The 144,179-nt window shown below is 40.3% G+C and overlaps 1 protein-coding gene and 1 long non-coding RNA gene across 2 annotated transcripts; both read right to left on the bottom strand.

The window, feature by feature from the left end:
• Positions 1–68,130: 68,130 nt before the first annotated feature.
• On the bottom strand, positions 68,131–139,090 carry kctd8 (potassium channel tetramerization domain containing 8). The gene is made up of 2 exons (XM_003221544.4): positions 137,822–139,090; positions 68,131–71,493 (listed from the first exon to the last, which is right to left on the bottom strand). Exons 1-2 carry the CDS (start codon positions 138,732–138,734, stop codon positions 71,033–71,035), a joined length of 1,374 nt encoding a protein of 457 aa, XP_003221592.1. The 5' UTR covers positions 138,735–139,090; the 3' UTR covers positions 68,131–71,032.
• Positions 125,407–130,841, bottom strand: LOC134299285 (uncharacterized). Its single transcript, XR_010006471.1, has 2 exons — positions 128,340–130,841; positions 125,407–127,216 (listed from the first exon to the last, which is right to left on the bottom strand). It is a non-coding gene; the product is annotated as an uncharacterized LOC134299285 (long non-coding RNA).
• Positions 139,091–144,179: the final 5,089 nt, after the last annotated feature.

Raw genomic sequence — 144,179 nt, 5'->3', positions numbered from 1 at the left:
ATAATAATAATAATAATAATAATAATAATAATAATAATAATAATAATTTTTACCCACACTCCCTGCAGCTCGATATGGGGAAAGGTTCAAGAAAAAAATCATAACATGCACACAAATGATACAATTTCTCTACCTGAAGAAGGCACTGAGATCTGAGTTACACTAAGCACATTTGCTGGCAAGTCCTTTGTTGTAGCCTTCAGCACACTAGATACTTCCTCACGGTTGGCCATAACATTAGACAGAGTGGAGTTAAGGAAAATTGGGACCAGGGCTCTACAATGTATTTCTCAGATGAGGGAATTGTGTCTTCCTAAGATAACTGGGACCCCTGCACCAGGTTTATGGGTTATGGTCTGGACATTGGGAGCATGAAAACAAAGACCAAAGAGATTGAGAGCTGGACTATTAGCTAACATGGAACGGGTGAGCTCAGCTCTCACCACCTTTTTCAGATAGAAATGCCAGGTTGGATATGGAATGGGGCTGTTACAGCTTTAACCATGTGCAAATTGTGGAGCAGGACCACAAAGCTCCCAGGAGCTCAGTAAAGGTACCTGTCCTTCTCCAATATTTTCTGAATTGCAACTCCCCCCGTGGCAGATTGTGGTCTAGGATAAAGTACCATAAAGCTCCAACAAGTGAGGTGAAGGTCCCTTCATGTCACTTATGTTATCATATGCTGCTCCACAATCATCTCAGGTTTGTTTGTTTGTTTGTTTGTTTACAGTATTTATATTCCACCCTTCTCACCCCGAAGGGAACGCAGAGCGGATCACACTGTACTCATACATGGCAAACATTCAATGCCATTAGACATACGACACACACAGACAGAGACACAGAGGCTATTTAACATTTTCCAGCTTTCTGACTTCATGAGGTAGTCATGCTCGATTCCGGCCACAGGGGAAGCTGCTGCTTCATCATCCACTGTGACGCTGAGTCCTTGATGGAATACTTCCTCATCTTCCGGCATGCATGTTGCTGGACATTTTTATGGTGACATAAATTAGTTAAATTAGCCTCTCCGCATAAGCGGTTCCTAAATTTCCTACTTGGCAGATGCAACTGTCTTTCGGGTTGTTTAGGTAAACAACAAGCTGGGGCTATTTAATGGTCAGGCACTTAATCCGACCTGTGCTTCGAACTCATGGCCTCTCGGTCAGGAGTGATTTATTGCAGCTGGCTACTAACTAGCTATGCCACAGCTCGGCCCCTCAGTGCTAATACCTGTCAAGCCCATCAATGCTAATACTTGTGCTCTGTTCTTTGACATGTGCTGGGTCTCAGAAATTGTTGTTTCTACATCTCTTAGGATGTCCCCTAAGAGGAGATTGCCATTTTGGGATGCAATGGTGTAAATACAGCCAAGGGGGAAGCACGTTGCCTACGGGGCTTCAGGTTTGGTGCCAAACCCCATTTTCTGTCTTGAACAGCAGCGAAACTCTTGCTGGCTGCATTCCAGCATCCAGACCCAGGCCAAGTGAGAATCTCACATTTTTGAAGTCAAAAATATAAACTTCTGGTATTTTCTAGTGCCTCAAAACACTAGTATATAAAAGAAGGAGTTAGAAAGAAGCTGAAAAAGTGTACTTGTCTCATTATACTCTATTATGTGGTTGGGTCTTTAAAAGAACACTGTTGGCAATAAAGATTTGGTTGAACCATACTGTAGTATCTGTCACTGCAGAGAACACAACAGAGACTAACAGCTCTCAAGGCTGGGATTCTTCATTTTCACATTGTGTATCACTCATGGTTGTCTGCTTTGATTACAGAAAGTCAAATTATCCCATCCTACATGCATATTAACCTAAATGTGTTTAGGAAGCACAAGGCTTTAAGTGGCCATGTTAATCACAAATGATTCCTTGATTGAAGAAGGCTGGGAGGTCAAAAGGGACACAGTTGCTGTTCTGAGACTTCATTTGAAGTTGAAATTCAGTCTGTCTCCATGGAACTGAGCAGATTGTAAAAGGCAAAAAATGCAAAAGCCCAAAGGAGGAGGAGGAGGAGGAAGAGGTAGTGGTAGAGGAAGAGATGGAAGGATTATGTTGGTTGGCTTTGTTGCAATCATAGAGTATACAGGAAGTATTATGTTATTGATATTGTAGAAACATCAAATGTACTGTGATGCAATAAGCTTTTTACATAACATAAAAGTACAAATCTTATCTCAATTGAAAGTAAGTATCTGTATTTACATAAGTTTGAGATGGGAGACAAAAATCTCCTCTTAGTGCCTTCACAAACTTATGCAAATACAGATATTGTATCACAGTACATTTGATGATTCTACAGTATCAGTAACATACTTCTTCCTGCATACTCTGTTATATAGATGTCTGTGTTCCTAGTAGTTTGTTGCTATCATAGCCAATGTTGGAGAAATAAAGTGATGCAAGATGATCAAACTATAGGAATAACAGCTCCGGTGGCACAATGCCGAAGATAGTGAAAAGCTTTTCATCCCAATTTAGTTGCATTTCTTTGAACTGCATATATGTGTTATCATTCTATCCTTGGATTATATTAGGTTGCAAAACTTTGAGACTGAGGAAGGAGGTCAGCCAGTGGGTTTCCATGCATATCATTTTTATGGGTTTTTTTTAATTCTAAGAAAATTGTGCATTTGTGTATATATTTAATGTACAGATTTTTTTGCATATTTTCTCCCAATGATTACAGCATGTGGGTTCTCATTTTCCAAATATCTCCGGTTTAAGCTAGTCATATTTTTTTAAAAAATAAATGCAATATTTTATACTCATTTTATAAAAGATAGTGTGAGGCACTGCAAGACTACCAATGTGCGGACTTCAGAGTCAAGGCCAGGTTCTTTTCTCAGCAAGCCTCAGGAGTAAAAAAAAAAAAAAGGATCCTACTGTCATGTGTTTTGAACCAACACAACTATTTTCAATTCTTAGTAGCACAGGTTATTTAGCATTTAATTTGACTGTGACCCAGAAGCATTTAGAGGTCACAAACATTTCCACATAGTGAGGACATACATGTGCATTAGCACTGAACATGCAAAACCAAATGCTAGGCACCTTTTTCCTTCTAGTGTCTGCCATCACAAGGGCTAAGTTACTTTCCTTTTTCCCCTTCAAAGAAGGCCATGTCAAAAAGCAGGGCAAAAAAGCAAAGAGGTTGTAAATCTCTCCAACATAAAGTTGAACAACTTGTGATGTCTCAGGGACCTTTGACCCATGACCCCTCAGCCATCATAGATCAAACTGAAGAGGATATGGGTTTTTTCCCATCTCAGCAAGATTCTGTTCCATTCCAGATGTCCCCTGTTGACATTTTCGTGCCAAAGCCAATTACGGATGCCCTTGAAACAGAGCCTGGTTCCCCGGAAAGTGTTGTGTTTGATAGGAAGACCTTTCTCAAAACACATCACTCCCATAAGTAGTTTCTGAGACGAAGCGTGAGATTAGCGGAGAGAGACGATTGTAATTAAACCGTTTCCCTTGGGAAGTTTCAGGGAGGCAGGCATGTTGAAACAGCTACTTTCTCTGGGAACAATTGGGGAGTTAAACACCTGTTGGGGGGAGCTCTTGAACTTTCATAAAAGTTCTGCACTGAGCTCTCCCTATCGCGGTGTCAACGTGACTAATCAAAGAAGCACATCATCCCTTGTTTCCGAGCTCCAAGCTCACGAGTAGACCGGGAGTTGCGTTTTCACTCCTGTTCAAGTTTGGACTGCATTTCAGATCCACAACGAATTACCTTGCATAGCCTCGAATCCTTGTCTGGACTTTACTTCAAGAATCTCCCGGTGAATCCTTTCTCTTTCCCCACTCAAACTTCCAAAGTGTTTGAGTGTGTTTTGGTTATTGGATTGTAGACTTTGGACTCTAATACTGGACATATAACTTCGTTTATTTGGACTATTTTTGATCTTTCCTAAAAGGACAATCGCTTGACTATTAACTCTGCATACTTTTGTTTTATTCTTTTATTGCATTAATAAAGATATTAGATTGTTTATTGGCCTCTGTGCTGGTTTCCAGTGCTCACGCAGTCTAGGGGTGTTACACAACTCTAGATGTTATTAGCTTTGTAATGCTACTAAGACCCGCTTGAGAGAGCCTTCATGTTGTTGTTGTTGTCATTTGAGTGTTGGGTTAGAAGACAGGAGAACAGAGTCTGAATGGGCAAATCTTTCAGCCTCAGAGGAAGGCAAAGACAAATTCTCTCTGGACAAATCTTGTCATGAAAACCCCATGATCTTTGGGTCATTATCAAATAAGTTAAAATGAATTGAAGGTGCACAAGAGCAATAATAAAATCCACAATGTCTGGATATTCTGACATGGAGTCCCATCCACCTACTAGTTTTCCAATAGTATGAAGAAGAACCTTATTGCCTGTAGAGAGGCAGAATAGCAATTAATATATTTCCAGAAGTGTTCTCCCTTATTTTATTTCATGTTCTCTACAGCTGATTTCTGGTCCAAATTGATGCTTTTCAGTTCCTTACACACCTTTTCAGTTCTGTCCTCTTTCACAACCACAAGTCCAAATTTCTCTTCGTTTTGAAGGGGAATGTGTCCAGACAATAGTATAAAAAAGCAATGAGACTGAACAAGAAAATCATTTGTTGCCTCTGCTAATCAGCCATGGCTCCCAGCAGTATTCCCATGAGATCCAAAGATTTAAATTGTTAAATGGAAATGCAGTTAAAGTGGCACAATATTGATTATAATCCCTCTGCCTGATGCGGCATGTCGAATTAAGTAAATACAATGTCAAAATTGAGTGCTGCGATGAATATGCACCACTTACATCAAATGTTACAGTAGCACAGATTCACCTAATAGACGTGAACTTAGCATTTTCAGATTTATTTTTTAAAAAACCTGATTTTCCAGTTTAACTAACACTTTGGAGAACAAAATTCCTTCCTTCCTTCCTTTTGTATTTATTTTCAGCATGTTTATTTATCCTATATTTCTGTAGATTTATTTGAGGTTAAAAAAAGTATAAATGATTCAAAACAATAAAATTACTTTAAAACCCTGACAGACTGGAATGGGAACAGAATGAGCCCCAAATTCATCATCCGTATGTTCTTATATGTTGTGTAGATTACTTACAGTGATTGCAGGATGAGTACATTTCATTTGGCCTGTGTATATATGACCATATATAACCTGGTCAGGATCATTCCACTCCAGTGGGGTGCACTGTATTTCTGTCTACATTTTCTTAGTTCTTCTAAACGGACAACTCTGCATATAAATTAGTATTTGCAAATATATATTTATTTATTTATTTCCAGCATTTATACCCCGCCCTTCTCACCCGGGGGACTCAGGGAGGCTTACAACAGTTGGCAACATTTAATGCCAAGAACATAATAATAAAACAAAAACAGTACATATAATCAATTAAAACTATAAAAATACATCATGAAAATACACTATAACAATTAAAACATGTGTAAATTAGATCCATTTGTCTACTTTGCAAACCGATGTTCTCCTCTTGACTTTTTTTTCTGCTGAATTGGTCATATTTAACATAATAGAAGACTGAGCATGATTTTTCAAAAATGATTCATGGACATGAATGTCTACAGGGCTATATGAATCTTTGTCCACACATATCCAAGATCAAGGCAAGATTCCAAAATACACCCTCCCCCAAACTGCAAGCCTTATGTCCAAAGAGAATACTATAAGTTATTCAATTATTCCCACATCCCTTAACCACTAGCCAACCAATCAGCTAAATGTATCTCCTTTAAGCTTCAGTTTTTTTAATTTTCCATCCCATATAAAACTGATATCAGACTTCAGTTTAGAAGCAATATACATGTCCATGGAATAACTATATCATTATTATTTCACTTTAACAGCCAAAATTCAGTCTTATGGAATCCGAAGGCTTGTAGTTTTGGCAGTGGTTTGAGTGCTGAACTATAGCACCCAGGTTTAAATCCTTGTTTGGCCATGAAATACACTGTATTGTAATCTTGGGGAAATCAAACTCGTTCAGCCTTAAACGAAAGCAATGGTCAATAGGGATGTGCATTCAGCGGAAAACTTGTCCTGTTTTGTGTCCTGGCTTTTGTTGGGGGACCCGATCCGTTTTTGTAAGCCTCCCAAAATTGGGAGGGTTGTTTTCACTTCTTTTGTTTTGGGGCCCGAAAATTGGACCATTATGGGGAGGGGGCTTCCTACCCACTGGCTCCCCTTCCCGGCATGCATTCTTCTTACCTGGCACCTGCTGTTTCTGCTCAAGAATAAGAGGTGCTCAGCTGCAGGTGTGCTCCAGGCCTGCTTGCCTGCCCCACCACACACTCCCTGCCACACTTTCAGAGAGTGCGTGTGTGGCGGGGCGTGCAGACAGGCCTGGATCACACCTGCAGCTGAGCTCCAGGCTTGCCTGGCTGCCTGCCTACACACCCCATCACACACACACACACACACTCTTTCTAAGGCAAGGAGGCAAGTTCAGATGCACACAAAAGCAGGCTTTTATGTTGGGAAGATTTTCATATGGGGAGGGGGCTTCCCGTTTCGTGCTTGTGGCAAGGAAGACATGAAAGAAACGGTAGAAATTGTAGGAGCGAATTTGGCATATATGCCGAATGGTCATTTTCTCCTGAACAAACCTTGCCAAGAAACCCCTGTGCTAAGATCACTTTTAGGTTGCCACAGGTCAGGACTTACAGGCACGCTAGTGTTCTGGCAGAGATGTCTAAATATTTCACCTTATACTTCCAACTTCAGGGTTCCATGGAATGAAACCATGGCAGTCAAAATAGGATGATATTATAATTTTACAATGTATGTAATTGTATACTGTATTAGAAAATTAGATTGTACTGGAAAAATAGATTATGTACAATATTTCTTTATTATCATCTACTAACTATCTATTTCTAGATCCATACAGATGACAAAGCTGGGTAACCTCTCTTTGTCAAAGCCTGGTTTTAAAATGTACACTTCCATATAACTCTATATTTTTACTATTCCAATCACGTTGAACCTTGAATACTTGCAAAGCTCAGGATAGAAATGAACATCTCTTTTCATTTTATTATTTTTGAATTTTCATCCTTGTTATTGCAAATAACTTTTTCATATCAAGTAATGCAGGAATAAAGCAGGCGACATTTTACAATATCATCCTCTACCAACAAAATGTGTCTTACATGAAAAACTAGTTGTCGAGACAGCATAGAAACTAAGAATGTCTAGCAGAAATTTTCAATCAATTATGATGGTGAGAATCATGGAATCATCCAAAATTTCTGAGATTAAAAATGAAGGTTTGTCATTTTTGATCCATTGGTGCTTTTAAAATTAAGAAATAAATAAATATGATTGAACTGCTTTGGCACAAATACTCTCTGTAAGAGCTAAGTTGTTTTACCTAATGAATTGTGTTTCAAGAGAAATTGATTTTTGGCAGTGTAATAAAACCAACATTTTTCTTCTTTTGTCCATTTGCATCCCTCATTAGTGGAAGAGATGAAAAATAGGTATCCATTTGGTGATACAGATCATCACGCTGGTGGGAAAACATTACCCATTGATAATTGTGGCAGAATCATTAGCTATTGCAGAATTAAAATTGGAAAGGACTTTGGATTGGATTCAAGCTAGTGTTCAGCACAGGAAATCCAGAACTAGAGATTCCCTAGGATCTAGAGTCCTCCAGTGAAAACCCACAGTTCATTTAGATAATTGCATGTATTGTTCTATGCTCCTGGAGCCTGGAAGCTCCAGGAGCAATAGACAAGGAGTGGAATTATTTGTTAAGCATAATTCTACTATTTGTCACAACCTGTCTGTCAGCCCCCAACCTGGGAACGTGCGCAGGCACGGGCCAACTTTGGCCCTCCTTCCCTCCAGGTGTGTTGGACTTCAACTCCCACAATTCTGGTTCTGGATGGTTCTGTGGTTGAAGTGCTACCGCTGCCAAAAAAAATAGCGGTGGTGGAAAACGGAAGGAAAGATGGGTCAAGCCTCCAAAAACAGGCTTCCCTCATGTGATGAGGCAGGGGGAAGCAGCAATGGAATGGGCTGTGGGGAGACAGGTCCCCATGCCTACTGTATGACCACCACTGGGAGGCAGCAATTCACATCAACTTTGGCAGTGCATGTGACAAGGTTGCCAGGGTGTTAGCAATGGGAAGTGCCTCCAAAGTCTTCGGTTTTAGAGTTAGGGATGCTCAGAGATTTTCTTTGGTCAGCTTTTTTTTAAGCCAAAATGACTAAATCCACACTTGATGGACTAATAGACACACTGGGATTTCATTTTTACATCTCTCCTATATAGTTCTTACATCAAAAAATGGCCAAGTTGCATCCTAAATTTGTGTATTTTAGGTAATAATGTGCATAGAAATGTGTATTCTGAGTTTGGTTGGGCAGGGGGATAATAGTTTTTCATGTTCTTTTATAGAATTGCCAGTAGATGAAGAAAAAGGATGGAACAGATTTCTGAAAGAGTACATGTGAAAATGAGATAGACCAGAAAAAGACTAACCTGTGCATTCCCATTCATGCAGCTGTATACTGATTTATAAGGGTTTCCTTTAATTATGATCTAAAGTACTTTTAATAATGCTGACAATACATAAACACTCAGCAACTATGTGCATTGCCTTACAGTCCAGTGTGGACATCTTCTTAGGGACAGGTAAGTTGAGTCATAATATAAGTTATAAACTTTGGTGACAATATATTGTGCCAAAAGAGAACAATGATACAATATCCATGTTATCTTGTATGTGCTTTGCCTCTTGAAGAGTTAATTTTCCCTCCAAAGGTGTGCAAATCTTTAGAATGTAGGGGACATACTATAAATTAAAAGTATTGTATTGTACTGTGCTGACCTTTTCAATATTCACCAGCTTGCATGGTTGGGGTTTCCACTTTCCTTGATTAAAGACCCCACTAGTCACTGAAAAAGTTAAAAGAAGATTAAAAAATTAAAAATGGCACACTATTTTTCCCTTCATTGGACAGAGGTTAGTAAGGGAATAAGAATGAGAAAGAAGGAAAAGCGTTCTGAACATAATCACTCTGCTTGAGAATATCCTTTTAATACCTTAACTGAAGCTTTTTTACCTTTAAGACTCATAACTGGAAAAATTACTTTCTTGGCACTCCCAGAATACACTAGCCATAATGTCCAGCACACATTGCTGGATTGTTAAAACCGTATTGCAAAAAAGAGCAATTTTGGCATCCTGCAATTTTTAACTGGAGTAAGCATATTTGTATCCTCTATCAGGATATTTCACTTGCTCATAGCAATATTTGCTGCTTTTCTCTCACAAATGGAACACTCTGGTGTGGGATTCCAGCATGCCTATTCCACAGAAATGTGATTGCACATAAATCACAAAGTGCAAATGAACCTATCTCAAATATGGAAACTATGAAAAATAATAACTTTATATCTCTAAATGGATTTGGTATATGGCTGTTCCATTCTTAAAACATGAGAGCAAGAAGGCTATCATTGTGTTGTCTGCCATAGATGTGGGCAAAACGTCAGGAGAGAATGCTTCTGGAGCATGGCCATACAGCCTGGCCATAAAAAGGCTATCATGTTTAAATACCCTTATAAAGTTGATTAGCAGCATCACTAGTAGGGTGTAAGGGGTACAGACCAAATCAGGTGCCAAGTTTTAGAATAGTATTTCTATTATTATTATTATTATTATTATTATTATTATTATTATTATTATTATTATTATTTATTAATATTTATTATGATACATTTCAATGCTGATCATTAGCAGCCTCCCTTTATTTTCCACTTCTCAAGCGTACGGTCGATATACTCCATCAAAATCCATGTTTATCGGGTTTATTGATTTGATCAATAACAGTCCAAGATCCATAGTTTTTAATCAATATTCACCAAGCCCTTGGACTTGAAGTAGTGGTTGGTTCCAAAAACCCACCTGTCTCTTTCCATCAGGTGCCACTGGTATGTGTTCCAAGCAATGTGCTTCTCCTTGCTCCTGTTGATGTACTTGTGGATGAGAATTGTGGAGTTGTCTTGGACGGTGAGGTCAGGCTCAGAAGGATCTTGTACTACATCTCGCCTTCTGCTTCTTCAGCGCAGGATGGCACTTTCTCTTCATGTTCTCTTCTGCCTAATAGTATTTAATATTTAATATAAAATGCTTCTAATAGTATTTCTTATGCAGCAGGTGAAAATAAAGTGACAGACAGGAGGAAGGCTGCATTGGTAGAACTTCTTCCAACTACAAAATTCCACTGCACATGTGAAGCAGCTGGTGCTAAATAGCAGGAAGAAGAAGAGGGATAGATGATGGTGTCAGTGGTGTCCATAGGGTGGGTGTGACTTAGTGCAAAAACTCATGGTATCACTCAACATGAAACTTCTCCCCTAACAAACCGGGCCACAATGGTGTAACTAAAGACTTTATCCCACTACTGGGGGAAAGCAGGAGAAATCATCTTTTTTGCATGGTTTCGTTTCTCATCTAAAAAAGGAAAAAGAGAATTTACTAATCCTAATTACACATGTTCACCTTCTGTTTGAACTGCAAACACCAGGGTTTTTGCCATCATGCAGAATAATGTAGACTCTTCCCACTTCTTCCCCCTGTTTCCTTTTTTTTAAAAAAACTAAAAGCTTTGTAATTGTGGAAGTCCTGTATCTCAATTCCTCCAAAAATAAAACTTCCTGAACAGCTAATTAGCATAACCAGGGCCACTTCCACATTGAACTGAATTATATGGCAGTATGGACTCAGATAAAGCAAATATTGTGGATTATCTGCCTTGATATTCTGAGTTATATGGTTGTGTGGAAGGGCCCTTCAACATTGTGCTGCTTCAGCATTAAAAGTAATTTTTAAAAAAGGTATTAGCTATTCTTCATGTTTTAAGAGTAATGGTAAAAATTGGATCATTGAGTGTCATGTAAAGCCAGCCACCACAAAAACGTCGCTAAATGGAGGAATATAACATTTTCCCATTCCATTTCAAATACCCCACTTTAATCCATTTCTTTGCACAGAGAGCCAGCTAGAGTTGATTCCTAAGCATCTTTAAAATCCTTGTATTTCTGAACACTTTAGAAACATGCTCGAATGGGGAACCCACGGAAAGATCTTGTGTCATCTGATGGACTCAGTGGAGCTCCATGCTTTAAGTGTCCAGAAACGCTTAGGAAATCATCATGGGATAAAGTCCTAAATCACCAAAAATGGTACAAAGTCAGCAACTATTAAAAAACCAGGGGAAAAAAACAGTGAGTAGTTGCACCACCTGCAGATGAAACCACACAATTCAAAGCACTGCTGTAATTGGGTAATAATGACAGCTCTCGGTTGCTGTGAGTTTTTTTCTGGCCATGCTCCAGTGGCATTCTGTCCTAATGTTTCACCTGCATCTATGGCATGCATCCTCAGTGGTACAAATAAAGTTGTTGTTGTTATTATTTTATTATGACAGCAAACAAGATAGATATGCTGGATTTCATATCACAAAATCACAAGTCGAACACTTCCCAAGTGTCTAGGACTGTGTGATGTATTTTCGGATGATGCGCGCAGATCCCAGCAGGGTGGCCTTTTGCAGTTGGCAGATCGTAATTTTGTCAATGTCTATTGTTTCCAAATGCCGGCTGAGATGTTTTGGCATGGCACCCAATGTGCCAAGAAGGAAAAGCTGATAAGGAGAAGACCTGGCTCTGGCTCACGAATGGGACCCTGAAGAAGGAGACAGAAGGCCTGATCCTTGCAGCCCAGGAGCAAGCCATCAGGACAAATGCAATTAAGGCCAAGATCGAAAAATCAGCTGATGACCCAAAATGCAGACTGTGCAAGGAAACTGACGAAACCATTGATCATATCCTCAGCTGCTGTAAGAAAATCGCACAGACAGACTACAAACAGAGGCACAACTATGTGGCCCAAATGATTCATTGGAACTTATGCCTCAAGTACCACCTCCCAGCAGAAAAGAACTGGTGGGATCACAAACCTGCAAAAGTATTGGAAAATGAGCACGCAAAAATACTGTGGGACTTCCGAATCCAGACTGACAAAGTTCACCAGACATCACAGTTGTGGAAAAGAAAAAGGTTTGGATCATTGATGTCGCCATCCCAGGTGACAGTCGCATCATCCGAAAATACATCACACAGTCCTAGACACTTGGGAAGTGTTCGACTTGTGATTTTGTGATACGAAATCCAGCATATCTATCTTGTTTGCTGTGTCATACAATAAAATAATAATAATAATAATAATAATAATAATAATAATAATAATAATACTTTATTTATACCCCGCCACCATCTCCCCAACGGGGACTCGGGGCGGCTTACATGGGGCCATGCCCAGAGCAATACAATATAACAAAATATAAAAACAACATATCATAGCACAATTAAACAATACAATAGATAATAATATACATTACAACATAATATACATTACATCACCACCGGGACCACCTGCACTGGTTTCTGCCAGAGTCTTTGAAGTTCAATCTTGAGGTCCTGATAGCGGCTGAGTTTTTCCTGTTGTTTTTCGTCAATGCGACTGTCACCTGGGATGGCGATTGACGAAAAAACAACAGGAAAAACTCAGTTGTTATTATTATTGTTATTATTATTATTAATTATTCATGATCAAGTGGCTTAGGGAAAGACAGACACTCCTTCCTTCTTTCCTCACACTACCTCCTCCTCCAGGCTTGCCTCAAACCTGCAACCTTTACTGTCTGTCATGGCAGGGTTGCATGATTTGATATCAACTGATGTGGTTTGTACCCCTTGCACCTCCCTAGTGACACCAATGGATGTCAGTGAAGACTGCAGCCTATAGTAGTATCCACTGGGACAGTTGGGTAGTGAGGCAAACCCAGGGAAGGGATGACATCTTCTCTCAGCGCACGGAAGAAAGAATACTATAGACTTTTGTTGTGTAAGTTGCAAACAGAAAACACTACAATACCATTTATTCTTCCAACTTATGAAAAAAATGTGTTGCTTGTAGCAATTTATATTCCTGTAACTTAATGGAGCCATTAACTGCTTTCAGGTATATTTATTTGTACGTCCTTTTTCTATCCATTTGTACCTGTAGTACAAATAGTCCCTCTTCCCCCATTACCAAATTCTTTGATGGCACAGAGTAGTTTATGGTGCAGTATTTGCAAAACATTTTTATTTCAGTTAGTCTGATCTGCATAGCACAGCAGGAAATCAGAAGACGTTTACTTCTTGAGAGGAGAGCAATGACCAATCTTGATAAAATAATAAAGAGTAGAGACATCACACTGGCAATGAAGGTCCGCAGAGTTAAAGCAATGGCATTCCCCATAGTAACCTATGGATGCTACAGCTGGACCATAAGGAAGGCTGAGCGAAAGGAGATAGATGCTTTTGAACTATGGTGTTGGAAAAATCCTGAGAGTGCCTTGGACCGCAAGAAGATCCAACCAGGAAATAATGCCCAGCTGCTCACTGGAGGGAAGGATATTACAGACAAAGATGAAGTACTTTGACCGCCTAATGAGAAGACAGGAAAGCTTGGAGAAGTGAATGATGCTGGGGAAAATGGAAGGAAAAAGGAAGAGGGGCCGACCAAGAGCAAGATGGATGGATGGTATCCTCGAAGCGAATGGCTTGTCCTTGAAGGAGCTGGGGGTGGCAACGGCCAACAGAGAGCTCTGGTGTGGGCTGGTCCATGAGGTTACAAAACGTCAGAAGCGACTGAATGAATAAACAACAAAGCATTGCACAGCAGAAGAAAATGATCAGTAATGATGACTGATGCAATTCTTGTGTGCACCACCTGCTCAGTTGGGTGTGTGCACTGGGTGAAAACAACCGTTGGGATGTCATAAAAGTTCATCTCACAGCAGAAAATGAACCACGGCATTAACCATGGCATTGAAATATCAAGATAGCCGTACAATCAATAAATTTGAAGGGGAAAAATCGCATTATGAAAAGGAAGCTAAGAAAAGAGGGAGGGGAAAAAAAAAGAATTGGAAATGTAGAAAAAGATGTGTAATAGGATGTTAAAAAAATGCTGTCAGTTTTCTATCTTGACTGATTATCACATTGGCCCAGGAAGTTAAGACTGCAATGTGAAAATATAAGAGCAACCCTGCTTTAACCATCCATCTGGCCCTGCATTCTGTCTCCAGTGGTGGGCAGCCAGATATTCTGAGGAGCTGACACAACCCTTGAGGATTTTTCAAAGTATTTTCACAACAGAAATTGAAACTGAGGCAACATCTGCTCCTCACCCTTGACTGCTTGTGGACAAATTGATCAAATTGTCACATTGCGGACATCGTTTTCTGTCAGGAAAGTTCTAGTGCAGTTGTCCAACCATTCCCACCCTAATTCTTTTTGTATACAGTGGTTTAAAAGCAAAACGTTTTTGCATTTTCATTTTATTTGAAATTCTCAAGATAGCGCTTGACACTTAATTACACAGTAAATACAGGTAGTGACAGTTTAATTATATGATAATAGACGTGATGATAAATGTAAACTGGCGATTATTTCTGTCTTTTAAATGCAGTGTGGGTTTCATAGTAATTACCTATGGACTTACTAAGCATTTTACCAAGTCATTGCCCAGAGCATGTAATTATCCTATCTCCCCTTCACATGTTTCCTTTCCATGTATTTCAGAAAAGAATTTAAATTATTTTCCTGGTTTCCAAATTCTTCATTCATTACAAATCCTATCATTTCACTTTGCCCCATCAATTCACTTCGTAACTGTCAAAGACAGAACGCCACAAGATCAAAGATAACAGAGTTTATTGGATAACAGAACTCAAAATGCCCGTAAAATACAAGGGCCAGGCAGTATTAGCCTTTAAAAGCAAAAAGGGGCAAGGAAAAACGTTCAAAAGATAAACCGGATTAAACCGGAGTTTAATCCGGGTAAAAACAAAACAGCTTGCTTCAGCCTGGGGATAAATAAAACAGAAGCCGGGGAACAAAGTGTTCAAAAGAATGCAATTAATTGGCAGCAGATTCCTCTCTGCTGCCAGCACTGTGCTTTGAGTAACTTGAGTCACTCCTCCACACAGCAGGCAAGATTTCCAATACACACAGATCAGCCGAGGATTGAAGCAGTAGAGTAGACCCAGTTCCTTTCCGTAGTTCAAGCCAGAAGCAGACGTTTGTAGATTCACCAAGTCCGAGTAGGGGGAAGTCAAGCCGTGGTCAGTTCAGTCCGAAATCCAAAGCAGGAGATGGCGTCCGTCAAGAAGACGACGGAAGGTCAAAGCTAATGAGATTAAGCACAAGTTTGCACAAACAAAAGCCCACACAATTCCTCCCGCCGTCTGACCCCAAATTCCAAAACAACTTACGTATCAGCACACGAAAACACACCAGTCTTCAGGAAAGCGTCCCACACAGATCCCAAGCGTTCGTCCAGATTACCTTGCCCAACGCAATTTGCAATTGCTCCCAAGCCTCATTTTATGCCAGTTACAAATCCTCATCACTATCAGCTGCCCTCCTTAACCCGGGCGTTTCCTCATCACTTTCCTCATCAGAGCTGGAACACCTCTGACTACGCCCCACAGCATCCCCAGCTGTGGATCCCGTCCCATCCCTCCAGCTTGTCCATGGGTCTAATCCTGAAGGTCCCCATTCATCTTCCATCCCATCATTGCCAGTGGCACCCAATTCCTCCCTCACCCGAGTCCAATCCATCTCATCCTCCTCCGAGCTAACCAGCCCCTCCTCCATTCTCTCCGTAAACCCCTCAAAAGACTCTTCGTCAGATGGTGCTGCAAAGATATCTCGCAGTCTCTTTCTTTCTCGCTCCTCAAGAGTATCTGACTCTCGAGGAGTCTTACGCCCACGTCTGCCAGTAACAGAGCCATGAGGCTCAATCATAACACTATCCCCTCTCACAAAGGCCTCCTCCCCCGAAGGCGGAGAGGTGGCAGTGATACCCTCCGCTATAGCACCACGACGACTGGAGGTATCTAATTTTAACAGTGAACGATGGAAAACTGGATGGACCTTTAAACTAGACGGTAAACGCAAACGAAACGCAACGGAAGAAATCTTTTTAACGATAGGAAAGGGACCCAAATACCGAGGCGCAAACTTTCCCCCAGCCTGTTTAATATGTTTGGAAGACAACCACACCAAATCCCCTTCTTCCAACTCCTCCCCTGCCTGCCTGCGGCGATCGGCCTGAGTCTTTTGCGTTGCCTTAGCTTCCAACAGTAAGCGACGGGCAACATCATGCAACGCAGCCATTTCCGAAGAGCGGTACACAGGGTCAGAAGAGACCACATTGGTCGACGGCGCCACACCTCCCCGTGGGTGAAAACCATACGTTAGCTCAAATGGCGTATGCTGACTAGACGTGTGCACCGCATTGTTGTAAGCGAACTCCGCCACCGGTAGCCACTTCACCCAAGCAGTGGGTTGATCTAAACAAAAACAACGTAAATATTGCTCTAAGAGCCCATTAACCCGTTCCGACTGACCATCCGTTTGCGGATGAAATGCAGAAGAAACGTTTAACTTAGTACCTAAGCACTCATGGAAGTGTTTCCAAAAGCGTGACACAAATTGCGGAGCCCTATCCGAAATAATCACCTCGGGAGCTCCGTGCAAACGATAGATGTGCTTAGTAAACAGTAAAGCCAACGTAGGGGCCGCCGGAATGGTTGAACAAGGAATAAAATGAGCCAGTTTGCTAAATAAATCCACCACCACCCAAATACAAGTATAACCCCCAGACTTAGGCAAATCCGAAATAAAATCCATGGAAATGATTTGCCATGGCCTCTCAGGAACAGGTAGAGACGACAACAAACCTCTAGGGCGCCCAACAGGCGTCTTACTCTGCTGGCAAACAGCGCAGCTGTCACAAAAGCGCAGAATGTCTTGCCGCATCTTTGGCCACCAGTAGCTCCTGGTGATAAGCTGCACGGTCTTGAACCTGCCAAAGTGCCCAGCCATGGGTTCGTCATGGTGGGCTCTAATCACCTCCAACCTGAGGGCCCCCACTGGTACATAGACCTGCCCCCTGCGTACCAATACTCCGTCTTGATCTTGTAGATGAGGCAGTATTGTACGGTTACCTGCTGATAACAGCATAAGTTGCTCCTGAGTCCACACATCGTCCCTCTGAGCCTCAAGGATCTGGTCATGTAACCCGAGCTCATTATCTACAACACATAGAGAGGCAGTAGGCAAGATGGTCTGACATACTACCTGCTCATTGGTCTTAAACTCCGGCTTGCGGGACAAGGCGTCGGCCCGCAAGTTTGCCTTCCCCTCCACGAACTGCACTTTGAAGTTAAACCTGGAGAAAAACAAAGCCCATCGGATTTGACGCTGGTTTAACTTTTTTGCTGTTTGCAAGTGCTCCAAATTCTTGTGATCAGACCTGACCACGATTTGGTGCCGCGCCCCTTCTAGCCAGTGCCGCCACACCTCAAACGCCACCTTAATCGCCAACAACTCCTTCTCCCATATGGTATAGTTCTGCTCGAATGGTGTTAGTTGCCGCGAGTAAAATCCACAGGGACGCAAGGTCCCTGAGGAATCTTTCTGAGACAATACAGCCCCCAACGCGTAGCTAGAAGCGTCCGCTTCTACCACGAACGGTTTGTCAACATCAGGATGTGTTAGTATGTTGTCTGATTGAAAGCTAGACTTTAGTTGTAAAAACGCGTCGTGAGCTTCCCGCCCCCACACAAATGGCTGTTTCTTACGCAGGAGCTGCGTCAAAGGCACCGTGAGCTTTGCAAAATTCGGAATAAACTCCCGGTAGTAATTAGCGAATCCTAAGAACCTTTGCACATCCTTCTTAGTCTTAAGCTCCTGCCATGAGTTGACGGCGTCAACCTTATGTGGGTCCATTTTAAGTTCCCTACCTGACACTACATGACCTAGGAACTCCACTTCAGGCACATGAAAGACGCACTTGGAAGCCTTGGCGAAGAGCCCATTAGCCCGCAGACGGTGCAGAACCTGCTTGACATGTTGACGATGTTCTTTCTCGTCCTTAGAAAAAATCAAGATATCATCCAAATAAATCACTAAAAATTGGTCAATTAGGTCCCTAAACACATCGTTCATGAACCTCTGGAAGACCGCAGGCGCATTGCAAAGTCCGAAAGGCATGACTCGGAACTCGTGGCATCCGAAGCACGTGTTAAATGCCGTCTTCCATTCATCACCTTCCCGTATTCGGATTAAGTTATACGCCCCCCGCAGGTCAAGCTTGGTAAAGACCTTAGCCCCTTGCACCCTTGATAACAGTTCCGAGATTAAAGGCAGCGGGTACCTATCCCGAATGGTGTATTTGTTTAGGATCCGATAATCGCAGACCAACCTAAGTTCCCCAGTCTTTTTGGCTACAAAGAATACCGGTGCCACAGTTGGAGAGCTAGATGGGCGAATAAACCCCTTGGCTAGATTTTCATCTAGGAACTCTCGCAAAGCTTGCCTTTCCGGTACAGTCAAGGCATACAGCCTTCCTGCTGGCAATTTCGCACCTTCCGCTAGCTTAATGGCGCAATCATACGGCCTGTGCGGCGGTAACTTGTCCGCTTCTTTTTTACAAAATACATCAGAGAACTCCCCATACTCAGCAGGCACTCCCTCCATATCAGATTGAGAAACGTTCAGAGTGCAACAATCCTGCCTCTTTAAGGTCAACTTACGTGTCACCCAATCTACTTGTGGATTTACTACAGCTAGCCAATCCATCCCCAGGATCACATCGTATCTGGGCAAGCTTGTAATATCCCACACAAACGTTCCCGTTACTCCCTGCACCTCCCACATTACTGCTGAGGTCTCATGGTTAACCACCCCAGTCTCCAGCAGTCTCCCATCCGCTCCTTCCACCCACACGTCGCATGCCTTGCGCACTCTAGGAATGCCATGCTTCCTAGCAAACTCAATATCCACGTAAGAGACCGTAGCCCCTGAGTCCAGCAGTGCCAAAGTAGAAACAAGTTCTTTTCCCCCAACAGATAATGTAATGGGTACGAAAACATGCTTCCTCCCCTCAGTTGACTGCTTTAGAAGCCCTAATGCGTTGGACTCACGTCGCACTAGGGCTGGCCTTTTCCCGAAAGCTGGGAAGGTTTCACATTACAGTTTTTGGCAAAATGCCCAGCATTCCCACAGTACAAACACAACCCCAGCTGCCTCCTGCGGTTCTTTTCTTCTGTAGACAGCTTTTTAAAGACCCCAAGCTCCATAGGCTCTTCCCCCATCACCACAGGTGCCCTGGTTACATGCATAGGTGGCGCACACATTGCTTTCGAGTGTTTACGGGACTCGAACCTGGCATCCAAATGCAGCACCTTAGCTACTAAGGCATCCCAATTCTCAGCTGGCTCCAAGCGTGCTAATTCATCCTGGAGATAATCACTTAACCCAGCAGTAAACAAAAGCATGAATGCATTTTCCCCCCAGTCCAGCTGGTGGCAATACAAATTAAACTTATTTAAGTAATCCAAAACAGTCCCCTTTCCCTGTTTCAACCGATACAGAGCCCACCCAGCATTCTCCGTGCGGAGAGGGTCCCCAAAAGTGTCAGTTAGTAACTTCTTGAAATTATTCAAATTGTCCTTGACTGGGTCATTTCCCAAAATTAAATTAGTGGCCCATTGTCCTGCAGGACCAGTCAACAAACTCAAAATAAATGCCACCTTGCTAGTGTCTGTAGGGTAAGCATGAGCACTGAGCTGGGAAAAATAAAGCTCAACTTGTGCCAAAAAAGTTGGCAACTTGCACCTGGTTCCGTCAAAGCGTTCAGGAGTCAAAACATGTCCTTTAACAGCATTAGCTGTTTGACTGACAGTAAAGGCCGTTTGTAATTGATCGAACTTAGCCCTTAACTCATCCATCGTCTTCCTGACGGGATTTATTACTGCAATAAACCTTTTTTATGGCGTTGGGCAATCTGTCAAAGACAGAACGCCACAAGATCAAAGATAACAGAGTTTATTGGATAACAGAACTCAAAATGCCCGTAAAATACAAGGGCCAGGCAGTATTAGCCTTTAAAAGCAAAAAGGGGCAAGGAAAAACGTTCAAAAGATAAACCGGATTAAACCGGAGTTTAATCCGGGTAAAAACAAAACAGCTTGCTTCAGCCTGGGGATAAATAAAACAGAAGCCAGGGAACAAAGTGTTCAAAAGAATGCAATTAATTGGCAGCAGATTCCTCTCTGCTGCCAGCACTGTGCTTTGAGTAACTTGAGTCACTCCTCCACACAGCAGGCAAGATTTCCAATACACACAGATCAGCCGAGGATTGAAGCAGTAGAGTAGACCCAGTTCCTTTCCGTAGTTCAAGCCAGAAGCAGACGTTTGTAGATTCACCAAGTCCGAGTAGGGGGAAGTCAAGCCGTGGTCAGTTCAGTCCGAAATCCAAAGCAGGAGATGGCGTCCGTCAAGAAGACGACGGAAGGTCAAAGCTAATGAGATTAAGCACAAGTTTGCACAAACAAAAGCCCACACAATTCCTCCCGCCGTCTGACCCCAAATTCCAAAACAACTTACATATCAGCACACGAAAACACACCAGTCTTCAGGAAAGCGTCCCACACAGATCCCAAGCGTTCGTCCAGATTACCTTGCCCAACGCAATTTGCAATTGCTCCCAAGCCTCATTTTATGCCAGTTACAAATCCTCATCACTATCAGCTGCCCTCCTTAACCCGGGCGTTTCCTCATCACTTTCCTCATCAGAGCTGGAACACCTCTGACTACGCCCCACAACATCCCCAGCTGTGGATCCCGTCCCATCCCTCCAGCTTGTCCATGGGTCTAATCCTGAAGGTCCCCATTCATCTTCCATCCCATCATTGCCAGTGGCACCCAATTCCTCCCTCACCCGAGTCCAATCCATCTCATCCTCCTCCGAGCTAACCAGCCCCTCCTCCATTCTCTCCGTAAACCCCTCAAAAGACTCTTCGTCAGATGGTGCTGCAAAGATATCTCGCAGTCTCTTTCTTTCTCGCTCCTCGAGAGTATCTGACTCTCGAGGAGTCTTACGCCCACGTCTGCCAGTAACAGAGCCATGAGGCTCAATCATAACAGTAACCTTATATTGATATCTTTGCCTTCGTCCTGGCTCCCAAACTCCAAACTGACAAGAGATGGGTTACTCTTCTGTCCTCTCATATTAATCTTTACAAATACAAGCAAACACACCATTTGTAACATAAAGGCCTTCACGTAGGAATGAAGTATAAAATATGTCAAGAACCAGATTGGACACATCAGTTGCTCTTGTTGTAGTTATAGTTACATTCCTTCAGGTTGAGTTATGCCAATCCTATCATGGGTTTTCTTGGCAATATTTAGTCAGGGGAAGTTTGCCAGTACCCTTCTCTTAGGCTGAGAGTGTGACTTGCCCAAGGAGATTTTCTATGGCTGAGTGAGAATTTGAATCCAGGTTTCTTAGGGCTTTGGGGTGTATCTACACTGTAGAATACAGTTTGATATCATTTTAATTCCAATGCTGTGGAACATGGGAGTTGTTGCTTTACAAGGTCTTTAGCCTTCCCTGCCAAAGAATACTGTGCTAAACTATAAATCACAGAATCCCATAGCATTAAGCCTTGGTATCAAAATGCATCAATTCTATATGTATGTGCAGCTTTAGTCTGTAATCCCATTCAGGCTTAGGGAACATATATCCCAGTAGACATGCAGATGACAACACTGTTAAATATAGTTCATATAGTCAGGTTCAGATTTCAGCACAGCCAGAAATTCAAAATACAGAAGAAGAACAACAATAACATGCAATAGAAAATATTTTATATACTGTAATAACAATAACAACAACTACAACATACTTTATTTATATTCTGCTCTATCTCCCTGAGGGCTTGAGCAGATTACAAGTACATATATAGGGAAGACATTCAATGCCATTATACAATTGACAGAGTCAGACAATACATAAACAGAGGCAGGCTTCCGTCTTTCATTTCCAGCATCTGGAGGCTATGCTCAACTCGGCCATGGGGAGGTGATGTTGTTCCATGCTTCCACACTGAGGAGCCTTTTACCTCCCCACTAACGCAGTACCTATTAATCTATTCACATTGCTATTTTTGATCTGCTAGGTAAGCAGAAGCTAGGCTGATGACGAGAGCTCACCCCACTCGCAGCTTAAACTGTTAACCTTCAGGTCTGCAAGATCTTTTGTAACTGGCAGTTTAACCCACTGTGCTATAGCCGCGGCCCTCCTCTCCCCACTCCTGCCATAGTGGTTAAGAATACAATAAAATCAAGCAAATATAGTGTATTTAAAAACCATAACTAGTTAGTTAAAACATAAGCAACTTTAGAACCATTAAAATACTTCAGAGCAAATAAAAATGCATCTGTAAGGAAACTCCACTTAACTATCAAAGGCCTTCTTGCATAAAATTGTCCAAAGAAATACTAGACAGTAGTAGTAGTTGTGGTGGCAATGTGCCTTCAAATTATTTCTGACTTACAATGACCTTAAGGCGAATCACTCTCAGGGCTTTCTTAGCAAAAATTTGTTCAGGGAAGTTTGCCACCCTTTGCCACCCACTGAGGGCACATCTATACAAGCACTATACAAGCAGTCCCCGAGTTACAAACATCTGACCTACAAATTACTCATAGTTAAGAATGAGGGTGAGACAACAGGAAGTGAGAGAACAGGCAGTGATCTATTGCTGATGATGATTAACCAGATGTGCTACAGCTCAGCCCAAGATGCATAGAGCTATCTTGTGCCCAGCATGAGCATAGATACTTTAATGTGGTTATGCTCAGTGTTCAGAAAAGTCAGTGAATGCTCTGAGACTTCCACACACTTTGAAGCCATGTGAACAGCTGGGCTGGTTTGGAATTGGAACTGACTCAGCTGTTTAAATGGGACAGTGCTGCTATCTCACTTTACCCATTCTGTGGCATGGGAAAATTGAATAACATTTATTTGTTTTGTGTTGTCATAGCTTTGACAGCTACCAGAGAGCTCCAAAGAACTTCTGGCAGCCCCTGGGTGCCTTTGCTATTGTAAGCAAAGGGGCCCGGACGAATCAGAGAGGGAAGGGGGTAAAGGAGGAGGGCAATCCTCCTTTCCTATCTGAGTTGGGCGGGCACCATTGCTTGCAAAGGCACACAGGTGTTATACCCCAGCCACCTTTGGGTTCTGAACCTGATTAAGAAATGAACTTTGACCAGGATGAAGCTTATTCTGACCTTTTGCCCAGTTCTCCAAGCTCCTTTCAATTACAGACCCCAGCTGTGGATAGCTCCGATGCTTCCTTAATTGGGAAAGATACTGAAAACATTACTCCCGTGGTAGAGCCAGATGTCCCGAGTTCCCCAGGGAATGTATCCTTTAACAGAGTTTCTGCATCGCCAGAGATCAGAAAAACAAGGGCTCTGAAGGAGTCAACTTTTGGCATCTAGAGGGGATAATGATAGGAGATTCCCTTGGGAACTTTTGGGGAGTTTGGTTTCCCTTCGCTGTGATTAGATCTAAGTTCCATAAAAGTGTCCTACACTGTGAACAATTTGCGGTGTCAACGTAGCGATTTCCTGAGAGCACTTCACCGACTCCAGTTCCCTGATTTCACCAAGCCAAGTCTCCTATTCCTGGCGGCTAAGCCGAGCTGGGACTCCCGATTTAAACCGGAGTAAATTCACGTCCTTGCCTTGTTCCTGAATCCAGATTGATTTTAGCTTTGTTTTGTTCCTGCCTGGATATCAAAGACTTCCTAGTGACTTTGGACCTTGTTATTCACTCTTGCTTTCTTGTTGTTTCCCGCTCAAGAACTTTCCAACAGTTTTGAGCATGTTTCGGTTTCTGGACTTTGGACAATAATATTTATTTATTTTTTTTATTTTATTTCCAACATTTATATCCCGCCCTTCTCACCCGAAGGGACTCAGGGCGGCGTACAAAATTGGCAACAATTTGATGCCTATACATAATTAAAACAGCAATAAAAATCCAATAAAACAATTAAAACAATATAAAAAATATAAAAACATATGATTAAAATCCATTCCTCCAAAATCCTCGTGCTGTAGCCGTAAATTAGTCCGGGTCGTCATTATCATTTATTGATATATTGGACATATCTCTTCAACTCTTTAGACTAATTCATACATTATCATAATGGACTATTGCTCACTCATCCTTTCCACTTATTCTTTCCGGAATTTACAATTGTTTTAATAAAGATATTATATGATTATTGGTCTCTGTTTGGTTTCCAGTGCTCACGCTGCCCTGGGGTGCAACAACAGGGATTCTCAAGAGCTCTTTGGAGCACAGTGACTATCTATATGGGAACATCAGCACAACATAGGTAAGAGTGGACTTGCAGCAGGACTGATTCAGACCTACTGAATGGTCTGAACCAGGCCAGAGTACTGTGGCTCCAGACCAGCTCAATGGTAAAAAGCCCACATCCTAGGGCCCTGAAACTTTAGAACTGGCAATACATTCTGAGACATTTGTTGGTATGTTTGTCTGTTGATTCACTGTTATAATAAAAATGGTTCAAATAAAGTAAGTACAAATAAATTATGTCACAAGCCCCCTTTGTTAATAAAATGGGCATAATAATAATAAACCTGATTTGAGAGCTATTGTGTGTGGAGTGGGAGTAGCACAGAGAGTCGTGGGATTGAAGCACAATTAATCGCAGTTTTTTAAAATGAAGTTTGTAAAGCTCATAAGATTTTATGAATTTCTAATCAGGACTAGGCTCATTCCCTGTGAAAAATACCCATCATAGCTAACAAATGTCCAAAACAAAAGAAATGTTATTATCGTTAAGTCTGTTGAGTGTAGATCAGCAATCTTTCTGCCCTTTTCTCATGGATGATGGTAGCATTCAAGTTCTGCAAGCTCCTGAATTCAATCTGATGCTTTTGGTCTTGTTTGCTGAAAGGGGTTTGTTGAACACAGAATGGAGTTCATCCAGCACAGAAGGCTAGAAGTATCTATCAAGTAGACAAGGGTGACCCTGAAACATCTTGCTGCCTGCGGTCCAGCTTTCCTAACATCATGATATGTTCATTTCAAAGCCAACTGGGTTATTTTTGCACCTCAGGAATAAAATTTGTTACCTGAGATGACTACCCCACTCTGTTTAATGGTGGGACTAGTCTTGCAAATAGGTAAAGGTAAAAGTTTCCCCTGAAGTTAAGTCCAGTCATGTCTGACTCTGCGGGTTGGTGCTCATCTCCATTTCTAAGCCGAAGAGCCGGCGTTGTCCATAGACACCTCCAAGGTCATGTGGCCGGCATGACTGCATGGAGCGCCGCTACCTTCCCACCAGAGCGGTACCTATTGATCTACTCACATTGGCATGTTTTCGAACTGCTAGGTTGGCAGAAGCTGGAGCTAACAGCGGGCACTCACTCCGCTCCTGGGATTTGAACCTGGGACCTTTCGGTCTGCAAGTTCAGCAGCTCAGTGCTTTAACACACTTTGCCACCAGGGCTCTTGCAAATAGACACTGTATAATGTTGTCGAAGGCTTTCATGGCCGGAATCACTGGAATGCTGTGAGTTTTCTGGGCTGTGTGGCCATGTTCCAGAAGCATTCTCTTCTGACATTTCACCCACATCTATGGCAGGCATTCTCAGAGGTTGAGAGGTCTATTGAAAATAGGCAAGTGGGGTTTATATATCTGTGGAATATGCCAGGTGGGAGAAAGAACTCTTGCCTGTTTGAGGCAAGTGTGAATGTTGCAAATGGCCACCTTGTTTGTTTGTTTGTTTACAGTATTTATATTCCGCCCTTCTCACCCCGAAGGGGACTCAGGGTAGATCACAATGTACACATATGAGGCAAACATTCAATGCCATATGAGCATAGAGACAGAGACAGACACAGAGGTAATTTAACCTTCTCCAGCTTCCAGCTTCCTGAGGGTATGCTCGATTCCGGCCACAGAGAGAGCAGCTACTTCATCATCCACTGTGATGCTGACTTCCTCATTCCAAACGGCAGCTGGACAATTTTTATGGTGTCATAAATTTATGGTGTTTTGCAGTGGCTCCACTCATTCCTGGAGGGTCGGTCCCAGATGGTGTCATTGGGGGATGCCGTTGACTTGTGGGGTCCCGCAGGGCTCTGTGTTATCTCCCATGTTGTTTAACATCTACATGAAGCCGCTGGGAGAGATCATCAGGAGTTTCGGGGTCTGGTGTCATCTGTACGCAGATGATGTCCAGCTCTGTCACTCCTTCCCACCTGTCACTAAGGAGGCTGTCCAGGTCCTGAACTGGTGCTTGGCCGCTGTGTCGGACTGGATGAGGGCCAACAAATTGAAATTGAATCCAGACAAGACAGAGGTCCTCCTGGTCAGTCGGAAGGCCGAACAGGGTACTGGGTTACAGCCTGTGCTGGATGGGGTCACACTCCCCCTGAAGGCGCAGGTGCGCAGTCTGGGGGTGATTCTAGACTCATCGTTGAGCCTGGAACCCCAGGTCTCAGCGGTGGCTAGGGGAGCCTTCGCACAATTAAAAATTGTGTGCCAGCTGCGACCGTACCTTGGGAAGCCGGACTTGGCCACGGTGGTACATGCCCTTGTTACATCCCGTTTAGACTACTGCAATGCACTCTACGTGGGGCTTTGAAGACTGTTCGGAAGCTTCAATTAGTCCAACGGGAGGCTGCCAGGTTAATAACTGGAGCGGCGTTCAGGGAGCATACTACTCCTCTGTTATGCCAGCTCCACTGGCTGCCAATTAGCTACTGAGCACAATTCAAGGTGCTGGCTTTAGCCTATAAAGCTCTAAACGGTTCCGGCCCAGCTTATCTGTCCGAACGTGTCTCCCGCTACGACCCACCTCGAAGCTTAAGATCGTCAGATGAGGCCCTGCTCGCGGTCCCGTCAGCCTCACAGGTGCGGCTGGCGGGGACGAGAGACAGGGCCTTTTCAGAGGTGGCTCCCCGCCTATGGAACGTCCTCCCCATTGAAATCAGGCAGGCTCCCTCCCTCCTGTCTTTCTGAAAGAGGACAAAAACGTGGTTATGGGACCAGGCATTTGAGCATGAGTAGCAGCAAAAATGAGATAAGAATATATGACCTAATGACAGACCCCACATGAACATGGAAAGCGCCTTAAATGTATATTTAAATGTATAATTATGTATATTTTAATGGATATTCTTAATTTTATTGTAATTTTTAATCTTGATGGAGTTTTAAATTTGACGACAACTGTTTTTAATGTGTACGTTTATATTGTAAGCCGCCCTGAGTCCCCTGTTGGGTGAGAAGGGCGGGGTAGAAGTGATGTAATAAATAAATAAATAAATAAATAAGTTAAATTAGCCTCCCTACATATAAGTGGTACCTAAATTTCCTACTTGATAGATGCAACTATCTTTCGGGTTGCTTAGGCCAACAACGAGCAAGGCTATTTTTTATTTTAATGGTCGGGTGCTCACTCCGCCACAGGCTGGCCTTGAACTCATGACCAGTCATAGTGATTTATTACAGCTGGCTATTAACCAGCCTGCACCACAGTCTGGCTTCTCATATTTCAATTGTAATTTTATTTAAAGGTACTCTTGTCAAACTTGGATACTAAATCATCATAATGCAAGTGGGAAATACACAGCCCATTAGAGACACATGTGTCTAAAAAACTTACTGTCACAGCATTGAATTTTGGTGGCATGATGGGAACAAAACTTCTTGTACTTTCCCTTTAAAAGTGGTGTGCCAGGGTATTGCTTGCAGGCTGAATTGCATTCCTACAAGCCTCTCAGTCCTCAAACGTAGAAACCAGTTTAAAAACAAGACGTCTGTTTCCTACGTAATTTATTTTGGTAGTCTGTCCCTGGAAGTTCTGCTAGTAATATCTAACTACAGTTGAGTAACTCATCAACAGAAAGAATACAAATTGACCTCTGGTAGATTCAGGGGAATTAATGATACCTCTGTCTCTAGAATATATCCATCCTTGTTACAGTATTACTCCTTTATCCATGGAATTGATACCATGGTTTAGCTCAATAATTCCCCAAAAATGATTTCCCCGCCCCCTGGAAAAAAAAGTGTATGCGGGCCTCTCTAGGTCCTACAATGTAATTCTATGGTATGCTTCCATCTCAAATATAGGCAGAATATAAGGTTTGTTATTATCTACAGTTTCAGGTGTCCATGGGGTCTTGGAATGTATCTCCATGGATACAGAGTAGTGCTGAACACCCGAGTGCCCTTCAGGGTGAGAAGGGCAGGGTATAAATACAGTAAATAAATGAACAATTATGTAGTATGAATGGGCTTCTGGAAAACTGTGCACTAGCTTTTTCTGCAATATAAATCTACAGATCTAGCATAGGGACCAGTGATGTTGAAATGTGTTTTGACTCCCCATACTAGCCCCAGATGGGATGGGGAGTTCAAAATCATGGGAGTCATAATTTAGCAACCTCTGTGGAATCACAAATAATACTCTACTTCTGCTATCAAGCTGCAGATATATCATAGAGATTGTGTGCCTCCTTTCTGCAGCTCAGCACAAGAATACTGCAGTCAGAACATGTGAATAGAAATTAATCCTCACCATACCATTAGTTACACATTTCTAGTAAAACATAATAATAATAATAATAATAATAATAATAATAATAATAATAATAATAACTTTATTCTTATACCCCGCCCCATCTCCCCGAAGGGACTCGGGGCGGCCTTACATGGGCTATTTCTTCAGAAGCATTTCTTCTCCTCCCCATTCCTTCAGTGTTATAATGCTGATGGTGTGCTCTTCAGCATTAAATTCTGCCTGAAAATCAAATTGTCTGCTAAACAATGTGTCAGTGTAAGGTACACATACATTCAGGGCCGGCCCAACACGGAGGCCACGTGATGCGGCCGCCTCGGGCGCAGGGCCCGGGGGGCGCCGTCAGGCTTCCCCCCTCCCAGCGGGGACCATGAGCTCGCTCGCCGGCGAACAGGAAGGCCTGTTCGGTGATGAGCAAGCTCTCATGGCCGGCTGGGATGGCCCAGGATGGCCGGCCTGTGCGCCCTGGCCCCGCCTCTCACGTTGCGTGAGAGGCGGGGTCAGGGTGAGCTGTGTGGGAGGCGGGGCCAGGGTTGGCCCTGCCTCCCACGCAGCTCAGCCTCGCCCGTCTGGCCTTTTCCAGGTGGGCAGACTGCACCGAAGGTCCCTGCAGGCCGCGATCGCGGCCTGCAGGGACCTCCGTTGCAGTCTGCCCGCCTGGAAAAGCCCAAGGCGCGCGGGGCGGGAGGCAAGGCCCCGTCTGGGCGGAGCCCTGCCTCCTGGCCCGTGCACCCTGGCCCCGCCTCTCACGCTGGGTGAGAGGCGGGGTCGGGGTGAGCTGCGCGGGAGGTGGGGCCAGGCGCGCTGCTCGCCGTGACCCCGCCTCCCACGCTGCGTGAGAGGCGGGGCCAGGGAGCAGGAGGCGGGGCCAGGGAGCAGGAGGCGGGGCCCGCCGGCGCTGCGGTAGGCGTGGCCATGTGCCTCCCGTGGCACATGGCCACGCCTCCTGCGGCGCCGGTGGGGGGGGGCGCAATTTCCCCCCTCGCTTTATATATAAATTTATCTCCGGCCGGCCCTGCATACATTTCACCCTCATAGGGAGTCTCCTAAATTGTCCAGGTCAAAAATGGTGGGAGCAGAAGACATAAATGTTTTCTAGTTGTCTTTCCAAGCAGTTCTACTTCACCTTGAAAATGGTTGGGAGATGTCTCTTCTGGCTGCTAAGCATCTGAAAACAACAAAAAATAAAAGGGAAAATAGAGAAAGGAGCTTTAGAAGACCGGTTTCAAGTTTATAAAAGGGCCTGACATGTTTTGAGCTTGGCTGCTGTTTTTTAAGGCTGTTCTTCCTTTTGCAAGTCCTTCCAAAGAGACATGGTTGTCATTTTTTTTTCAGTTAGTTATGACCTGTTTTCCGAAGCTTTTGAAACATCTTTCTTCCTTTTATGTCCTTGTGTGTATCAGAAATTTTTCCTCGGGATGAAAGACAGAACTACTATCCTCCATAAATAAAAATGGAACACTTTATCACTTCTGTAAATCATCCTAGTTTTTAAGAAAAAGACCAGTAGCTAAAGATATGTTTGCTTAAAACAAGTTTATCCTACCTTTTGTGAGGGCTAACAGCAATCAGATAAACAATAAAAGGAGAAGAACGGTACCATAAAAACGACACAAATCTAAAGCTGCAGAGGTTAACACAGTATAAAAAATATGAAGTAATTCCCTTTGTGCACACAGCTTGTTAACTAGATATATAAATTAAACACACATAAATGTAATAGGCTTGCCCACATTTCATCTAATGGAAAACGATGAAATAGACATCTTGATGCATTCCAATAAACACTGTTGTTGGCCTTCTAATCTGTTATGTAAATTTTTCTACCTCCCACCCCCCATATATACCATATCTTTTCTCTTCCATGTTTACATAGCACAGAGAGTGGACAACAGGACCCTAGTTAATTGTCTGTGACAGCCAGTTGCTGCTCCAAACTACCAGAATGTATCACATCCACCTGCTCATTGAGACAGTGGTGAGAAGAGTGTGCACTTATGCATGTCCAAAACATTTTGCAACCTGAATCAGAAACCAAATGGTGTTTCCCCACAACTAGGACCTATACTTTTGAAACAGAGAAGAGGACATGTGGCCCTCCAGATGTTGTTTGGACTACAACTGTCATTGGTTATAGCCAAAATGGCAAATTTAAAATTTGACAGGAGTTGTGAACACTTTTCACATTTTCGACTTTTCAATGTATTTTTTAACACACAACTTTGTCTTCCTTGCTTATGTAAAGCTGAATCTGTGGGAAAGGAAGCTATGAGGATTTTGTTATTCCACCCTTATTTGTGTGTGTAAGAACAGATCCAACAAGCTACACTGGCCAATTACAGTATCTACAAACATATGAAGATGGAAGTAATATAATTGCACTCAAGTCTAACAAGATTCTGCCTGAAACCTTGGAGAGGAACCATTCATCAGATAGGCTAGAATCTAGACAGAACAATGGTCTGACTAAGGACCTCATCACATGGAGGTCCTTGATTCAGGAGAATCTATAGGGCAGCAGGGCAAATTTTGGGACAGCAGGGTGAAGCTGTCACCCAGTGCCCCGCATTGCCTGCACCACCGCTTGCCCACCACAAGCCAGAAACATACCTTTCTGTCTTGCTCCCGCACTCTCCACAGCATTTTCAGTCTGGACACAAGTAGTCTCCCATGTTCAGAGTTTCCCATTCTAAAACAATTTGTCAACATAGCCAGTACAGAGCCCTGTTGGAAGTAGATGTGCATCATGTGATGGAATCCGGTGGGCTATATACCGGCTGCATCTGTGAAGTTTTCTAGGATTTGGGGGGAGGGGGCAATGTGATGAGGTCCTCAGTCGGAGACAATTTTCTATGTTTGTAATCCAAAGACTAGGAAAGTAGGTGCCAAGGCAACTTTCCATATCTGCTGAAGTCCAAAAGATGATGGGAGTGGGCAAATGCAGTCATGCCCTAGAGATATGGTGGGTAAAATGCATCCTATTACCATGAGAGGAAAAATGAGATTAAATTGCTGCTAATGATTGAGACTTGTAGAAATTTATTTCCCAGCATTTGTTTTCATAGTCTCAGTATCCTATGAGATTTCCTGCAGCCTATAAGAAGTGAAGAACCAAGAGTCTGAAGAGTGAAGTTTTGGTCCAGATCCTTTTCTAAAACAGAGAAAGGAACACCCTTGTGCAGTTAAACTAGGACAGATGGAAAACATTAATTGTCTTGAATTACAGCCGCTTTGAGTCTCCTGCTGGAGAGATAAAACAGGGTATAAATATAATAATAATTATAATAATAATAATAATAATAATAATAATAATAATAATAATAATTCCCAGAATTCCTTGTTGCTACTTTCCGTGTATACTTCAAGAGATATCAATACAGTAGAGTCTCACTTATCCAAGCTAAACGGGCCAGCAGAACCTTGGATAAGCAAATATCTTGGATAATAAGGAGGATTAAGGAAAAGCCTATTAAACATCAAATTAGGTTATGATTTTACAAATTAAGCACCAAAACATCATGTTATACAACAAATTTGACAGAAAAATTGTTCAATACACAGTACTATTATGTTGTAATTACTGTATTTATTAATTTAGCACCAAAATATCATGATATATTGAAAACATTGACTACAAAAATGCCTTGGATAATCCAGAGCCTTGGATAAGCGAGTCTTGGATAAGTGAGACTCTACTGTATGTGATTTTTATGGACCTGCTCTCTTGATTTACTAACTGACATGCTTCCTCCTTATAAACACAGAAAACTAGAGTGAAGATTCTAAATATCACATTATGCAGTTCTCTCTAGTTGCTCTTTAAAAAATCTCCTGAAACTCAAGGCAACAACATCTGACTTTAAAGAAAGAGAGCAATTGTGCTGAACAGATTTTCCATGGTTGCTATAAATAAAAAATCACAGACAAAAACATATGGAGGTTAAACAATCCTATTGACAAACTTAGTTGGAGTACAGCCATTGAATCAATTAGCTGTGTGTTGTCGAAGGCTTTCATGGCTGGAATCACAAGATTGTTGTATGTTTTCCGGGCTGTATGGCCATGTTCCAGAATTATTATCTCCCGACATTTCGCCCATATCTATGGCAGGCATCCTCAGAGGTTGTGAGGCAACCTCTGAGGATGCCTGCCATAGATATGGGCGAAATGTCGGGAGATAATAATTCTGGAACATGGCCATACAGCCCGGAAAACATACAACAACCCTCAATTGGCTTTACCTACATATTCATATACAGTTAACAATGAATTTAACGGATCTCCTTTTGTTGTGAGTAATCAACAGTATTCCAGCCACAGTGCTATGCCACGGGGTTATGGCTTTTGTGTGCAAGGAGGCCTGTACTATGAGTTTGGGGTCTTCGATGACACTGTTGTCCTCAGTCCAAAGGCCTTCTCAATTCTTATCCAATCTGTTCAGCATCGTGAGAATTCCGGGGTCTTGAATTCCCCATCTTGTCCAATTAAAACCATATAATGCCAATTTAACTGCCATAGTTTTATTTTATGGATTTCTTGGATTTGTAGTTAGACGTACCCACTAGAGATCTAGTACCTGTTTAGCACAAAGGAAGGGTTTTTTTTAAATTTTATTTTACTTTGCACATACTCTGGAGCTAACGTTCTTCAATAATTTGTGCTGGTGGCCCAGTCATAAAACAAAGAAGTTAGAAGGGGTCCCAAGGGTCACCAATGCTGACAGTACAGGAATTCACATTGAAACATCCCTAAGAGATGGCCATAGAACCTCTGCTTTGAAATCTCCAGCCTCTAAGGCAGGTGTCTCAGTCATCTTAAGGGGAATATTACAGGGAGACTGACACTGTACTGTTCGTAATGCCCCACATATGCATGAGCCTCAAGTCTCTCTCACATTTTTAACCCCTTTTAGTTCTTTCACCATCTTAATTGCCCAAAGAATCAACACAGTAGTCATATGCAACTGCTACTAATGCCAACGAGAAGTGGCTTTGGGAAAAGCCAGAGTGGTACAGGGGCGTTGCAATAATAAGTAACCTTCCTTCTTTCTTGTTTTATTTTGGCCCTGTCTGTGTGTATGCGTGTGTGTATAGGGTGGTTATCTAGCGCTGTTCCTCTACTCTACTTCATCTCCCTGTAATTAACAATTTAAAATTTATTTTATAAAAAACAATAAAACACAAATTCACGAAACTGTGAAGTTCCTTACAAAAATATAGTATGTCCTTACTGAAGGTATGGAACTGGAACAGGAATACCTGGCTGCTCTAAATGAATTCAAGTCTCCAGGGCCGGATCAATTACACACAAGAGTATTGAAGGAACTAGCGGAAGTTATTTCGGAACCACTAGCAATCATTTTTTAGAGTTCATGGAGAACGGGAGAAGTCCCAGCAGATTGGAGGAGGGCGAATGTGGTCCCTATCTTCAAGAAGGGAAAAAAGGACGCCCCAAACAATTACCGTCTGGTTAGCCTCACGTCAATACCAGGCAAGATTCTGGAAAAGATAATTAAGGAAGTGGTCTGCAAACACTTAGAAACAAATGAGGTCATTGCTAATAGTCAACACGGATTTACCAAAAACAAATCATGCCAGACTAATCTGATCTCTTTTTTGATAAAGTTACAAGCTGGGTAGATGCAGGGAATGCCATGGATGTAGCGTACCTGGATTTCAGTAAGGCCTTCAACAAATTCCCCCAAGACCTTCTGGCAAACAAGTTAGTCAAATGTGGGCTAGGCAAAACTACGGTTAGGTGGATCTGTAATTGGCTAAGCGAACGAACCCAAAGGGTGCTCACCAATGCATCGTATTCATCATGGAAAGAAGTGACAAGTGGAGTGCCGCAGGGCTCCGTCCTGGGCCCGGTTCTGTTCAACATCTTTATTAACGACTTAGACGAAGGGTTAGAAGGCACGATCATCAAGTTTGCAGACGACACAAAACTGGGAGGGATAGCTAACACTCCAGAAGACAGGAGCAGAATTCAAAACGATCTTGACAGACTAGAGAGATGGCCCGAAACTAACAAAATGAAGTTCAACAGGGACAAATGCAAGATACTTCACTTCGGCAGAAAAAATGGAAATCAAAGATATAGAATGGGGGACGCCTGGCTTGACAGCAGTGTGTGCGAAAAAGACCTTGGAGTCGTCGTGGACAACAAGTTAAACATGAGCCAACAATGTGATGCGGCAGCTAAAAAAGCCAACGGGATTCTGGCCTGCATCAACAGGGGTATAGCGTCTAGATCCAGGGAAGTCATGCTCCCCCTCTATTCTGCCTTGGTCAGACCACACCTGGAATACTGTGTCCAGTTTTGGGCACCGCAGTTGAAGGGAGATGTTGACAAGCTGGAAGACGTCCAGAGGAGGGCGACTAAAATTATCAAGGGTCTGGAGAACAAACGTTATGAGGAGCGGCTTAAAGAGCTGGGTATGTTTAGCCTGCAGAAGAGAAGGCTGAGAGGTGACATGATAGCCATATACAAATATGTGAAGGGAAGTCATAGGGAGGAGGGAGCAAGCTTGTTTTCTGATGCCCTGCAGACTAGGACACGGAACAATGGCTTCAAACTACAGGAAAGGTGATTTCACCTGAACATCAGGAAGAACTTCCTCACTGTGAGAGCTGCTCGGCAGTGGAACTCTCTGCCCTGGACTGTGGTGGAGGCTCCTTCTTTGGAGGCTTTTAAGCAGAGGCTGGATGGCCATCTGTCGGGGGTGCTTTGAATGAGATTTTCCTGCTTCTTGCAGGGGGTTGGACTGGATGGCCCGTGAGGTCTCTTCCAACTCTACGATTCTATGATTCTATGAACTGCGGAAAGGTGGCTTTCACATCTCAACAAGAAGTCTGGTGCGGGAATACAGAGTGGCCAGGTGACATTGTCGCGCCATCAGGGGCAGATGCGGTAACAGAAGTGGCCATTTCAGTCAGTTCCCAGGATCACTGATCACGTGAATGTTGCAGGATGGAGGCTTAGTGCAATAATGTTAGGCGTAGTGTCAATTCACGATAGGTGCATAATCCATGGTATGTGCTGTCCAATAGGGAATACCATGAGAACATTTCTAATGCACCCTTCAATAGAGTTCTTTTGCAATTTCCATTCATTGTCAGGGCCTTCTTTTAGTGGACTGTGCCCTCCATTAATGGTTGTAGAATCATAACATGCTGCCAAGGGTTATTTTCTCCTGTCCCAGTTAATTTTTTTTCCGCTCAGTTTCACTAATGAGACAGTCACTGAATTACACAACGCACATTCCTACACAGTCATTTGCAGCTCATTTAAGTTCCCATTAGCCAGCTTTTCAACCCTCTTAAATAGTAGAAAGGAGGAAATATTAGCAGCCCTAGGTTTAATGACATTATAACCTTATCTGATTTTTTTTTTTTTACAAAGCTTGGGACAGCTTGTTAGAAGTCAATTCTGTAAAGAAAAATCCAGCAAAACATCAATCATGGTGTTTTTATGTCTCAGATGCAGTTATTTACTATATTACTCCTCAAGGATGGGAGGGGGGGTGCAATGTGCACAAATGAATTTAGATACACAACCACTGATTTTTCCAGTGGTGATATAATTAAGACTATAAAACATCGCCTGTAGCAAACAGCCATTGTGGGAGTCCCTAACATGTACTTCTGTGCAAGATGCCAGATTAAGTTTGCCTTCATTTGCCACAAAAACTATTTGTTTGTCTATGTCAAGGAGTTTTGAACACAAGGAAATTTACACCAAGGCAAAATGTAGCATAATCAGAATAAAATGTGCTCTCAGGAGTAAAGAAACAAGATAGCAAAAAGAAACAACCATAGAATTTAAAGATCAGTCTTCTTTTATGGAAGATGAATAATAAAATGTTAACATATTTCCTCTTGGAGTGTAAGTTCAAAACTCTGATCTGAGTATCTTACTATTATGCATTTCAGCTCTGTTTAGTAGACATAATCACCTGGTATTTGAAATGATGATAAAAGATGACAATTATATTTCAGATAACAGATTGAATTCACTTGGGATTTAGACCTCATTTCATTTCATTTCTTCCATAGGTCATTGTTATTACCTACAAAGAGAGTCTTCCTTTTCTTTTGAGTTCCTGGTGCAAATAGCAAAGATGCACCACTATGTAAGTATACACTTAGCACACTTTTGTTTGTAAGAGAAATTGCAGGGAAAAGTGTTGTGTTCCTTCTAGAATCATATATAACTGCTTAGATTAATTTCCAGAGTATGTTACAACCAAAACGTCTTTGAAAACTATACATGTACCACAATGGATCTATTGTGTCCAAATCCAAGTAGTCCCTTTGACCTCATCTAGACAGACACTAAAATCTGGTTTGAAGCCAAATCAAGGTTGGGTGTTCAGAAAATGTTTCCCCCCCCCTCCCAATGTCAGATGCAAAGCAAATTCAGCAAAAAGAGAGAATGATTAAAAAAAACCTTAGAAATTCCAATTCAAGCTATACAATCTGTTGCATCCCTATTGTGTATAAACAAGGCAAAGAAAGAGCCAAATGCCAGATACATAGCACAAATGTAAACAGGGCTAAAGCTGGAGCAATCAGAATAAAAGGAGCTGCATGGCCTCACAAGAAAATAAACCAATGTCTCCCCCTTGCAATGAAAGCACAGTAATCACAAAGGAGCACTTGAGTATTTTCCTTTGCTGTGAATAAAGCACTGAGGAAGGTGTTATCTCTGCCGGGAAATAAGAAAAAAAGATTAAAAAACTGATTTTGATTGAACCAATTATTCTGGTTCAGAATGTGAATTATAGATATCTGTGTGGACTCCTTTGCAGCTTGTAGTTGATTTGTGTGGTGCTTGTATAGGCACTCCTAATCCCATACTGATTCCAAGTAATTCCCTGTGTGGAAGCAGCCAGATGCAGCATTGTCAAGCTCCATTATCTAACAGTGTATATGGGCCCTGATATCGACTGAAGCAATGTATTTTTATGTTGATATACCAAGCTCCCATTGATTCAAAGAGTCTACTCTAGTTGGAACTAACCATTTATATTTAGGCATATATTTATTTATATTACAGTGCCAAAAATCTTTCCTATTTTCTTAAATTAAACTTGGCAATAGAAAAAAACAACAACCTTGATCTGCTTTATATCTGCCAAATAATTAAATCACCCTTGAAAATCAATCACATACATCACAAATTAAAAGAAGAAACCAATTTTAAATGTAAGCCTTCAGGGTGTATTAACTTTAAGCTGTTTTATTGCATCATTGCAAACACAAACTCCTGGGAGGAAGAGTCTGCATTGTCTCCAAATCCTCCTGTTTTTTGTGCAAAATGTGATAGCTTGAATTAGGATGTTCTGTGAACCAACTTTTTAAAGGACAGCATCTTTTGAAAGGAACCATAAAGCAAATAATCATATATAAAGGGAGAACTAAAAAATTCATATAGTCATATAGTCTATATACAGTTTTATATAGTCAAGAATAATGCCATTTCAATCAAAGTTAATTAAGCCTACATTAACTAGATGATATGTCAATTAACACGAGGCATTTCTAAGTGCTGCCAATTAAATCCTATGCCTCCTCAGAAAAGTATTGTAATTTTATTTAATATTGCATTTATTTAAAATATTTTTTGCCCTGCTTTCTCAGAAAAGGCTCCCTAAGAACATCTTTTTTCACTGTTTTCTTCCTGGAGCTAATATTTATTTTGAAATAAGATCATTTAAGTAAAGGGGAACATTTAGAAGACAGTAATGAATCCTGGTGGCACAGTGTGTTAAAGCGCTGAGCTGCTGAACTTGTGGACCAAAAGGTCCCAGGTTCAAATCCTGGGAGCGGAATAAGCGCCTGCTGTTAGCCCCATCTCCTGCCAACCTAGCAGTTCGAAAACATGCAAATGTGAGTAGATCAATAGGTACCACTCTGGCAGGAAGGTAACGGCGCTCCATGCAGTCATACTGGCCACATGACCTGGAGATGTCTATGGACAACACCGGCTCTCAGCTTAGAAATGGAGATGAGCACCAACCCCCAGAGTCGGTCATGACTGGACTTAACATCAGGGGAAACCTTTACCTTTAGCTTAATGAATCCTCAAAATTTCATAAGCATTATCAATCAATTTGGAGATCCAATTTGGAGGGCCCGGGCTGTGGCGCAGGCGGGAGAGCAAGCCAGCTGCAACTAGCTGCAATGACTCACTCTGACCAGGAGGTCATGAGTTCGAGGCCTGCTCGGAGCCTATGTTTGTCTTGTCTTTGTTCTATGTTAAAAGGCATTGAATGTTTGCCTATATGTGTAATGTGATCCGCCCTGAGTCCCCTTCAGGGTGAGAAGGGCGGAATATAAATGCTGTAAATAAATAAATAAAAAAATCCAGGGGGGTGAAGGCAGCCCAGGGACAGTGGCACCCTCCTTTCCCTACCCCGGTTTACCCCCAAAGTGAGCAGTAAGCCTCCTTAAACTGTTTGTCAAGGCTGTCTATTCTGTTCTTTGCCTGCAGTGATGAGACAATGGAGTTTGGAGAGGGTGGCACTGACTATGCCCACCTGTGCCGAGATTGCATAGGCGCGGGTGGAGTGGCCATCCCAATGAAACAGGGATTTGCCCTCCTGTGTGACCTCAAAATGTGGCAAAACTCTACATTTATAATGCTGGTTTGTGCCACATTTTGTCCTGTGTGGAAGTAGTCTGACAAAAAGGTAGGAAGAATGACAAAAAGGGCAGGAGTACAGGGACTAGCTTTGGCCTTGTGTGGGTATCTGCATTTTGGCCCAGAGGAATACAAGTACAGTAGAGTCTCACTTATCCAACACTCGCTTATCCAACGTTCTGGATTATCCAACGCATTTTTGTAGTCAATGTTTTCAATACATCGTGATATTTTGGTGCTAAATTCATAAATACAGTAATTACTACATAGCATTACTGCGTATTGAACTACTTTTCTGTCAAATTTGTTGTATAACATGATATTTTGGTGCTTAATTTGTGAAATCATAACCTAATTTGAAGATTAATAGGCTTTTCTTTAATCTCTCCTTATCATCCAACATATTCGCTTATCCAACGTTCAGCCGGCCTGTTTACATTGGATAAGTGAGACTCTACTGTATTTTCAAAGAATAAAGTTATTTTTTTAAAAGCAAATGTGTGAACCGGTCCTTCACTCAGATGCTTTTAGAATGAACCATGCCATTCCAAGGACCACAGTTCTGTATTAGAAAGCACATAGATCACCTGCCAAAAAGTCTATCTTTCAGTTCTTAGAATCAATAACAAGTACTAGGTATGTTTTTTCTCTGAAATTTTGGGCAGCCACTGCCAGAAAATGCAAACACTAATAATTTACAGTGCCTTCCTAAGTATTTTAGTTCATTATAAAAGCATATATGGTTTAGGTCCAGCTTACCTATGGGATCACCCCTCCTTGGGCCCCATCTATACAGCCATATAATGCAGTTTCAGAATGCAGCTTAACTGCACTGAACTGTATTATATGAGTCTATACTACCATATAATGCAGTTCAATGCAGTTAAACTGCATTCTGAAATGGCATTATATGGAAGTGTAGATAGGGCCTGGGATAATCTGTCCCAAACATTCAGGTCCTCTGGAGGAAAGTTACTCCAGTCAGCCAAGACTAGACCCCCTTCTACACTGGAATATAAAATCCAGATTATCTGCTTTGAACCGGATTATATGAGTCTACACTGCCATATAATCCAGTTCAAAGCAACTAACTTGGATTTTATATGGCAGTGTAGAAGGTGCCTTAGTTGGCAACCAAAGGATTTTTTCTTCAGCTGCCCCCCAAATTGTAGAATGATCTGTCAAAGGAAATTCAACTGCTGAATTTAAAACAGCATTAAAGACCAGTTACTCCAGTAGACCTATGCAGATCATTTTAAATTTTAAGGTTCAAATTACAAATTTTAAATTGTGCCCTGATTGTTTTAATATATATTGGTTGTAAATGTTCTTTTAAACTGATGTTTTAATGGTTTTATGTGATTTTTTAAATGATGGTATATTCCCCACCTCGATTCACAGGGAGAGGCAGGTATGAATTAGTAGTATGTATGTAGCATTTTCAAATCTCTAGTATATTCATTTTCTGTCTTATAATAATTATTATCTTAATATATATACCACTGGAATATATCTCCATGGAATGCTATTTGGATGGGTATGTAAATGGAAAGATTGGTTTACTGCAACAAATCTGGAAGCAATTTGCACATAGAGAAATGCATTGCAGTCCCTGTGTGGAATTCCCGGGTGTAAAACGTTGCTTCCTAGTAATGTTCTGAAATATATTGTCCTCTGACAACTAGGTATTTGTAGGTGTAAAAGAAATACAGTTAGAGATACACTGGGGTAAACTGTGCTATAGAATCATAGAGTTGGAAGAGACCTCATGGGCCATCCAGTCCAACCCCCTGCCAAGAGGCAGGAAATCGCATTCAAAGCACCCCCTATACTTGCTCTCAGCTTTCTAGGATTCCAGACAGTAAGAATTAAGTCTAATCCTGTCTGCAGAGCCCCATTGTGAATTCTGGTCTGGCTAGAGAAATGGTTCCCAATCTTTTTTTTTTTTTTTTTTTTAACCAGGGACCACTTTGACCAGGGACCACACGCTCCAACATTAGTACCAAAAGGGTTACGAATCAGTTTTTGGTCAACTTTAGATATGGTTTGGTTATTTGGGGTGCTGATTCAGAAAATTGCATTGGAGAGACCACATCAGCTCTAGATTCTGATACAGAACATGTGCCATCCAGTAGTTGCCATCTGCTCGCCCACAGAAAACCATACTTAATAATCTAGAACTGATGTGGTCTATCCAATGCAATTTTCTGAATCAGCACCCCAAATTACCCCAGAAATAGGCCTAAAAATGAAGACACCAAGAAATTTTTCTGTTGTTTGGGCTGTTTTATTATCCATGGGTTTTGTCAATGTCGCCATCTGCTTGCCCACAGAAAACCATACTTAATAATCTAGAGCTGATGTAGTCTATCCAATGCAATTTAATGAATCAGCACCCCAAATAACCCCAAAAATAGGCCTAAAAACAAAGACACCAAGAAAAATTTGTGTTGGTTGGGCTGTTTTATTATCAATGGATTTAGTCAATGCTCGTGTTTAAAAAAAAGAAGGGAAAGGGACTGAGGCTGAAAAAAATACAAAAAATGGAGCATGAAACCTAGAAAACTGTCCCTAACACTTTTTAAAAAAAATTATAATAATAATAACAACTACTACTACTACTACTTTGGGGGACTAAACAGGGTTTTACAAAGGGCTGCTTACCATTATAACTGATGTGTGGCAATGGGAGGTTATTACTACTACTACTACTACTACTATTACTTTGGGGGAACTCTCCTTTCTCTCGCTTCCACTCTCGCCTGGGAAGCCTCCCAAGATGTGAAAGCACTAGCGAGCTCAACACCCTTCCTTTCTTCTCTCCCTCTCCTTCTCTCTCTTTTGCTCCCTCACCCATGCCGCTGGGTGAGTCTTCTCCGCCCTGGCCTGGAAAGCCAAAAAAGCACTGGTGAGGGCAATGCGCTGATGTCTCCTTCCTTTCTTCCTTCTCTCCCTCTCCTTCTCTCTCTCAGAGCACATGCGCAGTTGTCATTTTCCCTGTATGTCTCATAGACCTTATTTTAGGTCTCGCGGCCCACCTGTGGGCCCTAGCCAATGAGTTGGGAACCACTGGGCTAGAGAGTACACTTTAAGGAAATGAAAGGGCCTTTATATTGTTTAAACATAAAACCTTGGGGATATTCACCAGAAGAAGAAGAAGAGCCAACCTGCCAATACAAGTATACTTCAGTTAAAAATTGCCAGAGCCTTTGCTTCAGTTTGTTGGAAGTAAACCAGCTCATTCAGAATAACCTAATTAAAGTGCCACTTGATAGCAACAGAGTAGAAAATGCTCCATCACACATATCAGGTTGTTTGCTTTAGGGCAATCAGCAGATAATGTCACTTCCTTACTGATGGCCATTTAGAGCACTTTCTTTACTGACTTGAATGGCTCTTTTCAGAAACTGCTGTCCCAATAGCTGTTGAACCAATAATAGACGGAGATGCTTTTACTACCAATAACAGACTGCCATGCTTTTACTACTTGGCACAATCCACCAAGCAGTACTCTTGCAAAATTGCACTCATTTGAGTGGAGTAGGTTTACTGTCATTAAGAAAAACATAACAGTGACACCTACCCAGCAGCCTTAAAGTAACACTTATTCTGGTAACAATCATAATTCCTTTTACATATATTAGCCTTTGCTCCTCGCAATAAATTTTCGAATAACCTTATTCTAAGAGTGATCAGCAGAGTTGTAGGAGAGTATATAGATGATCATCTAATGTATGTCTGCCTGCCTAGCTTAGTAAGCTGTAAGGGCTGCCAACAGGAAATAGCTTATACAAATCAATGACAGTTCTCCCTGTGGAAATGGATGCCTCATATCTCTTTCCAGAGCTAATGTTGCAAACCAGAGAATCCTCTAGAGGCCCCTGACCAAATCCATCAGCTACTGTCATAACAGCATGCAGGGCTCAGCATAAAGCGTTCAGGACTGAAACTAAAAAGCAGGAATTGTGGTGTTGTGATAGAAGTCACAAGTCCCTCTCACTGTTACCTTTACATTTAAACACACACACACACACAACGTTAAAAAGGGAAAGGTAAATGTGTTGGACGTGGATGAGTTTCCCTCATTAATCTTAGCCCTCACAACTCTAATAAGTTTAATTACTGTGTTCAACTGACTGGCAGAGTGCACACACCTGGAATGGTTTGAAATAGCATGGGTAAGATGAGGGGAAGAGTTGCTAATCACTCAACCTTTCTGCATGACTTAGAGTTATGGTTTCATAACACATTTGTATGGATGATCCTTATGTACTCAATCGCTTAGGAAATACATAGGAATGATGAAAGTTCTCTAGTCACACTTAATAAGCAGCAGTCACTGCAAGCAATATGGGTCTGAACTCCTTTTAAACAGGAGACTGAATTTTCTCCTTCATTTCACAAGCAATCCCCCTTGTAGATTGTGAAGTGTAACTACAACAGGGATCCTGCTGCTGGCTGTTACATTTGTGTCCTGATTGACAGGAGAACAAACCTGCGTCACTTGCAGCAGCTGTTCCCTGGTAATTCAGAATAGAGGGAGTGTGTTGACCCATTTGCTCTAAAATGTCATCTTTTTGTCACCTCTATTAATTTAATTTAATTACACATTTATTTAACATGGTTGCTCAAATTGTCTTCTCCTCTCAAACAATGGGCCTGTCCACCATCTTCTAAAGTAAACCAAAGACGGAAGTTGTATTTTATTAAACATCATAAATTGGAGTTTGGAAGATTTCATTACCAGCTGAAATGAGAGACCTATCGGACTTCAAGTCAACTTTAACTTATGATAACCCTATCATAGCAAGATTAATAGGATGAGTTTTGTCATTGTTGTCTTCCTAGGTTAACAGACTATGACTTTGCCAAACTTTTGCAGTGGGTTTCCATGGCTTGTCACCCAGAGTCTAGTCCATAATACTGGGAGTTAAATCAACACACCACATTGCACATGAACAGTGATGTGTATATGATTTGAGAAACTATAACGTGGGAGAGTTACTTTTTTGGTCTTCAGCACTCAAACTCTCACCCACCTTGGCTGCAGTGTTCAGGGTACTGGAGTCCAAAAAATGTAACTTTTCTAGATTTTGAACAATTTATATAGGCCACAGCTCAATCTAATCTAAAGATCTGGAAAAAAAAATAGCATCATTGAAAAAAATGCCCAACTCTCTCCAATGGAGTGAAAGGCTGAAATTCAATGAAATGCTACCCATATTTGATATGAGGAAGAAATACTGTTAAAATAATTTGGTTAGTAGCTTCTGTAATGATAGAAAATTAACTCACTGGGGAAAGGGGAAAGGAATAGTGTATTAGTGCACCATATTAATTAACCTAGTAAATGGGTGGATTTTTCTAGCATAAGAAATGGAGAAAATTTCTTACACTTTTATTGTTTGTTCAATTCATTCTGTAACCCTATAGAAAACATTAAAAATGTAAAAAGAGTTTTGACTCATAAAGCCAAAGGTCTATTTAGTTAGGCATTCTGTTTCCAACGTAATTGAAAAACACAAACTAGGGCAGTGCTTGTTCTCCAGAGCAAGAAATGTATAAGGCTTTGGGTATTTTTAAAGCGACATTCTTCTACTCAAAGTTCTATTCACTTCTTTTCCCTTTTCTAGATAGTTCCTAACCTTTCCCCTGCTCACTTTGGGCTCTCCTTGATTATCTTTGGCTTGTGTTTGAGTTTTTCCCTCCACTTTGAATAGTTGATAATGCAGTTGGTAGAGATACTAGGATCACATCTTAGCTACATTGAAATATTTGGTATTTTTCATTAATTTCTTTACTGTCAATCCCATGTCCTAGGACCTTTAAAATAGCTTTGTAATGAGTAAAACAGTTATTTAGATAACAAGATCTCTATTCATTTTATTATTTATATGTCCAACTTCCTTCTAAAGTCTTTCCATTCCAGTCTCCTCCCCATCCAGTTTTTAAGATCTTCTCCCATCTTTGAACAACATAGCCACTGAATCTTCACTGGACCAGGCTTTTGGGAGGACTCCCCTATAGGATGTTTCCTCCTTCCACAAATATTGGTCATACTTCTGAAAACCTCATGATAATCTGGACTCCGATCATGTCTTGGGAACGAATATTTATTTATTTTATCTTACTCATTTATAACCTACTCTCCCCCCCAAAAAAGTAATAATGAGACTTCACATATTTAAAACAATGCAAATTAAAAACAATGCAAACACATTAATAAAAGAACAAGATTTTAAAACACTTTGCAAGTTAAAACATTAGACATTAAAATATTAAAAAGTTATACAAATCTTGAAAACAGCACTGCATTAAAAGCCTAACCCTTGTCAGTTTGTAAAACCTTAATGGCATACAATTGTTTTGGTTTGCTAATATAAGGAGAACGAGAAGGGGGTCGTCCTGACCTCTCTAGGGAGGATATTCCAAAGTTTGGGAGAAGCCACAGAGCAGATCTTTATTTCCACCAGATAAGCATGAGAAGATGATGAGAGAGAGGGAATGGCCTCTCCAGAGCTCTAATAGTTTTATAAAGGAAGATATGCCCCCCTCAAACAACTTGGACCCAAGCAAAATAAGGTTTTCAACTGTGTCAGGAAATGGAATAGCAGTCAGTGGAGCTGTTGCCATAAGGATTGTATCCTACCTGCAGCCAGGGCCAGTTAAATGGCTGCAACTCTTTGGGCCAACTGAAGCTTTTGAACACTTTTCAAAGGCAGACTCATATAGGGTGTATTATGGTAATCCAAATGCGATGTAACCAATGCATGTAGTATCATGGTCAGATCCAACTTTGGCCAGTAATGGGCACGGTTAGTACACTGAATTTAACTGTATGAAAACACTCCTGGTTACTGCTGTAACCTGGGCCTCCAGGTTCAGAGGTGAAACAAAGGGTACCCCCTAAACTTCAAACCAGGGAAAGTTTTTTTTGTTTTTTGTTTTTTTGTTGTTGTTTTTTTTGCAGGAGATATCTTATCCTCCTTCAGGCATGTTGGGACCCTGCCTTGTTGTAAAGAGGCCTTCCCTTACCCACTCTGTTAATCCCTCTCTATTAATCCCTCTCTGTTAATCCCTCTCTAGCGAGGAAGGGAAAGAGTCTGCTACACATGTAGTGGCTCTCATCTCTCAAAGGGTCCTGCTGTCGTCTTCAGGCTGCACAAATTGAAAAGTACCCATTAGCATTGGATAAGCAGAGGCCAAGGTTACATCCACTGGAACCGTATCAATTTTGATGTCCAAGGGCACTTCTACACTGACACTAAGGACCTCATCACATTATTGAGGTCCAGCGTTGTAATTCACAAAACTCTATGGTGAATCTGGGCGACAAGAGGGTGGCAGTGGGGCAATCCTGGCACCTCAGCCACCAACTGACGCTTTCCCATCTCACGTGGGAAAGCATTGCCACTTCACTGAAGGGTCAAGGACATATACAGGGAAACCCTGCAAAAGTGGCCGCTCACCCGTCACAATGTCAGTTAGTTGAGGGTCATACACATTAATCAGTTCAGCAGAGGCAAAGCACAAGAATGGTCAGAGTTCAGTACAGGGTTCAAGCGATATAGTATCAACAAATCCAAACCATCTTCCAAAGCATGGTCAAATCCAGTAAGAGTCGAAGTTCAAGGTAAGCCTAGTCAATCCAACAAGAGTCAAGGTCCAAGATAAGACTTCATCAGCAGCAGGGCTGTAGCCAAGGGGGCGGTGTGTGTGTGTGTGTGTGTGTGTGTGTGTGTGTGTGTGTGTGTGTAGGGTTCAATTCCCCCCCTCCCCAAATTTCAGGGTTTTTTTTTTAAACCTAGTTCACTCATGAATTTTAACTGATTAACCAAATCCCCATGAGTGTCCACTGAAAATTATCTGTCTTGAGTGTCCACTGAAGTTTATCGATGGAGCCTGTTTTCTAAATTATTTTGCGTTATGGAACTACTCTTCACGATTCGCTAAAAAAAGTTTCAACCCCACCCCTCATTTTTTCTGGCTATGGTCCTGATCATCAGGGATTCTGGCTGTGAAGTTCAACAAAAGTTGCTCCCAGGCAACAAACCAGTTCAGCCTTCAGCAATTTATTTCCCTTTTCCAAGTGCTCTGACCTGTTGGCCCTCTGTTGAGCCAACCAATGAGATCTTCTAAGCTGAATGTACTTTGTCCTCAATTGCAGCTGAGGTGGGATACTCAACTCCTGCTCTATGCCCAGGAGTTCATGATCCTGCCCTGACTCATCATCCTTATTTACTTGAAGCTCCTGAATCACCTCTGCATTTCCAGGATCAGTTTGCTGTTCCAACTGTGCTGCAGACTCAAATGCTGGGCAGAGAGGCCCTTCATCTTTGTCTTCAGCACTGAGCCTGACACAAAGCTTTGTTGGTCCTAATGGAACATGGGGTGACTTCCATGTCGGCGGCGATGGCAGCCACTATGATACTGCCCCAGTTACCCACAGAGCCCCACCAGAAGTCACCCTACATCGTATGATGGCCGGTGTGGGGCTCAATGAGTGAACTGGGGCAAAAGCATCCATACTTCTTCTGCCCTGTATGTAAGGCTGAAATTGTGGGCTGATCCAGTACTCCAGACATCGGCTCAGCACCACATGGTGTTCTGAGTGGGACTCTCTCAACCATCTCAGAAACAGGAAGGAGTCCTTAGCTAACATCAGTGTTGTCCTGTCAGTATTCAGTATTTTGCATGCTCAATACTCCCCGCCCCACCTTGTGATACAAAATTTATAATCATGGATTCACCAAAGCTAGAATAGACTGCTAGATATCAATTAAACTTGAACTAATCCCCTAGGACAACATATTTGTTTAACCCTTTGCTACTCAGCGTGGACTGGCATGGCATTGTACTTTTATTGGCATCAAAATACACAAACTCTTTAATGACAAAGCCAAAGAAACGATCAAACAACTACAAAATCTTATATGGCTCTTCCCATGCTATATTATCAGTTCACTAAATCCTTCCCTGCAGAAGGAAGATAAATGAGAGAGTTGCAGAAAACAAAAAGTAATCCAGGCAGAAAGCTCAGAAAGCTTAAATACTATCTTGGCTGTGCTCAGCAGTGCTTGTTGCAACCAATCCACATTAACACTATGAAGCATAACCTCTGATGCAACTGAACATTCTGAACTAAGGCATGTGTAATAGTTTATTTTTCCCACCCCAAACCTATGCAAAGGACACATATTTTAGAGATCAACAGAAAGCTAATACAGTTACTACCACTGATAGTTGTTGTTATGTGTCTTCAGGTCTCCTCCATCATATGTTGACTCTAGTGATTTTTTGGCAAGATATCTTCGGTGGAGGTTTGCCATTTCCTTCCTCTAAGGCTGTGAGATTGTGACTTTCCCAATGTCACTCAGAAAGTTTCCATGGTTGAGTGTCCTACAGTTCTAGTTCAACTCTTAAACCATTATACCATATGGACATCACTGATTCTGCTGTGAATATTGAATACTTGTACATTTAAGTGAGTTCTGTTCGCTGTATAATATATCCCAATATTCTGCAAAAGAGTACTCCAGATGTGTTGAACTAGTTGCCATTATACTGTGATTCTGACAATAACCCATAATGTAGACAACTGTTTCTTAAAGCATAGTTTGTCTGCATGGATGGAGAGTGATCTGGTTAGCTGATGCAACTGCTTTTTAAGACTTTCTCATACTGGACAGATCTGATGTATCTTACTCTTCTGAGCTGAATGGCTAGTGCCATGATGGAGGCAGATTCCATTAAATCCAAGTGAACATGGGTTAGAGAGCCCACTTTAATATCTTTTTCATGACAGTGATGGTAGCAAAGAAATGGTCTATTGCTGATATCATTGCACCGTGCTATTGAGTTGTCTAAAAGTATAAAGGTCTCAAAACACCGTGACCAAATCTTGCCAATAAAACCCCATATTAGGTTGACCTTAGAATTGCCATAAGTGAAAAATGACTTGAAGGCACACAACAACTTGTGTGGTAAAGTGTAGCACTTGGAAGACTCCCAGTATCTTGTCCATTGCAGTTATTAAAGAGGAACTGATAGATGGCCAATCTGGGCAGATCAGATGTTCAAGAGCTGCTTATGGAGTCAGAGTTGTTGAACAATAGGTTCTCCTGCACTGTGGACGTAGAGGTGGAAGTGGAGGTGCTGCAGCTGAGATCACAATTTTTTGGTGGGAATGTAAAACAATGACAAATACTATTAGTACTAGTATTAGTACTAGTACTACTACTACTACGCAGGTCAAAACTCAGTCCCAGTCCCACTTCTGGATTGCCAGGCCCCAGTAATTTGTACCACCCCTCTTCCCACTTTGTCTGCTCTGGTAGCATAGTTCCTTTTTTATCCTTCCTCCCTGGGAGACCCAGCTCCTAAGAAAGTTCTTAGAACCATTAATTTCAGTAATCATGAAGATGTTTTGAAATGTCTAAATGCCATAAAAGTAATCATTGCATATTTCTTGACTTTTAGATTTTTTAGTGTATCTGTTTTATTTCCCCACTGCACAGAATACATTATTGAGCTCCCGTTTTACTGTGTAATTGAAGGTTTTCTATCGCCTCCCGCTATTACCGCTTTTACTGTACATTTAGAGAAGTTCAATTTTCAATTTATTTCTGGACAGTAATTCCCAGAGATATATTTGGCAGCTCCAACTACCTAATGCAGGAAACGAATCTTCAAAAACAGAGGTCATTATAGATAAGATTAGTCATTATTCTTTCTTGAAAGTTGGTTATTTGTATCTTCTATTGCTGCTACAACTACTACTGCTATGTAACTCTTAGAATCCAAAAGAATGTGATCAGTTTGGCCATATATTGGGCACTGTAAGTCTATTGCCCCAGGCAGCAGATGTTATGTGTGGCAGCTCCTTGCTACTCCTTCCTTGGGAGGACAGAATTAAGGATGCCTTATGTATGGTGGTGGACACTTTCCTAATTGCCTGTGTTGAAGTGCAATTCAACTTACAAATTCAATCAGCTTACAACAAATTTATGGAGAGAAGAACCCATCTTATTTCCTACAGAAGGCTTTCCTGAGTAGTTCTATGCATCCAAGAGGCTTTATATTTGTGTTGCTTATTCAGCAGCACACATACACAACTTCCAGATGACAAAATGCTTTTGATGTTGAGAACACATCCGTGTGAACCATATTGGTGATCTTAGGAAATTACTAACAGGATGCCTCCCTAGAATCTCCATGTCCTTCAACAACATGATATGCTGGGACCCGAAGTCAGGTATTTTAATGGTACAGTATTTGGCCATATTCAGTTTCATGGTCCATGTGGATATGAGGATCTTACTGAACTTTCAAAAGTGGTTTGAAGTTGACATGGTGGCTAAAATATTAAAGAAATGCTGATAAAAATCCCATCAGTTTCTCCAAGAGTCTTGGCGTGTTGTTCTCTGAGCACTGGTGACTGAAACATTCAGCACAAAACATTTCCAAAGTGTTGTGGAGCTGCCTTTATGCACTTTTATTTGGAAGTACTGAGTTCAGCAGTATTTAATCCCATAGAATACTTTAATTTTGAACCAAAAACTTTATCCACTTATCTGGGACTCTTTTAGATATTTTATGATTTTCTTTAAGGAAATAATTTACTTTAGGGATAGCTCTTTAAATATATTAGAGTAAAGGGATCATTACTTTGACTCTTGCTCATTTACTATCTAATCTCATTTTGGTCTTACTGTTCACTGAATGTTAATGGATATTGATCAGTTGTTTTAAGAGTGGAATAACAGATTCCATTAAATGATCTTGTAATATCTTTATAATGGCTGGATTGTGAGCAGAATACTTTCATTATTTTTTTGGCATTATTGGGGTTGTTCCGATATTTGCTGCAGGATTCAATTACTGTAGTAAAATTGGTTTAGAAATGAGAAAATTATATAAAATAGAAATGGGAGACTATAAGTACTACAGTATATTGTTGACATGCAACAGGCTCCAGCTTCAATTTGCAGCATCTCAAACTAAAAAAGAGCAAGTGAAGTGTAAGCACTTCTGCTTATGGCTCTGGAAAAAGCAATACTGAGCAAGACAGAGAAATAATATACAAACTTTAATGCTATTATAATCAAATCTATACCCTCTAGGTCTCTCAAGAAGGTGGGGGAACTGTGTTACCCTGATGACACTGACAAGAATTTTGTAGTTTATTCCATGAAAAACTTGTATACGATTGTTTTGTGTAGAAAACATTTTCATCTGTTTTTGGCACAAAATACGACGTACAAATGTATGCAGGACAATTATCAAATTCAAGTAGTCCTTGAAAACTGCACATGCTTGAAAACTTTCTCACAGCGAGAATTGTTAAATTACTCATTTCTACCCAAGATCAAGATTGCTGCCAGAATAAATTCATTTCTGGTAGGGGAGTGCAATCTCATCAGCTGAATTACCTCTGCCCAGTTAGCAGGTTTTCCCCACCCAAAGTTATTCCATTTTGTCTGATTTTGGTTTTTACTCCTTTGTCCCCATCGAACCTTAAACCAACTGACTAGATGGGGCTGGATGAAGTGCAATACTGTGTGTTCCCAATCCAACCATGGGTCAAAAGTATCAAAAGACACCATGCACACAACTGATTTTGAGAAATTGAAGGTGAAATAAAAATGGCCCACACCAACTGTCCATTCCCTGATTTATGTTGTCTATCAGGGCAGGTGCTTCTGCCTTATAATTTGGCCTGACCCTAGATTAATCTGTGTAAAATGGTAGCTAATAGGCCTGTGTGATCGATGAAAAAAATGTTTCAATCCTCATTACAAAATTAGTCATTTCTAAAGTGTTTCTAAAATATCATGTCTGTTTTGTTACTATTTATTTATCTATTTACAGTATTTATATTCTGCCCTTCTAACCCCAAAGGGGACTCAAGGCGGATCACAATGCACATATACATGGCAAACATTCAATGCCATTTATAGACATACAATACATACAGACAGACAGTAGAGGTAATTCAACATTTTCCAACATCTGGCTTCAGGAGTTTATGCTCGATTCCGGCCACAGGGGGAGCTGTGGCTTCATTCACTATGATGCCGAGTCCTTTTTGATTGTAGTATTTCCTCCTTGCTCTTCCCTCACCAAGTTTTATGGTGTCATAAATTAAATTAACCTCGCATTAAGCTGTCTCTAATTTTCTCTACTCACAGCTGTAGCTGTTTTCAAACTGCTTAGGTGGACAGTAAGCTATTGAACGGTCAGGTGCTCAATCCGGTGCAGACTTCGAACTCGTGACTTTTCAGTCAGCAGTGATCTATTACTTCTAGTTATTAACCAGCTGTGCCACAACCCGGTCCTTTAATGAGAGTATCCACATTTTTTGTTACTATTTCGTTAAGTAATTGCACATGGGGGGGGGGTGGCTTCTGGGGCTCCTATCTCACTCATTTTTAGAACTATTGGGGTGAACTTGCTACAAACATATTTACTACTCAAAATAAATTAGAAAAGTGCCTGCCTCAAGAAACTTGTTGTGTGGGTTGTGGCAACCAACACACACAAAATAGGCTGACAGTCCCTAGAAGATACCTTCAAAATGTGACAAAAAAAAGACAAAAGACAAAAGGTACGTACCTATCCCAAAATAGAAGCAAGCAGTAAAGTCTCAGTTTTAAGCTATCGTTGGCTCCTTCTTTCTCTCATTTTGGTGCTAGTACCCTAGTGCCGACCTGCCTGCAAAGCTAACTAACTGAGCCTGGCACAGAGCTGTTTTAATTTTTCCTGCCCAATCGCAAATGGAGTCTACGGCATGGCACTCAGTAATTTAAAGAGCAATGTCCACGGCTCCACCTCTTCTCCCCCCTCCTTCAGCTATGATTGGCTGAGAGGCATTGCAAGTTTTTAGCTTTGCCTCATTATAGTGCTTGGTTGTTCTGTAAATTAAAATTGTGTCAAAGAGAGTTACAACATTTATGTAATTTACAAAAAAAAAAAATACCAGGTTAAAAATACAAAAAAAATCCAGAAATTAGATCCGATTTATAACAGAGTATTGAAATTTTGCACAGCCCTATTAGTTAAAATACTAGTTTAGAAGTGTACTCTGATTCTTCCAAGGAGGAATTCTGATTAAAACAAAGCTGAGAAGATGCATATTTCATCATTCCCTAGTTCCTTTATTAAATGTGCAAACCAATGTTTTTGAAGGATTTCTTCCTGTTTCAGTATTAACTAGAAAACTCAGTGTGGTTCACCTGTTGTTAGTACAAGACAACATTCTGACAAACCTATTCTGATTCAAGGAATTGATCTGCCACTGATTTTACCCCCAAATATGCCAGGGATCATGGTTCAAGAAAGACATCACACAGAGGTCCTTCCAGGGACTTATACAATCTTTCAGAATGCAAAGAAAAGGCACTTCCAGACATGTCCTATATTCCAGGATCTGATCCCAGGTTTTCTGCTTTAAACTGGATTTTATAAGTCCGCACTGCCAGATAATCTAGGATAAACAGAAAACCTAGGATCAGATCTGGGGATATAGGGCCTGTCTGGAAGGGCACAAAGAGTCAGATTCCCTTGCAAAATAAGTTTATCATTCATTGGTGAGCTTTAAAAATGTAAATACCATATATACTCGAATATAAGCCGACCCGCATATAAGCCAAGGCACCTAATTTTATCACACAAAAAACTGGGAAAACATTGACTCAAGTATAAGCTGAGAGTGGTAAATTTCAGAAATAAAAAATAGATACCACTAAAATTACATTAATTGAGGCATCAGTAGATTAAATGTTTTTGAATATTTACATAAAACTCAAATTTAAGATAAGACTGTCCAATTCTGATTAAATCATTATTCTCATCTTCTTCAATGTAAATGTGCTTATGTATCCTTTTAATAATAATAGAGTAAAATAATACATGTAATAATAATAATAATAATAATAATAATAATAATAATAATAATACAGGAAAATAATACATGCAATAATAAATAGAGTAAAATAGTAAATGTAATAATAATAAAAAGATCAGAGTAAAATAATTAATGTATTAATAATAATAATAAATAGAGTAAAATAAATGTAATAGTAACAACAATAATAGCAAAAAATATATAAATGTAATAATACCAATAAAAATAGAGAAAAATAATAAATGTACCATATATTCTCGAGTATAAGCTGACCCAAATATAAGCCAACCAGGACCCTCACCCGAGTATAAGCCAAGGGGGACTTTTTCAGTCATAAAAAAGGACTGAAAAACTGGGCTTATACTCGAGTATATACAGTATGTTGCTTATCTTACTTATAATTTAAATTCCAGACCACAAGTTATTTGGTCTTTTCTATTTTGTGCTCTTCCTGTATTTATGTAATTTTAATTCTGCATCTAATACAAGGCTTGCTGTGAAACTTCTCACTTATATTATCATCTGATTTTCCCAAAAAACCTCCTCTAATTACTTGTCTGAGAAAAGGAAGCGGTCACTTTGACACAGTTCTTTGTTTTCCAACATGACAGGAAATGGGAACACTGAGATGGTTTCCTGTGCTAAAATAATTGCATGTGTCAAAGAAAAGAAATTGCTAGCAAAAACATCTTTGAAAGCCAGGTTTCCAAACAAATAAGCATGCTGCAGAAATGATGTTTAATGTGGAAAAGTTGTTGTTCTTTCATGTAAGGTTCAAACTGATCTTAAAACACCACCATTGTACAATTTTCAGTTATATGAAACTCGACTGAGAGGAATCCAACATGCATTTGACTCAACTTTGGGCTGTAAATTCTGTATTTGTTGTTTGGAACAGAAGCCATCATGGATGGTCTTCAAAGTTTTTATTCCTTCCTTTACCCAGGATGAAGGGCACAATTCTGAAACAATTCTAAACATTGTCATATGCGGCAACATCAGCTGATATTTTGCCTTGGTAGTAATCAGCCCTCTATGATTGTTCTTTTCTGGCCTGTTAAGTATTCTGTTATATTTTTCAAGGCAACGGAAATCCTTTGTATCATATTAATGGAATGTGTCTTCTGCTCTATAGATCCATCTGTGTGAACCTCTGGAAAGTATGCCCCGCTTAGTGTGTCTGCCATTTAAGCAGACATCCCCGGTAATATTTTATGCTTACATCACAGATGTAGTGTCCCGGCAACATGTGTTTTAGCCTCTTAAGGGAATTTCCTTATGTGTTCTAATGGTTTATGATATGATTGTATATCTAATTTGCATTCAAAAGTGAACTGATGGAACAGTCCAAACAATACAGTGGAACCTTGGTATTTGCTGGGGTTTGTTTCTAGGACACCTCTCCCTTCCCGCCAAGGATTCCAAAATCTGCTGATGCTCAAGTCCCATTACATAGTAAATTGAATTGCCAAATTGGTGTTTCCTATATAAAATAGTAAAATCAAAATTTGCTTTATGCAATTTTTCAAAAATATATTTGGAAGTCATGGATTGTTAAATCTGTGGAAACAGAAAATGCGGATATGAGGGCAGACTTTATTGCTAACAACTCCTATTTGATCTTTGCATACATTCTAATCTTGAGGAGTTATCTAACTCCTGAAGTAGTAGGTGTCTACCAACTAGGCACATTCTCTTTTATTGTAGATTTTAAAATGTATCACACAAGGCAATTACTGCAGGGCAACAGCATTTTTGTCTTGGACCTATCACATGAGCCTTTCTTGCTGTAATTGCGATTTGCCTGCCTTCTGTGATAAACACCTAAGATTTAAACTGCCCTACATACCCTTGTATGAGTCTAGACATTTTAGTGAAAGATCAACACAAAAAATCTGGGTCAGTTTATACATGGGTCCATATGAGTACTGTACGTTAACCTTTATTTTTTATTTTTTAAAATAACCATCCCCTCTGCATAGAGCTGCAAAAGGTGAGAGCTTAGTCTGTCTCAGGAGAACCTAGGAGAATCACTGACCCTCAATCACATTTATGTTCTTCCATCTAGCTAAAAAAGATTCCCAGAGCATCTCAAAACATTCATAGTAAAGCAACACACATTTTTTGTTCTTCCTTTTATCCACATGGATATAATTCAGCTTTCAATTTACCACGAATGCAGATCATTGAAAAATGAGTATATGTGTTGAATTACAGATTGGTACAGGTTTCTGCACGGAACAATTTGCATTGGTCTCAGAATATCAAATTTATTTTCCGCAGTTTGCTTGTCTAAATCTAAGCCATGAGAAACATGATTGACAGGGGGCTCAAAAAGTCTGAGGATAGGGAAAGCAGGCACATGAAGGAATCCAGCCTGTACACATGAGGATAGTGATGAAATGGAGGGCTTCTATACAAGTACAATCCTCTAAATCAGTGGTTCTCAACCTGTGGGTCCCCAGGGATTTTGGCCTACAACTCCCAGATATTCCAGCCAGTTTACCAGCTGTTAGGATTTCTGGGAGCTGAAGGCCAAAACATCTGGGGACCCACAGGTTGAGAACCACTGCCCTAAGGTATGTGTGGGCTTCTAAGGCAGGAGTGGGCAATGTCTGGCTGTCTGGATGATGTTCAACTGCAACTCCCAGCATCATTCCAATAAGCTAACTAGGAGTGACAGGTATTGTAGTCCAGCTGCATTTGAGACCACAGCTTTAAGGCATTTGTGTATTTAAAACATAGACCTTCAGAGGGGCTGCTTACAACCTCTTTGCACACTTTCTACCTCATTAAAAGAAATGCGAGAATGTTGAGGACAAATAATAATAATAATAATAACAACAACAACAACAACAACAACAACAACAACAACAACAGCAACAACAACAACTTTATTCTTATATTCCGCTCCATCTCCCCTAAGGGACTCGGGGTGGCTCACATGTGAACCAAGTCCAGCAATCACACAAATACATTTAAAACATGTCAACATAACTATGTGCAAGCTGAATATTTGTTGATCTGTTTGAGATATTTTAATGTCAGAAGCTGACTTTGGAATACTATGGTCTTGAAAGGGCTTTAAGAAATTGAAGCAAACAAGTAATCATGAGCTTTTACCAATTGGGACATGGGGAAGCAAAATGGAGGAGAGAAGGAAGGACAGGATTGCTCTTTTCAAATCCTTGACAGTTTATAGGAAATATCCTGGGATCTAAAATAAAGCTTGGCTGTATGTTTTCCATGGTTCATACTTTTGACTATTCAGGTGCAAGCCTGTAATCAAGGGAAGGTTTAGCGGTTCAAACCACCCCTGAAAATTTTCAGGTAAAAAAAAAAACTTGGTTTACTCATGAATTTTACTGGTTAACCATATCCCCATGCCAAGTCTATGAGAAGCAAAAATTTAGAGTATCTCCAGAACTGCAAGCACTATCTCAACCAAATTTTGATTATTCACACTATCATTATCTACCTTTCTACCAATTTACATTGCAATAGCAACAATAGCTGACATAGTGGAAGCAACCATAGTGGAAGCTGCTAAAATGTGGTAGCTGGCAGGCAAAGCCTAAGGCACGGGCCAGAACGGGATGGGACAGGGGGAGTTGACTTGGATTGCAGGTGAAAACTGAAGAAACTATGGAAAAGGGGTGTCTACCACTGGTCCATATAATACAATGGTTCTCAACCAGTGGGTCCCCAGATGTTTTGGCCTTCAAATCCTAAAAGATGATAAACTGGCTGGAATTTATGGGAAGTGTAGGCCAAAACACCTGAGGACTCATAGGTTGAGAACCACTGATCTAATCCAAGCCCTGCCAAAGAAACAATGGAATAGGAACAAAGAGAAGAATCTGTGTCATTGTTAGACCTTGGACTTTATATGAACAAGACTGTTTCTGATGACCAAGTGAAAGCTCAATTAGTGCAAAATCCACAGACTCCACTGCCTGGATATTTATCTATGGATAAGAAGAGGCACCTAAGTTTTCAACCCAAATGATTCAGCAGATTTACCTGGTTAGCCTAGTCATTTCATGTACAAGGTTCACTCTGTAAGTACTGTGTGGTGTTTAGAGGAGATGTTGGGGGTAAGGGGGTCATCAGCAACTTAGTACATTGGTTACTAAACCATGCAATAGAAGTCTTCAATATACACCAAAAACCCGAGTACCATTAGAACAACATGTGCTTGGCTGAAAACTTCTTGCTAATTCACAGTGGAAACATCTTAATGTAACCCGTCATCATGATAAAAGTAATAAGAAGAACGCAGAAGAAGAAAACAGAAACTTCTGCCAATTGTGGAAATGATTATCCTTTGTAGTCGACAAGAACTGGCTTTAAGAGGGAGCAATTATTCAGGACCTATTATCAGCGAAGAATCTTTGCATAATAATGGTAATTTCAGGGCCTTGTTGTGCAGGAGACACTGACCTGAAAACCCATTCCGATTTTCTTTTCTGGCTACAGGCCTGTCCAGCTGTAAAAACACTTATGTTGGGGCAGCGAGCACTATATATTACAGCATGAGAGGACCATGAGGGATACTGATGAAGAAAGAAACCTCTTACCACAAGGGCCATCCAATCCAACCCCCTGCCATGCAGGAACACAGAATCAAAACACTCCTGACAGATGGCCATCCAGTTTCTGATTTAAAACCTCCAGAGAAGGAGGCCTCACCACCCTATGAGGCAGCCTATTCCACTGTTAAACAACTCTTGTCATCAGGAAGTTCTTCCTAGTGTTTAGGTAGAATCTTTTTTCTGGCAATATGAATCCATTGCTCCATGTTCTAATCTCTAGATCACCAGAAAATAAATTTGCCCCCTCCTCAATGTGGCATTTTTTCAAATATTTAAATATGGCTGAAATATGAATTCTGCAACAAGTCTTGTATTGGTGACCCGAGGGATATAAAGTATATAATACCACCTAGCTTTGCACAGTGCAGGGGAATCTAGTCAATATAGCCAGCTTGTGCCACTAGGTTAGTGCAGGTGAAGTGATTCTTTCTGACCATTAGACTGTGCCAGGTGTCTTGGCTGCTCTGAGGAAGATCTGCTCTTTCTAAATACTCATGCATTTTTCATGCTTTCCACCTGAATGCCTACCACACATTAGCAGTAATTCATTGTCACTGACAGGGAGAGGTTGTGGTTTTCAAGAGAGGAAAATCTTTCTTTGCTCTCCTGTTCTTCACACCCATTAGAGCAGGGGTCCTAATGCTTTTAAAGCAGAGGGCCAGTTCATGGTCCCTTAGACTGTTGAGGGGTTATAGCTTGGGGAAAAACTGAACGAATTCCTGCACACACAGCAGATTTCTTATTTGTAAAAGGCATGAAAGAAAAATACAATATTTAAATTCAAGAACAATTTTAAGCAACTTTACCAGTACTTCAGTGGGAAGTATGAGCCTGCTTTTGGCTGATGAGATAGTCAAGTTCATTAGGATTGTTGCTGTTGTGTGCCTTCAAGCCGTTTCAGAGTTAGGATGACCCTAAGTCTAAAGTTTAGGGTGGAGGTGGGTAAATGACCTTGGAGGGCCACGACCAGCCTGTAGGCCTTAATTTGGGGACCCCTGGATAGAGGTTTAAAGGCCTGTCCTACTGTAAGGTAGAGTGGGGCAACTGCCACAGTCAACAGGTCTTGGGGGGCAGCTAAGAACTAAGATATATTTGCACTGCACGATCAGTCCTGTCTTCTCAAGCAAAGCAGAGGTCGACAAGTCATATTCACCTATAAATCTTATTCATTTTGAGAAATGGAATGAAAGGGCCTTTTGTCCTTTGTCTCAAGTAGCAAAGCCTCAAGTTGACCCTATGTATAGAGCTTAAAGGTAGAGAAGCTGTGGATCATCATTTATGCAGCCCTGAGCAACTATGATACTTGCTTCTACTCTAAAGGGAACAAGTTCCCCAAACTATGGAATGAATGGATAATTGCACAAAAGCAGTGATAATGGACAATTCCAGTTCATTCCAGTCAGGGGACTCATATAAGGGACATTCTTGGTGGACTCAAGCTTGTGATGATACTCTAAATTTCAGTGCCCCTTCTGTCGACAAGTATTTGCGTACATAATTGGCAAACTGCTTTAGTATTTGTACAGAGCTATGACCAAAGAGAATATAGTGCACTTTTGACACTGATGTGACTAGCTGTTAAAGTGGACCCACTTGGCATTTTCAAAAGACAAATGTAATTAACTATGGATGAGGGTTTGCTATTTTCATCCTGTATTGACTCTCTGGGTAGCAGATTTTTAAACCTGTAATACCTGTTAATGAACAGGCAAGTGTTCCACTTGGCAGTACCTCTTGAGCAGAATGTTTGCATATGATGATCTTATCACTACATGAATGGAATTTTAATGAATCAACTAATATCTCTCCAATCACTGTATCTTTGTTTGGGCAATGCCATGTATATTAGCACAGGACTCACAGATTTTTAGATATACAGACTCCCTTGCCTGTGAATAAGCTAACTGTGTCAAAAAATACAATGTTGTTGTAATTTTTTTATAACAACAAATTGACCCAACTCCAGAAATAAATCCAAATTAAATTTAAATTCAGTCATTGCTATTTTTCCTTCTCTAATGATATGTACAAATGATGTCTTATTTTGATGTAGCAATTTTCAGATTGCATTCCAGGGAACCCTATGGTTCTTCTGAAGTTCCCTGGAAAGAACTCAGGGAGAAGATCGGTTATGGTGGAGAAGCTTCTGGAACGACAGCTGGCACACCACTTCATCTGCCAGGCACAGCTACAAGAAGTGTCAGATATATTTCTAAGAACTGAGCATGATATAAAATCCTGGCATGAAAAGCAGATAGACAACTTAGTTTCAAATCTTAGCAATTATTCCTTTTGCCAACAGCATTCAAGAGAAAAATGTATGTAATATTCTCAGATGCAACAGAAGACTTTGCTTCGATATTTTGCTAGTAAATACAGTGCGGAATCAATAAAAATAAGCTGGGGCAATCATACAATCTCTGCCAACTAGACTCAGGGCCCATCCAGCAGGGCCCAAAACAAGAGAGCTTGTGCACTTTTCCCAGAGGTGTCCAAACGATGCCTCCAGTAAAAGCAAATTAATTCAGGACAAAGCAGGAAAACCCTGCTTTGTCCCAAATTAGTTAGATACTGGATTAGACTTGGGTCTTCCTGAAGTGTGGACTGTTTCCTCGGTAGTCCTGGGACTGCCAAGGGGGCAGTCTTCATAGACCTCTTGGGTTTTCCAGGCTGAATCAGCTTGGAAAACCCAGAGGGCTATAGCCTCCTCCCAAAAACCAATTTAAAAAAGAAAAAACTTACTTGGCCGCCATTACCCAGTCGTCCTGGCACATAGAAATGACACACTAGGAGAAGGGGGGGGTGAAGAGGAAAATCTTGGTGCATCATTTCTACGTGCCAGGAGGACTCCGGCACCAGGGTAATGGTGGCCGGCCAAATTATAATTTTTAAGGGTTTTTGGGGAGGGGGGTTAGGTGTCTGGGTGTTCTCCCGGAAGATTCCGGGAGTGCACCTAGACACCCAGTGCCAAAAGTGTGGGGTTTTGGGCTGATGTGGGGACAGAAGGCCGCCCCCAACCAGAGTTATTTAAACCCAGGTCGGCACGGACTTCTTCCCTGTCTGTAACCAGTCTCAGTGACAATAATGGTGCCAGTGAGGCAGCTGCTAGGGCCAATTCATGTTGGAAATGACTGGTAAAGTTCAAAAAATACTATTTTTTAAACTATATTTCCCAGTATCCCCAAGACTCAGGGTGTCCATGCCTGTTAGGGATTCCTCTTCTTCAGAAGAGGAAGGGGGGCATGAAAGTGTTCTTGAATCTGAGGGTGAGTTGGAGCCTGAGGAGGAGACTTTGCTAGCACCCTCATTCAGCATCAATTGCCACTTGTAAGCCGCCCTGAGTCCCCTTGGGTGAGAAGGGCAGGGTATAAATAATTGAAATAAATAAATAAATAAATTCCAGAAGAGGCGAAAGGAAACTGAGCAAAAACATCTTTCAGCTAGCTTAGTCACCAGAAATGCAGCTGAGTAATTAGGAACTGCCCTAGCAGCTGTTTGGGGACCCAGGGCTATAAAAGCCAAAGCAGGTGCAGCCAGCTCTTGCTGCTAACAAACTGACTCTAATGCCTTCACTCTTTGTGTGCCTGCTCCGAGTCTGCATCTGGATTTATGCCTCTTTCTTTGTCTGAAGTAAGACTTCCTGGCTTTCTTTTGCATTATTTCACTGAGTATACTGTACTTTATGTTTTGCTTAAGTAAAGCAGTTTTCATTTACTTACCACAGTGTCTTAAGGCTGTTCTTGAAAGACAAAACAGGACAATGCTGTTCAGAGGATTATGTGGTTACATAGCAGATTCTTCCTATATTGTGTAAGTGTTGTTTAGCAACTTTGGAGGAACGTGGAGAAGTGGGTGCTGGCTCTTACAGTGAGGCATCTGATAGTCACCTCTTCTCACTGTCTACTAATGTCACTGTCACTGTCCCATGCTAATGTTATGGGAGTTGAGTGACAGCTGAACCACCATAGCACACTTGTGTGGTCATTGCTGTTGGGTGAGCCCACCAAGAAGGAATATGTGACATATTTTAATTCTACCAAACCAGTACTTCCACCAGGGGACTCTACTAGTGGATTCTGTCACCAAAACCAGATGAGGAAGGAGATCTTCATAAGATGCTGGGGGTTCTAGGAGGGCCCAATCAATGCAGGGCACACAGGCAGCCAAGTTTGTTGTTTAGCTCACTGCTATGATCTTGTTAAAAAGCCACAAATATGTGCTAATGTAGTTGCATAGTGCTCCTTCACTTGAGGCAGGGTGGCTTGTTAATCGATCTACTTTTTCCCTCCTGTAAGGAAACTTCATGGTCACATACGGGTATTCGCATATGGCTTCTTCAGCCATGTGTTTTAATCTTCTCTATTAAAACTACTTTAAATTTTGAAGGGTGGGGTGTTTGATACTTTCACCACAAGATATTCCTTTGTTGCTGAGGGTTTATTACTATTCATGGTCTTTTTGGATGAGGGTTATCATTTCATCTTATCTTTCTATTCTGGAGTTTCTTTGGAGCCACATATCACTTTTAATATGACACATATTGGGAGCGAGACATAATGTGCATAGAATGCAACAAATGAAGAAAGGCAATAAATACTTTTTTGTCAAATAAAAATACAGTCCCATTTTTGAAAGACAATTTTCCATATTGATAACCAGTTAGTTTACCTAGAAATAGGCTATAGGAAGTTCTTGCACTAATCACAACAAGAGTTTTGAAAGCAAGAAGGCACCTTGCTTCTGATTACATAAAAAGGAAAAGATGGGTTCTGGTCAAATATGGTGAGGTGTAAACCTTTACTTCAAATATACCAAGATAGTAATAGCAAATGGATACCTTTCCAGAAGTTGTTGGACTACAACGTTTCTCACTATGTTGGCTGGGGTTAGAAGTTACAATCTGCTATTTACCTAAACAATTTTCTGTGATTGCTTCTACAACAGGGCATGTTACATTTTCTGTTACGTTTTCTAGCTTTGCTTGGATGCTAAGTGTAGTGTTAAAAGAAGCCATGTAGTAGAAAGGGAGTAAAAAACCATTATAATACATGTCTAACCAATGAAGAAAACATCCATAATTGTGAACACAAGGACTGGTCAAGAAAAGTATGCATAACACAGAAGGTCAGCACATTTAGGTTGCTTTTGTTATTTATTAATGAAACTAGTTACCAGGGATGCCATCTTGGTTATCACTCTGCAAGTCTTAACCATCCAACGCATACTACCTATGAACTTGAAGAGTCCTATGTCAAAGACTGCTACTTAACCTTCACCATATTGTGCTGAGGATGGTGTGACATTCACTTGATTAATGCATTTCCCATCCTGAGACAAGATCTTCCTATCAAAGTTGGAATTGCCCAAACTAAAATAAAATACAGTTATTTCTCATGATATTTTTTACATAAATAATGCCCCATTTCTGTTGATTTTTCTCTGGTTATTTCAAAATTATCCAGAAAGGAAAATATGGGTTGCAAAGTGTGTGGTTTTTGTATTTTGAGCAGGGGTGCTCTATAAGTAAGGTGTGTTATTCCTTGATGTTCCAATATTTGAAACCCAGGAGAGCATGTCTCTATGAACCCAAAGGGGTGGGTTCATGCATTGTCTTAAGATTTGGGCCTTTCTGATATTGTAAGGGCAGGGCAAGTAAGGGTTGGATGGTGGGATAAAGCTGATTCTATCAGCTGATTGTGCAAACAGCCATGAATGCTATGACCCCAGAATTTTGGGCAAAATCCAGATAATATGGCAACCCTGAGCCAGAATTAGATTTGGGGAAATAACATTGTTAATGGCCATACAGGCAGCAAACATGCCCAATAATGGAGTTTGGTACCCATTAGGCTTTGGATTCTACCTACACAGCTTATGGAGAATTTTTTCTGCTAATGGATGGGACTTATGGGTGGCTTACTTGCCAGCTCTGAGTGGTTACTGCTGTTGGCTCTAGAACAATAAGGTTTCTGATTACGTTTTTCACTATATTTTTATATTTTGTATTATGTCTAAAATATTTTTGAATAATACAAAATATTACAACAATTCTCTCTCTCTATTCCAAACAAAGCCACCTCTTCCCATCCCACCCCCAATTTTGAACGCACAATAAAAATACCGATCTGTCAAACCTCTTACTGCTTCAATTTTTGTTCCGTTCCACTGCATATTATTATAGTAGTATTTATCTAGCTATTTATCCAAAATTCACTTAATTATTCTGTGGTTTAAGTTCACAATTACTTTGACACATTATATGAAATATGTCTTTTTAATATGTTCTTTTGCTAGACTTAATTAATAAGTTAACTTTACTGATAGGGCTACAGCCCATGACCTATTTAACCAATTTTTAATTGATTAATTCTCTATTTTGCCCCAATTTTGTTTATTTGTAGCCTTACTGCACATAACGTACGTGATATGAGTTTTAACAAGTCTATATTCTCATTTTCAAATATAGAAATCAATAGTAATGCCCCTCTAAAATACACCCACATGCACACACACAATTCAACTTATCCCAGATAGAACTACATCCCTGGATCTTCATAACTTTGGATACAATAGTCACATGTGGCTCTGATGCCCTATTTCTCCAAAACTTCTCCAATATAATATTGATATGGCCTTATTAAGTTTATGTAATTTAAGTGGATAATACTACCATTTATGTATAATTTTCAATCTTAAAAAGGTTTCTAATTTCCAACATTAGTACTTCACTCCCTGCCTTGCTCCAAAGTTCATGATGAATCCAAATGTATGTATCCATTATTTCTCTCCACAGTCCCTTACCCTTGCACCTGGCTCTTTGTTTCATTCACCCAGCACAAATCGATCTCCAGCATTTCACAAATGAAAACCAGGACAAACGTGATGAAGCAATCTCACACTGTGATCAAGGTGGCAAAAGGTACTACTGAGGAAGATGCCAGGAGAGGCTGTAGCAGTTTGCTTTTGTTTGAGCCTCCTGGGAAGGGCAAGATTCTGCCCCTCGATCTCCTCCCTTTCCTAAGTACAAATTACTTTTGTGGAGCATTTATTGTAAGCATTCCATGCCTAAGTTGCGTATCTTGCATTTATCCTTGTTGAACTAATGCGTCCCTTACACTGTATTATAGGGCAGTGTAGATAGGTCCCTAGTTTCTCTTACTTCCCACTTTCCCCTTTGTCCTTACAAAGGGGAAAGTGGGAAGTAAGAGAAACTAGGGACCTATCTACACTGCCCTATAATACAGTGTAAGGGACGCATTAGTTCAACAAGGATAAATGCAAGATACGCAACTTAGGCAGAAAAAATGAAATGCAAAGATATAGAATGCGGGACGCCTGGCTCAACAGCAGTACGTGTGAAAAAGATCTTGGAGTCCTCATGGACAAGAAGTTAAACATTAGCCAAAAATGTAATGCAGCAGCCAAAAAAGCCAATGGGATTTTGGTCTGCATAAATAGAATATTGTCTAGATTCAGGGAAGTCATGCTACCCCTCTATTCTGCTTTGGTCAGACCACACCTGAAATATTGTGTCCAATTCTGGGCACTGCAATTTAAGGGAGATGTTGACAAGCTGGAAAGTGTCCAGAGGAGGGCAACTAAAATGATCAAGGGTCTGGAGAACAAGCCCTACGAGTGGCTTAAAGAACTGGGCATGTTTAGCCTGCAGAAGAGAAGGCTGAGAGGAGGCAAGATAGCCATGTATAAATATGTGAGGGGAAGTCATAGGGAGGAGGGAGCAAGCTTGTTTTCTGCTGACTAGGACGTGGAACAATGGCTTCAAACTACAGGCAAGGAGAGTCCACCTGAACATTAGGAAGAACTTCCTAACTGTTCTGCAGTGGAACTCTCTCCCCCGGACTGTGGTGGAGGCTCCTTCTTTGGAGGCTTTTAAGCAGAGGCTGGATGGCCATCTGTCAGGTGTGCTTTGAATGCGATTTCCTGCTTCTTGGCAGGGGTTGGACTGGATGGCCCATGAGGTCTCCTCCAACTCTTATGATGTATGTAGATGAACTTCAGCTGATGCTCTGAGATAATGCAACTCAAAATCTGGGTGTGCCTGATCTTTTATGACTATATGCTGCCTTCATGCATGGTGCCTTCTTTCTGTCATCTTGCAGTGGGCTGAGCTACAATGGTAGTGTGAATTAGAAGATAGTGAAAGCAGCACAGTATGAGTAAATAACAGAACAATAATGCCTGGAGTATATTCTTGCTTTGAATATAAACATGAAGCTGCAATCTATTTTTTTTTTAAAAAATCCTTAATTATGCAGACAATTTTCTAGTTTTGAGCTTAGCGTATTCTCAGACATGGCAAGAGCTGGGCACTGCATCTGAGCTTTGAGGGGCTCTTTGCCAGAGACAAGCATGTCAAATGGCTTTTGTGGGTGTGAATTTTAGTGTGAACCCAATTGGAGCACCGTATCCAATGACAATAGGTTTTTAAACCTCAACAAGCTCTCATGGGGCAGGTTTCATCTTCAAATGCAAACTTGATGCCTTTCAGTGTTGTCTTGCTCTTCGGCAGCATCCAGAGCAGAAATAAACAAAAATACCCTAATTTCATCAGGACAGGAAAGCTGGCTAAAGAGACACGTGTGGCATTTGGAAGCTGTCTAGTAGCCTATTGTTTAAAATTTCTCCATGATGATGATTGATGCCAGAAACTTCCAGAAATATCCCAGAAGTGTGCTAGTAAATGATTTAGAAGCAAAAGGCTCAAAGCAATATAGACTCTGCTGGAAAGCGAAGGATTAACAGATCAAGCATTGCCACTTCAGAGGACCTAGGCTTCGCTCTTAACCAATTGATGGGTTGCAATACAGAGGAAGGTTTTTCATCTTCTTTAGGGCCATAAGTTCCTTCATTAGCTATTTGAAAAAGGGTGTAATAAAGCAGACATGCACTTCTATAAAATATAGCTAACCTATGGGGTCAGAAACATATGTTTTCATCTGAGTGATGGAAGAAATGGCAAAAACTTCTATATTCTACTGAGTGCTATCAGTGCTCCTACATGCTAGCTATTGGTTAGCTTTTGGACGCAATTCAAGGTACTGTTTAATATCTTAAGAGTCTGGGATTTCAACAGGCCTTCTACTGCTAGGAGAAAACCTGATTCTATTTCACTTCCTCACTATTGAATGATCAATGTTCTGAGACCTGTTTCAGCACCTGTCATTTTAGCTGTGTTGTTCATATATCTTTATATCATATTTTATATGGTGCTAAACTTTTATGTTGTAAGTCACTTTGAAAGCTTAAAGGGAAGAGATGGAATACTACAAAACTACACTAAAATATATTACTGACTTTTTATAAAGACGGAAACAGACATAAGCAACACTGACGAAAAATGGGAAGGCAGGACAAAGAAAAGATAGAGCCTTGTGGCACTTTAAAGACTAATATTTATTAAGGCCTCTGATGCAAAGGACTACAGTATACAAAGGTTTAATCCATAATGAGCTTAAATATACCACAAGACTCTTTGTTATTTTAGATGCAACAAACTAAAAAGGCCACGCCTCCTGGAAAATGAGACCAAAGACTACTGGCATTAAGCTTTAAACTAGGACCATTTTTTATCTTGCTGGTCTTTCAATATGGCCCCATCTACACTGCCATGTAATGCAGTGTAGATTCATAATGCATTGAGCTGCATTATATGAGTCTACACTGACTATATAATACAGTGTCAAACTGCATTATATGGCAGTGTAAATGGGACTTAGGAATAGTGTAAGATATTCCTTTCCCTAGTAACCAGGGCATTACTCACAGAACTAAAGAAAACATTGGGAAATGAGTACTTCCAGGAAAGAAGTAGTTACCTGGCATTATGGTCACTCAGCAACACCAGTCAACCTCTATTAGGATTGTTGTTATTTTGCACCAATGGGAAATTGCAATGGAGACCATCATTTGGATTACTGGCATTGCTGGTTCTTCAGTATACCCAACATTAGCACAAATCTTTTTCTTACAGGAGCATCAAGAAACTAAGTGAGGCAGGAGGCATGTCTTTACAACGAGAAAACAACCAGAGGAGAGTTTGGCACATAACAATCCCAATGTGATTGAAGGTATCCACCAGATGTTAGTTTTATAATTGTTTATTTTTTAAACTGTAAAGACACATGAGGGGCCTCTACAACATACTTCTGTTGTCAACCTTTGAAATGAAAGGTAAAGATAAAGGTAAGTGTTTCCCCTGATGTTAAGTCCAGTCGTATCCAACTCTGGGGGTTGGTGCTCATCTCCATTTCTAAGCCGAAGAGCCGGCGTTGTCTGTAGACACCTCCAAGGTCATGTGGCCGGCATGACTGCATGCAGCACCGTTACCTTTCTGTTGGAGCGGTACCTATTGATCTACTCACATTTGTATGTTTTCGAATTGCTAGGTTGGCAGAAGCTGGGGCTAACAGTGGGTGCTCATTCCGCTCCCTGGATTCAAACCTGCGACCTTTTGGTCCGCAAGTTCAGCAGCTCAGCGCTTTAACACACTGTGCCACCGGGGGCCCCTGTAATGAAAGGTGGGTCAAAAATCAGAAACAAATCGCTGTAGGAGCCAGGCTCAGTCATACTTCATTGAAATCAATATGACTTGAGTCCAGCCCTGTTGATTTTACTGGGTGCACTCTTCAATATAATTAAATTTGGAGTTAATCTAATAAAAAGCAGTCACCATTTTACAAAATATGGCCACTTTGGGACCAAAAAAGGATTGCCACCATGTTGGTAGCTAGTTCCTAGTTTTGTGAAGATGGCAGCTGGATTATATTAGAAAAACATTATATGACTTAGATACTTCAGGATCCCTGCAAAATCAGTCCAATAATGCAGACCCAGATAGTGATCTGACATAATTGAAATAAATGCTCAGAGATTATTCTAAACCTGTAGAAGCAACCAGCCTCCCCACATGTGACCTGATTTGTCACATCAGCAAGGATATCCATGCTACTGTAATGAAAAGCAACGAACAATAGAATTAGTGTAGCAAATTTTCGAAATATATATAAAAACATAATGTCTAACAGTATTACCCAAGCTCCTGAAAATCCATTATTAATCCCCAAACATGGCTGGTTTTAATCAGATTAATTATGTGTCATTCTGAGTAAATATTAGTTTTTGAGCCCTGGGAAATAATATTGTCTTGTGCCTGTTAATGACGTCTTAAATCTAGTATTTAACAGTAATTTCCATCAGTTGTCAGAACATTATTTCTTTTATCAACTAAAATACTCTGTGTGCATTTTGGCTGAGATTTTATCGTTACTATACTGAGCAGTAATCAATAACACTGTTCTTTTCCATCATACTGAATCTCTATTGAACATTTTAATTAAAACTCTCATACCCCAAGCATTATTCATTTTCTGCTGAAACATGTTGTTTTCAATTTGGTAGCAGAGAACACTGTAGAAACTCCTCTTAAAACCTACTTGGGGATGAAGACAGAGGCTAATAACAACAAAAGGGTAATACATCAAAAGCATTTAACAGTAGGCCTCTTTAACAAATACATTAAGGTCTTTTTATTTTTCCACCTTTGTTGACTAACATGAAAACAGAAAAATTTCAGACCATCACGTTAGTTTTCACAATCTGCAGATAGTTTTGCACTTGACAGAAATAGTTCTGGCAAACATGAACAGATGAATGTTGGTGCAACCATAAAACAGTATAAGGCATATTTACACCATCCTAACGAAACGAACACACAGCCACACACAAATCCTCACAAGGTTCAATTCCAAAGACATTTTACATTTATAGTCTTGGTATTGAACAAAATATTTATCCAAGCAGCAGACGAACCTCTTGTTCTTGTGTGATCTACTTGTCTCTATTGTGTTCATGCAAAACAGATATTTGCTTTATTGTATTAACATTTTTAAAAAGTGCTTGCATTTAATGCTGTTATCATAGGCCCCATTCTTCTTTAACCAGTTGAATTTTGTATCATCACTATTATTACAATCTTAGAATGAAGCATTATCTGATGATGTATCTGTTTTACATATGAGAAGTCTGAAACCCAAAATGTCTTGATCATGCAAATTTTAACTATTTATAAAAGAACACACAGTTCCTTCTTTTCGTGTTATCATTTCTTTTTTAAAAAAGGGGAAAGTCAACTCATGTTCTAGTCAACATCCAGTTCACAGAAAAAATTAAGCAGCAGGAATCACTCCAACGAGTAGACCAGAAAGAAGTACATCAGTAGAAACTGGCAACATAGTAAACAGCTAATGCACCAATGACATGTCATGAAATACTTTAAAAACTATAGCCCGTATTTTTGTAATAGTTCAGACTGCCATGGGCGTTTCCGTTCAGGAAAACAATCTGGAATATGGATTTTTTTAAAATCCTGAATACATTTCTTCATCTCTTCTTCAGCACTTAACTTCTCACACACCTTCCTTTTGGAGAGGTTTGTCTCTCTGGACTTGCTAATGAGAGTTTGAAAAAGTTCGCTGTTTCTACGCTTGTCTGGTGGTGGCATCCACTGTACCGGGGCCTTCTTGGAGGGACGATCTAATGTAAGAGTGTTTGGCTGGTGCCCTGATGACTGCTGGGTGCCAGGAGCATTCTCTTGGGGAGTGCTGGCTTCAGAGTGGCTGTCACAACTAGAAGTGGACAACTCATTGCAGGAAGTCCCACTCTCGCTTCCTTTGTCTGCAACTTTTTCATGCTTGCGATCTTCATGTTCATGTTTGGGAGACACTGTTCTCTGAGGTGGTCCTGACAAAAGAAGGAAAAGAAAGTATTAATACGTGATGCATTAAGAAAGTAAATGATCAGTGATGATTCTCATAATCTATAGTGAATTTCTAGAATTTGGAGAACTTCATCTCAAACAATGGGGTTGTATTGTAATCTGGAATCTCTATTGCCTTAGCTGAAAATCAGAAAGCTGCTGAGATGGCACAACATTCACAGAAAAGCCACTAGACATTTTTCACTCATGACTCACATACATTAGGCACAATGAACAAAATGGAAAAATTCCTAGGGCTGAAGGTATTTTAAAAGGCATGACAAAATTTCCTTAGCGCACAACCCTGAATAAAATGAATATGGCAGAAGGGGAAGAGTGTTTGATCCCAAACCTCTCACTCAATGATATCACTATCACGGAAGCCGTATATATTGTTTCATTCCTCCTGCAAAAAAAAAAAAGGCCTTGCACACAGAAGAAAAAGCCAGTGTTTTCCATTTTTATTTCATTATGATGTACAGTAGTTCCGTATTTTGTGTACTTAGTGAAAATACATTTTTAAAGGATAATATTTGCAGATAAAATGTTACTCCAAATTTGGGAAAAAAATCTTGTAATCTATTCAACAGAAATTACTGTTTACATTTTTTTTCTTTTTGTTGTGGGCAAGAATACAATTGAAGGTTTACATCCCAGAAATTTTGCAATGGCCTAATGTAATCCTTCTGCTAGTTAAAATAAATTGCATGGTTAATGCAATGAGTCTAACCATCTCAAGGAAATTGGACCCAAAGAAAAATGAAGTACCTAACTGCCTTTACTACGAATTTTGCTAATTTACTTTTCCTAATTTTCCCCTGTCAGCCAAGAAAGACACAATGTTTTGCAGAAAGATATAATTGCCTGGGAACATTGCCATAGAGAGATTGACAGCATACTACAGCAGCATTACCTGACTGCATATTTATAAGCAGACATTTAGAATTAAGAAAAGCCCTTTGGTAATATTTCTCTCCTTCTCATTAGGATATTCATTTCATATAATCTGAGATAAGGTTTTTTCCCATCAGTTATAGCTGTACAATAAGATGAAAATACCCAAAACAGGTAGAAGAGACTTGTGTTAAGAAACAATGCACACAAAAATTCACTTGATCTTGATTTTAAAAGAGATTAAAGGTTATTTGTGTCACAATAAAGAATAGAAATTTAAGAAATAACCTAAACAAACAATTAAGCCCGTAGAGAAACTATGAAGAGGAATCACCCTGATCCAGTCCTTTAGTAAGCACAAGATCCCTGTCAATGGTACAACTCTCTATATCAAGGCTTTGGTGTATTCCTATTTCTGATTAAGGGACCAAACCCTTGTGCTTTTATTTTAAGTTAGAGCATAAAAAGGATTCCACATTTTACTTTCTTTATTAACTAAGTACACTCCCAGACTAGAGGGCCTTTGACAGACAACAACTAAATACTAAGGGTGTGCACAATATCGTTTTGAGATACCGTTTTCAGGGGATTCAGGTGTTCTGGCAGCCAGATCCTTGGAAACAGGATGGGGTGGGGGGGCAGACCGAAAGCTGGCCTTTACAGACCACATGGTAGCCTATCTTTGGCTGAATCTGGATGAATCAGCTGCCACGTAAGAAGAGCAGCTACACACACACAGGTTTTTCCCACTTAGCCTTACCAGAGCCAATCAGAAGAAGAAAGTGAATCACGTGTCTTTTTCCAAAGCTGGCCTATATATACCAGGGTGAGTTCCTCCATTTTTCTGTGGTGTCCTGGCATTTGTGAGAGAGAGATCGTGTGCTAGCTGGCTTCGTGTTCTATCTCAGTGCCGTTGTTGCTTCTTAGTGTTTAGGGATCACTTTTTGAGAACTCCAACCTTGATCTTCTGCATTAAATTTTCTCAGTTAATAACTATCTTATAGTCCTTCTTTTCTTTTACTAGTAATTTTGCTAAGGAGGAGTGAGTGGGTGTGCGTTTTGAAGGGGGGGGCTGTGAGTTTTAAAAGGGCTTTTTGTGTATTTAAATATATTTATCTTTGTTTTTGCTTTAAATTGACAGAGTGTGGGGTAGGTTTAGGAATAGCCTGACTCTCTTGAGTCTTCACTGAGAGAATTTCAGTTTCAGTCCCCCCCCCCCCCCCTCAACTCTACCTTCTGGCTTCCATACTCTGTCCTGCATCAGCAGCCTAAGTTCCTCCCTCCCAAAATAAAAAAAAACCCTTCTTCTAGTTCACCTCTTTGACTCTGTTATTCCCTCCCCAGTCCTACCTTCTGACTCATGAGTTTGTGCTCCTGCCTCAGTCCAGCAGCCATCTTCCTTTATTTGTAGAAACTTTTAAAACGAGACCAAAAACGGGATTTTTTTTTTTTTTTACAAATTGCACACTCCTATTAAATACAATTCTGAAGCTCATGGGGAGAGGGGTGAATGTTTCATAATGTGAAACAACATTTGCATTAGACTCCAAACTGTAGCTTCAAAAGGGGATGGCATGACCTGCAAGTATAATTAGCATCTCAGTGCAATTTTAATCATAACAATACTATGAAATAGGATATTTATCTATAGTGGGGACTGTAACTAGTAATGCATAGAAATATTATAGGCCAAAAATGAGTGCAGGTTCCAAATCCTTCCTTTGCCTATCACCACCCAGTCCGTATTTATTATAATTTTGCTTTTGTCAAAGTATATTATTGGAACTAATTCTGTTCCATTTTCTTCTTGGAGCTGAGAATATTGTACATGATTCCCCCCTCACCCCCATTTTAATAATAACAATACTATGAAGTAGGTTTGACTGATATGATCAAACAACAGAAGCTGGTGTATATGTTTACCTGAAATACCAAACATGTATGGGTTGAGTTGTTGGGGTGGATCACAGAGCTCTAAGTGCCTGCCCATGAGACTGAGTCCATGGGGAGGAGTGGATATATCTAACCAATAAGGTCAATACACTGTGTTGGGACAAGGGAGAGGGTCTTCTCATCCATACTTTCCCAACTGTGGAATGCCATCTCCTTGGAGGCCAGATTGACACCAAAATGATATCATTTAGGCACCAAGTGAAATCTTTGTTGTTCATCAAAGCCCTAGGCTTCATTTATAAATCTCAAATACATAACTGAAAATCTGTTAAAAGTCATAATTATATTTTATATACTATTAGTGTATTTAAATTATTTCTATTGTTCTAAACAGCTTTTATTTATTTATTTTAATTTTACTTGTCAGCTGACCTAAGATTTTGATATGATAAGGTTGCTTTTTTGGAAAATTCATTACTTAACTCCTGATTTCTGCTTAAAATACCAATTTTGTGTGTTCTCCCTCAGTAACATCATTTGGACTGACCACTGATAGTAAAATTATTTTACTTTGTGTATTTATAAAAACTACATTTATTAGTCTGAAAACATTATTTTGGGAGCATTCTTTGACCATTTTGTGTGTTTTTTTTAAAGTAATGAAGAAATAACTAAAAGTGTAACAAGTAACATTAATTATTTATTTGAAGGCGAAGAACAGTGATTAATGAATAATGTTCTGGGCTGCCTCCTTCCAAGTACAGTTACATCTAGTTTTAAAGCCTTGATAGGAGAAATAATTTGAATGTTTAGATGGGCTGCTATCTTGTTGACATTTATTTAGAAATAAGTTTCACTGTGTAAAACTTAAATAGATATGGTGATAAAATGCATTCTTATCTGACCTCCTTGCCAAGTGGAAGCCATTTATTTCTCCATACTCTTTCCTTGCAGTTGCCTTTTGCCCTTAAAGCAATCCGTGGCATTTCAAGATTTGCACAATTAAAGGCTTTGCTACAATCTATGAAGCACAGGTTTATTTCCTTCTAAAATTCTTTGGAGTGCACTATTATCCAACATATGTTTCCCTTGATCAATTCTTCTTCCTTTCCATGTTCCTACTGTATGCACTGCACAGCTTTGGATGTTCTGGTCACATCTGAGCATCTGAACAGCTGAGTAAATATCCTTTTGCCTTGAGCCAAGTTGCACCATAAGACACACCGCTACTTGTAGTTGCCTTCTGCTCTTTTCCAATAGGTAATTAAGTGTCTCCTGACCTGAGAGTCTAATCTTTTGACACTATTTCTTGTTTCATTTTAGTTTGTTTCATCATAAGAGATATTCAGAAATGGTTTACTGCTACAGTCTTCTACACAGTGCTAACAAGAGTTATTTAAAATAGGGATATTAACATATTTAAAATAAAGAAGTAAAAATAGTTAAAATGCATTTTCCAAATGTCAAGAAACTCTCTTGAGAAAATTCATAGAATGATTAGAATCTTTCCAGTTTGTGAATGATGTGCAGAAAACATCATTTTCTAAGCAGGAAATAATATTCACTGTACAGAAAAAACCCTTCCTGTTTCCAAAAAATACTTTAATAAGGCACTTAGCACAACATTCATGTGTGATTATTTTGGAACAGCACAGAAAATACAGTTTTGTTGCAAAAGTCACATATAACAACAACAACAACAACAACAACAACAACCTTATACCCCACTACCATCTCCCAAACGGGACTTGGGGCAGCTTATATATGGGATAAAATGCCCATAGACACAAATGCGAAAAATCCAACAAAGCAAAAAGCATAGGGTAAAATAAAAACATAATTAAAAATAACAAAACAGTTAAAAACACAAATTCAATAAAACATAAAAATATAAATAGCTGCATAAACAAAACTAAGTGAAACCAGTTGCCGTAGTAGAATGGGCATGATCAGGATATACAAGGGCCAGGCATGGGATAGTGCAATATATAAATGTTGTGGTAAGTAAATCCAGAACTGCAAACTATTTTTGAAAATGGTGTGATTTTCAAAGACTTTCTCATAGAGGGAATAAAACTGCCAAAATTACAGAACTTGCTACTTTCTTTGAGAAGAAAATGCGTGGAGATTTGCATCCCTGCTAAAAGGTCACTGCCATTTTCTTTGACATATTTAATCTGGTTCCTCAACAAAAACCAAAAGGATGTGGGAGACCGTACCAGCAGCAGTGCATCCAGCAGCATGGCATCTTGCTACATTGGAGCATGCAATCCCACCACCACAGAAAGGTAGGGCCATGCAATCTATTATGAGGAAAGCTGGACAAGCTCAGGGGAAGGGGGCATGAACATTGGAAAATTGAACACCCAACAATTTAAGATATTCAAATAATACCATTCTATTAACAAAGAAGAGTGACGACTTGTAACATCTATTGAGGAAAATCAAGGAAGAAAGTAAAACCAAAGCTACAGCTGAAGTCTAAGAAAATAAAATAGCCACTGCTGATTGACATAATTTCAAAGTGAATTATTAAGACACTGAAATTGTCAGTCTTTCTAGACCAGTGATTCCCAAAGTGGGCGCTACCGCCCCCCGGTGGGTGCTGGAGCAATCCAGGGGCGCAGCTAGAGGAGTGGGCGTGGCTTCTTCCCAAGAGCCCGAGACAGGGCTGAGAATCTATATCTCTCCTTAGGCGCTTGTTGGGACACAGAGGGCGGAGCTAGGGAAGGGGATGGGGCCTCCTTCTAAGAGCCCGAGATAGGGCCAAGCCTCTCCTTAGAGGCCTTTTAGGACTAAAGGGCAGGGGTAGGGGAGTGGGTGGGGCCTCTTCCCAAGAGCGCGAGACAGGGCTGAGCCTCTGTATACCTCCCCTGAGGCGCTTGTTAGAATACGGGGGCGGGGTATAGAGGTTGAGCCCCGTCAGACACTTGGGAAGAGGCCCCACCCCCTCCTCTAGCCCCACCTCCTGTGTCCTGGCAGGCACCGCAGGACAGGGATAGAAGCTCAGCCCTGCCTCAGAGCTCGTAACTCTGCCCATCCCAGTCCTGGCCATCCATTTGTGGCCCCGCCCACCTCACCTCGCAACCCTGCATCTTGGACTAGGGGAGAGGCTCAGCCCTGCCCTCTTGAACGGGAGCCACGCCCACTCCTCTAAGCCACATCCCCCTTTCCAGGGGACGCTGAGTCATGTTTTTTCTGGAAAGGGGGCGGCAGGCCAAATAAGTTTGGGAACCACTGTTCTAGACCTTGGCTCCATAAATCAAAATAGAAACTTTAGTCTTGAAATCAGGCTAAAGGCTTAGGACTTTATCACACATGACAGGCAAACTGGTGGAATTCTCTACTGCATGTTGCTGAGTGTTGCTGGTCTGCCTCCATGATTCTCTCGTCCCTAGCTGCTAATTGATAAAAACCCTCTAATAACTCCAAATACTACAATGTTTCTGACACTTACATTGGTACAATAGGTTCCTTCCACTTCTGTGATGGCTTGCAGCTATAAATAACGGGGCGAGATTCTCTACCTCCTCACTATCCTCAAGCCTTTATTTTCTTTTATTTAATATTTAATATTTAATATTTATATTTGTCTTTTTGCCTTGCTTTTAAATGCTGAAATTGCACAACTTAATGAAAAGTAAAAAAATTAAGAAACAATGGCAGTGTGGGAAGGCAGGTTATGAGGGTATGCAAAAGTACAATTGAAGGATTATGAATTGGCAAATCAAAGGTTTTGTAACAGGTATAGTGAGACCAGGGTAAGCGTTTTGTTCAAGAAATTGATAGATTAACCCTGATAACAAGAAAGAGTTCAGACATTCCATTGTATAAACTCTGTTCACCATGCATCCATCTTCCTCACTGAATGACTCAGTATCAATTATGCTACATCCAAATCAATGAAATCTATGATATGTACTTTTCTCATGCTGAAGTTAATATTGAAGCTCTGAGCCTATTTGAATGAAGAAATAATTGTGACAAACTATTTCAAGTTCTAGTCATTGTCAAACCTGATCTACACACAGAAAGCTCATCACATAGGAAACTATTTTGGGACTGCATAACTTGATATCACTCACAGAGAACTAAATATCTGAATATTTGCCATTTTAAAATCCAACTAATCAAAATCAGAGATATGGAAAGTTGTTACAATTGTTACAATTCTTTATTGATTAGTCACTTTTGACCATATCAAAACATGTAAAACATACAATACGTACACACTTACACATACATACAATAAAACTATGTAAAGATACAAAACATCCCGACCTGCGGCCTAATAACCCGCTCCTAGACAAATACAGAGTAAAAAGGTTAAAATTAGTAATTTCCTAAGGTAAGGTTTGAACGAGGACAGGGGTAAGTAAAACAAGTGTCTTGTCCATTAGTAAATTTTAAGTTTGGATTTTGTTAATGGCAATAATGTATCAGCTCTCAGCTTCCATCTTCTCACGAATGGCCAGCGCTTTTTGCGTAAAAAGGGCCAGTTTTAAAATAGAGTTTTTATCTGAACCCTGTAGAAGGATATGCAATTTCTCCTTATTCTCTAAGTGAGTATGATTCTCCAGCAGAGGGTCTAAATAGAGAGATTGAATCCTGGTGTAGAAGGGGCATTTTAAGAAAAAATGTTCTGAGTCCTCTACTTCTGCATCTACCTCATGACACCCACAGGTTCTCTTCGTATATCTTTCCACAGATATAGCAAGTTAAGGAGATGGATATGCTGAAATCTTTCTTACTAATATTTTGTTTCCCATATAGAAGAGCCTAATGGTGATGATTATGATGATGATGGTTTATTATATCCAGCCTCCATCCCTCCCAATAATGGGATTCAAGATTATTTACGTTTGTGTTAAATACAACACAGATTTAAACTATATAAAACTTCAACAAAATCATTGATATATAATTATTTTAAAGACAAAAAATGTATAAAGTTAAAAACATTAAAAACCATTAAAATACTACTGTTGACACTCTGCATCCATGGGTTTTGCATCAATGGATGCAACCAACCATGGCTTGGAAGCAGTAAAAAGCAAACCACATTCCAAAAAGCTAACCTTGAGCACATCTAAATAGACCAGTTATACCTCAGGGCAGGTGAATCAGCTCCATAGTCGCTACTGGCTAAATAACACATTGAGCTGATCCAATGCCAATTAACATGGTCTTGAGCCACATTAACCAAAGTTGCCAGTTGCTCTGAATTCTCCTGAGAATCTGGACCAAAGCACAACTTTAAGCCCGTATAAGCAATTTAGGCAAATCAACCCAATCCCCTGCCACATAGGAAAAGCACGCTCAAAGTACCCCCGACAGGAAGATGTGATCCATCAAATAGTTTGGACAGGGCTTTATAGGTCACCAGCAGCACTTTGAATTGTGCTTAGAAAGACTTGCAGGCAGTAGAGATGTATGCTCCCTACAGCCAGCCCTAGATAACAATCTGGCTGTGGCGCATTGGTCAGGAGAAGTTTCTGAGCGCTTTTCAAAGGCAACCTCATGTTGTCCAAATGGCAGGTAAACAAGATGCTTCACTTGCAATCTGAAGTGGTATGATCCTTGATAAGCTGCTTGTATAACCTGAACCTAAACTGTCATATATTCAAGTGTTATCTAGGGATTTATTTACACAATATAAATTTCCTGAGTAAAAGGCAAACACCATCTCTTGCACTCTTGCATTATGACAAAAGGACATAAAATACAAGATGTTTAGCACTGCCTGATCCTAAGCAACCCATGTATCCAGCATGCCATTCTCAGTCTTTCTTCTTATCTCTTTTTATGCTTCTTTCCTCTCTTTCTCTCTCTCGTCGCCATAGCTAATACACAAGAAGGGGGGGGGGGGGGGAACCTGTGACTTAAAGTGATTAAAAAGTGAAGCTAACAGGATAATGAAATGAGGAAAACAGTCTAATTGGTGATAAAACGTCAATATTCCAATAAATGTGCACCAGAAGTCCATTAGATTTAATTAGTCTCTTTATCCCCCTCCCTTCTTGGAAGCGCTAAATCAAGAAAAAGAGAAATTGTAAAAGTAATCATCTGACAGCTATGGAACGATCACATACTGAAGAGGCAATACTGAATAATTCACTGAGAAAAGAGATCGAAAATATGACAAATATTTTTATCTGCTAATACACTAATATTTCATGTAACACCCATTCAGCTTATTTACTTATTTCAATTTCTATACGGTCTGTTGCAAGAATTCAGAGATGATGGGCATGCAGATTTTAGATATGATTTCACACTATAACGCTGGCTCATTTTTTTCCTTAGAAGTCAGTATTAAATTGTTTTTGAAGAAGTTGCGAACATAAAAATGAGAAATAAATTGGCTTATTTGATTGGTGGTACAGTCAATTTTAAACTATGAATTTTAAATTGAGATTTTTATATGGATGGATGGTTTTAATGTGGAATGGTGTGTGTTTTAATTTTATGTTTATGTATTTTTAAACTACGTGATTCAAATGTTTTTTAGTGTTTTTAATTATACATTAAATTGTTGTATCCTACCTTGAGCCTCGGAAAGAGGTAGGTAAGGAATATTTATTTATTTCATACAAATTCTGGAATTAAAATGAGACACCTGGGAACATTCAGAGGAAATTCTAGGAGATGGGGCTTCTTTGAGAAGCCATTGCTGGAAGTAGGGACCCATTTAAATGCCTAACTTTCCTGAATTCAGCTATTTTTTTAGGATCCTCCTGGTTCCCCTATTGCCCTGTCATTTCTACCTTATATTTAGAAGTATAGCCTCACTCTATGGTGTGTGTGGTGTGGGAGGACTGGGGAGACACTTTGTGGAAGGGGGTTATGGAGGAGGGAGAGAGAAGCTACCAGGGATGAGAGGTGCAACCCAGTCATGAGCGATATCCCCCCTTCCCTACCTCAGTCTAAGCTCCACACCTACAGTGAGAAAAAGGGGCATAGCTTATGGGGTCTCCCCTCTCCCAAACCCCTGGACAAGTGAAGGAAGAGGAGGAAGATGAAGAGGCAAAGGAAAGAAAAGAGGAAGGGGGGGGAGAAGAAGAGAAGGAGGAAGGAAGAAGACGAGAGGAGAAGGTGGAAAGGAGTTCACCATGTTCCCATAAACTTTTCATTTATAACTAACAATATACATACATGAAATGAAACACTCATATAATGTAAGCCATTCTTTTCCATTTCCAGTTTTTATTGTAATGCTTATATTGCAGACAATGCTGCTGCAACCCAATACTGAATGCCTAAGCTTATTTTCTGCTGCCCTGGAGACCAGGACGCGGAACAATGGTTTCAAACTACAAGAAAGGAGATTCCACCTGAACATCAGGAAGAACTTCCTCACTGTGAGAGCTGTTCGACAGTGGAACTCTCTCCCCCGGACTGTGGTGGAGGCTCCTTCTTTGGAGGCTTTTAAACAGAGGCTGGATGGCCATCTGTCAGGGGTGCTTTGAATGTGACTTCCTGCTTCTTGGCAGGGGGTTGGACTGGATGGCCCATGAGGTCACTTCCAACTCTACTATTCTATGATTCTATAATTCTCCTCTCTTACTTCCAATGCTAATGCTGCTAAAAAATATCCAGCTAGACAGAGGATAAGGAAGAAAAGTAAAGTGGGGCTTCTGGGCAGCCTTAGTAAAAAAAAAAGGGTTTCACTGACAAATAATAATAAAATGTTTTGTTTAATATTATCCATTACATGATCATTTGCTGGAGTTGCACTTCTAAAAATGTGCAAAACTGGTCACAACTGAATTCCCTTTAGAAAAATCATTTTATTAATTTTTTAATGCATTGTGTAAAGGTGATATAGAGAATGTAAAATAAAATAAAATAAATACATCAAATACACTTAATACAAATACGTCTGCCTACCCCACTCACCCCCCACCCGAACAATTGAGTTTCCCTTAAATTAATGACTAAAAGTTGATCATGCTAGTTGCCATAGAAGGAGACACACCAATTATGAATTCAGATTGTATGCAAAGGGAGAGGCAGCTTTATGCACATTGACTTGGCCTTTCAATTGTTTTTGCTTTTTTTTGCTCTCTTTTCTGTGCCTTTTATGGATATGTACTTCATTAAGTATCAGTAATATGTCTGGTTGACATAATTATCTCATATCTTTTTCACCTTTAGTTAGTTAGTTTGTTTTAAATGGATATGATTTGCTTTACAATTCTGATCTCAAGACTTTTGAAATTTATCTTAGGCCCCTTTTATATTGCCAGATAATCCATGTTATCAAAGCAGAAAATCCACATTATCTCATTTGAACTTTATTATCATATGACCTCATCATAAGGGGCTAGATTCAGCAGCAAACACCAATCTAGCCCTGGTCACCCACGGAGCCGGCCAGTTCCCATCAAATGACGTTGTGCTGGCTCTCTGGGTGCAGAGGGGCAGAATGGATAGTATTAAACAAAACAATGGGAATACCTGTGGAACAAAGGTTTCAAATTTTCAGTTGCGGTTTCAATAAGAGACAATTTATATAAAATGTTCTACAGGTGCTATACAGCCCCAGTTCTCCTAGCCAAAATAGATAATTTGCAATCAGGATTCTGTTGGAAGTATAAAATAAAGAAAGGGACTTTCTTCCATGTGTGGTGGTCTTGTGAATTGGTGCAGACTTATTGGGGGGGGGGGGAAGGAAACAAATAAAATGACCCACAACAAAGTTTTAAAAAATCCAGGGATGTGCCTAATAGGGTTATTGAGAGACCATTGTCCTGGCAACATGGCAAGCTTCCCGTGTTGCCCAATCTATGGGGAGAGGCCGCAAGCACCATGCATCCTCCACACTTCCCCCATGTGATTGCCCTCCCGGTGAGGTGGGCAATGCGAGGTGTGGGGCATCGGATTCCCCACACTTTGCGATGAAGCGGACCACCACTTCCTTCTGCTGCCAGCCATCTGATGAGGTAGTTAGTCTACACTGCCATATAATCCAGTTCAAAGCACATAATGTGGATTTTATATAGCAGTGTAGAAGGGGCCTTAAAGCCAGGGAGGTCCAAACTGAAAGTAAACTGTGAGGAATACATCTTTTGATTATAACCTCCTGGGTAGTTAATATAGAATGAGCACAGAATCCAGGGTCAGGACAATGGGTTGCTATACTCTAAGGAGACATAATCTCCCAATTCAGGCTTCATTCATTGGTCAATCTTGTGTTGGATACTCAGAAATGACAGGAAACCCTGGAGTATAACTATGCCAGTTCATGTGAGATCACCCTTACTTGAACTGATTGGTTGACAACTCTAAGGATAGTTGTCCTGGGAGATCTAAAACTACCATGGCAATTATGGGAAACATGGAGCTTGTTATACATGTAACAACCATACCATTGAGCTGAGTGGATAATGATGTGAAAGATATAGGTCTCTGTATATAAATGCTTCCCATGGTTTGATAATTTTCTATTAAGGTATTGGACTACAGTATCTAACAGCTTTTGCCTGTGCCAAGTTCAGAGCTCAAGGCAGGTGATCTTCTAAGGAATTTTGAAATTTATACAGCTGACAATACAGATAAAACACTGCTTATTCTTTGGAGTTATGGCTGTACATACATTTCTTTCCCACTGAGCAGAACCCAGTTAGTTCCCTGCTATTTGTCTGAACTGAGGGGGAAGAAATAAGCATAAGTGGAAGAAGAATCATGATGACTCCGAATGAAGTAGGCCTCTTTATCATGCCTACTCTGTAGCTTGGGTAATAGAAAAAAGAAGGAACTCTTTCTGCTTCCATTGACTCTTCTCAGTGTCACCCAGGAAAAAAAATCATGTATCATCACCACATACCAACATGCAAAATCCATATAGATGGAGACACATCCTACATTTGCTTAGCTATTCCTTGATTCTTCTTATCTATGTATGTGTATTATTGAATGATGTTTCAATTATACCTGGTACATAGGCTCTTGCTGTGCCATCTGACTGTAAAGTTACAGAACTGTATTTTCCAAACCCCTTTTCCTTGCAACACTTGCTGTTGCTCAACTGTTTTTTTCTGTAGAAAGGCATCAATATCTAGGTATTATTTAACTGAAACCCCAAGAAAAATGTGTTATGTAACTGGAAGTAAAAAAGCAATTGTCTTTTTAGGTTGTTATCAAGAAATTGGAATTTCTAAGACACAGCCAGGACATCTATGCCTGCCATAGATGTGGGCAAAACGTCAGGAAAGAATACTTCTAGAACATGGCCCGGAAAACATACTACAACCCTATAACCAGAACATATTGCTGTCTTTGCATACAAATATAAGCCCTCACTAATCGGTCACTTTGATGTTTAGTTTCTTTTCTTTTTTAATTTTTTTTATTACATTCCAACAATTAACAAAATTTTAGCGATGCATGTCTTATTTCAATATACATAATACCAAAAGTAAGTAATGCTTAAATGACATTTTAAACGATCCTTTGGAATGTAACACCCACCCCCTCCCCTCCCCCGTTCCCCCTCCCCCCTGGAACAGCAATTCAATATATTATCATTGTATCATTTTAACTGTGTGGAACGCCTGGTTCAAAGTGGTGTATCTTTCGTCTCCATCTATTTTGTTAATTAGGACTGACCATTTCCTGAACCAATATAACACAGAAACCTATATATAGTGTAGAGAAAGATTGTCCTGTTACACACAGTATATAATAGAAACGAAGTAGCAAACGTATAATCACCAAGGCACAAGAGCTCTTGGAGAAAGAAAAAGTTGCTATCCTGAGCTGGAATTACAGCAGAGCCACTACCTAGAAAAGTGAAATTTGTAAAAATCTTAAGAAGACTATACAAGAAGCAACTAAACCTGAAGAAGGGACACCCATCCTGAAACAAGGACATAGAATACCCTGGGAACCCTTGTTGTTTTTTGCTGTTGCTTTCTTTGAATGTACATTCTGAAGACTCTTTCTTGCTTGGGACTTTGATAATTTGTTTAAAGGGTACAACCCTCATTTATAAAGATCATCAATTGAGATGCTTTTTCTACCAAGCTTCAAGACAACACTGAATACTGAGTTTTAACCTCAGTTCATGAACTCCTTTATTTTGGCAATATATAAACATGAATGCTATGTTTGCTATAATGCTGTGAAATAGTTTATATAATACTGTAAAATAGTTTATATATGTGCCTTGGTGATTATACGTTTGCTACTTCGTTTCTATTATATACTGTGTGTAACAGGACAACCTTTCTCTACACATTTCCTGAACCAGTCAGGTTCTTTTAGACAATTTGTATATTTTATTTTCCTTTGATTAATGAAATCATTGATTATATATTCTGATATATAAGACCACCAAATTTCTACATTCCATTTTGTCTCATCCCTCCAACCTCGGGGCTATTGCGGCTTGTATTGCAGCTGTCATATATTTTAGAATCTCGGTCCAATTATTGTTATCTTCCCTTACCTTTATTGTGAGGGACATAAATCTGGCTTTGTCCCATATTAATTCTTTCCCTATTATTTCTTCCATTTCTTTTCTTATTTTGCTATAAAAGATTTGAATTTTTCTACAGTCCTACCACATGTGGGAGAATGAACCTATTCCCCCACATTTATGCCAACATTTGTTCGAGGTACTTCCCGTTATATGAGCCAATTGTAGGGGGGTTCTATACCATTTTGTGATTATTTTCCTTTGTGTTTCTTTGATCCTTATATGATTAATTTTATGAATATTATTGATCCATGACCCAATTAGTTTCTCAGTAAAGTTTTTTTTCCTGTTTCCAGATCTCTGTAAGCGTTTCTTTCGTATTATAAGTTAAGGTAATTAGTACATCATACCATAGCCCAATCATTCCTTTATCTGTTTCTAATTTCCTTCTAATTATTCTATCCAGGGGGGTTTCACCTGCTTCTCTTCTTTTCATGGCCTGGGCTTTACTGGACAAACCTAACCATGCTATCCAGTTCCCTTGTTTAGTTTCTTAATCTTCTGATTAAAGGTTGAAGCCTTATTTATCTTCAGTCCATAATGGTTTCTTTTTTTTTAACACTACTGTTAGATTTTGAATGTGAATGGCATGAGATGGATGCATTTATTTGTACAGAAAAGTGCTTCAGAGACCTTTGGCTGATATAAAATTTGAACAGCACGTACATGAAAGATCACACAGTTGGCTTAATTTGGTACCACCTTTTCTAACGGTAATATAGAGAGTGGCAAGCAAGATATAATGCTGCTGTGCTAAAGCTTCCTGTGTCCATGATATCTGCTTAAGAACAAATTGCACTTTACAGTAGAAGTCAGAAGTGATTCAAAGTGCTTTCACTTTCTGCTGCTAGTAAGAGAATCAGTAAAAGCATTTTAAAGAGTCTGCGTGGGATTCAGAAGATAGTGGAGTGCATTAAGAGTAGAGAGACGAACCATAGCTGGGTGCGACAATTAATGAAAGAAGCAAAAATGAAGCCTTTCATTCTGTTTGTAGCTATAACAATGCAGAAAAGCCCAGGGACAAAAAGGGCAACCTAAGGAGTCATTCTCATATTTGACTATGGCTGACCACACTATGGGAACAGGCAAACATTCCACATGGGCTTCATACTCCACAATGTGATCCTGATTAAATTCTTCAATGTTCCATTTTTCTAAAAAAAATGAAAGATAGGAAAATGCTTAAAACAGCTTGTGAAAGCAGTTTTTTCCTTTTAAACATATGGCTATTTTCATGTCTTTGCACATAGCATGATATAATAATCTATTAATACCTGATTCCCTCAACCCCCCCCCCCCCAATAATGACAAGCCAATTAATTATAGTCTCCAGTCTACACTTCATCACACACAATAAAATCAGAGTTTCTACACATTTAAGAAATGGCAACCCATGGTGCCCTAAAGTGTTTGTTTTTCCAACACTTCTTAAGCCGGTTGGCAATCAACTTATTTTTAAATTCCCCGCATAGAGATGGACAAAATGGCCAATTTCCCCATATGATGTTAATCCCTGTTATCCACTTATAAATAAAACAATGATGCTGTGTGTGAGAGGTGCCGAAATGTCCATTTCCCCAGATCGCCAATACAAAGACTGAGAAAGAAAGATGCGGGTTAATTTAAAACAACTTCCTATGATCTGGGTTTTTTTTTTTAAAAAAAAAAGATAAATAATTGAAATCTTGGAGGAACAATGGGAGGAAGTCTCAATGCAAATGACCTCAGGGAAAGTGCTGCCATGCAAAAGGCACTTCTGTTTTAGTTGGAGGGTCTTGAGTGAAAACAACCACATGGAAAGTGCCACCTTACGAAAAAATACCTTAAATCTGCTTCAGTGGAAGGGTCTTGAAGACAGTGCTGCTTTAAAAGATGCCTGTTTTAAAAAGTGTGCTGAAATGTTTGAAATGGGAGGAGTCATTGCCTGCCCGTGTAATGGGAATTAAGCAGACAGTTGAGATAGAAGCTGGAGGAGGCGATCTTAGTGTGATGGGAATAAGTAAATTCTTTGTCTTCTTTAAAGAGAGAAACCCATGAAACTCCACCCTTTCCCACACTTTCCCTTGTTTTCTCCAGTTCCTCACAATGAAGTCCTTTTTAGAATCATCAGAAGCTACTTTATATCGAGTTAGAACAGTGGTTCCCAACCTGTGGGTCCCCAGGTGTTTTGGCCTACAACTCCCAGAAATCCCAGCCATTTTACCAGCTGTTAGGATTTCTGGGAGTTGAAGACCAAAACATCTGGGGACCCACAGGTTGAGAACCACTGAGTTAGAATATTAACCTATTCAACTCAAGTGCCATTGAGACTGACTGGAAGGAGCACTCCAAGGAATCAATCAGGATTCTTCCCTTGTCTTACTTGGAAATTTTGGGAACTGAGTCCAGGATTTCCTTCTTGCACAGAGCTACATGAATACAGTGTAGTCCTTCCTTGTACAGGAAAACAGCTTTTAACTTTAACGATATGTTAAACTGAGCAATTAATTACTTTCTCTTTTTGGCAGGTTTTCTATGCATTCACATTAGCTCCCTTGTAGGACCACCCAATATTTATATTTCGTTCCTTGATTATTAACAGTACAGAAGTCTTTGAAAACATGAAATTCACCAGAAACAGCATTTCAAGCTTGAAATCACTTGGATTTTGAAGGAAAATACCTATTACCCTTTCTTGCCTTTTTGAATGAGACTGGAAGATTTGAATGTGGCAAAATTTTTCACCTATTAATTTATTTCACTGAAAGCCACCACTTCAGTCCAAGAGAGCGAGTGAAATTTCCAGGCATGGAAATTAAGTTTCAAGTATTCAACTCTCTACTAAACTCACCACAGGTAGGAAATATCTGCAGTAATATAAACCAATTCCCCATTAAGGCCCACCCCCCAAAAGTTTCTTAAATGTGAAAACTGCTTCTGCTGGGATGTCAGCAGAGTATTTTTAGCATAGTAGATCAAGAGGAAAGGCATCTTGATTTTAGAAACAGCTGACACATAAAAGCTGAGTAAGCTGACTCTAAAATTCCTTTACATTTTATAAAGAATATGCATAAACAACCCTTAAAAAACAAAATTATTTCTGGAAAGGCTTTGTCTGTATATGTGGAAAACAAAATTGGTCATAGAAGCCTAATTACAAGGGACAGACAAATCTTGATATGTGCAATGAAATCAGTAAGACAAGGAGCAGATGGCCTGCAATGGAAGCTTTTAATCCTTGAAATGAAATGAAAATGTAGCCTCTAACAGGATACTGCTTTGCTGGAGTTCTTTAAACACTGAAAATAGTACCAATGAATGACTTCTTGATATCGTGTCTTCTCAAATGTGAGCTATCTGCAATTTTTTAAAATTATACCTGGACTCTGATGTCCAGTTTAAATTGTTATCTGAACCATGGTTTTGGTGATAAGAAATGGATTGTGGTGATTATTGAATATTCTTTTTTATTTATCTCCATTCTTGTGCATGAGAGTAGGAAAGGAAAAATATCTCCACAGATCTATACTATATAATAAGGCAGCCTGTGAGTTGTCAATTTAAACACCACAAAATCAGAAACCACAGTTTTAACCATGCTTGTTTAAATCAACTTTTCTCACGTAACTGCAGGGGAACAGTGTTGATGCTTGTAGTGGGGGTGATTATATTAAACAGCAAATACACCAGTGATTTCTCTTCTGAAAATTTCTTCTCCTTCTGTTAACACATGCATGATGTACAGTAGAGTCTCGCTTATCCAACATAAACAGGCCGGCAGAATGTTGATAAGTGAATATGTTGGATAATAAGGAGATTAAGAAAAAGCCTATTAAACATCAAAATAGGTTATGATTTTACAAATTAAGCACCAAAACATCATGTTATACAACAAATTTGACAGAAAAAGTAGTTCATTACACATTAATACTATGTAGTAATTACTGTATTTACGAATTTAGCACCAAAATATCACAATGCATTGAAAACATTGACTACAAAAATGCGTTGGATAATCCAGAACATTGGATAAGTGAGTGTTGGATAAGTGAGACTCTACTGTATATTTAATGTTCACAGTTAGAACTGGAGGTGCTCTGTCATTAAAATGAAAACCACATTTTTGAACAGTTGAGTCTAGATTGATAACTGAAGGATTATTATTTATATTCTATTCTCTAAAAGGATAAAAGTTTCGGGGGGAGACACAGGATTCCGTAGAAACTCTAAAAACCATGTAAGCAACATGCTTTGGCACAACATATATACTGGGACACACTCATTTTATTTTATTTTTCTGCTAGGCAGGAGAAATATGATCTGAAATCAATTTTCTCTTGTTCTAGTCAGAACAATTTCTGTTTATGTTTTGGCCTATAGCAATCATTTTCCCATACAAAGAGAATAGCTAAATAAGAAATCACCAAAAATATTATGATAAAGGTTAGATTTTTACTGTATAGCTGTTATCATGGTATTTTATTTTTTCCTATTAATTTTTATCTTGTTACAGGGTGGCTTGCTATTTATTTTTATTAATAAAACCATATTGGCAGGAGAGCAAGATTCTATTACTTACTGCCATTCTTTTTATCCCCAATGAGCCAAGACAAAAAGGTTTCCAATCCTAACTCAGTGGTCAGATTTTTCTATATCTGAATTCAGTAGTCTAATTTTCGTACTAATATTACAGGACAATATCACAGATCTCACTTTCAGGAGCTGCCTACCTTGTGAAGAAATTTGGAATGTTCATGAGTGCACTTTGGACCCTAATCACTTTTCAAATTAAAATTTCTTGCAGCAATTAGTTAAATAGCTTCAAGAAGTGGTGATAACTAATATGAACGGTACTGTTTCATTACCCGGGAGGAGGCCAAAAGAGTGAGATAGAAAAGGATAGTCAATTTTATATGGGGGAGGGGGGTTTGAAGGACTAAAATAATTTCCCCTTGTTTTCCTGTTGTTCCCCCCAACCATGTCATCGTTGTGGAAACAACCCTCATTTATGAAATAGGGAGTTGGGAGGGGGAATAACCGGTGAAAACAGGGGAAATTGTTTTCCTCCTTTGACTCCCTTCTCAATTTTTTTTTCCGTGTCAGAAGCAACTTGAGTCACTTCTGGAGTGAGAGAATTGGCCGTCTGCAAGGACGTTGCCCAGGGAACGCCTGGATGTTTTGATGTTTTACCATCCTTGTGGGAGGCTTCTCTCATGTCCCCGCATGGAGCTGGAGCTGATAGAGGGAGCTCATCCGCGCTCTCCCCGGGTGGGATTCGAACCTGGCAGCCTTCAGGTAAGCAACCCAACCTTCAAGTTACAAGGCTTTTATCCCTTAGGCCACCGGAGGCTCCTCCTCTCCATAAAATGGAGTATCCTTCTCTAACGCCCCCTTTTGGCCTCTGCCCGGATAATAGAACTATACCAAATGAAAATGGTGAGATCCAGACAACATTAGAATAAAAAACTACTATTAATAGCCGAACAGGAACAAGTTCGTATGGGAAGTAGATTTGGGGGGAGAAAAAGAATAATTAAGAATGGGCAAGGATATGGAGTATGAGATTATTGAAAAATATGTCCATGAGAATTAAGGAAAATTATTACAAAACGGTATGGAGGTGGTACTTAACTCCCATTAGATTAAATCAGACTGATAAAAAAAATACACAAATCAGTGCTGGAGAGGCTGTCAGGAAATAGGGTCATATCTTTATATGTCGTGGTCATGTAAAATTATGCAAATATTTTGGGAAATGATATTGTGATGTCCCCTGAACCCTTGGGCCGTGATCCTGCCTCCATTATGGACCACAGTGACGAGGACATGGGGTTTGTGCTGATTCAGCAAGACTCTGCCTCTTTCCAGCTGCTTCCTATTGACAATTCTAGTCCACAGCTCATTAAAAAGGCCCTTGAAACTGAGCCTTCTCCCACCAGTTCCCCTCCCTTTGATAGACGAATATTTTGGGAAACTTGCAGGTCTGAGAAAGCTGGAAGGAGAAGGAGTGCGTGATTAGCAGCTAGAGAATCTGCTGATTAACCTGTTTTCCCCTGAGAACTCTCAGGGAGGATCGCATCTGGTGAAGATGTTGTTTTAGCTCTTTTCCCTTGGGAAAAGAGCATTTGGACACCTGCTCTGTGAAAAGATTTGAAGTTCCTTAAAAGTTCTGTGCGCTGGCTAGCCAGCGCGGAGTCAACGTGTCAGTTGGAGGATCAACTTCACTTCCAGCCAAGTGTGGACCGCGTTTAGTTCCACTACCTTCCAGTCTAGCCGTGCCTTGCCTGGCTGTGTTTCCGTGTCTTGCCTAGCCGTGTTTCCTTGCCTTGCCTCGCCATGATTCCAGCCTTGTCTTCAATACCTTGCCTTGGACTTACATTGAACTCTAGCCAAAGACTTGGACGTTTTCCCCACTCAAACTGCTTGGAAGTTTGAGTGTGTTTCGGTTTTTGGATTACAAACTTTAAACTCTAATATTATACATTGGACAATATATTACTGGACTATATTTGACCTTTCCTGAAAGGTCTATTGATGAACTATATCTTCTGCTTGTTTTCATTTTAATTTCTTAATTCCTTAATAAAGATATTAGATTGTTTATTGGCCTCAGTGTATTGGTTTCCAGTGCTCTCGCAGCCAGGGGTGTCACAGATATTTAAAGAAATAAGCGCAATAATAAAAATAAAGATAGAGAATAGGCCTAAATCAGCATTATTACTTATGCATGACAATATATACATGACAATACTTATGCATCACAAGAGGAGAAAGAACTGGTTTCTAATTTGATAACTGCAGCAAAATTGCTAATAGCAAAAAACTGGAAAGAAAAAAAAGGAAATTCAATTAGAAGAATAGTACAGGGAAATTTCATTGCTATTAATGACAAGCTGACTTGCAATATTAAAACTAAAAAGGGAATATTGAAACAAACATATTTTGGAAACTATGGGGAAAATTTATCGAGTACAGTAGTCTCACTTATCCAACATAAACGGGCTGGCTGAATGTTGGATAAGCGAAAATTTTGGATAATAAGGAGGGATTAAGGAAAAGCCTATTAAACATCAAATTACATTATGATTTTATAAATTAAGCACCAAAACATCATGTTTTACAACAAATCAACAGAAAAAGCAGTTCAATACACAGTAACGTTACATAGTAATAGCTGTATTTACGAATTTAGCACCAAAACTTCACAATGTATTGAAAAAATGACTACATAAACACTGACTACTAAAAGGCAAACTGCGTTGGATAATACAGAACATTGGATAAGTGAAGGTTGGATAAGTGGGACCCTACTGTATATCTTTAATGAGGGAAAGGGGTATAAGCCGGCAACAGAAGCAATGAAATTTTGGATGTGAAACAATATGAGTTGGTTGGTCCTGGTGAAAGGGGCACAAAATAAGGGTCAGGGGAAGAGGGGGGAAAGGTATAAGAATAAGAATAAATAAATAAAATATGTATAAGTAGATAAAAGGTGTGTAGTAGAGTGATATGTAGTACAAGTTGTAATGGAAAAGTTAAAAACTGATAAGAAATATGTTGAAAGATGTGTTTGATTTTTTATTACTGTCAGATTGTATATGACATACTCCTTTGTCTAAGATATTGTAAAAAGAGGAAAGAATGTTTACCTATATATTTTGATTGATACATTTATAAATAAAACAAAAAAGATTTTGAAAAAGAATAAAAAATCTACATTTTAAAGTCAGCTCTGGAGCTCAGGAAGCACTGTTGGGGGTAAATTACAGTATGCAAATTTCCCAGTAGCTGTGTCTTATGGAAACCCATAAAATGAAAGTTTAAGGGTGGGGGCTTGGTGGCTTTAGATTTAGTTGGAGTTTAGAGAGAATTTTTTTTATAGTCGTTACTAAACAAGGGACAGCTGAAATGAGTTACTTGGAGGCTTTTTCACTGCAAGCTGTGCATTTGCTATCTCCAAAACTGACACTAGCCAAGACATCACACTGTGGCTGGAGTTCTGTGCCTAACTCCAAGAGCTGCTGCCAAATGAACGTGGCAGGCAAACATATTTCCCAAATCCACAGATCTTTCACAGCATTTATAATTAATACTTAGTGATAAGGGGTGGAAATACCTGCAGTAACCAGATAAGTGTAAGAGGTCCTACCCTGAGTAGCTTCCCTGCATGAAAGGCAGTGGTGCCCCAGCAATAACTGTATATCATTAAGAGTGCACTTCTTTCTAGAAACAACTAGCTGGCTGGGTGTACCAGAGAAAATACATTGACACTGATCCATTATCCTAAAGGGATGATGAATTAGCTCCATGGAGAGTGCATGTTACATGGAACTCATTCAGGTTAACAAGACCTTGAACCACATTAACAATAGTCATGGATTGCTCCAAAATTCTCCCTGAGAATCCAGAGCAAACTGCAGATTTGGGACCATATAAGCAGCTGAGCTGGTTGCAAAACATATACAATTGTTTACATGGCCATTTCATACTCTCTAGTTTGAGAAGCCCGAGGACATGAAATGACATTCACCATCACCCTCCTGTTATCATCACAGCAGCCAGCAAACGCGGCATGGCTAGTGATTGTCACCTAGAGTGATGATGCTACTTGGGGTGCAAGAATGATCGGAGAAGGGAGGGGGTAGGTGGGGACACTTTCTCCTCTCTTTCTTCTCCCTCTTTGTGATGCAGGGGATCCAACAGAAGGCCAGTGGACACCCAAGAGTAAAGTAAGTTTCTGTGTCGTTGTTGTAGCCTGCCATAACATTGTCGCTGCTATCAAACTGGGGTTCCAAACATTCAACCCCTTCTGCGGAAGTTGCACCCTTCGTCCAAGGAGAAAACCCCAAAACAAACTGTCTTTTAGTAAAGAAAGATTTATATGAAAATATATACAAACATAACAGTCCTTGGCTTTTATCAGCAGCTTTCAACCGGCGAAACAAAATGTTATCTTCAAGCTTTCTTCAGCTCCACTCCAACAGCTTTCCAACAGCAACACCACCATCGTCACCATCACCTTCACATTATCATCCTCACCATCACATTCACATTCACTAACTCAAGATTTACTCAGTCTCTATTGATAGCACTCAGTCTTTAGCAGGTATCTTGATTACATGGATAGGACATGATTATTACAAACACTTAACCATTTTCACATAAGAAATGACCTAAATAATATAAAACTCTGACAAACATGGGGGGTGAAGCAGAAGGAGAGCCATCTCACATCCCCAGGCCACTTGAGCCTGGGAGTGCAAGACAGTTGTCATAACAGCTGCTGCCCCTTCCTATTAGGAGCCAGTGCAGTTATCTTGACCATCCTGAACTCAGGGGAGTTAATTTTACCTGGAGGAAAGGCTGATCAGCCTTGCTCAGTATTTAGCTGCCACAGGGTTGATTGCATCATACACTGACTTAAGGGGTCAGTATAGATGTGCCCCATACAGATGGGGCCAGCTGCTATTTGCAAAAAGAAGAAAAATGTCATGCAAACTAGTACTATATTACTATAACATGGGTGAAGTACAAAGCTTGGGCAATAGTGATTTAGAGGTATGAAAATAATGGTTTTAAAACACACACAAGAGTTAGAAGTTAGAGTTGTAGTCTATTTTTAAAGGTTTAATAGTTAAAATACATAAAATCAGTGGCATATAAGGGTCACACTACAGGGCCACTTAAATGGCTGGAAGTCTGTGGATTATACTTTGCACCCTAATAGACTAGGGCTATGTTTAAAGGCCTTATTTTAAACAGACATTACACAGCAACCAGCTGTGTTAGGATAAAAAGGGGGTCATATTACTCAAATTAAATATTTGATTCAACAAGAAAGATGACTATCAAAATACAGCATGACCCCTGTCCCCATAGGACTGGTATCTGCAGTTTCACCTACCCACAATTGACAAAATATCATCTCTTGGCATTTTTTAGGTCCTCCAAATGATTAGTCACATTGGAGGACTTAGAAAATTCATAGAGAAAATACCACCCTAGGAGTGTTCTAGGTCCAAGGACAACTCTATGGTAACTTCTGGTGAAAGTAATTAATTTCAATAGAATTTGTCACCTTGTCGTGGTGAGGGGGCTTACGTGTTCCAATGAACCTGCGGCACAACCACTGGAGTCATGCACTCCCAGGAGGGGCACAAGGGAGGATCCAGACCAAGAACAATCCAAAGACCCTAAGACCTCAACAGCGGAGCAGGCGGAGGATAACATGGTACCTGTTACAACGGCTGTGAAGGCAGAAGAAGGCTACAACAGACTGAGAAGCCACCGTTGTCGTGTTAATCATGCCACTGGCTGGGACCTCCCTCTATTAAGACGGTGTGTTCATCAGCCGTGCACCAACCTCCACACGTTAAAAAAAATCACACACAGGCATCTTCCAAGAAAAATAAAAACAAACCAACAAAAGTCCAATAGCTAGCCGCGAGTGGTGACGGGGGCAGGACTGTGAAATCTGGAAGCCCCTAGTCACAGACTGGCACATGGGCAGTGGATATGGATTCAGTCATTCTACCTCAAGGTCCGAGGCAGGTGAGTAGTCCGGCAGCTGTATCCAAAACTGAGCAGCCCTTTTAAGGATCCACTCTGCTCACCCCACAAGGGGAAGGGGCTAGAAAAGGTACCCTAAACATAGTCTGCATCTCTTACCCTGACTGGACTGCCACGTCCAGAGGGGTCACCACACTGCGGCCAAAAAAGAAAAATGAACTTGGGAACATGGAACGTAAGGACACTGTTGGACAACACTGACAGTGAACGCCCCGAACGCAGGACTGCTATCATTGTAAGGGAACTGGGACACTTTAACATCGACATAGCAGCGCTTCAGGAGACCCGGAGAGCAGGAGAGGGACAGCTGAAGGAAGAAAATGGAGGCTACACCTTCTTCTGGAAGGGACTGCCTGAAGAAGAATGGAGAATACACAGAGTTGGCTTTGCATCCTGCTTCTCACCAAATAAGGAGAACAACACCTTGTCATCACCAACACGCTCTTCTGCCAGAAAAACAAGCTCAAAGACATAACGGAAGCATCTCTTGGACTATGTAATTACACATGCCAGAGACTGCCGCGATGTGCTTCTCACAAGAGCCATTACAGGTGCTGATGACTGCTGGACAGACCACTGGTTAATCTGTTCCACGGTGGCTATCAAGATCTCCCCCAAACGCAGACTCCAAGGAAGAAAAATAAGGCACTAAATGAACACCCAAGCCCTTCAGGAGCCCTCCAAATTAGCCCTTCTCCAAACAACACTCAAGGATCATCTACACACAGAACACCCTGAAAATGTTGAGGAGCATTGGAACAAACTGAAGACCTCCATCATCACAGGCTGCGAAGAAACCATTGAATATCAAACTAAGAAACATCAAGACTGGTTTGACAATAATGACAAAGAAATCCAACAGTTAATTGATAACCAAAGGAAAGCCTTCCAAACATGGCAGAGAGACACCAAGAAGCATATGAGAAGCTCGGCCTCTCAATGAACATTGAGAAAATCAAAGTGCTCTTCTAACAGGCACCAGCCAATCCCTCTGCAAGGCCAGAAATACAGATTAATGGTGTAACATTAGAAAATGTCGACCATTTCCGCTACCATGGCAGCCACCTCTCCACAAAAGTCAACATTGACACTGAAATACAACACCGCCTGAACTCTGCAAGTGTAGCATTTTTCAGAATGAAGCAGAGCATGTTTGATGATCGGGACATCCGTAGTGACACAAAGGTGCTAATTTATAAAGCCATTGTCCTCCCAATCCTGCTCTACGCCTGCAAAACGTGGGCAATCTACAGACATCACATTCAACTCCTGGAGCGATTCCATCAGCGTTGCCTCCGAAAAATCCTACAAATCTCTTGGGAAGACAGGCGGACAAATGTCAGCATGCTGGAAGAAGCAAAGACCACCAGCATTGAAGCGATGCTCCTACACCATCAACTCCGCTGGACTGGCCCGATCTGAATGCCCGATCACCGTCTCCCAAAGCAGTTACTATCCTCCCAACTCAAGAATGGAGAATGGAAAGTTGGTGGACAGGAAAAGAGATTTAAAGATGGGCTTAAAGCCAACCTTAAAAACTGTGGCATAGACACTGAGAACTGGGAAACCCTGGTCCTTGAGCACACCAACTGGAGCTCAGCTGTGACCAGCAGTGCTGTGGAGTTCAAAGAGACATGAATGGAGGGCTTAAGGGAGAAAAGGGCCAAGAGGAATGTGCGTCAAGCCAACCCTGATTGGGACTACTTTCCACCCGGAAACCAATGTCTTCACTGTGGGAGGACATGTGGATCAAGAATAGGTCTCTTCAGCCTATGGACACACCTCCAAGACACCAGAATGGGAGGACCATCATCCTCGGCCTATGAGGAATCACCTAAGTAAGTCAGTAAGTAAGTGAGTCCAGCTTTCTGTTTCCATGGTATATTTAGGAACATATCCTCTTAGGGCACAGGGGATTGTTGTATATGTAGCAGCCTTTAATTTATGTAGCCATAATTTTCAGGATTATATTCCAGATATTAGTTATTTGGAACCTTATAACCTTAAGAGAACTTCATGATCTGGGCTGCATTTACCAAGTCACTTATGCTTCACCACACTCAGCAGTTTTGAAACAGTATTATGAATTTATTCATGGGGAAAAATGAAAAAGGAGAGGCTTCATCATGAAAAATGTAACAGTTTATGAGGCAACACAATCTAAAATGAACAGCAGCTTTTAAAGCAAAGCAATATAAGAAATATGATACGACAAAAGAAACATTTGACATAAAGAGTAATTTAATCAGTTCATATGAAATTCATCTTCTAAAGAATAACCTAGGATAATACAAGCATAGGGAGTTGCCCTTAGAAATTGCCCCACTAGACCAGAGCTTCTTAAACATCTCTTTTCATCTAAGAAATTGCTATGTAGCCTCAGGTACATAGGTATAAAAAAATAGGTATACAACTCAAAATTTTATTGATAATAAATCATAAAGAAATGTAGTTTAAGACAATTCTTCAATATTTATTTACTTATTTATTTATATACCACTCTTCTCCCCCAGGGGGACATATTTTTCTGAATTAGGGAACCACAATGGGTTGTTTAGGCGGCCGGGGGGGGGGGGGGGGGGTCCGACCTTTCAACCTAAAAGATCCCAGGTTGCAGAGTGGGATATGTGCCTGAAATGGACCCATATCCAGCTCTCTCTTGTTCCATATCCTTTCCTCCCACCATCCCTCAAAACTAACAAAGCTTCCTTCCCTGCACAGGTTCTTCTTTTGATGGCAGGTGACTGATGTTTTTGATTTCAACTGAATATGGTTTATGCATCCAACTTCGTTTTTTAGAATCAAAATGTTAAGAGAAGTATTTCTGAAACTGAAAAGATAGCCAGTAAAATTAGCATTTACAAGGCTTTATAAGTAAGGCATGATGAGTTTCCTTTTAAAATAAAGTACAACTGAAGCTTCTGAAAACAATCGAAATGAGCTGTATTTATGGTGGTATGATGGGGCGAGGGAATAAAAATATGGCAGAAACATATTTCAGTGGAACCTCAGTACATGCTATGATTTGGTTCCTGGACACATGGATAGCAAAATCCATGGATGCTCAGATCTCATTCTATGCAATAGCATAGTAAAATTACAACCCTTAAATAAAATGGTGAATAACTCAAATGTGTGCTAGGGAGCACTTGAAGATCTGCAAAAAAGCAGGCCACAGCAGCGTATGCATACACATCAGCATAGTGTTCAATGCATTGCAAAATCAAGGTCAGAGGGGTTTTTTTTGGGGGGGTGGTGGTTTTTTTTTTGTTTATTTGTTTTTTAACTGTTATTTTTGAGCCGAGGTAGTTGGTTCCATGGAGGAAGAACCCGTGGATATAGATGGCCAAATGTAATTGATAGTACTGTATATAAAAAACAGAAAATGGCTTATCAGCAAGCAATGAGTATATTTTATCTTAAAATTAAGAACAAATAATTAAAAAAATACTCATAGTTCCATTCTCATAGATTTAAGGACACTAAGAGTGAACTGTAAATACTTCAAACCAGAATAAAAAGTGAGTTGATAGCTGGAAAACATGTTGGTATAATGTTACTAATAAAGACGGAATAAACAACATTGAGGCTTATTTCGCTGGTATCTTAGAGCAATTTTATTGCTTCTGCTAAAGAACAAAAATCACATAAGTCTATCAGAGTTATTTATTTATTTAATTCTCACTTTGTGGCTCGAAGTGGCACCCTGTGTTTGTTTATAGTGGCTTGTGCCATGCTGATGATACGAAACCAATTATCTATGCAAATGAACCGATTCCCCACAATCTTTTGAGATTTAATAGCACAGGTTTTTGTTTTTTTTTCCTTTGTAAGACACACACACAAAAATGAGAAAAACCCATACTGATCACAAGCCCGCCAAATAATTTATTACTAAATGGGACAGTAATGTCAGGATTGCAGAATAATCTGATCCTTGAGCAATTTGGGGGATATAAAGTTTAAGCAGTATACAAAGAATTGAAATCCTTTATGATATTTTATGTAGATATCATTATATAATTAGGTGTTATCCTTTTTTTATTTTACATTTTTGCCCTTTTTTATATAGGCCTGCAGAAGGAGATTAAAATACAAACATGAGCCAAAATATGATGGGGTTTTTACACACACACACATATAGACACACATACATATACATACACACATATCTACTGTCCATCTGGATATGTATCTCCTCCAATTTTCCTGTGATTCTGCTGAGTGCTATCCAACATTGGCCTCTTCAGTTTGAGTATTTATTTATTGTTATTTATTTTATTTATATACCGCTCTTCTCCCGCAGGGGGACCCACTGCTTCTTAAACTGCGGGCCCTGACCCTCAATGGGGTCACCTTAACTCAACTTTGGTGTCCTGAAATATTTTTCTGAATGCCACCTAGTGGTTGTTCTAGACATTTACAAGATTCTGTTGTATGGCATTTACAGAGAACTCAGCTGTACTTCATAAAAAGGAAAATCAACCTGTTTAGCAAGCTTTGCAAATGCTGATTTGTTATCGGTCAATGTCTGATTTTATACCTACTTTATTTACCTTATACCTGGGGTCACATAAAAAATTATTGGACAGAAAGGGGTCTTGAGTGGAAACATTTAAGAAGCCTCAGTATAGTCAATTTGCTTGCTCTTCTCTTCCCTGCTCCTAGTCCTCTAAGGCAATGTATGCACCTGGCTGTCATTAGGAGGCACAGTACTATCTTCTCTTTTTCGCTCTCTTTGTGATAATTTAGAACATTCTGCATATATCTGGTGGAATCAGCATTTCAATATGGGGAAAACATTGCACTTTACCAAAGGCTTTTGAGAACATTTTTATTGCTTGGTTTTGTTATAAACCTCAATTCTGTATTGTAATAGATAAATTCCTAAAGGCTTTCACAGCTTTGTGGAAAAAAAATGCAACTTTTAAAAATGCCTAGAAAAAAACAAACTTAAGTTTGTGTAATAGAAGAAACTGTGCTAAATTAATGCGTACTTAATCTTATAGATTTAATCACTGTTTATTTATTTATTTACAGTATTTATATTCCGCCCTTCTCACCCCGAAGGGGACTCAGGGAGGATCACATTACACATATAAGGCAAACATTCAATGCCTTAACATAGAACAAAGACAAGACAAACACGGGGCTCCGAGCTGGCCTCGAACTCATGACATCCTGGTCAGAGTGATTCATTGCAGCTGGCTGCAGCTGGTTGCTCAACAGCCTGCACCACAGCCCGGTCCCAGATTATCTGCTAGATTTCTAGCCTGAGTACCTACATATTTGCATAAAGTCACTATAATGAGAGAAACCATATAAAGTGGACATATAAAAATAAAAGAACAAGAACAATGACTTTTTCTCATGTACTAGTATTTTTATCAGATCACATTAAGCTTTTACCAATAGTTTTTTACTGATGAAAAAAGTGACAAAACCATAACAATACCACCAGAAGCCCCTCAGAATGACTGCAATCTAATTCAAATAGCCTCTATGAATAGAATTATCATGCAATAAATGGGAAATGTATGCAACTGCCTTCTTTTCTATGAAAGGTGATTTTGTGCCAACATATATTAAGAGTCAGTGGTTTTAAAACTTACTGAAATGCAAACATCTACCACTTGGATTTTTTAGACTACATGTTTAGTATGTATTTTTGAAAGACTAGGATTTAATAGGGTGCAGTTCAAATTATGAAACCAGTTTGTCTTTCAGTAACTTGTGTCAACTGAAGACAGAAAATTTCTAATTACTTTATTTCTTTGATTCTAAACCACACTTTCCCCATATAAACATCTCTACAAAGGGGATGTGTTTTAGAATCACAGGTTATAGCTTTTTTCAGTTGGTGGTACTGAAATTAGTGTGCATCATACAATTGCTGTCTTAGAATCAAATCAAATGTGGTATATACATTTCCATCAGGTTAATTGCAATAGGAAGACTCACTTCAATACACAGGCAGTCATTATTTCATTATAGTAGAACTCATTCAGCAAAAATGAGGAAGCTTTGATTATATATTTGAAACAATTTACATAAAAAGTAGTGAAGAGCAGAGACATCACACTGGCAACCAAGGTCTACATCAGGGGTCCTCAAACTTTTTAAGCAGGGGGCCGGTCCACAATCTTTCAGACTGTGGAGGGGCCGAATTATCATTTGAAAAAGAAATACGAACGAATCCCTATGCACACTGCACATGTCTTATTTGTAGTGCAAAACAACAATAATGAAAGAACAATAAAATATTTAAAAATCAAAACAATTTTAACCAACATAAACCTATCAGGATTTCAATAGGAAGTTTGGGCCTGCTTCTGGCCAATGAGATAGTCAAGTTAATCAGGATTGTTGTTGTTGTTGTTGTTGTTGTTGTTGTGTGTCTTCAAGTCATTTCAGACTTTGGGCAAGCCTAAGTCTAAAATTATTTATTTATTCATTTACTATATTTATTTACTACATTTATATCCCGCCCTTCTCACCCTGAAGGGGACTCAGAGCGCCTGTATGTACATACGATATATTATATTATTAGCATAGCACAATATTAGCATTATATATTACTATATTGAACTATACCACTATACTGTAATATTATATGTAATATATAATATGTAATTGATATTATTATATGGTATTATTATTAGTATTACATTGTATAACATGATAATATTATCAATATCATATGTATATACAATATATTATATTATTAAAACTGATATAAAAATATTATATTATAAATGAGGGTGGGGGCCAGGTAAATGACCTTGGAGGGCCGCATCCGGCCCCCGGGCCTTAGTTTGGGGACCCCTGGTCTACATAGTTAAAGCAATGATATTCCCCATAGTAACCTATGGATGCGAGAGCTGGACCATAAGGAAGGTTGAGCGGAGGAAGATAGATGCTTTTGAACTGTGGTATTGGGGGGAAATTCAGAGAGTGCCTTGGACCGCAAGAAGATCCAACCAGTCCACACTCCAGGAAATAATGCCCAGCTGCTCACTGGAGGGAAGGATATTAGAGGCAAAGATGAAGTACTTTGGCCACATAATGAGAAGACAGGAAAGCTTGGAAAAGATCATGATGCTGGGGAAAATGGAAGTAAAAAGGAAGAGGAGCAGACCAAGGGCAAGGTGGATGGATGGTATCCTTGAAGTAAGTGGCTTGACTTTGAAGGAGCTTGGGGTAGCGATGGCTGACAGGAAACTCTGGTGTGGACTGGTCCATGAGGTCACAAAGAGTCGGAAGCGACTGAATGAGTAAACAACAACAAGATAAAAAGTTGAGTTCCTGTATTTTGTTCATTTTGATTCCTTATTTCACATCAAAATGTTATCAAAAAACTTGTATTACGAAGTTGCATTGAAAAAGAAAGTTATTGTGTATGAAGTTTTTAAAGAAGATATTCTAAGAAATTTATTTTTCTTACAATCAAAATTTTTTTGTATTGTCAAAGGCTTTCATGGCCAGAATCACTGGAAGCATTTTTGGTGGAGGTACTGAATTTAGTGTACATCTTACAATAATGGCATCTTAGAATCAAATAAATGTGTTATGTTGTTGTGCATTCTTAGTTGCATGTATTTGAGTGTGATTTTAATCATGCTTTATGCACTGCCTTTTTATTGTCACTAATTATAGTCAGTTAAGCATTCATTGCTCATGAATGAATAAACAAGTAATACAGATCTGATTAAACTAGGAAATAAAAAGAGAGTGTAATGTAATTTTAAACCTGGATTTCTGTTTTCTCTCCATTTGCAGCTGCACAGGATATTGTGAACTGGATTGTATAAATTTACATACAAAATGACAAACATGTGCATATGTATGCAGATGCACATGCACCCACTCTTTATATCAAATAATGCCTAAGGATATAAATAGAAAAAATCACCTGAAGGAAAAAATAAAATTTTTGGACAGTACAAAGCAAGATTTACTAAAGTTTTTAGGTAGGCAAAAATAAATGCTTCATTCAGATTTAATGAAAATAAAACAGCAATTGGGTAATTTTGCTATTTTCAATGCCACAAGATATTTGTAGCAGGTGATCACGGCACAATACTGCACATATCAAGTCAGAAACAGTTAACTAGTCACATCAGTTATGTGACTAAATACAATTAAGTAAACGGTCACTTTGGCATGTTATCAAACAGGAATGAGGACTTAAAATGCAGAATAAGTTCAGATAAGCCTCAAGCTCATAAATCTTAGTTACAAGATTCTAGAAAATGTTTTATGATGCAAAACAATATACTGTATATATTTTAGATAATGTGTTCTATGCATAAAATTAAAAGATTTTAACTCATATCAAGTTATATTTTCAGATTCCATAATTCATCTTTCTTCATTTTCATTACTGTGGCTAAATAGTGCACATGCTTCATGGAAATGACTAACTTTATATCAGACATAATGTTCACATTAATACCACTGCTACAGAGCTTCAGATTTTAAATTCAAATTCTGCACCTGCATAAGTATGAATAACATCATCATCATAAATTATTTATACAATACTGCTGAAATGGAAAGATTTTAGGTACAAGTAACATCTAATGAGTCAAATGGAAGTTTGCCATTGACATCTAAGGTTGAATTATCAAATACCTATACCAGGAAAAACGTTATTATTATAAAAGAAAAATGTGAACAGTATGAATTTTTCATATGCATTGAAATTTTACTTGCTGAGCTTTTAGTGTTTAAGGCATATTATGATAGCCCTTCGAATATGTTTGTGTAGAGAAAGGCTTGTTCATTTAATGCTTACTATGCACAAGTTAGCTGCAGAATGGGTACTAAAATACAATGAATAAATGTATTCATTAGACTTTAAAGTTTTCTTTAAGCATATGCATAACTAGTAGATTCACTGGTATTTCTTTATCCAAAGACCCCAAAATCAAAGAACAGAGACAACTGACACTGTCCAAAGTTTCAGTCTGCAAAGTAAAAAAGATTTCCTGTCTTGTGTGATGCCCAGCCTCTAAGCCGGTCCTGGATTTCAGCCTCATCTATTGCTCCTGCCAAGTCTTCTGAGATTTGGCACAAGGTAAGGCAAAAAAGGAGAGTAATGAATCCAATTCAGGCACAGAAGCGGAATATGCAACACTGACTACTGCATTTGTCAGGCAATATGTATCCTCAAGATTGGCCAGGTCTAATGAAAGCAAAGAAGCTTGACTTTCTGCTTTTGTTTAATCCCCAACTCTTCCAATCACTATACTTCAGGCTCAGTTCTTTCTGTCTTTCTTCCCTTCCTTCCAAGCTACCCTTCAATGAGCCCAGAACAGCAAATATGGATCTTCTTCATACATTTTATCCTCACAGCAGTGTTATGAGGCATGATAAACTGAGAGACAAACAGAGACACTCACTGAATTTCACGGCTCCATAGGCATTCAAATTTGGAACTCTTAGGTCTCACTCTAACAATCTAATCACTACACAAGAATCATAGTTCCTTTGATTCATCAGCTTAATTCAGCAGGAACAATTGTTGGTTCTGCCACACAAAGAGAGGCGAATCCACTCTCAGGTTCATCACCACTCCATCCATAACTCCTCTGAGTTATATGACTCTCCCAGTCGTAACCTCTGAATGGATGAAGTTCAACACAAGGAGAGTTCCTATACAGCTAGGAACAATTTCAGCCAGAGAGCATCAGTAACATCAAGAATTGAATTCACTGCTCCTGAAGCAGTATATCCACTGGCTGCCAAGGAACTCAGGAACTAATTGGCTGATAACAGAATACCAGTTAGTACTCCCTCCTGACAGAAATATATGTGCTTTCAATTGCTCTATTTCAATATTAATATCAAGTCATTTGTGATTTGAAATAGTAAGGGGTGGGGAATGTCTGGCCCAGGGGCTGTATGTGGCCTGCAAGGTAATTTGGTCTGGTTCTTGGTCTCCCATCCAAATACTGACCCTGATCGGATGGCTTGAGCAATCTTCATAAAAACTGAATCTCAGATGAAGATTAAGGAAATTACAGTACAAAGAAAAGACCTCAAGAATCAATAATATCAATATTGGATAGGTGTGAAATCCAAGATGTACGATTAAAAGAGCAATCAAAGCAAAATAATTCATACCCAAGATTTTGCTATGGGTGAGGGAGCACCTTTGATGGCCTCCCTGGGTAGAGACCAGGCTTAAATTCCTGGTGTGTGTGCAATGTTCCCTCACTACTTCACAGTTCGTTTTTCGCAGATTCCCTGTTTCGCGGTTTTTACAATTTACAGCCTAAGGAAGGGAGGAAGGAGAAGCTGAAGGGAGAGAAAAGGAGCCCAAGCGGCAACGGGAGGAGAAGGCGGTGATTTGTCAACACACAATTGGTTGATAAAGACTTAAAATAGTGTATAACTACTAAAATAATGTATCAATATTAAAATAAATATATTGTCCTTACTTCATGGATTTTCACTTATTGTGGGTGGTCCTGGAACGTAACCCTCGAGATAAGTGAGGGAACACTGTATGACTAATGAGACAGGTCACAGGAAGAAGGCAGAACCAGAGATTTTATAAACCCCGACTGCCCTTGTTCAGTTTGCTTTATGCTGTTTTCAAGGCAAAATGGGGAACATCTGGCGATTTGAGGCCAACAAAATCATTTCGTCTGACCCAGTATGGGGAAGGATGCCTGCCCTGTCCACCCACTTAACCCAGCTCTTGTTGCTCCTTCAAGTCATCAGGTGGGCCAAATGCTGCTGCTTACTATTCAGACCCGAGCCTGTGAAGGATAGTCATATCTTGCGAAAGATAAACAAATGGCGTTGGCAGAAAAAAGGTTCCTCATCCCTGGTATGGGGTATAGTATAAGTAAAGCATATTTTAATAGTAAGTCTCAAGCATCCAGGAACTATATTTATATAGCACCTACCAGTCTCCATGGGTGCTGGTTAACTGAGAGTCTACTGCATATAGATTAATTGACAAATTGCACTGGAACTGTAAATCCCAAAAATAGATGGTGTGGAGGAACCATATGCATCTCACGTAGCCATTGGTGATGATTGGTGAGAACTGCAGCCCAACAGCATCTCGAATACCCCACTTTTCTCATTACCATTTCAGATACTGACTACAGAGCAAATACGCACTTTATACAAACATTGCAAAGTTTCTTTTTATACATATACTTTGAAACGCTGAACAGAGATGTTATATTTAAAGATCTAAAACATGAACCTTTTGGATATTAATATTTCTCTATCTTTGATGTCTTACCAGGTACCTCAAACTGTCAGTATTTTTCCCCCAACCAGACAGTTTTAAGCTTCAAGAAAGAAAGGTATAAATAATTGATTAACAACAGTTGATTTCCTGCTCCATCCTGGTTTCTTCCCTTCTGTCTTTTATTTTACCCCTTCTCCTTCCAAATGCTTTCATTTTCTTGTAAATATGGCTTACACTTGCGCTTCTGAGAACTGCATCTTTTCTATGTTTTTGATAGAGTGAATTGTTAATCATATTCAAAGAATTGGAAAATACCACAAGTGTCCTCCGGTCCAACCCCCTGCCAATAAATGGCCATCCAGCCTCTGTTTAAATGTTCCTTCCTAATGTTCGGGTAAAACCTCTTTTCCTGCAATTTCAGTTCATTGCTACGGATCCTAGTCTTTAGGGTAGCAGAAAATAAGCCTGCTCCCTCTTCAATATTACATTCTCTCAAATATTTAAGCATGATTTTCATGTCCCCTCTTAATCTTCTCTTCCCTAAGATAAACATATCCAGCTCCCTAAGCTGCTTTTCATAGGGTTAGCTTTTAGACCTTTAACCATTTTGGTTGTCCTTTTCAGGTCACTTTCTAGCTTGTCAATGCTCTTGAATTGTGGTGCCCAGAATTTGTGGTGTTTTAAGACATGAATTGTACTGCATTGGGCAGAGGGAGTAGGTTTGGACACAGGGTTCATACAGTGACTGTGGAGCTAAGAGAAAAATTTAGTTTTGGGCAGAATCAATCAAGGCATTTTGATTTTACATTACTCAATACAACAACAACAACAACAACAACAACAACAAAATCACTGTTAACTATGTAGTATGCACATAGACATACAGAATATTCTATTTATTACCATATATACTCGAGTATAAGCCGACCTGTATATAAGCTGAGGCACCTAATTTTACCACAAAAAACTGGGATAACTTATTGACTCAAGTAGAAGCCGAGGGTGGCTAATGCAGCAACTACGGGTAAATTTCACAATTAAAATAGATACCAGTAAAATTACATTAATCGAGGCATCAGTAGGTTAAACGTTTTTGAATATTTACCGTATTTTTTTTAAAAAAACCCAATCAACTATAAGTGGAAAAGTAGCGGCAACAAAAACAAGATGTTATCAACAATAACCTTATAATAATAATAATAATAAAAACTTCATTTGTATCCCACCCTATCTCCCCATGGGGACTCAGGCCAGCTGCCAACATAGTAACAGGCAAACATTCAATGCCTATACAAACAATGCAGAGCTAGATATAGATCTATAATTATAGATACTAATTTCACATATGCATTCCCCCCGAAACATTTGCAAATCCTCTGTGTGTGTGTGTGTGTGTGTGTGTGTGTGTGTGTGTGCATTTCCCCTACAATATTTGCAAGCCCTATTTATTTATTTACCCTTCTCACCCTGAAGGGGACACAGGGCGGATTACAATGAACATATATATGACAAACATTCAATGCTATCAGACAAACAACGTACAGTAAACACACACAGAGGCATTTAACATTTCCAGCTTCACGATTCTGGCCACAGGGGGAGCTGTTGCTTCACCGTCCACTAGTGACTGTACTTCCTCATTCCTTTCCGGCATGTTGCTGGCAGTTTTATGGTGTTATAAATTAGTTAAATTAGCCTCCCGCATAAAGCATACCTAAATTTGCTACTTGACAGATGCAACTGTCTTTCGGGCTGCATAGGTCAGCAACAAGCTGGGCTATTTAATGGTCGGGGGCTTAACCCACCTGGGCTTCGAACTCATGAGCTCTCGGTCAGTAGTGATTTATTGCAGCTGGTTACTAGCCAGCTGAGCCACAGCCTGGCCCTTCTAGACATGTCTATATATATTTGTGTATTCATTTCCCCCCTGTAATATTTGCAAACCCTATATATAGGTAGGTAAGAATATATTCATATCTATCCAGGCATCTCTCTTTATATAGATAATAATATCTATATAGGATTTGCAGAGACTTGCAACATATGAGGGTGAATTCATATATAAAAATAATGTATAGCTACAGATATATAGGTACACAGATCTATATGTATATAGGATTTGCAAAGACCTGCAAACATATGAGGGGAAAATTCATATATAAAATTAATGTAGATAGAGATCTATAGGTACATAAGGATTGCAAAAGCTTGCAAGGGGTTAATGCCTATATATCTGTAGGAGAGTTTAACAAATATTTCAGGGGAAAATGCTTTAATAAGATTATTGAATCTATATTTTTCTTCTTCCTGGCTTGCAAGGATGTCTTTCCCTTTTCAAAACATTCCCTTGGTTAAGAGCGAGGGAGGCTTTGGAAAGTAAACACTGATAAGGGAGGGTAAGATGAGAGATAAATATGTCATATATTGCAAGCAACAGCGGGGGGGGGGCTTTTTCAGTTCATAAAAAGGGTTGAAAAACTCGGCTTATCTTCAAGTATATACGGTAATTCCGTCCAAAGTTTTTCTGAACTTGGTATATTTGTTGGGGGTTACCTTGGTTAAAATAGTAGTTTTTGATATCTTTCCACGTGAATAGCTTTGTCTTCTTTTTATTACATACTGGTTTTGGTCAACCATAAGTATGCTGGTTTTCATCTGTAAAATGTTGGAGGGTTGGAGGAAATACAGACTGCTACACAAACAGTTTCCCATGCTTTCACTGCAATATATGGTAGAATATGCCTTGTATTACTGATATAAAGTGGATTGGAAAATAAATCTACTGTATCCATCTCTAGCAGCACCTAGATGTTTAATACCTTAGCCTTCTGTAACAATTTTGGATACTGAAGAGCTGACCAGTATGAGAGATCCAGAGAGCAACTCAGCTTAAGGAACCGCATACCACCCCCATTTGTCAGATAGAATCCCAATTAATTCTCAGTCATTCCACTTTTTAAAGATACTTAAAATACCCCAGTTTCTCTCCTCCCCATGTTCTTTCTTATCTTAACATTCTGCAAACTGAGTTCAAAGGCAAAACTAGTATGCACTCAGCTCAGCAGTAGGTAGAACAGAGGAAGAGGTGGGAATCTTGCCCTTGTGGGCTCAGGTAAAAGCAAACTGCTGCAGCCTTTTCTAGCTTGTGGGTTCTTCCTCATTAATAACTTTTGCCTGCTTGACCATATACCTATGTTGCTCAGTCACACATGTCCCTGTGAAATGTTGGAATTATCAAATAATACAAAACACAGGAGAGAGCAGAAGGCACTGCTTCACTCTGGGGAAGGTGGTAATCGCATTACAGCTAATCTTGGTGGTGGTGGGGGTAGTATAATTATACTATGAAGCCTGTAAATTGAAAGAATACAGAAAACACGTTAAGCAGGAAATGACCACTGAACTAATACTGAATGGGAATATAAGCATGTTGTTGATTTAGAAATGTATATAAACCTAGCTTTGTGGTGTCATGTAATGAGAATAAATGGAGTCCATCAGTATGAAGCAGCTTCTCCAAAAGGTGACTAGATACCCAAGGAAGCAGTTAGACTATTAAGATTACAGAGAAGGAGGGAGAAATAGATGAAAGATATCACAAGAGATTAGGTGATTTCATATGTAAGAGGAGTAACAGATCCCCAAAGAAAACATATATTAGGCTCAGTTGATTAGGATCTGCTATTCCCAGTGCAGCCATTTTAATGACTGGATGCAGCTAGCAATATGAAGTTTATGATATAAGGAGGAGTATCAATTCAAAACAACTGCCCAGAACTTTCAGCTTGTGCGCTAGTGTCATTTTATGATATCCATTAATAGTTAGCTGAGGAAAGTATCTTGCATAAATGTGTGAAATCCAAATCTCATGCTTCTTGTGGACTGCAAAGTGAAGTTATGCCACATGATGTCCTGAAATACACTGCCTTATCAATTTTTTGCAGAATTACTTTACAGTAATAATTTAAATTCACTTTGCTCCAAAAGCCTGAAGACAAATCAAATTTCCAAGATAGGAGTAAAAGTAACATTTTGTTACAAACCAGCTGTCCTAATTCTGGAAAAAAACATCCCAGCTTCCTTCAAAAATTGCATTCCTGTTTTAAAGTTATATCTTCAAGCACATGCAAAATGGCATGTGAAAAATGGCAATAATGTTATTGGATTCATCTGTAGTTTGGGTGTTAGCATTCAATGAGTTGCACATTTCTACTATTATTGTTTGTTAAATCTATTAATTTTGCCTGCTTTATTATTTTACGGATATTATTGCATACCATTTTGTCATGTATGCTGTTTTGGGGTAGCTTTTGCTCCTAAAGACAGCCTACAAATATTTTAAATAAATAGATAGATTTCATAATATTTACCACAGTAGTCATTGTAATATCAAAGGTTGGTTTACTTTAATTGAATTAAATAAAAGGGCTATGCCCCCGGTTTAGATGTGAAAAGATAAACATTTAAATTTTTGAAATGAATTAAAAATGAAATATAAACAGGTAAGCAGAACCAATGAAAATCTACTAAGATTGATAATGGAATTCTGGAAATTACCTCTTTGAATGCAATATTCCATATGTCAATACTGTATTTTCTATGGAAGGCCGGGGATATTTAAGAAGGAATGACAAAACGGGAATTGGGTACATTTTATTAACTGTTTAACCCACACTCACTCAAAAGGGCAGTTGAATAGTCCATCCCAAATGCTCCAGATATCTTGATATAAAATGTTATAAAAAAACAATTTTACAAATATTTTGCAATAGTTAAGAATTTTCCTAGCATAAAAAGTATGTGACATAAAAAGTTCTGATGTGCATATTTTATCTATCAGGCATAAATTACAGCTGTTGAGAATTTACACCAGAGACAGAGGGCACTTCCAGACAAGCCCCAAATCCGCACCAGTCAAAAAACCCGGGGTTTTCCTGGGAAGGTGTCTATATGCCATCACAATTACAACCAGGATCGATTACATGTCATTGCGATTACAGCCACCCCAAAGCTCCCCCCCCCGCATTTTTCCATGAAAATAAATTAAACTTACCAGGCTGCCATAACGTACCTCCTCGCGCCAGGAGGGTGCAAGGAAATGACTTGCCAGGAAAGCGGGGGGGGGGGGGGGCAAGGAGGAAAATCCCTTCTTAGGATATTCCAAATTGATTTGTTTATACTGGAGTCGTCGTTTGGAAACCCCCCGTAAAACCCAGACAGGTCCCACATTTTGGACCTGTCTGGATGGGCCCAGAAAAGCTGACCTTACTTAGCTACAAAGATCAGGCAAAATCTGGTGCTGTGCTTCAGATTTTACTGAATATGAGCCAAGACAAACCACATTATTCTTATAGGTTGTAGTATTATTAATCTTATACAGTTATCTACATACTTGTAAAGTATACTTTGCTATATACCGTCCTATTATTTATACATAATAAATGCAACCTAAAAAGCTTGATTTGCAATTTTAATAGCTGGCTACACAGGATTATGGCCCCCAAATAACTTCTATGTATTCTCATTCCCAAGTGACATTACCTATGATAAACAAACTAAATTGATTAATAACCTGCCTACAATTTAGAATCATAGAATAGTAGAGTTGGAAGAGACCTCATGGGCCATCCAGTCCAACCCCCTGCCAAGAAGCAGGAAATCGCATTCAAAGCACCCCCGACAGATGGCCATCCAGCCTCTGCTTAAAAGCCTCCAAAGAAGGAGCCTCCACCACACTCCGGGGGAGAGAGTTCCACTGCAGAACAGTTAGGAAGTTCTTCCTAATGTTCAGGTGGACTCTCCTTGCCTGTAGTTTGAAGCCATTGTTCCACATCCTAGTCAGCAGAAAACAAGCTTGCTCCCTCCTCCCTATGACTTCCCCTCACATATTTATACATGGCTATCTTGCCTCCTCTCAGCCTTCTCTTCTGCAGGCTAAACATGCCCAGTTCTTTAAGCCACTCGTAGGGCTTGTTCTCCAGACCCTTGATCATTTTAGTTGCCCTCCTCTGGACGCTTTCCAGCTTGTCAACATCTCCCTTCAATTGCGGTGCCCAGAATTGGACCCAGTATTCCAGGTGTGGTCTGACCAAGGCAGAATAGAGGGGGAGCTCTTTTAAGTTTAATTTACACTTAAAAGAGCATCTTACACACTTAATAGTTAACATGTTTAATATGTAATACATACATTGTGAGAAGCATTGAGTTTTAATTTATTATTTTATTCTGGTAGCTATTTATTCTTATTTGTGTTAAAATTAAAGAACAGTGAAATGTTCAGAGGAAAGTATACCTTATACAGTATTTGAAGATTTATTCAATATGAAACCAGAAATATAAACTGTAAATATTACAAAATGAGAGAAGCAGAAATATTCAAACAGTCTAACACTATACATATACAACTATACTGATTTCTTTCGTTTAGTTAAAATTAGGCCAACCGTTTGATAGAAGGAAACATGCCTTCACAATCTGAGTGAGGCATGACTTTGCCCTTTAGTTTGCAGGAGGGCAAATCACCAAGTTCTAGTTTAGTTTGCAGCGGGGCAAATCACCAAGTCCTTAATAAACAATGCAATATTAATAAGCACAGCTGGAATCAAGTGCTCTGAAAACTCACAGCAGGTACTGAAATTGTTGCTCTATTTTGTTTAGAAATCTACTTTTCTTTCTAAATGGACAACTGAGTGCTAACAACAAAAGGGCAAATTGAATATGGAATAAACAAAAAATCTGGAATCAGGTTAAAAGAAAAACCAACTTTATTATATGTATGATAAAAAGTTTAAAATTAACTGTCAATTGGCATAACATATCCTTCTACTCTGATTAATCTATATATATAAATGAGTGATGGCATCACGGCGACCAACAAAACAACAAAACTACAGGGCCCCCAACCTCGAAATTTGACAACACAACCCATCATCCATGCCTCTAGGTTGATACAAGAAAAAGAAAAGAAAAATAAAGTCCTAATTAGAGGGAAAGGAATAATTGTTTTTATCCAATTGCTGCCAGTTAGAGGGCTAATCTCTGCCCACTTGGTCTCCTAGCAACTGACTCAGCCCAGGGGACAGGCAGATTTAGGCCTCACTTAGGCCTCTTCCACAGATTATCTAATTTTCACTGGATTATATGGCAGTGTAGACTCAAGGCTCTTCCACACAGCTATATAACCCATTTATAATCTTATATTATCTGCTTTGCACTGGATTATCTTGACTCCACACTACCATATAATCCACTTCAGTGTGCATTTTATACAGCTGTGAAGAAGGAGCCTCATATAATCCAGCAAGGCCATTACATCCTAATCATTTTTCCTAATTGCAGCATTCATACTTGCCTCCATCAGACAAAAAAAAAACCTGATCAGAAATATTGTATATTCACAACCTTTAAGAAATAATATCCCCTGATGGCGCAGTGTGTTAAAGCGCTGTGCTGCTGAACTTCTGGACCAAAAGGTTTGAATTGGGGGAGCGGAGAGAGCCCCCACTGTTAGCCCCAGCTTCTGCCAACCCAGAAGTTCAAAAACATGCAAATGTGAGTGCATCAATAGGTACTGCTCGCTCTCTCTTCGGCTTAGAAATGGAGATGAGCACCAACCCCCAGAGTCAGACATGACTGAACTTAATGTCAGGGGAAAACGTTTACCCTTTACCTTAACTACCACCAATTCCTCAATACTTTATTTCCCATACCACCAGACTTCGCCACAGCAACGCGTGGTCGGGCACAGCTAGTATTTTTCTAAAAGGGCTTTCATTTTTAATTAAAAGAAAATAAAAGAACATTTTGCAAATCAACCCACAATTATGAAACAGATACTTTTCCTAAATATTTAGGTCATCTTGCAGCTTCAGTGTCTGGGATAAAATTCCAGTTAGTGTTAGATCAATATTTCAACAGTTCACATGGGTAGAAGTTCAAAACACATTACAAAATATGCCTAGTAATACCCAGAAGGCAAATGCTAAATGGAAAGATTCAAATGATCTCATAAGAATTAGATAGCAGGAATAGTTTGACTGTGTGAGCTGTTTTTAGTTCTCAATAGGAGAGAGCGCTAGATTTCCTTTAAGGGAAAAGTAAAGATGAAAAATGTTTTCAGCAATGTTAAGTTTAGATGTGGGTCAGTGTTCACATCAAATACATTTGGAGATTGCCCAGAATTATTTGCTTTCCAGTGACTACGATGCCTGTTTTTAAAATGCATGGAAATTGGGCATATGACAACTTTGGATGTCCTCAGCTCAAGCTATGTCACTATCCACTACTGAGGGGCTTCGATGCAATACAAGCATATAGACGTGACCAGCCACTTGTCTCCTATCTATTTTGAGGACAAATAAAGTGATTGCTAGATGTCCTTGCAGGTTTCCTTCTCTGCACTATGGCTTCCAGCACACCATGAGAACTTTCTTCTCACATATTGGATCAGCTGGAAAAAAAATCTAAGTGGTCCTTCTATTTCCTATGCTTGTGGATGTCTGACAATCCACCAGAGGTATCAAATCACTTGAGAGGAAACTTATACTGGTCTAGCTCCTAGAGGAAATTCCTGTACTACCACCAGGTCTCCGTAGTCTCAACGTTTCACAAAAATAAAGGATCTCTTACATTTTTAGCATCTCTAGTTCTTATGTCTGCCTGTTCTTTAAATAGCGTACGCACATATAGTAAAAATAAAGGTTACTCTTTGACATTAAGTCTAGTCGAGCCTGACCATGGGAGTTGGTGCTCATCTCCATTTCTAAGTTGAAGAGCCAGCAATGTTGTAGACGCCTCCTAGGTCATGTGGCCAGCATGACCGCATGGAGCGCCGTTACCTTCCCACTCTGTAGTTGAAGGGTACTGAGGGAACACGATCCCAGAAATAGTTCTTCAAGACTGATGACTTAACTCTGCTGTAGTTGAAGAGTATTGAGGGAAAACAAGCCCACAAAAGTGGTTCTTCAAACTGATGCCTTAACTCAGCTGTAGTTGAAGGATTTTGAGGGCAAACGAACCCAAAAAGGTGGTTCCTTAAGACTGATGCCTTAACTCTGCTATAGCTGAAGTTTTCTGAGGGAAAATGACGGGGGAGGAGACAGTGGGAGGAGACACACGTAATGGCAAATCAAACGGATGAAACTTAAAGAAAGCGGAGAAAAGAATTAGGTGTGATAGGGGTAGGAAAATCTTCCATTTAGTTTCAAAACGGGGCATGAAAAAGCTTAAGGGAAAACCAATGATTTATTTCATTTTACTTATCCTGTGGGATGAAGTTCTGAGTGTTGTTTCTCACCTTTTTTCCACACATTTGAAAGTTGTATTGCTGATTAGACGTTCAAAGGATTGCTGCTGAGTGAAATCTGCGACATCCAGGTATAAATTTTATTTGTCTTGATATTTTGAATGAAATAAACTACATAATTTTAATGGTTTATTGGAAGATGCTAGCTAGAAACTAACCACAGGTTAGTGCATTTTGCAGTACTACATGTTTTAAAATTTAGTAAACAACTCAGAACTTTACCAGGATAAAAAAGCCTAGCAATAGGCAGAAATGGCAGTATATATGCATATATGGTATAAATAAAGAAATCTAGACAACATAAAGGAAAACAGATTTGAAGACTAGCATATGCAAAATAAATATACATAAGATCTTTATGGGTAAAAATAAAAAAAAATCCCTTTAACTATAAAATTGTGACACCTGGTATGTGCCAAGACCAGTCAACTGGGATATTTTCCAGTTTATGGCAGAAACAAGATTAAAAATGCCATCTGAGCAACATGGTCACTAATTGCCAAGACGGCACGGGATTTATTCCAGAATTATGTAAGGTGTCTTGCCAACACAGATGGTAAGGTTAACTGGGGCCCAAATTAAATGTGAAACCAAGTTCCATGTCCTCCACAATGCTGCTATTGCTGTTTCATGAAAAGCAGTCTGGGAAGGCTGTGGTTAGGAACAGACGTGGGTGGAAGGGCTGATGACCCTTTTCACTTCCTGCTGCTTGCCAATTGAAAAAAAAAACCCCATACATAACCCAGTTGCTTTCCCACCTGCAGGTGAAAAATATGGAAACTCTGTTTCTTTTTGCCCATGGAGAGAAAAACAACTTGGTGGATGTGTTATGCATAAGAAGGAGAAATGAAAATCTGTCCTGCTGATCTTCTGTTCCTAACTATAGTTTGTCTATAAAAATATGTCTGCTTTCACCCTAAGACATAGAATCATAGAATTACAAAGTTGGAGGAGACCACAAGGGACATCAAATCTGATCCCTGTCATGCAGCGATAGACAATCAAGCACTCTTGACAGATGGCCATCCAGCCTGTGTTTTAAAATCTCCAAAGAATGAGACTCCACAACATACCAAGGCAATGTATTCTACTATCAGACAGCTCTCTTACTGTCAGAAAATTCTTTGTAATATTTAGGTGACATCTCTTATCCTATAGCTTGAATCTATTGTTCTATATCCTAGTCTCTGGAACAGCAGAAAAACTTTTCCCTATCTTTAGTATGACATCTCTTCAAACTTTTAAACATAGCTATCATGGCATCTCTTACTTTCTCTTCCCCAGGCTACACATATATCCATCCCCCTAATCCAATCTTCACTGGGCATGGGTTCCAGATCTTTTACTACTAAGGGTCTTATATTCCTTCCACTGTTGTCCAGCCAGAAGTGCATTTGCATTGTATAATTAATACGGTGTAATGCCACTTTTACTGATGTGACTCAGTGTACTATGGAATCATGGGAAATGTAGTTTTACAACTCTGGCCACAATAACCAACTATTAGCAGCCGAATTTGTGCACAATAATGATAATGATAAATCTTTATTTATATGCCACCTTTCTTCCACAGTGGGGAACAAAAGCAGCTTCCAACATGTTAAAAATAAACCCACTAATGAATTAATTCGCCACAAACCAGGGTTTTCCTGGTTTGTGGTGAATTAATTAGTGTTTTCCAAAGACGTCATCTGGGAAGCCTCCTTTTTGTGGTGGGAAGTCCCACATTAAAGGGACTATCTGGATGCGCCCAAGAATGGCAAGATAGTTCATTTAATGGTTCTTGTTGACCTCAATAACAACCAATCAAAGTTTTATGAAAATCTGTTATGAGAAGCATCTGAACTGACTTACATAATTTGATTTGCATGATTGGTCAGAATGGGGTTGGAAATAAAGATAAATGTTCCAGTAAAAGTGTTAAGAAAGATTGGGGAGACTTTCTTCAAATATATACTTTAGATTAATAAACAGTTGTAGCCAAATTCTATAAAGACTATACTTTTTTTCAAAATGTTCTTGAATCTTTCTCTAGAATACACATGCACAGAAATAGGAAAAAGGAAAATACTACTGAATATTGGACATTGAAAGTATTTAAATTAGCTGAAAATGATAAAATGTCACTAATGACAAGACAGAAGCATTTAGATAAATGTTTAAATGCCTGGAAGCCATTTCTAAATTTTATAAAGAAAAAAGAACAGTTAAACCTTGTGGGGCTTGAATGTTAAATTCTCTAGAAATGACTGTTGGCTATGTGGATAACGTATTATACAATTAAATAGGAAGGAATATTTATTTGTACATGTGCCTTTAGTTGGGTAAACGGGAAGTTGTATTTTAAGTTGCTAGGGTGTGTAAGGGAGGATTATGTTTGGGTAGATGTTATAAGGTAGTGTATATTACTTGTAATATACCCATGCAATGTTTAATAATAATAAAATATACTAAAAATAAATTTTCAAGTCAGTGTGCAAAAATAGTATGCAACCTAGAAATATAGTTTAAAACAATAAAATGGAATTAAAACAATAACTCTAGGGAAATGTCATTAAAATTAATATAATAAAGTAAGGCAGAATCAGCTAATTAAAACGTCATGAACTGGATCTGGCGAGCCACACACAGTGGTCCAAGCAGGCTGGTGTAAAGAACCAGGTCCGGGGTGGTTGAGTGCCTTTGTTGCCCATGTGTCACACGATGAGCTGCACCATCTGCTGCTCAGCCTGGGCTTCCCTGGCCCACTTGGGCCGCTCCTTCCAGAGGCCCCCAATGAAGATGATAGCCAGCTCCAGCCTGTCCTGGTAGTGGCAGGCCTGCAAGAAGGCAGTCAGGTAGCCCACCATGGCATTCTAATGGTCCTGCATACCCTAATTATTGAATGTCCCACCTAAGATGTGGCTGATACCAGCATTGCAGCTGTATCAGGACAACAATGGAGAAACATTTTCTCCCTTCCCAACACATAACAGATAATTTTGTGTAATGTCTCCTTGTGATCTGCCATCACTGTTAGGCTGGCAAAAGGAAGGATTTTCTGGAGATATTTGGATCCCAAGCTTTTTAGGTGCATGAAAGATGGGCACCAAGAGACTAAATTGAACTCAGGACAAAAAGGCAATTAGTGCAACCCATTCAGCATCAGTGAAATATGCCATAATTCCACATGACCCCACAAGAGCTTAATACACTAAGAAACAATGTGCAGAAACAATGGAAACCAACAATCAACTAGAAACTGATAAACAGACTCATAGTCTATAAGGCCACCCAAGAGTCAAGATATACCATACACTCCAACACAGAACTCACTGAGTTGACCCAGTAAGGTATTATTATCCATGGTATCTCCACCCCACTACAAAAAATAGTATACACAAACAAAGGTAGTGATTTATGATTTAGTGTTATTGGTTTTCTTGCATGCTATGGCTGTATGACAACTTTTTGTTCTAGTGTTCACCAGCCTCTATCTTTGGATCAGGGTATAAATAAATACCATAATCCAAGCAAAATTTGGGTCTGCAACAGTTAGAAAAGGATCCAAGACTAGATGGCCCCTGGTCTAATCTAGCAGCATTATATATTTATTTGCTTTATTTGCCTCTCTCCCCGCAGCTAACAACCACACATTATGAGCCTCATTTAAAACAAAGCAAACACAAAAATAAAAAAACAATTAAATAGTACTGTATGAGTTATATTGAATACAATGAAAACATAATAAATACAATTAAATACATTTTAAAACATGCAATCCCCCCCCAATCCCACCCAACCTCCCCAACAGTATGTCCTTTCTCCTTCTCCAAATACCTGCTGGCAGACATAGATACTGTTCCATTATCCAGATGGAGGCCACAAGGGGCACTAGAGAAAGAAGGATAATCCATTTTATGTGGGGGAAGGGTGGATTGAAGTAGTAAAATAATTTCCCTGTTTTCCTGTTATTCTCCCCACCCACCCATGTCCCTGTCATGGAAACAACCCTCATTTATGAAATGGGATGTGGGAGCGGGAATGACCAGTGAAACCAGGGGAAATGTTTTTCCTCCTTCAGCTTCCCCCCCCCCCCGTAAAATTGACTATTCTTCTCTCTCTAGCTCCCCCTTGTGGCCTCCACCCAGATAATGAAACAGTACCCAAAAGACTTTACCTGCTTTCGTAAGGCAATCAGGGATGGGGCCATCCTGGTTTTTCTTGGGAGGGAAGTCCACAGCCTAGGAGCAGCCACCAAAAAGGCTATTCTTATATTCACTGGGAGAGCAAAGCATCAGAAATGCACCACTTTACTGCCATTTAATTGGTGCTTGGCAATAGGGACAAAGCATTCCCTGAAAATGTTTGATTCAGCTGCACCTTACTTGACTCTAATGCTAACTGTAGCAGGAGCTACTCTCTCCAGGGAATACTTGACTAGTTCATAAGCAAGCTGGGGCCGGGGATGGGCGGGGGGGGGGGGGGGGGAGAGAGATTGAGAGAGTTCTGTTGCAGCTTATTTCTGGCTTATTTGGTTTCATTATATTGAAAACTGAACTGCAGTTCTTTAATTCCCTATATGCAAAAGGAGAAGAGTGAATGAGATTATTTCTCCCTGCCCCTGAGAAAAGAGATTATTAAACCTTTCTAGGATACACAAACTGGAGTGCTGCCATCTAGTGTAGACAAATAAAACAATTCTAATTTAAATGCAATATTCCAGTAAAATGTAAAGGTGAAGAACGAAAGCTTTGAACTTATGCAAGAGAAGTACTTTGCAGCTTCCATTTCCTCCTACAGTCTTCTATGGAGATGTCTCATTCAGATGACACAGGAAAGATAAAAGAATAGAAGTAATAGCTTTTGACTCATAAGAAAATGGCATGCCAGTACAGATATGGAAATTTTTGCTATTTATATTTTTCACAGAAAATTTTTGCAAGCTTCTTTTTAAATAAAGACAGTTGCCGTTGCATCCTTATCCACTGAGAACAGAAATGGGGACAAATCCTACTGTCACCTCTGATCTCTGACTGGAGATAACAGTATAATCCCCCTGATCACATAGTGGGGCAAGGAGAATCACTCTATTATCTCCCATTATTTCTGTCTATCTTGTCTTGTCCCAGTGTACTTTGGTGGTGTGCGGACTATAGTCTGCCTCGACCCGGGTTTTTTAAACCTGGGATGAAGTGGGCTTTTCCACCGTCTGGAACTTCCTTTCTTCCTTATTTGCACTGGACACTAATAGCTTACAACAACTGAAGTAAAATAAGGAAAATACAGTTTGCATTGCCAATGTAGTATTTGACCTGACAAACATATAAAGCCTTTTCTGTGTGGGCATTTGTCTCTCTGCTTGCATGCAGCTTCAAGCTGAACTAGCAGTCTTCATATTTCAAATATATTCATTGTCTCATCCAAGTCAATGCACCTTCTCATCAATATATTCTCTATGAAGTGAACACACAGAGGCAGATCTAAGGTGCCATTTTTTCCCTATGAAGTGAGCAATGAGAAAAAGAGATCTAAGCTCTCAAAATATAAGTTTAGCATCAGTTGTTGACTTTTCCAGCAATGAAACCTGCTTACTATGTATGATGCTGTTTAACACATAGCTCTCGGTCCCGCCTGCCTCACAGACACGGCTGGTGGGGACGAGGGACAGGGCCTTCTCGGTGGTGGCTCCCCGGCTGTGGAACACCCTCCCCAGAGAAATACGGCAAGCCCCAACCCTTTTGAGTTTTAGAAAAGCCCTGAAAACATGGCTATGTGCCCAGGCTTTTGAAGATTAAACGATAATGACGACCCGGACTGATTTACGGCTACAGCACGAGGATTTTGGAGGAATGGATTTTAATCATATGTTTTTATATTTTTTATATTGTTTTAATTGTTTTATTGGATTTTTATTGCTGTTTTAATTATGTATAGGCATCGAATTGTTGCCAATTTTGTACGCCGCCCTGAGTCCCTTCGGGTGAGAAGGGCGGGATATAAATGTTGGAAATAAATAAATAAATAAACATATAGCATCTGCTTCTAGTCGATCAAGAACCTCTCCTACAATTATGATATAAGCCCTATAGCTTTATCTCACTAAAGAAACACTACAGCATAAATTCAGAAGCCATTACACAGCAGTATCAATAATCACATTCAATCTATTCAGAACTCTCTAAAAAGCTCATTACTGTGATGCTAAAGCTTCTCATATGTCAAGAGTGCATTGTGTTAAGCTTTACTGTGTTAAACACAATACCAAAATAATAATAATAATGTTATGTCAGTCAGGTCCACAATTTTTCTCACTTCAACCAGAAGAGGTACCATAGATAACACAATCTTATATTATCTTAGTAAAATATAACTAAAGCCAAAATGCATGCAGCAAAATTAGATACATGTTTACTTCAATAAAAACTTAGCCAAAGTGGGTTTATTACTCCGGTTGCTCCTGACACACACAAAAAATTACCTGAGTGGTTATTTTGAACTGAAGCTTTTAAATAGGTAAAAAGCACTTTACTGATGATTTCATTTATTAGGCTTCTAGGCAGGCTTGATAACATAGACTGATATGGGTATTTGTCAGGGCCCAAATTCAATCACAGGGCCCATTGCTCAGTAGATACCACCTTTTTCAGCTATCAACTGAGCCTTGCAGTAGAAAGGAATAAGTAATGTTGTGCTTCAGCAACATTTTAGTTGCTAAAGAGACTAGATATTAAGCCAGATGAGTGGAGACATGGCACAGCATGATAAGAAGAATACTTTGGAAATCAGAAAAGTAGGTGTATCTGAAAAAACAGAAATATTTAAGCTTTGGTCTAAATTTACTGCCATTTTCAGGTGGAGCTCTGGTAGACCACACTACTTAAGTTTTTTCATTGTTGGAGTAACACTAGTATAATAGAGCTGCCAGATAGGCCTTACCTATTCAGGTGTGGATAGATAGACAGAAAGAATGAGAAGCTCCCTTGATTTTGGAAGGGAATAAGGGGAAATAAAAGCTTTTATATTTTTTCCTCAGTAAGTCTTTAATCCTGTAGAAGATGAGTCATGAGGCCAAGTATGAACTTACTATTCTATCCAATTCTTTTGTAAGAAAATGAATACTCCACTGCCCTTAAGTATGCTTTGCAATGAGTGGGACTGACATCATATTATACAATTGGGACTGACATCATATTGTACAAAATTACAATTTAAAGACTGTAAAATGACCCAGTGATTTCTGCATTTCTTCTATGCACAGAATGTGCGATCATAATAAGGAGCATTGTTATTTAAAGGCTAAAATCTACACTTTTCAACTATAAATCTTAGATCTGCCCAAACATGCAACTTTCAGGGTGTAATCCATTCTATATCTACTAACCAAGGAAAAAGCCCCATTGTACGCAATAGCACTAACTTTCCAATAGATGTAAATAGGATTGTACTGGAAACTGCTCTTTTAAAAAGAAAGTAACATCATGCAACATGAGATAAGTTTTTGCACTCAGGCCTATTTTTGAAAACAAAATACATTTCTGTTTTCAAAGAACAGCTATTCTGATGTGGCACAATTGTTGTTGTTGCTATTATTATTTTTATTTTATTGTATGACACAGCAAACAAGATAGACATGCTGGATTTCATATCACAAAATCACAAGTCGAACACTTCCCAAGCGTCTAGGACTGTGTGATATATTTTCGGATGATGCACACAGATCCCAATAGGGTGGCCTTTTGCAGTTGACAGATCGTAATTTTGTCATAGAATCATAGAATCATAGAATAGTAGAGTTGGAAGAGACCACATGGGCCATCTAGTCCAACCCCCTGCTAAGAAGCAGGAAATCGCATTCAAAGCACCCCCGACATTGTCAATGTCTATTGTTTCCAAATGCCGGCTGAGATCTTTTGGCACGGCACCCAGTGTGCCCATCACCACCGGGACCACCTGCACTGGTTTCTGCCAGAGTCTTTGAAGTTCAATCTTGAGGTCCTGATAGAGGCTGAGTTTTTCCTGTTGTTTTTCGTCAATGCGACTGTCACCTGGGATGGCAACATCAATGATCCAAACCTTTTTCTTCTCCACAACTGTGATGTCTGGTGTGTTGTGTTCCAGAACTTTGTCAGTCTGGATTCGGAAGTCCCACAGTATCTTTGTGTGCTCATTTTCCAATACTTTTGCAGGTTTGTGATCCCACCAGTTCTTTGCTGCTGGCAGGTGGTACTTGAGGCATAAGTTCCAATGAATCATTTGGGCTACATAGTTGTGCCTCTGTTTGTAGTCTGTCTGTGTGATTTTCTTACAGCAGCTGAGGATATGATCAATGGTTTCGTCGGTTTCCTTGCACAGTCTGCATTTTGGGTCATCAACTGATTTTTCGATCTTGGCCTTAATTGCATTTGTTCTGATGGCTTGCTCCTGGGCTGCAAGCATCAGGACTTCTATCTCCTTCTTCAGTGTCCCATTTGTGAGCCAGAGCCAGGTCTTCTCCTTATCAGCTTTTCCTTCAATTTTGTCAAGGAACTTTCCATGCAATGTTTTGTTGTGCCAGCTGTCAGCTCTAGTTTGTAGTGTGGTTTTCTTGTACTGTTTTTTTTGTCTGCTGTGCTTTGAGGAGTTTCTGATTTTTGACTTCAATCAAAGCAGGTTCTTCACTTTGCTTTACATATTCTGCCAGGGCATCATCATCATCATCATCATCATCATCATCATCATCATCATTATTATGCAATAACATTTATAACAGTAATCACTGTCATCTAAAAAGGGTTTTTGAGTATCCAAAGCACTTTTTTGTATAATGGGTAATTTTATACTCTGAACTTAGTATCATGTGAGTAGCTCTTAATGCATTTTTCCCAGTTATTTTTTTTTTGAGCTGTACATATATTCTTTTTGTGTACTGAAAAGCTATGGCTCTCTGTTCTGACAATTTTCTTTCTTTTAAATTAGGTATACAATTCTCTCTTCTATGTAAAATCCTCATGTCTAAGAAGCTATACTTATTGAAAATTTGCAGTTCTTAAAAGCAGAAGAGACCTACCAGGAGAAAAAAATTAATAGTGCTAAATAATGGGGGCTATGGGGATGCACAAAACACTTTGAGTCACAAAGTTGTGCATTATTCCATTATATTGAAAGCATCTTAAAAAGCCAACATACTGCTTCCTATCTGTAAAACAAAATATTTCATTACTCACAAAATAATTTGCATGATACAATAATTAGAGTAATATGCAAATGTGGCTATTTGGATTTGGGGAATTAGAATTGTAACAACTCTAATGCATTATAGGAGAGAAACTTATGGTGTCTGATAAGAATAGGAAGTGGGAGAGGGAGCTGAATGGTTATGAGGTGTGTGGTAACTTAGGGCCCATCCAGACAGACCCAAAAAGCAGGACCTATCTTGGTTCTTAATGAAGGCATCCAAACAATGCCTTGGTTTCCTTGCTTTGTTCCGAATTAATTAGATATATCATTAGATCCGGGCCATCCAGAAAATGGGGTATTGGGCCTGTGAGGACTCACTCCCGGGACACGCTGTGAGTCTTCTCAGTCATCTTGCTTCTTCAGGCCTTGAAAAGCCCAGAGGAGTGGGATGGCGCCCATCCCTCCCACCAAGCACCAAATTTAGCCCCAAGAACTTGCTAAAAAGTCTCTGGCCACCATAAAGGTTCTCCTCATGTCCTCCTGGCATGAGTAAATTACATGTGAGGAGATTGGGGAGGCAGGAGAAGTTTTCCTCCTCATCCTTTCCATCTACTCAGGAGTTATTTCTTCATGCAAGGTGGATGCGAGGAGAACTTTTATGTTGGAAATTACAACCTTCAATTCAATTCAAGCCTCCTCTAGTAATTTGTTAATCTATTATTCTGTTTGCTTACTGTTTTGTATGTATGTTCTGGTATGCAGCTTCTTTTGTTCTAGGTTTCCTGAAAGGTTGTGGGCGGGGCTGCAGAATACATTATCTGATCTGAGACTGCTCAGACCTCAGACTCCATTTTAGATTCTTCTTAGATTTTTGACTGCTCAGACCAACACTTGTCTGCTGTTATTGTAAGAAAGATGCCCTTTGTCATTCTCTCAAACATATTTGAAACTGAACTGATAAGCTATGTACCTGTGTTATGCTGAACACATGAAGTTGTGAGTAAACCAAATGTTATTTCACCAAAGCCTACTTCATTTTTTGTCTCTTGAGTGCATGATATAAAACTAGTTGTTTCATGGGAGAGTAGATATATTTTGAGATCTGAAAAACACTTATGAAACTCTGCTATTTTGTGCATTGGCATATTCTCTGTTTTCCTAATAGATCAGAGACAACAGGTTCAGTCTAACAGCTGAAGCCAATTACCTTGTAAATTACATTTGGTTGTATACCTGTCAAAGACAGAACGCCACAAGAGTTTATTGGAGTTACAGAACCAAAAATGCCCGTAAAAGACAAGGGCTAGGCAAACACTGGCCTCAAAAGTAAAAAGAGACAAGAAAAACGTTCAAAAGATAAACCGAATTAAACCGGAGTTTAATTCGGACTAAATCAAAACAGCTTGCTTCAGCCTGGGATAAAACAAACAGAAGCTGGTGAACAAAGAATGCAACTAATTGGCAGCAGATGCTTCTCTGCTGCCAAAAACTATGTTTGAGTAACTTAGAGGTTACTCCTCCACACAGCAGGCAAATTCCCAATACAAACACAGCAGACGAGGGTTGAAGCAGTCAGCGTAGTCCCATTCCGTTCCAAAGGTCGTAAGGCAGATGCAGACGTTTGTAGTTCACCAGTTCCAACGATAGACACAGGTAGGAGAATCCGAGGCCGTAGTCAGTTCAGTCCGTAAGTCCAGAGTAGCAGATGGCGTTCGTCAAGAAGACGACGGAAGGTCAAAGCTATTAAGATTAAGCAGAGGTTGCACAACAAAACCCCACACAATTCCTCCCGCCGTCTGAGCCCAATGTCCAGGATAACTTACGTAGTCAGCAAACGAATCACACCCGTCTTCAGGAAAACTTCCCACACAGATCCCAAGCGTTCGTCCAGATTACCTTGCCCAACGCAATTTGCTATTGCTCCCAAACCCCATTTTATGCCAGTTACAAGTCCTCATCGCTATCAGCTGTTCTCCTTAGCCCGGGCGTTTCCTCATCACTTTCCTCATCAGAACTGGAACACCTCTGACTACGCCCCACAGCATCCCCAGCTGTGGATCCCGTCCCATCCCTCCAGCTTGTCCACGGGTCTAATCCTGAAGGTCCCCAATCGCCTTCCATAGTATCATTGCCAGTGGCACCCAAATCCTCCCTTACCCGAGTCCATTCCATGTCATCTTCTTCCGAGCTAACCACCTCTTCCTCCATTCTCTCAGTAAACCCCTCAAAAGAATCTTCGTCAGATGGTTCTGCAAAGATATCTCGCAGCCGCTTCCTTTCTCGCTCCTCGAGAGTATCTGAGTCTTACGCCCACGTCTCCCAGTAGTAGAGCCATGAGGCTCAACCATAACAATACCACTCGAGAAGATTCTACTAGAACAGGCTTTTGGTTCTTTTCTGAAAGACCAACCTTTTCTAAAAGGTTATAATGTTCAAATGATTGCCATTTTCCAAAACTTTATGGTAGCCAGGGACCTTTTAAGTAAGTTTTTGGGGCTAAATTTGGTGCTTGGGGGTGGCTTCATGCCCCGGAAAGCCCAGGGTTTGGGTGGGGAAATGGGGATAGGAACCCACGTCATGGGTTTTGGCACTGTCTGGAAGCACCATGAACAGCAAGAAACAGTGGTGGTGGAGAGGAAAAGGAGCAGTATCTGTATGGAGGTTATAGAGGGTTTCTATTCTCAGTCAAAGCTAGTAGAGATTGAACAGGTGCTGAGGTGAAGAAAATGCAGTAAGGAGCAGGGGGTTAGAAAGAAAAGAGCATCAATGAATAAGGTCTAACACAGAGGAAGCTGAGCACTTTTGTTAGTCACACATAAGAGAAAATTATGTATTTTCGATAAACCCAATCAGATTGATTTGCCAGCCTGAACAAGGAAACAGTGGCACATAGATGTATTTTCTCTCTCTCGAGCACTAGTGATGTGCAAAATATTTTCCTCTAAAAGGATAATTCCAAACACATATAGTCACAATGCTTAAAATGTTACCTTTATCCTTAACTGTAATGGCAACAATGTATGTATACTTCTGTTCAAAAGAGTACAGGATACAATTAATCCAAAGGCTAATTAACATGTTTTGCTATCTGGAAACAGCCTACATTCTAAATTGCATTTGTGGCAACAAAAGGTCAGCATTTGTATCAAACTTGCCATTGCAAACTTTTCATTGCATGCTGGTAGAGCTTATGAAAGGAAACCTAGATATCTTTTTAGGCTTGATCATGAGGGGTGGGGTGAGCTAGGACATAATATTTGTTCAAAAGAGCTGAAAGAAAAATCCAACAAATAACAGTCGAATCAACAATGAGATGCAAAAGAATGTGAGCATCACAAGTCAATGCTCTGAAGGTTTGAAAGGATGAAGGTAATCTAAATTTGGGTGTACGTATATTGATTGCAATAAAGTAAACTCATTATTTAAAGAACATTCAACACTTTCTTCCACCAAAAAAACCCTGCTATATTTGAACACAATCAATTTAAAAATGTGCCCCCGAAAGATATAACAAAAAAAGAGATGAGATGGTTAGATGGGGAGGGATATGCCCAAACTAATCCCAGAAATTACATAGCAAGTCTTCTAATGACCCTTGAAATGAAAACAATTCAGGAAGGAGAAGAATCAAACAGAAATGGTGCTGTAGCTGATAGAATGGTAGTTTCCAGATGACAGCTGAAAAAGGAATTCCAATGGAGTTACCATTCCTTCATAGCTGGAGCAATGGCTTATCTTCCCTCTTCTTGTTGTTGCATCTGATGGAATGGTTGCTACCAGTTTATGCTGAAGGAGAAGCCTGATGCAGATGGATCTATGTACATTACTCCTGAAACTTTATTCAAAGTAGGTACGTCTTCCCAGCTGAAGTTGTGTGATTTGGAATGGTTTCTAGAATCCTACAATACATATATAGCAAGCCCTTGGTATCTATTGGGACTTGATTTCAGAACACACACACACACACACTGCCCATAGATGCCAAAATTTGTGGATGCTCAAATTCCATTATATACAATGGTGTAGTAAAATGGTGTTCCTTATTTAAAATGCCAAAATCAAGGTTTGACATTTTACAGATGGTGGAATCTGTGGGTGCAGAATCTGTGGATACCAAAAGCCAACTGTACACCTTCAAACCCCTGCAAAAGGCTATGCCTATATTATAAAAGTTCACCTTCAGGACCTAAAGTAGATTTCTTCACAACTACTTCTGTGACTGAACTAGCATGGGGTTCTAGTTTGATACTACTTTCATGATACTCATATTGTTACCAGCTACTGATAATGATTTCAATGCAATGTAGCCTTTGTTTTAATTGTTTTCTAAAAACATGCCTGCAAATAATCAAGATTAATAAAACGTCCCTGTCAATGTTGAGTCTGTTCACCTTAAAAACAATGCTGGGATCTCTAAGAAAGGATTAAAATGTCCAGTCCTCCAAACCTGACAAGGCTTTGATTGCTATTTGCATAACAAAATGTGTACATCATAATTCCATCCACACAATTAAATGCATGTTCAGTTTGGCTCTTCTTGTTACTGAATGACTCAGTTACCACAATTCCCAACGTAATGCTTTTAATACAATGCAAAGAAAGAAAGAAAGAAAGAAAGAAAGAAAGAAAATGTAGTGTCCTACAAATAGCACATGGCAATGTCCGGTCCAGGTCCACTAGCAAAATAGCTCTTCTGCAACAGTTCCAAGAGACTAGCAACATAATATGCGAACAAGTTATCCTCAGATATTGTTTCAAATGCAACTGTGTAAAAGCCCATAAATTACTTTGTTATATAGTGTCTGTTGTTTGAAAAAGAGGGAAAATACATTTACCACTGAGTTACATAGCCAATGTAGTAAGTAGGCTTGCTCAAATAATTCGTTTTCCCCGTTAACCGTTATTAATTCGTTATTTTCGTTTGTTTTGAAGCAATTTTGAAGCATTGGTTGTCCACACATCTGGATATCGCGGTTTCGAATCGCGAGAGGCCGTTTTTCGTTATGTCGTCGTTTTTTTCGTTAGGAAAAAAAAGCTTTTGCAAATCACCCAAACTCCCACCATTCAGGCCCTTTCCTTTTGCCCCTCAGCAAAAGGGGCGTCACGGGCTCAGCCAATGGGAGGGGGCGAGGGGGAAGGAGGCCGAGGAGGAGGAGGAAGACGGAGGGGGGAAATGGCCACCGCCGCCTCGCCTCAGCTCAGGCCTGATACTCAGAGGTTTTGACATCTGTGCGAAGCTAGGCAAGTGGGGTTTATATATCTGTGGAAGGTCCAGGGTGGGAGAAAGAACTCTTGTCTGTGGGAGGCAAGTGTGAATGTTGCAATTGGTCACCTTGATTAGCATTGAATAGCCTTGCAGCTTCAAAGCCTGGCTGCTTCCTACCTGGGGGAATCCTTTGTTGGGAGGTATTAGCTGGCCCTGATTGTTTCCTGTCTGGAATTCCCATTTTCTGGGTGTTGTTCTTTTACTGTCCTGATTTTAGCTTTTCTCTAGCTAAAAATGCATATAAAATTGATTCTATAGGGAGGATAAATGATTGGATTTCAACTCCTACAGCTTAGCTTTCTCTGCCAATAATGGTACCATATCAAACTAAACCTCCCAAGATTCTGTAGCAATGAGCCATCTTGGATATTGTAAGGGATTTTTTATTATTATCATTATTATTATTATTATTATTACTATTAGACCTTGCTCCCAGGAAGGTGCCTTCGCTGTGGCTCCCAACTTATCTATCTACCTTTCCACAAATTCTCCACATTGTGTGTATGTGTATGTATATTATATATACATGAGCCCCGATGGCGAAGTGTGTTAAAGCACTGAGCTGCTGAACTTGCAGACCGAAAGGTCCCAGGTTCAAATCCCGGGAGCAGAGTGAGTGCCCGCTGTTAGCTCCAGCTTCTGCCAACCTAGCAGCTTGAAAACATGCCAATGTGAGTAGATCAATAGGTACCGCTGTGGCGGGAAGGTAATGGCACTCCATGTAGTCATGCCGGCCACATGACCTTGGAGGTGTCTATGGACAACACTGGCTCTTGGGCTTAGAAATGGAGATGAGCACCAACCCCCAGAGTCAGACATGACTGAACTTAACGTCAAGGGATACCTTTACCTTTACCTATACACACACACACACACATTATGCAGGGACTATATATATATTATATATATACACAGTATATATCACACACACACCAATTTAACAAAGTTTCAGCCACAAAAACAAAGTTTCTGAAGTAGAACAATGACTTTCACAGTAAAGACAACCCAATTTAACAGGAAATAAGACTTTCAAACCAGGAACAGATTTCTGCAATTATTAAAAAATGGTTTATTATAAAAGCTATGAAAATTCGCCAAAAATCAGAGGATAAGGGAAACGTTCCAAATTTTGGTGAGCTATCAGTGTTAAATGTGTTCTACCACTGTACCAAGTTGGAAGAAGATCACTCAAAAATGAGGGTGGGAGAGTCCTGTAAAGTCCTCTCCCTCTGTGCTGTTTTTGGGAATTGTGCATGCGCGTCCGCCATTAACGAATTAATTTAGAAAATAACGAATTTTCGTTAATTTCGAATTTTTTGGGGGGCCAAATTCAGAAATACCATCAGAAACGAAAAGCTGCCCCCCTCTAGTTTTGAAACGAGTTTAGAATCAAATTTTTCGTGGATCGATCAAGCCTAGTAGTAAGTGATCAATTTTGGCTCTGTCCCCACTTTCCTCCAATTGCCGAAATCATACACACACATACCCGAGTGAAAATTACTCTCTTATACAAAGCTTAAACCTTTCCAAACACATTTTCAAAAATTAAGGCTTCCGAAACTTGCAAAGAAAAATCTCTGCCAAATGATGTTCCCATTTGAATCCAACTGTGTTTTCATTAGTGCAAATTACTTTTTACTTATCATCCAACATAGTGTGTACTTTGTGAGATTTAAGAAAGCTGTCTAGCAACACACATATAATTTATTTCTCTATTTGTGAACAACATGAAGTCTGCACATTCATGGATGCCTAAGCTAAAAAGAGTTATTTAAAGAACTTTACCTACTGTGACTTTTTTTAAAAAAAAAAAAACAGAACTTCTCCAATAGTCATTGGGAAACCGAGACTCTGCTTGCTGTTCTGTCCTTCACTGAAATACGTCCAGATGGAGTCTGTTTACTTTGTAGTTAATGAGAACGGAAGGAAATGTAGTGCTAAAATATTAAAAACCCTTCCCTACTTCTAGTATTCCTGCTTTAATCTTGTGTGAAGCTTCAGTTCAACAAAACCTGCGCAGCACTCAGTCAAACAGCATCACTCCCTAAAGCTTTACAAAGGAGCTTCAAACCAAAGAAAAAGTGATGGTTTTGATAGGGGGTAAACCCACATTTTCTAAGTAGAAAAACATTAGACTTCAAAGACTTCATTCCAATTTCCCATTATTCACAACTGTACACTAACAACTGGTTACTGACTTCATGTCATAAGTAAAGCTCAACTTATTCCTCTTGATTTATTTTATAGATGAAAAACAAACAGAGAAGCAAACAATGATGTTCTTTTGATATACAAGATAAATGTGGCTGAATTCTCATTTACACATACATATCCATACACACCCTAAATCCAACAACGAGCAATAACTTGAACCACCAAGGAGCAAACTTTTGCATCACCCAATGTCAAGTCAAAGAATTATTTTCTATGCAAGTAGTTCATTCATTTGACTAAGAATGGTCAAGAACAGTGAAATAGCAAGTGATGAATATGCATACTCCAACTGCATGCCAGGAAGAGGAAAACAATAGTTCCAGAAAGAGTTAAAAAGCTCTCCCCACAGGTATCTCAGCAGTTAGACTCCAAAAGAAATACTTGCAAGTAAATCTTAGCTATTTGTTGAAGACATGTTTCCCAGGAATGTTCTAAAAACAGCTGGGTTCACACTTTATCATACTTACAGCACAATGACTGAAATCAATGGGACTTAAGCTAGTCAAGCCTAATAAATCCTATTGATTGGCTCTACAATATCAGTCCAACCCAAAAACAAGTGCATGACCAGAGCGGTATTCCATCCCAACTAAAATGGGATTTTAAATTTGAAATGAATTAACTTCTAATTCCTTTTAGACATATGCACTCTTTAAAGAGTAATTATGAAGTGGTGTACAATTTATTGGGATGACTGCTTTTTACATGAAGAAATTGCAATACTTCACTTCCTCTGCCTTGTGCATAAGCTTGAATGGACATTACAAACTGCTTTTTTTTTTTTTTTTTTTTGCACAGAAATGCCTCTAACCCAGACCCCACTAATGCAAGGTTCTAAAAGGGATAAATTTTTAAAGAAGTGAAATAAAGAAAATAGTCATCTCAATAGCATAGTAGCTCTTGCTCCCTGGTACAGAGCCAATCCTCTCTCTGCCATAAAGGTCTGGTCAATGATCACCTATCTGTCTAATCTATCTAGCACTGACATTGTGAAACTAAAATGCAGAGGGAAACATTTATGTCACTTTAAGCTCTTCTCCATTTTATTGTTAATACGTTAAACATGATCCAACTTGGCTAACTGTGACACCAAAGTTTAAAGAGTTCCTTTAGCCCCCTTCCACACAGCTGAATAAAATCCCACATTATCTGCTTTGAACTGGAATATATGGCAGTGTGGACTCAAATAACCCAGTTCAAGGCAGATATAGTGGTTATATTGCCTTGTTATTCAGGGTTATATGGCTGTGTGGAAGGGTCCTTAGACATCAAGCTAGCCTCTGCAAGAAACACTACAATGGAGCAGCAGACCAAAGTGTTCTTTTCCAATAATTCAAATGGGCAGACTTTATGCCTTGCCTTTGCCCCCAAATTTCCATTTAAAGTGGCCACCCATCCTGGAAGGAAGACTTAGGGTGCATTAACACTGTAGAATTAACGGAGTTTGATGCCATTTTAACTGCCATGGCTGGGAATTTGGTGAGGCACCAACATTCTTTGGCAGAGAAAGATAAAGATCGAGTCGATCTACAACCCACAGGATTCCATAGCACTGAGACATGGCAGTTCAAGTGGTGTCAAATTGCATGAATTCTACATATGTGTTTCAAAAAGATGGACCCGGTTTGAAATCACTATATCTTTGCAACCACAAATTGCCCATAAACAAAACTCATATCACTTGAAAGGGTGAGGTATGGAGTTTCAAAGGATTGCTCTTGGATGTCTCCCCCAGAGCACAAACAGCCCCTAGCCTCAGTCATTCACCAGATGGTGAGGCTGCCACATAAGGATCAATTAGATATTCTCCATTTGTGAAGTTTGGTTTTTTTTTCAAATTTGTTCTGGCTCAAATTTCTTGCCCAGATTTGATTCTGGTTCCCAACCTTTGGTCCTCCAGGTGTTTTGGACTTCAATTCCCTGAAATCCCAGTTAGCTTACCAGCTCTTAGGAATTGTGAGAGCTGAAGTCCAAAACACCTGGAGGACCAAAGGTTGGAGGACCACTGCATTAAACCATTTGCCACTTTTTGGTGTAATCATAACATGTTGCCATCATGAAATACAGGCAGTCTTCAAGTTGCAAACATATGACTTACATATGACTCATAGTTAAGAACAGGGGGTGAGATGAAAGGAAGTGAGAGAAATCTATCTCCCAGTAGGGAAGGTAATTCACGTGGGAAAAGGGTGTTTCCACTGAAGTCTTATCACCAATGCTTGTTGCCACAACAAGTCAAATGTTTCAAAATCCAATTATCACAGGGGCAGAAAGTGAGGTGAAATCTTCTCAACAGGAGCACAGGAAGCAAAAAAAAAATGCCACAGGAATGTTAACCCTTCCTTGTGCTATACAATGTTTAGATAGATAGATAAAGAGATAGAGATTTGGCTAGAATTACACTGAAAAAATATACCTACTTACATACAAATTCAACTTAAGAACAAACCTATCTTGTTCATAACTTGGGGACTGCCTGTATTCCTCACCATAGGCTATGATGGCTAGGGCAGCTGGGATTTACAGAGTAACATCTAAAAGGCCACGTGATTCCTAATTCTCTTTCATGGCTGGAATCACAGAGTTGCTGTGAGTTTTCTGGGCTGTATGGCCATGTTCCAGAAGCATTCTCTCCTGAGGTTTCGCCTGCATCTATGGCAGCCATCCTTAGAGGTTGAGAGGTCTGTTGGGAACTAGGCAATTGGGGTTTATATGTCTGTGGAATATTCAGGCTGGGAGAAAGAACTCTTGTCTGTGAATGGTGCAATTGGCCATCTTGATTAGCATTAAAAAGCCTTGCAGCTTCAAGGTCTGTCTGCTTACAGCCTAAGGGAATCCTTTGTTGGAAGGTGTTAGCTGGCCCTGATTGATTCATGTTTAGAATTCTTCTGTTTTCTGAGTGGTCTTTATTTACTGCCCTGATTATAGAGGTTTTTAATACTAGTATCCTCTCACCTCTGCAGGGGTCTACTGTATATCATGCAGCTGTGGACAAGTCTACATAGGGGCCACCAAATGCAGCATTGCTCAAACACAAATCAAGGAACATGAAAGGTACTATAGACTAACTCAACCTGAGAAATCAGCCATAGCAGGGCACTTGAGGAACCAACCTGAGCACAGCATATTATTGGAGAACACAGAAATGCTAGACCACTCTGACAACCACCATGTCAGACTACACAGAGAACCACTGAAATCCACCAGCATGTGGACAATTTCAACAGAAAGGAGAAAACCATGAAAATGAACAGAATCTGGCTATCAGTCTTAAAAAAACTCTACAATCAGGACAGTTAAGAAAGAACAACACTCAGAAAACAGGGGAATTCCAGAAAAAAACAATCAGAGCCAGCTAACACCTCCCAACAAAGCTTATCCACCTTGACATTCTGAGTTATATGACACATTGAAGGGTTCTGCATCCACACTGCTATACAGGGTGTTTGAAAAAGAACTCCCTATTCACCATTTAAATAGGGAGTTCTTTTTCAAACATCTATATAATCCAGTTCAAAGCAGATATTGTGCTTTATCTGCCTTGATATCTGAGTTACATGACTGTGTGGAAAGGCTGAGTCCACACTGCTATATAAGCCAGTTCAAAGCAGATATTATGGCTTATCTGCCTTGGTAAAAGGGTAAAGGCTTCCCCTGACATTAAGTCTAGTTGTGTACGACTCTGGGGGTTGATGCTCATCTCCATTTCTAAGCTGAAGGGCCAGCATTAGACACCTCCTAGGTCACATGGCCAGCATGACTGCATGGAGCAACTGTTCCTTTCCCACAGAAGCTGCACCTATTGATCTACTCACATTTGCACATTTTCAAACTGCTAGGTTGGCAGAAGCTGGAGCTAATAGTGGGAGCTTATTTTGCTCCCAGGATTCAAACTGCCAACCTTTTAGTCAGCAAGTTCAACAGCTCAGCCGTTTAATCCACTGGGGGGATCCATATCTGCCTTGATATTCTGAGTTATAAGACTGTGTGGAAGGGCTCTGAGTCCACACTGCCATATAATCCAGTTCAAAGCAGATACTGTGCCTTATCTGCCTTGATATTCTGAGTTGCGAGACTGTGTGGAAGGGCTCTGAGTCCACACTGCCATATAATCCAGTTCAAAGCAGATACTGTGCTTATCCACCTTGCTATTTTGAGTTGTAAGACTGTGTGGAAGGGCTCTGAGTCCACACTGCCAGTTCAAAGCAGATACTGTGCCTTATCCACCTTGATGTTCTAAGTTATAAGACTGTGTGGAAGGGCTCTACTTCAAAGCAGATACGGTGCCTTATCCGCCTTGATATTCTGAGCTGACTGTGAGGAAAGTCCCAGAGAGAGAAAGGGGTTTGAGGACTCACTGTAGAAGATGTACTCGGTGTAGCTGCTCCAGATCTTGTCCTCGCGGTACTGGTTGATGAAGGCGGCGGTGCCGGTGGAGTTGCAGGCCACCATGTGGAAGCCGGCTTCGGAGAGGCGGTCGAAGGCCTGCTCCAGGTAGGTGAACTTCAGGTAGAAGCGGGAGGTGTACTTCTCGGGCGGGCGGTCCGGGTCGCGGCTCTCGTTGAGGCTCTCGCCGAAGATCTCTTTGGCCAAGGCGATGCGGCCGCAGACCATGATGCGGGCCACGCGGCGGAACTTGGCGTCGGCTTGGTTGTCGCGGAGGGCGGTGTAGGAGCCCCTGTAGCCGACGGTGAGGAAGCCGGCGCGCTTCTCGCCGAGCCCCCTGGAGTGGGGCGGGAGCAGCTCGGCGGGGGAGACGCTGCCCCCGGCGCTGCCTTCCTCCAGGTCGCTCTGGCAGCCCTCGTCGTTGAGCGAACTCTGCTTGGCCACCTTGGGCGAGAGCAGCTTGGCGAGCTCGGGCAGTTGGAAGAATTCGGCCTCGCGCAGGAGCCGCTCCTTCTCCGGGAAGTGCTCCGGGAGGGCGAGTTGCTTGTCGCGGAGGTAGTCCAGGATGTACCTGAAGAGGAAGCCGTCGCGGTCGAGGAAGAAGCGGGCCCGGCTGTCGCGGGGCAGCTCGCGAGGGCCGGAAGCAGCGTTGCCCCGCCGCGGGGAGAACATGTGGGCCAAAGTGCTGTCCGGCACGCTCAGCAGCGTCGCGTGCCGGGTCACGTACACCTGCCCGCCAACATTGAGCTCCACCACCTCCGGGAAGGCGCACGAGGAGGACACCATGTCGCTGATGGGCAGGATGGTGGCGGCGGCGGCGGCGCTGCTGCTGCTCCCGCTACTGGGGGCGACCGAGGCGCCGCCGCCGCTGTCCTTCAACGCCATAGCGGCGGGAGGCGACTTGAAGCCACTTCGGCCCGCCAAGCCGCGCGGGACAGCCGTGCCCGCTGCTGCCGCCGCCGTTTTGCCTGGGGGAAAGAAGGCCTCTCACCACTTTCTCCCCTTTCTGCTTTGCCCGCGCTTTCCCTCACTTCGCCTCAGGACGCTCTCTCCTTCTTTCCGCTCTTTCCTTCCCCTCCTCATCTCTTTCCCCTCAAGTCCTTCTCCTCTGCAATCCGGCCGCCCTACTGCTGCTGCTCCTCCTTTTCGTCCTCCTCCTTCTGCAGCAGCAGCGCTACTGAAGCGGACGGTTCAGCAGCCAACTCGACTCTGCTTCGGCGGCTCAAGCAACCAACCAACTCCCAAAGCCAAGCGGGGAAGCCGCGCTGACGTCACGCTCAGCGCTGGGACCTTCTCTTGGTTCGTTTTTTTCCTCTTCTTCTTCTCTGCCTTCGAAAGAAAGCAAGGGCAGTGCCTGCCTGGGATGAGAATCAGGAAACTCTGTAGATTCGAGTTTGCAGCAGGCATAGGCAAACTTCGGCTCTCCAGGCATGGGCCTTCATTTGGCCCTCACCTGGAAGGCCAAAGTTTGCCCATGCCTGATTTGGAACATCCTCCAAAAAAAACAATTGCCCTGACAAATTTGTCAGCATCCTGCAACATCTCCACGATGACATGATGGCAACAGTCATGGACAGCAATGGTTCCCAAAGTGACCCATTTAAGGTGGAATCAGATGTCAAATGTGTTATTACTCCAACCTTATTTTCCATCTTCATAGCTATTGTAAGACAATTACCTTCAAAGTTTCCAGCCTAGGACGTAGGCAGGCAGAAAACTCAGTCTCGTGAGAGTACAAAAAGCAAAGTATTTATTGTTATCACAGCTATGATAAGACAAAACAGCCATACACACCCACAAAAGCCTGTACCATGGAAATGGCTGCTACAAAGCGTGACACAGCAAACAGAATATATATCTTGGCTTATCTAAACTTTGTCGCAGCTAGCCAATTGGGTTCCAAACTCTCAACCCCTTCTGCGGAAGTTGCACCCTCGTCCAAGGAGAAAAACTCCAGAACAAACTGTCCTTTGGTAAAGAAAGATTTATATAAACAAAACATACAAAACACAGTTATTTGCTTTTATCAGCAGCAAAAACAAAGCTTTCTTATCTTCAAGCTTTAACCTCTGTGGTTTCTGGACTCTCCGTCTTCAAACCTCTTTTCGGTTCCTCTTCAGTAGCTCTTCAGCAGCAATACCATCTTTGCCACCATCACAGCACACACTACAACACTGCACTTTACAACACCTTAACAACACTGCATACAACACACTTTAACAGCACTAACATGAGACTTACTCAGACTCTATTAATAGCCCTCAATCTACAGCAGGTGTCTTAATTGCTGCTGGTTAAACACAGATGGGACATGATTCCTGCAAACACTTATTCATTTTCACTTAAGAAATGACCCAAATAATATAAAACTCTGACAAACTTGACCAATTGCTGATGGTCTTCCTCACCTTCCACACCTACTTTGGCACAAGTAGTATCTGTGACCAAACTTGTTTACCCCAAGCTAGCTTCTCTCCTCAGAACCTTCTAGAGAAAAGCACCAGCCCACAAGAAGGGAGGGGCACAGGCCCTGTGTTTACCCATACTACTTTGGTTCACACAAAGAGCTTACATTATATAAAAGGCTGATATGATATATACAGAGGCAAGGCTATATATGCAAAAGTTTATTCTTTTCTGGCTTATGGTCCCTTCACTATGATACTTCATCTTGTTGATGGGAAGCTTCCCACTGGAATAGAAATCATCTATCAGTTAGATGATAAGCTATTTAACCTCAGCAGACTGAAAGCCAAAACCAAAGTCACAACAACATCTATTATAGAACTCCAATATGCCGATGACAACATAGTTCATGCACATTTGGAAGAAGACCTACAAGCCACTCTAAACACCTTTGCAGAAGCATACAAGAAGCTCGGCCTCTCATTAAACATCAAGAAAACCAAAGTGCTCTTCCAACAGGCACCAGCCAATCCTTCTGCAAGGCCAGAAATACAGCTTAATGGTGTAACGTTAGAAAATATTGACCATTTCCGTTACCTTGGCAGCCACCTCTCCATAAAAGTCAACATTGACACCAAAATACAATACCGCCTGAGCTCTGCGAGTGCAGCATTTTTCCGAATGAAGCAGCGTGTGTTTGATGATGGGGACATCCGTAGAGATACCAAGGTACTCATTTATAAAGCCATTGTCCTCCCAACTCTGATAGTGATACCTTGACTTAATTTATTATTTATTTATTTGAGAAATTTATATTCCACCTTTCTCAGAGCACAGGCCCAACAACATACAGTAAAAAAGTTAAAACAATCCATAAAATCATAAATATTTAAACAGGAAACACAGTTAAAATTATATAAGACAGGAATAAGACAGAATGCTTAACACACATAAACCTTGGGAAGGATTCAGGAACTCCATGTCTTTTAACATATTTCTATACAATGCACATGTTAAAAAAACTTCCTTTATAAAACACGTATTTACACAGACACAGCAGACAGTAAACACAGGGCATCCACCCATGCGATGAGTGTCTCATTGCCAGTAATTTTTTATCTTCTGATGTATCCAGTATCTCCTCAGCCCACTGCACCCCACTTTCATCTTGTGGGAAATCTTTGCTTGTGAATGCATAAGTACTACCAACCCTAACAATCTCCAAGCAGCATGTTTGGGCTGAACAGATGAGTCCCCGAGCAGAATCTGGTCCACCTCCCTAAAATATGCCATAGTAATTGCCGCTGAACTACTACTAGCATTATGATCACATACTTCTCTATAATGTTTGTGTAATAATTTCATTTTTGTCCTGCACTCTTCAAATGTTCTGTTATGGTGTTTCTCCCTCAAGTGCTCAGCCATTTTCTGGAACATAATTTCTATGCTAACTGCTCAACTCTCGCTGCACGTCATCCTCCCCCCAAAGAACAATTAACTTAAGAGTCTCGTCATGTTTCCACTCTGACCTCGACAGCCTCACTTCCCTTTGCAATCACTACCTTGCGCTATCTTCTCACCCTCTCACTGCTTCCCAAAGCAGAAATGCCTCCTTCCTTTCAACAATTCTGGCTAAATGAGAACAAAGAAAGTACAATTGCTCATCAGCAGGACTACTCATGGGAACTACCATGAGAATAAGGGCAATTAGCCACCTACTAACCGTGGCTCTAGGTATTTACATTCCTCTCCAGCACTTTATCATTCCTCCAGCCAGGAAAAAGGTTTTGCCATTTACTGGGCTGGGCTGTGGCGCAGCTGGCTAGTAACCAGCTGCAATAAATTACTACTGACCAAGAGGTCATGAGTTCGAAGCCCGGGTCGGGTTAAGCTCCCGACCATTAAATAGCCCAGCTTGCTGTTTACCTAAGCGACTCGAAAGACAGTTGCATCTATCAACTAGGAAATTTAGGTACGCTTTATGCAGGAGGCTAATTTAACTAATTTACAACATCATAAAACTGCCAGCAGCATGTGGAAAGGAATGAGGAAGTACAGCACTCTGTGTCACTCGTGGATGATGAAGCAACAGCTCCCCCTGTGGCCGGAATCGAGCATACCTTCATGAAGCTGGAAATGTTAAAATTGCCTCTGTGTGTGTCTATACTAGGCTTGCTCAAATAATTCGTTTTCCCCGTTTACCGTTATTGATTCGTTATTTTCATTTGTTTTGAAGCAATATCGAACCTTGGTTGTCCACACGCCTGGATATCGCGGTTTCAAACCGCGATTGGCCGTTTTCCGTTATGGCGCCTTTTTTTTCGTTTTTAAAAAATGCTTTGGCAAATCATCCAAACTTGTTTAAGTCCACTGGGGCAATCTAGCGTGTTGTTTGCACCTTGTAGCCAATCAGAGAGCACGTTTAACCATGGGGAGGGGCTGGTAGGATGTCCTGAGCGTGCACACGCCTCGTGGCTCAGTCGCACTGGGAATTTTGGAGAGGGTGGAAGGGAGATTTTGGTGCAGGCACTGGCAGGCAGGAAAGATTGCTGCGTCACAGCATGGCTGTGTGAAGACCGGGAGAAAAGGTGGGGTTGCTGGCTGAGTTTGGGTGGTGTGTGTTAGTTGGGTCTTTCTTTTTCTTTTGTTTTTGCAAAGGGCTGTCCTGTGGGTGTTTTTTTCCTGGCGCAGCAATTTTTCTACTGCGCCATTTTTCTTCTTGCGGGCGGGGTGGGCTTTCTCCTTTCTTTTTTCCACGCAAAAGTGTTTTTGGAAACAAGGGATCCGAGCCAGGGACGCTTCCTAATAATCCTAAGCCAAGTTTGGGAAAGAGTTGCATATCCCATACTTCCCTGTACAAAATACAACTCCTTTTGGGGAAAGAAGGGGGGGTGCCTTTGTCCCTTCACCGCTCTCAAACACAAGCGGGGCTGCTTGTGTCTCAGCCGGGGACGCTTCCTGATAATCCTAAGCCAAGTTTGGGAAAGAGTTGCATATCCCATACTTCCCTGTACAAAATACAACTCCTTTTGGGGAAAGAAGGGGGTGCCTTTGTCCCTTCACCGCTCTCAAACACAAGCGGGGCTGCTTGTGTCTCAGCCGGGGATGCTTCCTGATAATCCTAAGCCAAGTTTGGGAAAGAGTTGCATATCCCATACTTCCCTGTACAAAATACAACTCCTTTTGGGGAAAGAAGGGGGGTGCCTTTGTCCCTTCACCGCTCTCAAACACAAGCGGGGCTGCTTGTGTCTCAGCCGGGGACGCTTCCTGATAATCCTAAGCCAAGTTTGGGAAAGAGTTGCATATCCCATACTTCCCTGTACAAAATACAACTCCTTTTGGGGAAAGAAGGGGGGGGTGCCTTTGTCCCTTCACCGCTCTCAAACACAAGCGGGGCTGCTTGTGTCTCAGCCGGGGACGCTTCCTGATAATCCTAAGCCAAGTTTGGGAAAGAGTTGCATATCCCATACTTCCCTGTACAAAATACAACTCCTTTTGGGGAAAGAAGAGGGGGTGCCTTTGTCCCTTCACCGCTCTCAAACACAAGCGGGGCTGCTTGTGTCTCAGCCGGGGACGCTTCCTGATAATCCTAAGCCAAGTTTGGGAAAGAGTTGCATATCCCATACTTCCCTGTACAAAATACAACTCCTTTTGGGGAAAGAAGGGGGTGCCTTTGTCCCTTCACCGCTCTCAAACACAAGCGGGGCTGCTTGTGTCTCAGCCGGGGACGCTTCCTGATAATCCTAAGCCAAGTTTGGGAAAGAGTTGCATATCCCATACTTCCCTGTACAAAATACAACTCCTTTTGGGAAAAGAAGGGGGGGTGCCTTTGTCCCTTCACCGCTCTCAAACACAAGCGGGGCTGCTTGTGTCTCAGCCGGGGACGACACCAATTTAACAAAGTTTCAGCCACAAAAACAAAGT

This window comes from Anolis carolinensis, chromosome 5 (genome assembly GCF_035594765.1).
Source record: "Anolis carolinensis isolate JA03-04 chromosome 5, rAnoCar3.1.pri, whole genome shotgun sequence".
In the NCBI taxonomy this organism is placed as follows: Eukaryota; Metazoa; Chordata; class Lepidosauria; order Squamata; family Dactyloidae; genus Anolis; species Anolis carolinensis.
The sequence above is the reverse complement of the archived record's forward strand: the minus strand, read 5'-3'. Positions and strand labels throughout refer to the sequence as shown.

What these genes read in the sequence shown, in the direction of transcription:
- kctd8 (XM_003221544.4), bottom strand. Translation starts at nt 138,734, where the DNA reads ATGGCGTTGAAGGACAGCGGCGGCGGCGCCTCGGTCGCCCCCAGTAGC. An exon ending in CACCGAGTACATCTTCTACA is followed by an intron (nt 71,494 to 137,821) that starts GTGAGTCCTCAA and finishes TTCTTTTGTCAG; the next exon opens with GACCACCTCAGAGAACAGTG.